This window comes from Mauremys mutica, chromosome 4 (genome assembly GCF_020497125.1).
Source record: "Mauremys mutica isolate MM-2020 ecotype Southern chromosome 4, ASM2049712v1, whole genome shotgun sequence".
Classification (NCBI taxonomy): Eukaryota; Metazoa; Chordata; order Testudines; family Geoemydidae; genus Mauremys; species Mauremys mutica.
In genome coordinates, this window is record NC_059075.1 from 18,943,202 (window position 1) to 19,087,380 (window position 144,179).

The following is a 144,179-nucleotide window of genomic DNA, read 5'->3' on the forward strand; positions in this document are numbered from 1 at the left end:
TGGGATCACCTGAAGTGACTGACTCAGGAGTTCCCTGACAAAGGGAGAGGAAGGTTATAAAAGGGCAGAAATTGATCTGTTTTGAGTTTTTGGACATTTTCTCCAGGGCAAGTAGAGAGAAGCTGCTGCAGCAGCCTGTTAAGGCAGGAGGGAACACTGCTTACCTGAGTTCATATGGTCCTCCAACGACTCCCAAGAGAGGAGAGAGCTAGACGGAGGGGCATTGTATTCAGGATGTGTGTTGTTTTCTCTGTGCTTTACCTGTTAAGTGCATTACAATGGTGGTTTAGAATCTTGTGCAAGGTCGGTCTGTGAGTGTTAAGCATTATACCTACCATGTGACCGCTGAAGAAGTAAACTAACCCCAGAACGCACCATGGTGGGAGTTCTGAGAGATGGTGTGTTTATAAGCTATGGTCTGAGGAATCAGCACTAGTTCTAGGGGCTGCGCTGGGGGCTAGGTGGTTGCAGATCTCAGGAGTAGGTGGTAGACAGAAGATCTGCACCCTGAGAGTTTGCCTACGGACCCCAAGACTGGGACTATGCATGGGCTCTGCTCAGATTCCACTGGTTTAAAACACATGGGATCAGAGCAATCTGATGACTGACCAAAAGATGGTGCTCGACTGGACCTTTGACCTAGGCATGTCTGTATGATCGTATTTTCTTGTGGGCTTAGGGCCCCAGCTCAGAACTGACTCTGGAGGATGCTTTTGCCCTTTCAGTATTAACCAATCTAGTGGGGACATACAGTGCCACATAAATCCAGTTATATTAATTTCTTTCATTTCCTGGGCTAGAAATGATGCAGTACTGAGGATAGAGCTTAACCAAAAACCAATGTGCAAGTAGAGAATCAAAAATATTCCCTAGCAGGGCACTACTTGTATCAGTTCAGGAATAAAAAAATGTAAAATTCAAGCTTCTGAAATCCTGGACATTCTTACGTCAGGGACATTTGAGTACTACAAAGTCAGGAAGAAAATGAAGAGGGGCTTTTAATCGAAATGTGTTTTATGGCAAAATGCTAAGGCCAGATCTTCAGCTGGGGTAAATTCATAGGTGCTGGAACTAGGAGTGCTGGGATGCTACCGCACCCCCTGGCTTGAAGTGGTCTCCAATGATATCCAGGGTTTACAGTTTGGTTCAGTGGCTGTCAGCACCCCCACTATACAAATTGTTCCAGCAGCCCTGTGTAAATTGATATAGTTCATCAGCTTCAAAACAGATATGCTGATTTAAACGAGGCTGAGGGTCTGGTCCTTAGCATTTTGCCAGCAAACCGAAATTCCTAAGTGCGCGCATTAAGAAAGGTGAATTAAAAAGTGTTGAGAAATGATTTTTCATTCCATTTTAAAAACTCATTCCCTGCATTGTTATGTCATCTAGTTTTAAAATTACAGTCCAAGTAGAGGAACCAAACTGCTATATTGAGCTTTTAAATCACTGTCTCCCAGGGCAGAAGCACATGACTGACCCTTAGCTATTTGTTAGGTCTTTCCAGACCATTCAACAGAATGGTATGCAGGGGAGTCATATGAAGAGCTATATAACCAGTAAAAGGTATTTGATTGAGAACTGTATTATAGTAAATAAATGATGTTGAGATGGCTCAAGCTGTGAAGTTGTAACTGAAGCTTAAATAGCCATTTCTGTTGCCTTGATGTAATTGGTGACCTAATGGAGTCAGCTCTTTGTTGGTAATCTATATCAGCACTAGGTATACGGTACCTTTCAATTCATCGTTTCGCAAAGAGATTTAAAACAGTCATAGAAACATTTTCTTTTGTTTTGTACCATACGTCTCTTTGACGCCTGGAGTATTCTCTTCTAAACTCACACTGTGCATTAAATATTACAAATTAAAATAAACTCCCCCGCCCTATATAAAATTGCAGCCATGGGGGTGGGCTGGCATAATCTAACACACACACACACACATACACACATATAGATGAAAGGCTAAGATTAATCTCAATTATGGAGTAAGTAAGTGTGTGTGTATATATATATATATAATGAATTTAACTTTAGTATGCCAAGTGGGTGGGGAACATGAAACAACTTTTTATGCTTGGAATGATTACTTAATTTCATGGGTTGGGACTGGAAATACTGCTTATGTATGTGTTCATGGTTATTAGATTGTCAGTAAGGCATTGACTAAAGCAATGCTAAGTTATCAGAAATGAACATTTGGTGTATTTTATTTTTCTTCTGGGTCAATAGAGAGCCCTATCCAATTTTCGTTGAACATTGTTGCTGCCATTCATAGCTAAGAGGAGGTTATAAAAAGATGACATGAGGTATGAATGTAACGGTGTTACTGAAAGGTCTTATACAACATAAACCTTTGATTTCCTCCTCTATAGCAACATTAATCTAGTTTATTTCCCTATGGAACTAAATCTGATCTAGGACAGGTGGAAATCAGCTGCTTTCTCATTCTGAAATTGGCCTCTTATCAGTATCTCTGACAGCAGACAGGTAGATTCTGGACAGATGGAAACATATCCTGACTTTTTTTCTTTTTGGACTAGTAGGTGTGTCTGCACCCACCACCATCTCACGTGCTCCGCAGAAAATTCCCCTGATTCACAGCTTAGATTCATAGTAGATGAGTTGATCAATTTGAGTTGAATTGACACTTTGCCTGAGTAATTGGCAGCATGTAGCTGCACTGGTTCAGGAGCAAAACTGGGACTGATTTGAAAGTCAGACTCTCCCTTTCCTACACAGGGAGAGTAAACTGCACACACCATTTTCTTGATGCAGCTAACTTCCCACTCTGCACTGGCTCAAGTGTTTTAGCTGGTGTGATGCGGGAGCGGAGCCAAGGCTCCATCTACTCCCCACTGTCCAGTGTGGGCAGGGGGAGTGGCAGCTTAGTGTCGACTGCTCTCCCCTGTGCATGGCCTGGGATCTGGGTAGCCCACACAAGGGAGTAAGGGGACACCTCATGCATCTTTACCCCCAAGGCTACTCATGACTGAGTCCTTTACAGCTGAACAGATAGTTTATCTAAAAGAGCCAGCCCTTCCACCACAACTCAGCCACTGACAATCAAGTTGGGCTCTTCTTCTCACCGGTGAGAGGGGTTCTGTGAACTGAATTGCCCAGACAGACCTGTTGCCTTTGAATAATGCCCTCAGTTACACCTGTATAACCATGTAGCCTGCAACATAGAGAGACACGTGCACCTTAAGGGCCAAGCACAAGATGCATGTTCTTCCCTATTTACACTTTTATAAACACACTACGAAGAATAAATCTCTTTGAGGGCGACCACAGGAAAATGTTGGCCCAAAGAGGAAAGAAAATCCAGTTCTGGGATGATGGATATGTTGGAGTGAGGCAACTATCTTCCCCTGCCCCCCTGCCGAGAGTTATACATTTTACTACTGTGACCCCCCCAGGGACATTACGAGTTTCTTTTATTTTCCCTTTGAATTGTTTGAGAGAATAAAATAGTAGGCAGGTGTCCAGAAGTGTCAGACAGTTCAGAGACAGCTGGGTGCAGGCTTGAGAGATGGTGACAAAGTAGGAGGAACATAAAATAATTTGGTCCCTCTCCTTGCCCTATTTCCCTCACTGCTGAGTCTGGTTCCCTCTGGTGACTGACATATATGGTACAAGGAGCAGAGACTAGCTTGGCTCTGGTTTTGATCAATCATGTCTTTACATGCATTAGGAGGATTAACACCTTCAATCATTTAAAAAAAATAGATACATCTTTGCCACATGGTTTTCACTGTGCCAAAAATGTCATACATTTGATCCAACTTATGGCAAATACTGTCTGAGCTGTTGACAATATATGCTTTCACCCTGGAACTAGAGGATCCAGTACTCATAATGATAAACATCTAAAATATTTCTATGTTGAAAAAATGAACTGGGATTCTGAAATGTTACCACTTACCATTATTTATGATGATGATGTATCTATGTATTACAGTAGCACTTAGAAACCCCAGCTGAGATGTGGGGCTGATGTGCTAAGCACATGACAAGATATAGTCCTGCTCCATAGAACTTAGAGAATCATAGACAGGACAGATAAAGGATGGGAGGGGAAACAGAGGTGGAGGGCTTATGCAAGGTCATAGAGCAGTTCAGTGGCTCAGCTAGGAGTAGAAGCCAGAGGGATAGCTCAGTGGTTTGAGCATTGGCCTGCTAAACCCAGTTCAATCCTTGAGGGGAACATTTAGGGATCTGGGGCAAAAATCAGTACTTGGTCCTGCTAGTGAAGGCAGGGGGCTGGGCTTGATGACCTTTCAAAGTCCCTTCCAGTTCTAGGAGATTGGTATATCTCCTATTATTATGTCCTGATTCCTCTTCCAGTGCTCCATCCACTAGACCATGCTGTCTAGACAAGTTCTATTAAAGTTCCATTTGATACAGTTACAAAATCAATAGGATCCTCATTTTAAGTATAATAAGGGATAAAGTTCAATGGTTTACATATCTTCAGATTGAATCTACATTTCCCCCTCCCCCTCCACACTGTTTGACAGGAGAGCAAATGCGTCAGGCAGAACAACAGCTGGATTTCTTTCCTGTTGTGGGATTTCTGATAGTTTTTAATGCAAGGTAATGAAACTCTGATTGGGAGATTAGAGAAGGATTCTATAATCATAAGAAGCTGCATCTTTTGTAGCCCCAAGTATTTTGTGAAGTAAAGCAGTCTGATTAGATGAAAGGACACAAAGCAGTCCAAGAAGTATTCAATCTGATACCATTTCTGAGGGAATTATTTTCCTTGCCTTTCAACTCATGAGTATGGAGAGATGAACAAAAGTAAGAAGAATTGTCCATGAAATAAAGAATATCTTTCAAATTATCTGAAATCACAACCGTTTTTTTTAAATTTGACCCCTTATGTCTGCTTTCACACCTCATTCCAATTACACTCTGACACAAGAGACACAAGACAGACAGCTGATTTTCTGGTGGAAATCACCTCTCCACCCTCTCTGAGTGTGTACCATGCCTTGGTACCAAGCAATATAAAATGTCCCATGCTGCCCTTCCCATGTCTGTTGGGAGACACTTGTCCCCTGAGAGGTGGATTTGGATCTCTCACTCATTTCACATAGGACCCAGTTGGACATGGAGTGGTAGCTTTGGAGTACTAAACACTTAGGCCGCATTTGAGTCAGACCTGTTGGGGTGAGGCTCCATATCCCATTTCTGCAGGAACTAATCCCTTAACTCTTAGGATGAGAATGCTCAGCCCTCAGCAAATTGGACCAAAGTACAAAAGATGAATCCTGAATATTTCCACTTGCTTACGCTCAGCACGTGGCCCACAGCTTCACTGTAGCACGGTGTCCTTTTTTCCCCTTCCCTCTACAAAATCAATCCTTCCTCAGCTTTCTCGCATCTTTCTAACCTTGCTATGCTCTGCTGAAATAAAACCCCTTACTCCAGACAGGCAGAAAGCTTCATTCTCCCTACCTGCATGTAATAACCAGTTGCCTGGCTCCTCAGCTAAAGCTAGTTTGGGCTACACCTGTTCACCCCACCTCTGCTGTAAACATATGTAATATTTCCATACTGACTCTTGAGGTGTGGAATGGGGTGGGACCTGGCAACTGGGAAAGCTGACTCTCATTGAAGTGTCCAGATGATGAAAAAGGGGCTGTTTCCCAGAGGTGGGGAGATAAGGCCACTCAGTACTCATGGCAAACGGATATCCCTAAGCCAGAATCTCCTCCCAAAGAAAGAGCTTCACCAAAACCTTTGCAATAACCAGTCTCCAGGAGACACCCACCTCAGAATTGGCCGACATCCAGTTTCCTAAGGATTAAGGCCTATATTTTCAAAAGTGGCCAATGATCTTGGATGCCCAATTTGATAATTTTTGGACTTGATTTTCAGGGATACAGAGCACTTGCATCATCCTTTTACTTCAACTAGAGCTGTGGATGCCCAAAATGTCTGAAAATCAGGCCCAAAATATCTCATGTTGGGCTCCCAAAATCAGTGGCCACTTTTGAAAATGTAGCCTTAGTCTCCAGATTGTGGTAGAGTAATGGGGGCTTTGTAGTACAGTTGTATTACTTCACATTGAGTCAAAGAAATCCCATCTTGTTCTGGCTCTGAACTGAAAGTACCATTAGGCTTGATTATTACTCCAAACAAATCAGCAGTGACTACAGGGCTCTGGGAGTGAGGGTAAAGGATCTGAGGCCATCGGGAGTGTTCTTGTCCATCCTCTTGGTTGAGGGTAATGGCCAAGGCAGGGACATGTACATCCTGGAGATGAATGCATGGCTTTGCAGATGGTGTCAATTGGTGGGGTCTGGCTTCCTTGGCTTCTGGGAAGGAGGATTACTGGGTTGAAATGGGATCCACCTGACCAAGAAGGAAAAGAACATCTAGGAAGTATTTCAGGGAAGTTCTATGGCCTCTGTTATTCAGGAGGACAGACTAAATGACCACAATGCTCCCTTCTGGCCTGGAATCTATGAATCATGAATCTTTGCACACTGACTCACCAACCTAGTGAGGACTTTAAACTAGATTCAAAGGGGGCAGGTGACAAAAGCTTGCAGGTAGCTATATTACAAAATTATAATAGGGTCATCAGAGCAGCGAGAGGGTTAACACAAAATTTCCAATAAGATCTTCAAATGTATTGGGCACAACTTTTTGTTTCAGTTGAAAGAAGTAACCAGGGGGGGCAGCCATTTTAGAGTTGATTCTGATCAGTGGAGAGGAACTGGTAATGAATCTGAAGATTGAAGGTAATTTGGGTGAAAGGGATCATGAAATGAGAGATTTCATGATTCTAAGGTTAAAAATGAGGGAGAGCAACAGAATTGGGACAATTGACTTAAAAAGAGCAAACGTTAACAAACTCAAAGAACTGGTAGGGCAAATCTAAGAGGAAAAAGGAGTTCAGGATAGCTGGCAGTTTCTCAAAAAGACGATATTAAAGGCACAACAGCAAATGATCCTGATGCAAAGGACAGACAGGAAGAATCAGAAGTTCTTTATCACAAGCTCTTTAATAATCTGAAAATGAAAAAGGAATCCTACAGAAAGTGGAAATATAGACAAATTGCCAAGGATGAGTACAAAAGAATAATACAATATCAAGAATGCTGAGGTGTTTAATTCTTATTTTTCTTCAGTTTTCACTAACAAGGTAAATATTAATAACAAGAAGGAAGGAACACAAGCCAAAATAGAGAAAGAACATGCTAAAGAATATTCAGATAACTTAGATCTATTCAAGTCAGGAGGGCTTGATGAAATTCACTCCAGGGTACTTAAGGAAGTAGCTGAAGCAATCTTAGATCTCATAGAAGCCAGGTGAAGTCATAGAAGACTAGAGAAGGGCAAACCTAGGACCTATCTTTAAAAGGGGACAAAGAGGAACCCAGGGAACTACAGCTCAAACAGCCTAATTTCAATACATGGAAAGGTACTGGAACAAATTACTAAACAATCAATTTGCAAGCACCTAGCTGATAATAAGATAACAAGTAGTAGCTAACATGGATTTATCAAGAACAAGTCATTCTGACCAACTTAATTTCCTTCTTTGACTGAGTTACTGGCCTAGTGGATAGAGGGAGAAACAGCAGATATGATATATCTTGATTTTGGTAAAGTTTTTGACGCAGTCCCACATGACATTCTCATAAAGAAACTAGGGAAATGTAATCTAGATGAATTTAGCATAAGGTGGATGTGCAACTGATTGAAAGACTGTACTCTAAGAATAGTTATCAGTGGCTAACGGTCAAACTGGGAGAGCATATCTAGTGGAGTCCTGCACAGGGCAGTTCTGGATCTTGTTACTATCCAATATCTCCATTAATGACTTGGAAAATGGAGTGGAGAGTATGCTTACAAAATTTGCACATGACACCAAGCTGGGAGGGATTGCAAGCACTTTGAATTCTAATCCTATCCTTCAAATGACCTTGACAAATTAGAGAATTGGTTTGAAATCACCAAGATGAAATTCAATAAAGATGAGTGAAAAATATTATACTTAAGAAGGAAAAAAATCACATGCACAAATACAAAATAGGGAATAACTGGCTAGATGGTAATACTGTTGAAAAGGATCTGGGGGTTAGGGTGGATCACAAACTGAACATGAGTCAGTAATGTGATGGAATCGAGAAAAAGGCTAACATAATTCTGGGGTGTATTAATAGGAGTATCATATATAAAACATGGTGGGTAATTGACCTACTGTTCTCAGAACTGGTGAGGCCTCAGATGCAGTACTGTATCCAATGCTGCATGCCACACTATAGGATACCCCTCAACCCCAGCCCCACTTCAGAGTCTGCACCCCCAGCCAGAGCCCTCATCCCCCCTGCACCCCAACCCCCTGCCCCATCCCAGAGCCCCCTCCTGCACCCTGAACATCTCATTTCTGGCCCCACCCCAGAACCCACACCTCCAGCCGGAGCCCTCACCCCTCCCCTGAGCCAGCCCAGTGAAAATGAGCAAGTGAGTGAGGGTGGGGAGAGTGAGCTACGGGGGGAGAGGAGAATGGAGTGAGCAGAGGTAGGGCCTCGGAGATGGGGCGGGGCCTGGGCGGGGCATCAGAGGAGGGGCAGGGCAGGGCAGGGCAGGGGTAGGGCAAGTGTGTTCGGTTTTGTGTGAATAGAAAGTTGGCAACCCTAATTTCCACTGACAATAAAACAAGAAGTAATTGGGTTAATCTGCAGCAAGGGAGATTTAGATTAGATATTAGGAAAAACTTTCTAACTATAAGAATAGTTAAGCACTGGAACAGGCTTCCAAGGGAGGGTGTGGAATCCCTGCATTAGAGATTTTAAAGAACAGGTTAGTCAAACAACTGTCAGGTATGGTCTAGGTTTACTTGGTCCTGCCTCAGTGCAGGGGGCTGGACTAGATGACCTCTTGACACCCCTACATTTCTATGATTCTTTGACATCTTTTATAGACCTCCATGAGTAGGGCCCGATCAACCCACCAAGTGCACATAGGCCCTGAAATGTTTCACCCACCTCCTCACACCTAATATCTTTATCCTGTTAGTTCAGACACAGCACTAAAGTGGCGTGTTAGGAGCAGTTGGAGACCAAAAGCTTACAGCACTCTCACAACACAGTAATCCTTTGTCTTCACACAGCCACTTCACCTTGGCTGGCTCGTTAGCTCTTCTCCATGGGCTTCACTCCCCCACCAGACAGCATGCTTCTCCTTCACTGTGCACAGCTGGCATGCAGCTCCTCTCGGAGGCTGGCTAGTTCAGCTGCACCTGCTAAGTGGGAGTCAGTTAACCAAGCAGTCCTCAGGGTCCTCCTGACACCTGCTAGCTACCCTCATTGCTGCTCCTCCCCTGCCTCCCACCTGCCTGCATGGTTGCCTCTCCAAAACAGCAAACTCAAAAACACAGGGTGTCTAGGTCTTATGAATCTATCAGTTAGTAAGGAACAGCTCATGAGATATTTCCTTTGCCTTTTTTTCTAATACTCTTGATCAAAGAGACAGTATTGCAAAAAGCTATGTTGCCTTCCCACCCATCCTCATCTCCAAATCATTGTGCCTAGGCATTGAAGCTCCCTGGGGGACAATGGATTGGCATTCACACAAAGATGTTCAATGTACAACTTAATTCCACCATGCATATTATTTCAGGCACACTTAAATATACTCCTCTATTATGGTTATTGGTTCTTTGCAATATTGCTCCAACCAGTGTTTGCAGAGAGGAAAGCGCAGCAAAGCTCGTGATGAAACTATGTGATATGCCACCTCTACCATTAATTAAAGACTTGTTTAATCCACCACATGGTCATCTGCCCTCACGTCGCTCAATGTGGCTAAGTTTACTGGGTGAGGGATTTATGGTAGAGGACATGCAGCGGGCTTCATGGTCAACAGAGGAAGTGATAAATAATTATCTTGTCTTGGACCCCACTCAGGGTCAACGTGGGTTTGATTTACCGTGAAGGCAATGAAGCTTTGTAAACTGGTTTCATACAGGACATGGAATTTGTGCTGCAGCAGAATTTCAGTGGCATTTTAGGGCTTGTCTACACTTCCCGGAGATGGATGCGAGGCAATTGATGCATCAGTGGTCGATTTAGTGGGTCTAGTGAAGACCTGCTAAATCGACCGCAGATCACTCTCCCATTGACTCCTGTACTCTACCCGAATCAAGAAGAGTAAGGGGAGTCAATGGGAGAGCGTCTCCCATCAACATCGCATAGTGTGGACACTGCAGTAAATAAATCTAAGCTACTTCGACTTGAGTTATGTAATTCAAATTGCATAGCTTAGATCGACTTTTCTCGGTAGTGTAGACAAGGTCTTAAAGACAATCCATTATGTCAGTATGGGCAGCCACAAATCATGACACACATTGTTGAGGATTGCAAAATGACTCAACTTCCTGGAGGTCTTCTTGCCTTGAACATCATTGATAAGAACATTGTAGTTTGGCCTGCCAAATAAATAATTAAAGCTCCTGTGAAAGGATACACCTTATGTACCTGATCCTGCCTCTCTGAAGTCAATGGATGTTTTATCATTGAGTTTAGTGGGCATAGGATCAAGCCTGGTATCTCTTAAGTCCCCTGAATCATTATAGAGAAGAATATTGACACATGGTTTCACCCTGATCTTGGAAGTTCTTGGCTTTTGTGGATTTAACTCATGTCCTCACTGTTCCTTTAATGTATTTTTTTTTCTTTTTCCTGTAATAGGTGACACTTACAATTTGGAAAGCTATAAAAATGAATATAGATGAAATATTAAAGGGAAGCCATGTGAAATAGGTGCAAACAAATAGGCTCTTACAGCCTTAAATAGGTCTTAAAACTGCTTTCATCTGCACTCTGTCCTCATTCTGGAGATATTGATTCATTGACAAAATTGGTCAATTTAAATTTAAAAGTCCCACTTCCCCTCTACATTCTGCATCATGCTGGATTTCTGTAGCTAGGGATGTGTGCTGTCAGATGTCTCAGATTATTTTTTTTAAAGCATGATATATATTTCTGCAGCTCATATTTTGAATAACAATTTTTTGCCTAATTAAATGCTAGAAAGTCTGGAGCTGGTGCCTATAATATTCAGGAGCGATGTAGGTCATCTGTGTTGTTATCATACCAAATCTCAGGTTAAAATTTAATTTAACTGCATATTAGGGCTTGTACTCAGAAGGCAGGGTTTGGGGATCTACTTTGCACTGTGTGAAATTTCTCCTAGGCCTGGTCTACACTGGGGGGCGTTGGGGGAGGTTGATGTAAGATACCCAACTTCAGCTATGGGAATAGAGTAGCTGAAGTCGGCATATCTTATTTCGACTTACCTCCCATCCTCACGGTGCGGGATCGACGGCCGCAGCTCCCCTGTCGACTCCGCTTCCGCCTCTCACCCTGGTGGAGTTCCGGAGTCGATGGGAGCACATTCGGGGATCGATTTATCGTATCTAGACGAAACATGATAAATCGATCCCCGATAGATTGATCGCTACCCACCAATCAGGTGGGTAGTGTGGATATACCCCTAGTGGCTGGTGGTGAGGATTGGTTTTACTGTGGGCCTGGCCTGTGATCAGCTACTGGAAAGTTTGTGTGAGCAAGACAATGGAGTTGCCTCACACACAGAAGTAGAGAGGAAGTGGCAATGGCACGCCTACAAGGGAAGATGGATTTTATATACTCAGCTCCATTCTATTTCAGAAATTCAGACTCCTTCCATTCTTTGAACTGACAGTTCCACATCTCTCTCACATTTTAATAACAGATAATGCCAATATTGTTCTTCAGGATGAAGCACAGCAAGTGGTCCAGTCTTAGTGAATGGAAGCAGTGGTGACAGTGGAGGTAGATGTAATAATGCAACTCCTGTCTAGTGAGCTATATAATCCACCCCAGAGTTTATTAGAAATTGGGGTAAGCAGAATGATGCTCACTATTGGTAGTATTTGTATATCTGAATCTGTGCTGCCTATACTTTCTGTGTACCGCACCTTTAGTTTTTAAAGTTAACTGCAGTATTCAGCAGCCTGCACAGAGGAGACATGCATAGTGAGCTCTCTTGGGGTGGGGAGGGGGTCTTACCTTTGTTCATTCTTGTTCTTTTCCTCACCTACAATCAGAAAGCCATTCAGATAGATGGCATACAGTGGCTCTTGGAATACTGAAAAAATATAATACTCTTCATCTTGGCACTACAAGGGATAAAACAGAGGCTCTTTCCCTCAAAAGTATTACTTGGAGTAAGAAGAAAACTGGTTAATGAAAATCTCTGTGGAGCAGGCCAGACAGCTCACAATAATTGTATTGTTTGATACATACAATATTGCAAACATAGGTCAAACTGGTCAGGAAGTGTCTTCACGTCCTCCCTTCAGCTTCAAAATAAACTCCAGTCTATTGACGTGGGTCACTGAAGCTGGGGAGAAGGACCTGTAGTACATTTTTATCCCTTCGTCTTCCGTGTTTGAATTCCCTTCTTAGTGGATAGCCAAAAGCATCCAAAATGCACTATAAAAGCAACAGGATTCATTCCTACAAATGAAAACTATCTATCTCTGTCCCCCATCACCAGAGTTTCTGAGAACCTTATAATCTCTAAAGTATTTCTCTTCACAATGCCTCTGGCAGGTAGGGCAGTGCCATTAAAACTCGCAGCAATCGGGGGAGATCCCGGATGATTGGAAAAAGGCTAATGTAGTGCCCATCTTTAAAAAAGGGAAGAAGGAAGATCCAGGGAACTACAGACAGTTCAGCCTCATCTCAGTCCCTGGAAGAATCATGGAGCGGGTCCGTTTTGGAATCCATTTTGAAGCACTTGGAGGAAAGGAGGGTGATCAGGAACAGTCAACATGGCTTCACCAAAACCAAGTCATGCCTGACCGACCTGATTGCCTTCTATGATGAGATAACTGGCTCTGCTGATATGAGGAAAGTGGTGGATGTGATATATCTTGACTTTAGCTAAGCTTTTGATACGGTCTCTCACAGTATTCTTGCCAGCAAGTTAAAAAAGTATGGATTGGATGAATGGACTATAAGGTGGATAGAAAACTGGCTAGATCATCGGGCTCAATGGGTAGTGATCAACAGCTCAATGTCTAGTTGGCAGCTGGTATCAAGTGGATTGCCCCAAGGGTCGGTACTGAGGCCGGTTTTGTTCAACATCTTCATTAATGATCTGGATGATGGGATGGATTTGCAGATGACACTAAACTGAGGGGAGAGGTAGATATGCCGGAGGATAGGGATAGGATCCAGAGTGACTTAGACAAATTGGAGGATTGGGCCAAAAAAAATCTGATGAGGTTCAACAAGGACATGTGCAGAATCCTGCACTTAGGAAGGAAGAATCCCATGCACTGCTACAGGCTGGGGACTGACTGGCTAAGCGGCAGTTCTGCAGAAAGGAACCTGGGACTTACAGTGGACGAGAATCTGGATATGAGTCAACAGGGTGCCTTTGTTTTCAAGAAGGCTAATGGATATTGGGCTGCATTAGTAGGAGCATTGCCAGCAGATTGAGGGAAGTGATTATTCCCCTCTATTCGGCACTCGTGAGGCCATATCTGGAGTATTGCATCCAGTTTTGGGCCCCCCACTACAGAAAAGATGTGGACAAATTGGAGAGAGTCCAGTGGAGGGCAACGAAAATGATTAGGAGGCTGGGGCACAGGATTTACGAGGAGAGGCTGAGGGAACTGGGCTTATTTAGTCTGCAGAAGAGAAGGGTGAGGAGGGATTTGATAGCAGCCTTCAACTACCTGAAGGGGGTTTCCATAGAGGATGGAGCTAGGCTGTTCTCAGTGGTGACAGCTGTTTCACGGCGGCAAGTGCTGGGAGGGACAGGGGAGGTGGGGAACATGGCACACTCGAGGAAGAGGCGGGGCAGGGTGGGGATTTGGGTAAGGAGTCCAATGGGGCAGGGAGGGGGCAGAGTTGGGGCAGGGACTTTGGGGAAAGGGTTGGAATGGAGGCGGGGCAGGGGTGGGAGGGGGTGGGGCAGGGGTGGAGTTGGGGCGGGGCAGGAGGTGGGAGGGTTGAGCACCCACCGACACAGGGAAAAGCTGGCGCCTATGATCAGCAGGACATTGAAATGCAAAGAGAAGGCCAGCCTTTAGTACAAGCAGTTGATCGAGTTTCTGGGGGCTCCAAACAAAGTTGGCAACTCAGAAAGTATCCCTTACAATTAGACTTGTGAGACTTCACAATCTAATTTGCACTGATACTTACCGAGATCAAAACAAAGCCTGGCCTGACCAGTGAATAGTAAATTGACCTATGAATGCTAGCTGTATATGGATATACTGTACGTTTAATTGGGGAATCTAGAGCTTTGAAAACCTAAAAGATTGTCGTGGTTGGAGATCCTTTGCTTTAATTACTCATGTGATTTTGTAATTTTAATTGTGTAATTATTACAACATTAAAGACCACAATTACCTTTTAAATCTTCCTAAGAACATACTTTTATTACATTTTTATGACTTTGTAATGATCTGATATTTTATTATTCTTTAGAAATGACTTAATGATTATACAGTTTTAATATATGCTCTATTTTAATATATGGTCACATTACCCCAGAATCAGCCTTATCATTCTGAATACGTGATGGAAGACAAATGACCTGGGACATTCCAAAAGATAACTTTGATAGATTGTCTGGGTAAGTAACCCACCAAGACATGGGTTTGACTTTTAGACCCACATTCTCTTGGGATTTAAACTGATAGAGAGAAGACATGACTCTATCTATGGTGAATCTATTTAAAAAGCCAGTTCAAGACAAGACACTATTGTGGTGAAGTCATGGTTAAGATGAGTCATGCTGGGGTTGTATATAGGAACCTGGAAGCATCTTGGAAGGAAGAATGGAGTTCTAGGATTTTACTCTGTTCTCACTCATACCAGGGTAAACCAGGAGAAACTCCATTAAAGTCAATGGAGTTTCTCTAGAGTGTAAAGCCAGTGTGAGATCCAATATGAGTGTGAAAACCGTCAGGGCCCTGTTCATCAGTAATACAAAAGCCCAGTGAAGAGGGTGTTTTCCAAAATACATGACCAGGATGGAAGAGCCATGATTAGTAGAAGAGTCTGAAGAACCAGATTGGCCTGAAACAGATGCTAAGCTCATTTCCTCCCTTATTCTGTAAGGACAATTTTGCATATATTTACTATTTGTTTTCATGTCTTTCCCTTTAGTTTTTATTAGGTAACTAGTGTTCCTTTTTAGTTTTGTTTTAACATTTCCCATTGTTCTTTAGACTTTGATATTCTATATAAAGCCGTTCATCCTTGGTTTCACCCTGCCCTGGAGACCCCTATAGTCACTTAAATGGGAATAAGAAGCCTGACTTTGATATGCTGTGGTTAACACAAAAGACTTTTGGAGAGCAAGACTTTTTCCACATTGCCCTAAAAAGTTGCATACCTGAAAGATGAGATAACAGCAGCATCAACTATTGCCCTGCAACAAGTTTTAACAAGTACCTTGTGAGCAGCATTTCTACTGAGGAGACATCCTTGACCCTCTAGTGTATGATACATTTCAGCATGGCTGGAATTAACCTGCAATCCATGTTACTTTGGGTTTATATTATGGTCCCTGAAGGCAATGGCATGACTTAGGAGAGTAAAGGATTTTAGGCTATATGGGCCAAACTCTCTGATGGCATAAAGTGGTGAAACGCCATTGACATCAATGTGGTGCCAATTTACACCAGCAAAGAATTTGACCCACTATACACATATAATTGGCTCTTAATTCAAATCAGGGAAACTATGCCCAGATGCCATGGTGATAGTCACCTCATAAATGTGTGTAATCATAACATTAATAATCATAATACTTGACTTTCAATGGGTATTGTGCACCTAAATCACTTAGGCATTTTTTAAAATCCCACCTATTACTATTTTGTGTCTGACCACAGTTAATGCACCTGCCCTACAGCTGTGGAAATGGTTAGCGGGAACCAGAGTATCAGAATATTTAAGAGTGAAGCTAAACACTCTTTCCCCATGTGCGAGTTTTTAGATAACTGAGTTTATACAAAACATACAAATTCCTATGATCACTTTCCATTTGAATTATTGACTGGTAGAAAATATAATCTCAATCTACTTATTTAGTAATCACCTCCTGTATACACTGTGCAACATTTGTGAATAGTATCTTAAGCTGTGTAATTGTAGCAGTGTAGAGTAGCTGAGCTATAAAAATTAGTACTTTGTAGAGAAACCCAAATCATGCTATGCAATAACTGATCACAGTTCATCTCCAGTGGTTCATTAAAAAACGGAAAGTGGTTATTGAACCTGCAGATCTGAAGTGCTTTTCTTACTCTGCTCAGAGTCACAGCTGGCAGGTGGAATAGGGCAGCTAACACCTATATCCTTGAGAACTACGTTTAAAGGTGGAGAAGAGTGTTGAATTTTACTCCCTTTGATCACGACACAGGATGTTTGAAGTGTACTACCTCATTCTGCTCCTTTTTTTCTAAGACACAGAGAGATCTCTCGCGTCAAAGACTTTTCCTAAAAAGAAACCAAACACTAAAGAGCTCTTATGCTGTCATTTAGTGTTCGTATTAGTACGTTTGGGAAATTGAATTAATTGCTGTAGCTATTTAAGGTGTTCCTCATTATATCAAAATGCCACTTTAAGTAGGTTGCTGTAGAAGGAGATAGGGAGTCTGCTGGAGAAAGCTCCAGGCTATCGTTAAAGGTGTCCTTCCTCAGGAAGAGTTTGAAGGTGGATTTCAGTTGAGGACCGGAAGTTTTGGAAGGGGCTGATGGTTCATTTAATTCTTTCCTAAGATGTTGCCTTTTATGCGGTACAACAAGTAGTAAGGGAAGGGTAACAAATAGCCATTTTTGACAAAGAGAAAAGGTAAATGACTCGATAAAATAATGATATAATTTAAGCATTTATATGACTCCCCATTGTCATCATGTCCCACAGACTACAATTTTCAATATATTTATCCTCAACCCCGCGAGGTAGGGAAGTGCTATTATCCCCATTATACAGATGAAGAACTGAGGCACAGAGACTAAATGCCTTGCCAAAGGTCACCTGTGGTGGAGCAGGGAATCAAACTTGGCCTTCTGAGTCCTAGGCTAGCAGCCTAACCACTGGACCTGGTGCAGTCTAAGCTTCTTGAGCTAGGAAGATTGTGGACCTTATCAAAAGCCCACTGAAGTCAATGATCTTTCCATTGACTTCAATGGGCATTGAATTATACCCTAAGAGAGGACTCTTCAGTCCATACCAAGTCATTTTAGGGGCCCAAAATGAATCATCGAGGTGCTTTTGACTTGTTTGATGGATTGCATTGATCTGATCCAGTTTTGCTTCTGGAATGGCAAAAGAGAGGAGATAAATGGCAATGGTTTGGTGATTCAAATTCAATCTTATTGTCCTTTTTCTTCCCTTATCCTTACTAATCCCATAAGAAATGTCTGGATATGTGAACATGGTGTGTGTGTGGTGGGGTGTATGTGTGTGTGGAATTGGTGACCCTCTCCCCAAAGAAATTTTAGTTTGTAACTCAAATTTTGTCCCAAATCATTCAACTAAAAAGCTATTTTAGGTCTTGTCCTCATTTTGTTAATTTTTGCTTTGGGTGGAGGAAAGAAGGAATTTTGTATATTCCTGAGGTTCAGCTTTTGATTTTGGCCAGTGTTTTAAGAACAATTAACAGTGCAGATTGTTTGGGGGATTATATTCCAAATCTGATTAATTTGCTGTTTAATTGTCTGTCTAAACTGTAAGCAGTGCCAGTGATTACCTTTAATTAGTTCATGTAAATCTCTAAGTTTTGAAAAAGAGAAGAAAAAACTCTTTCTTAGAATTGCTGAGAAAGGTGGATAATTGCCTCCTTCCCCTATCCATCCAAGCCAAATATCTTTCTGTAATTGATTTTAAGGGCCAGACGGTCAGGTGATGTAAACCAGCACAGTGCTCATGTCTTCAGGGGAGCTATAGCAACTTACACCAGCTACAGATTAGGCTCTTTATTGCCCCATATCACACGTTTTTGGAAAACAAGCATCTGAAGGTAAATGTCTTCGATAGCAGCACCCATATTTGCCTTGCTTCTGTAACTATAAGGAGTTGAGATTGCCATTGGTTTAACCTTCTCATCTCAGCAAAAGTCACACATGAATGACACGAAGATCACTTATTCAAGATTTAGATTTTCATGAAAAAAATGAATAATTGCACATTTAACTACCTGGCTGCGTGAGCAGTTACTGTCCTGCACAAAATGATGATCCAGATCTCTGATGTCAAGACTAAAGGAAGGGACTGGTTAGGAATCCAGTTAAGTTAGATGTTCCCTACCTAATGCATTTCCAGTGTTTCTGCTTTACAAGCGTGTATTCATTGCCTTGCTCCAGATCTTCAAGTATTCTCCCTACGGAACTGATGTGGCGTTCCTTGAAGCACTGCATTGGCATGTGGAGCCTGGCAACGAAGAGGTAATTTAGCTGACAATAGCTGGTGATGCAATACAAGAACTGTCATGCTGACCACATTTCAATTGTGTTCCATGGACTAGGCAGAACCAATTCAAGGCTGAGCTATTGTACAAACTGAGAGCTACCTTTTACAATTCATTTGGTATTTATTTTTATAATGAAAAGCAATGTTAATCTGCACAGCTTCTTTGTAAACCAGGGGCTTGCAAGACTTAAGTAATGTGTGCAAAGTGCTTTGCACATGCAGAGTGGGATTTTCCAAACCACTCAGGCCCAGATCCTCAAAGGTATTTAGGCTTCTAACTTCCAGACAGAGCTGGCCTCCTCTGCTCCTATTAATATCAATGAGAGCTTTAACATTGACTTCAGTGAGACCAGGGTTAAGCCAACACTGAGTGCTTTTGAACATCTCACCTGTAAAGTTGTATAAAACAGTGGTTCTCAACCAGGGGTCCAGGCCTCCTAGGGGACCTCGGGCAGGTTTCAGGGGGGCTGCCAAGCAGGGCCAGTATTAGACATGCAGAAAGCCAAAGCCCCACTTCATGGGGCCGAAGCCCAGGGCCCTGAGCCCCGCCTCCCGGGGTTGAAGTCAAAACCTGAGCAATGTAGCTTTATGGGAGACCCTGTGGCATGGGGCCCCATGCAAGTGCCTTGCTTGCTACCCCCAATGCCGGCCCTGGCTTTTATATGCTGAAAAACAGTTATTGTGGCACAGGTGGGCCGTGGAGTTTTTATAGTATGTTGGGCAGCAACCGCAGAAAGAAAAAGGTTGAGAACCCTTGGTATAAAACACACTAAGCCCTTGTCTACACTACACAATTAAATCAACGTATGTTAGGTTGACGTACTGCACCTCAATAATTACTGCGTTTTTTCATGTCCACACTACCTTCCTTCTGCCAGTGGTGCGCGTCCTCACCAGGAGCACTTGCACCGACTTAAGTGGGGGGGTGTTGGAGGCTAAGATCCTGAGCTCTCAGCTCCTTGCGGCTGTCAGCTCCACACCAAGCTGACAGCCTGGGCTCTCAGCAAGGGCGGCTCCAGGCACCAGCACGCCAAGCGCGTGCTTGGGGCGGCAAGCCACTGGGGGCGCTCTGCCGGTTGCTGCGAGGGCGGCAGGCAGGCTGCCTTCGGCGGCATGCCTGTGGAGGGTCCGCTGGTCCCGCAGCTTCAGCGGACCTCCCGCAGGCGCGGGACCAGCGGACCCTGCACAGGCAAGCCGCCAAAGGCAGCCTGCCTGCCGTGCTTGGGGCGGCAAAATGCCTAGAGCCGCCCCTGGCTCTCAGCACCAGGCAGCCAGGCTCCCAGATGGGAGCTGCGCATGGTGCTGACAGACAAAGTAAGTAATGCAGTGTTTGCACAGACACTGCATCACCGTAACTACATCGACCTAAGCGCTACGCTTCTCATGGAGGTGGAATTATTAGGTTGGTGTAGTGGGGGACTTACATTGGCAGGAGCAATGCTGTAGTATAGACACTTACAGATGTAGGTCAATATAAGCTGCTTTATGTCAGCCTAACTCTGTAGGATAGCTCTAGCCTAAGAGTTTGAAAATGCCTGGCATGGTCCTGCATCATTCCCAAAGCTTGGCTGTGCCTTAGACCATCTCTATTCTTATGGCAGTGTGTAGAGTTTATACACTACTTGCCTCCCCAGCCTGGATACAAATAGTAGTGTAGACAGTCAGGCACTGCTTAGGTGAGCAGAGTAAAGGCTCACAAGGACCTTAGCATATATACCCAACATGGCTGTCTACACAGCCGAGATATTTTTAGCAGTGTATTGTTCCACTGCTTCCCTGTTGCTGGGAGCCTTTCCTTGCTGCAAGGAGCAGCCAGAGCTTTTCCCCATTGCCTCACCTACTACCAGAGCCTTCACTGCCTCATGTAGCTACATGTACCGTACACATTGCTGCCAGTGTAAACCAGGTGTGAATTAAAGGAACAGCTGAGACTCTGGTTCGGCTCTGACCCTGGCTGTCATTGAGTGTGCACAAGCATAGCACCTGGTTTTATGACCTACTACATATGGTAATCTTCACATTTATGCCTAGTATATGTAGAGTAGGTCTCACACAGTGTTTCTCAACCTTTTCCTTATTGTAACCTCATGATGCACCATATCTCATAAACTTAGTTCCAGTTCTGAACTGAGTCGGCCAGAATGAAAATGATCCTTATAAAACTGTTGAACTCGGAACCTAATTTCCTTCTTTAAAGAAATAAAACCAAGAGGACCAGCATAATAATTTTTATAGTACAACCAGACCCAGCTGAGGAACAGAATCGTCCTTTGATCATAAGTACTAGCAAGTCATTATTGCCAGAGAGAAAATAAAGGAGACATGAACACAAATATGAAGAAAAGTCTGGATGTGAGAGAGAAACAGGAAGACAGCAAAATAGAAGAAAACGAATTCCCTAATGTTTGTGTTGTCTCTTGCAATGGAGCTATCAAATGCAGCTCCCTAAAAGCATCTGCTTTTTCATAATTTACTTGAATGCACAATGGTGTAATGGCAGGAATGGGCCAATTCTTGTTTGTCTTACTCACATAAAGAATTCCTGGAGTTGGTGGTAAGGCAAGTGGGATATGGCCTTGAGAAGCATAAAACCAGTCAAATAAGTTGTAGTAGCAGAAAAGAAAAGACACAAGCAGCACCAGCTTATGAAGAGAACTAGAGCATGACCTCTTACCACAAGACACTCACTTTATTATATCCTCCATACAATACTCCTGGTCCTCTCTAGGAACTGGAAGACCTAGAACTCTATGAATTTAACTTAATTCCACAGAATTGCATCAGTGTAAAGGATTGAGGGAAAATAACTTTAGCTGTATGGAGAAAGGTTTCATGGAAGATTTCAATATTTAGACATTTTGTTTTGTTCTGAATGGAAAAAAAATTGTTATAATTCTCCAGGAAAGGGACTAGAGTCCCAGCTCTGACACAATCCTCCTGGTAGGCTGTCCTGGAGCTACAGACCTGGGAAGCGCTGGGATCCTGCACTACTTAGGAGCCATGAGCTGAGGAGCCATGATTCCCAGGCCTTCCAGGCTCCCCATTGTCTTGCTGCATGGGCTGAAGAGAATTTGGGAGCCTGGAAGCCTCGGCTGACCCAGGAACCTCACAGTTTGGAAGCCAGGTCTTCCATGTTCTTAGTTCCATCCTCTTGTCCCCGCACCAGCCTGCCAGGCAGACTGCTGAAAGAACCAGGAGTCTGGCAGTTAAGTCTGTTGAGAAGCTGGGCAAGTAAACTGACAGGAAACCTGTCCAAGTTACATAAGAGCAGCCATACTGGGTCAGACCAAAGGTCCATCTAGCCCAGAATCCTGTCTTCTGATAGTGGCCAATGCCAGGGGCCCCAGAGGGAATGAACAGAACAGGTGATCATCAAGTGGTCCATCCCCTGTCACCCATTTCCATCAAAACCCTGCTTGTCTTCCATCGCAACTTCATAGTAATCAAGCAATCTCAGCAGCACATTTGATTTTGATCAATTGGCATTCTCCAACAGAAAAACATTTAGTCTGAGAATTTCCAATCAGCTCTAAAGATAGCCTTTACCCAAAGCACACATCAAAATTGAGCAGAAGGTTTGTAAAAGTTTGGAAAACATTCCCCCCGTGTCCCCTTTCCTGTATTTTTCATTTGCACACAGCTCTGTTCTTCCAGGTCACCACCTAGAACTGGGAGCAGAAGTGCTATTATATTATACAGAAGGCCATTCTCCTAATATTCCTGGCTTGATCAGAAGCAGGAAGTAAGAGACAGTTCACGAGGAATCTTGTGGGCATGACATTTCCAGGCACACTTTGAAGACTGATTAATATGCAACAGATGCCCTGCTGTTAAAGTTTACAGTGTTATGCTATCATGTTCTGCATTTATATTTTTGGGTGAGATATTGATTTGGAGTTTAACAGAATATAACAACCTTGTCCCTTTGCGTCTGGGAAATATAGATTTCTAATTTTTAAACAAATTGGACAAAGGCAGGTTCATTAACAGATCAAGTACTAATGAGAGCAAACAGCAGAATAAAAGTATTTGCTAGACACGCTAACATTCTGCATAACTTTTGCTGAGAAATCAATAGATCCTTCCCCATCCTTAATATTTTGACGAATACCATAGTAGATGCTGAGTTTGATGATTCTTATATTATGTATTTTCGAATGATCATGGGCTAATCTAGATGAGCTATATCTGTCAAAAGTAAATAAAAGTCAATGTGCCTCTCTGTGTTTCACTCAAGAGAAACAGCTCCTTCCTTTTCCATTCCTTTCACTCAAGAGAACAGTTTATGGCAATCAATAATATTACTTTCATCTCATTTTTTCTCTAGCAATGGCATTATCGTTTCCTCTTTCAACTCAGGGAAATAAATGTTAAATAATCTCAGGCTTCCTCTCCATAATGTATTTTTTTTCCAATTTTCCAAATGAATCTCTGTTTCTGGTTGAAGACTAGCACAGTGTGATGAGTTCATTAGTCTGCTGGTGTGCATTCTCTGACTCGCATTAAAGCACTAAAGGTCTTTGAGTTAGCAATAATTAGATGAGGTCATTAAAGCTGCAGTGAGATCACTATTGCCAGAAACGGCCTCACATTGTATAAAGTAAGGTCAAATCAGCTATAACCATTATTCATTCCTGATTTTTTTCCTTCATTACATATGCATTAAGTAACAGTAGTGGGTAATCCACAGTTTAACATGAGTGAGATGCCCCACAACCTGTCATACATAGGGTATTGTACGGTGAATAGAAACTTGCATGGTGAGATCTTTTATAGTAATTGTCTCTTACACATAGACTCCACAGCAGGGACTAAATAAGAACTGATCAAAAAGAAATGGCAGGGGGTATATACAATTTTTTGAAGGAAAAACATGGCCGGCGGACATGGGCTGCATTTTTAGAAGTCATCAAGAGAACTGACAGGAAAAAACAAGATTGAGAAACAGCAAACATGGCCACAGACAGGACGTGCTCAAACACTCCAAGGTCACAGGATGTAGTCTGAGGGGCAGATCTCACCTAGTGTAAATTGACGGAGCTCCATGAAAGTGAGTGGCCAAGGAGGCTAAGGACCTGGCCCAGAAAGACTGTGTGCAATGCATGTGCAACAAGAGGTGGCTAAAGCTAACAGCATTTTTATTGACAGCAAATCTGAATAAAGTACTGTAGCGATAATCCCTCCATTGCCTCTTTTTCCTCTCACTACAAGTGTTCTGTGGGCAACACTTCTTCAGGCCAACTGAGCATTCAGTCTAAGACAAACAACATGCATTTTTGTTTCTTTTACATAGGAACAAATGTTGTGTCCAGCCTCCAGGGAGATATGTTTATGGTGAGTGTGTAATAATCTGGTAAGTGATGGCAGAAAGCCTCCTTGTCTATTTCTCATTTTCTTAATAGTCTAGTAGCAGCTTAAAGCCAAACCTCTCCCTGGCAATAGATAACACAAATCAAGCTGAACAAATAGTTAAGTGGGAGAGTAGCCAGAGGGGAAAAAAATCAATATACTAATTAATGTAGCAATTGATTCCAGATGTGTATATCATAGAAATCTGGAGACATTTTTGTGCAATTTCAGGGTCTCTCTTGTCCTCTTACTCAGACTCTGCAGATTATAGGCACAATGGGAAAATGACCCTTGCAGCATGACAATATGACACATTCCTTTAGTGCTCTGCAACAGGCAGTGCTTTCTCTAGCACAAAGATGTGTTATAAGCACATGCCTTGGACTTCACAAAAGATCTCAGTTTAGACACAATAAAAAGGCTGCAAGAAATTTGAGACACCATTTCACATGCTTTTAGTATTCATTGTGAAATGCCTTTCCCCTTGATTATAACTGACAGCCTCACCTGCATGTCAAGGCTGAGTGGACACATGAAATTAGATGTCCGATTTGGTCCAGTCCAGGGGGAGGGGAAGTCCTATTTTGGACAATTGCTCTACACAGACCCAAATGTCTCTGGCTTTAAATGAAAAAGAATCATGAGCAGGAAGAAGGAGGGTGAGTTTCCACAGAGATGCATTGTGGCAGCAGAGGAACTGATCCCACTGGCATCTTAGGCATCCCCCCATGGAACCTGAACCAAACTTCCAGGGGCCACTTATCCCTCCTGCATGTAGGTCAGAAGCATTTGGAGTCAGCTCTGAGGGATTAACTTCCCCAGCTGAAACATGTAGGGCCAAATTTTGTTTTCAATAATGGCTGTGCAGTGCACATAGTAGTAGTTAATAATGATAATGACTAACACAGAGACCCACATTCTGCTTGGTAATGCCTGAGTAATCCACAAAATAATAACTACAAATCAGTTTTTATTTAATTATTTCACTTTCCTGATGAGCATTGGATGCGAGTGCTTTGCCAGGATCGTCTGGGATGGGTATATCTCATTTAATCAATTCCCTGCCATTTGCAGGGGCCTCAGATACTGGTGCGCACCTTGGTCCCTCCTGTTCCCTGTTTGTGGCACACAATAATGTTGTGTCCTGAGGACTCTTAATGCTTTCATCAAACTGGTTGTTGGGCCTGGTGTGGGGTGATTGGGGGTGTTTAGTGGCCTGTAATAGACAGGAAGTCAGACTAGACAATCTGGTGGTCACTCCTGGTCTTAAACTGTCTGATGCTAATTAATTGAGACACTGTGGGTCCTGTGTAGGACACTCACAGGAACTCTTACATGCTCCCTGATACAATCCCATGATTTCCCCTCCCATCCCTCCTTAGGGCCAAATCCTGCTCCAGCTGAAGTCAATGGAAAGACTTGTTGATTTCAGTAGGAGCTGCATCAAGCCCTGAAGCAGCAGGATATTTGCCACTACCCATCTCCTGCAATCAGGCTTAATATTTCTAGCTCATTCCTTTTGCTCCCATTCCCCTTCTGGCCCACCCTCACTGTTCCCCCACCCACCAGAAAGATACACGCTGTTTGGGATGCAGTTTGCCCATAGCTAGCACCATGGGGTCAGATCACACATGTGCTTGTGGCAAGCTGAGTGTTATGGAAGCAGAGCCCATGGCTGTTAGGTCACTACCAGAGCCTGCTGTGTTGTCCTTAGATGGGAGCTATATTAGGGGCCACTGGAGGAGCAGGAAGGAAAGCAGGTGGCTTTCAAGGAACCACTGATCTCTTTAATCACAGCTGTAAGAGCGCAAGGGTTTACCAATTTCACAGCCACCATTGCTCCTCTTCTACGCTTTGTATTCTCCCTGAATTATTCTGCCCTGTGTGTGGGTGCGTTGGTGCAACAGCACCCCCTCTAGCCAGGAGGATCATTGCACCTAAATTCGCTCTGTCTGGCAGAGCTGTCAGTCAGTTCATGGTGCCCGGTGAGGGGAGGAGGAGCGGGGGTCTAAAAAACCCCTCTATTCTTAAGTCTGTCAGGGGGTTGGTAGAGGAACCCAGGCCCACCCACTTCCCTGGGTTCCAGCTCAGGGCCTTTAAGCTAGGCAGGCAGAATCAGGACTCAATGACCCTGGCTGTGCCCTTAGCTCCTTTCTGCCTCCCCTGGTTTCTGTATGGCCTTGCAGCCTGTTGGTCCAATCATCCCTTCTCAGGGTGCTGTCTCTGAATGACTTCTTGGCAGCTTGCTGGCATTAACTTCCTTCTCCAGCCTGCTTGCTCCTCTGGCAGCCACCCTAACCCTCCGCTTCCCAGCTCTTTTATTCTCCCAGCAGCTATGAGGCTGCCAATCAGCATTGGCTGGCATTATCTGCATTAAGTCATTGGTTGCTGGGCTAGCATGGGGTATATACACCCCATGACAGACCCCCACCCCTTTGGACAGAAACAAGAGTGTTCTCTGCAGAAGCAGTGCTCCTTCCTTCTCTGGAGAAGAAATCCAAATTCTTATTTTGGCAGCCAGGGTGGTGTTCTACTGAGAAGGAGTATGGTTATAGGCTGAATTACCACCTCGTTACTCATGCATTTGTTTCTTTCTTGTGGTTCAGCTGTTTTTGTGGGGTGTGGTCAGTCACCAATGTAAAGTGGTTGTCTAGTAGATAATATTTAAGTGTCTCGATAGACCATTTCACCACAAGGCACTCCTTTTCAATTATTGCGTATGTTTTCTCCCGGGGGAGTAATTTATAGCTTAAATATAATATCTGCTGCTCCTTGCCATCATATTCTTGGCTATTCTGTTGCTATTACCAGGGCCATGGTGGTTCATAGGGGAACTGCTTCAGAGTAGCAGGTGGCGTAGTCAATGACAACCAGTATGTACTGGTAGCCGGCAGAACTCTTGTCTGTGGGTCCTACGAGGTCTACTCCTATCCACTCAAATGGGATTTCTGTGAGTGGAAGGGGAACCAATGGAGCTGGTCATACCATTTAGGGGCTACCAATTGGCAGTCAGGGCAGGCAGCACAATAATCTTTTATTTCTTTGTGAATTCCTAGCCAAAAGAAGCAAGGTAACAGATGGGTGAGGGTTTTCTTCATCCCAGGTGGCCTACCATTGGTACCTCATGAGCTAGCTTGAGTATTTCCTGTCTGAATACATGCAGTACAAGGAGTTGTATATATTGTTCCCCCTCCAAGGTACCTTGTGCCAGATGATAGAGTAGGTGTCTCAACACTAGAACAAGGCAGACAGGTGGCAAGTTCAGGCCTGACCACTTCCCCATCTATGAGAGCTATGCCTTCTTCATAGATGCTCTATAAGGAATCCTCCCTTTGTTGTTCAACCCACAAGTTAGATGAGCCCAATAGCCTCCACACATGTCTTGTTTGGGGTTCAGAGCTCTAGGACAACAGCCACAACCTCTTTTATGTAAGTCCTGCCCCTCACATCTGGCAGCACATTTCTTGCACCTGATCCACTGGACTTTCATCTGGGGGAGAAAGAAGTCTGCATCCTCAAAGGGAAAGAGGTTGCCTGGGTTCTATTCGGCTTGTCTAGTCATCTCCATTCAATTTCTCAATGGGGTTTTAGCCGTGTCTTAAAGTGGAGCCTGTCCCGTCCCATCTCAACAAAACTGGGGATAGCAGTTTACACACTAGACCTACTGTGAGGTCACCTGCCATTAGATGGACCTTAGTACAGGGATAGTCCCTCACTTCCCCATTGAGGCATGTTAGGGACACAATGACTTCCAAGTGGACCTCAGCCTCCCTCAGCAGGTCTTGTCTCACTATGGACTGTTTGCAACTTGAATCCACCAGGGTGGATGCACCTCTAGGTCATTGAGGAACACCATGGTGGTGAATTTTGGGCTCCCTGGCATTTGGTCGAAGCTGGGGAGGTTTGAGCTGTCCCCATAATTACGTTCCATGGTCAGGCAATCTTTTTTAATATGTCCCTCCTGTCCACACTACAAACAGACCACCCTTCCTGGTGAATCTTGTAATGGCAGGATACTCGGGGCTTTGGCCTGGAATGGTGTACAAAGTTCTGGCCTTTGGAGAATGGGATGGGGAGTAAGCTGGGGCCAATCTTTGGCGTGAAATCTTATGTGTCAGGAGTGAGACTGGTCCCCATCCTGTGGCCTCAGAATGGCCATTCCCTTTTCAGTCAGCCCTTATTACCGGTAACATAGAAGAGGCAAGCTCTGTCTTCCCAGACCATCTGAGTGGGGCTTCAGCCTCAAAATATTTTTTGGCTAGCCTCACTGCTTCTTCCAGAGCCTCTGGTCAGTGTCTCAGTATCAATTCCTGCATGGCAGCAGGGCAGGTCCAGAGGATTTGCTCGAGAACAACCATGCCAGTTATTTGCCTGCTTGTCATGGCTTCAGGCCTCATCCACTTCCAGCTGACATCCTTGAGCCTCTCTGCCAGGTTCTGGTACCACATGGACGAGTTAAATCGTTCCTCTCTGAAGCGGCAACAGTAGGTCTCTTTGCTTAACTGCAGCTGGTCAAATATGGCTGCCTTCACTGTTAGATAGCCAAGGGCAAACTGTCAGTCAAGGGCCCTATAAGCTCCTACCTCCCCGGGTTTCTGTAGGCCTTTCAGCCTGCTGGTCCAGTCGTCTCTTTTCAGGATGTCTCTGTGGGGCTTTTCAGCAGCTTGCTGGCAGGAGCTCCCTTCTCCAGCCTGCTTGCTCCTCTGGCAGCCGCCCCGTGCTTCTGCTTCCCTTCTCTTTCATTCCCCCAGCTGCTGTGAGGCTGCCAATCAGAATTGGCCAGCTGTACCTGCATTAACCCCTTTGTTTTGGGCCAGAATGGGGTATATACGCCCAATGACATGCTCCCACAGCCCGTAGCTGGACCTACTGGCCACACAGGAAAGCCTGGGTTAGGCTGGGATTAACATTAAAGCTTAGGACAGTTAGATGCCAACTCCCATTTAAATTTAACAGAAGCTGTGTGCCTAAGTCCCTTAGCTGCCTTTTCAGATCTTAGCCTTAAAATCACTCCTGGTTTCATATCCCCTTTAACAATAATTTGGTCACGTTTTGCCTTGGATATGGGTCCATGTTCAGTTAGAAAAGAGCTAAAAATAGTTCTCCTCTTGCAATGTAAACATAGAGAGGAATGCAAATGCTAACTGATATATGCAGTGCTGGTCCATGAACAATACTGTGCCAGACCTAAAGACAAGTCAATATCACCTGCTGCGCACCAGCTGTTTTGATACGGTAAGGCAGTTCCATAGATCAGCTCACACATGACCTGCCTGTACCTCATTCAGCATGTGCCTATTTGTTCTGTCACTACTGGCGTGCAGGGATTCTTCAGATATAGATTATCTTTGTCTGTAGGAGTTCTCCCTTTTCATTTCCAAATAATGCTGGCCTGAGGGAAGAAAGTCTTGGCTATGAAGTCACAAATGGAGTAACATGCTGACTGCAAATCAGGCACACAAATATCTCACTAATGCTTTTCCTGGGCTACGTATCCACCTCACCTCTCCTTAAGGGACCAGGTGTCACTTTCCATCATTCCTTTCTTCAAATGAAAATGTGAATCATCAATAATAATTTTTTTAAAGACTGGGAAGGATCCAGGGAAAGGAAATATATCTATTGATTTAATTGCTGAATTAGAAAACACTCAACACACTGCAGATTTTACTCAGTGTTAGTAATTAGAGGTGGGGTGAACAAGTTAATTAATATTGGCTGTTAGTCTTCACAGGCAATAGAGTGTACGACATGGGCAACATATTGAGATGTCTATATGGAGTGCACTAAAACCTCTGTGTTAATGAGAGAAATCTTTCCTAAATGTCAACTTTACTGAACTTTTTTAGTACATCCTTAATTGAATTTTCTAAACAGATTGTTTTGTACTACGCATTTTTCTCATTTCCTTTATATTGAACTTAAAAGAATCCTAGCAATACAGGATTTTATCATATTAGGAATATCTTCTTCACAGCACCCGACTGTGTGCTGGGTTATTTAGAAAAATGTGGTTCCTGCTCCAAAGATTTCACTGTCTAAGAGTCAGGTTCCTATACCCTGACTCATGACAAGTCCCGTGACTCTGTGACAAGAGTCCCTGTGACCTCAATGGACTTGTTTGTGGAGTAGGGTAAATAAAATATCAAAAATATCCAACATTTGCCCCTGATTTTAGTTATAAGACATTGAGTAGGAGTTACTGAAACAGGGCAGAAAATTTAAGAATTACAATGAGATAACTTTTTTGCTCAGGATAGAAATGTGTCTATCTTGGGGCATCTCTCTCCCACAGAGTGGCATAATATATATCACAGTATAGGTGGCAGTATGTTAACCATAGAAATCATTGCACGGTTATTTTGTAGGACTTTGTAAACACTGAAAAAGTGGCTCTACTAGCTATCACCCTGTAATAAATATCTTCATGTTGTCTAGCTTTGATTGGTTTATATGCACAAAGAGAAAATACGCAGTCTGGCTCCTGTTTTAAATAAGTTTCCCTCTCTCTTGCAGTTCAGCACAGCTACTGTACTGGGGATGCAATGAAGATGAAGCTAATCACACTCAGGTGAACAACAGTTGAATGAATGAATGGGTTTCACAGGCTTTTGTTCAGATATGTTTGTATTTATCCAGTCAACAGCAAACGTACAACACATTATGGCTGAAAGGTATCTCTTCGCAAAGGAAGCCAGCACTAGCATAATCAATGAGGGTAAATATAATGACAAAAGCACAAAGCCTCGGTAGAAATTATACATGTCTTTAGCTCTATTATACGTATCTCAGTGAGTATTATTCAGCCTGGTGGATAATGGTCAGTTGTTGCTGGTGAATTGTGAGATAGTATAAGCATAGGTTAAAATGAGTAACACAAGTAAACAGCAGCAACTGCAAAAATCATTTTAGCTTCATGACAAGAGTCATGCGCTTTAGACACTGTATCAGTAGCATAAGTGACTTGATGTTCAGAAGCAGCCACCAATTTTGCCCCTGCATATAACAATGCCTATAATTTTCTACCTCTGCGCAATCACATAGCCAACTGGTAGCATTTAGACATCTAACCACCTGACCGAGCCTGCAAATCAGTTACTTAGATGTCTGTGTCCTTTCATTTGTGGCTGTAAGTAATTAGGGGGTGCAAAATGCTGCCTACAAAACTGGAGTCATTTTAAAAAAATCAAGTAGATGATACATCTAGGAATTTTTAGAATTCCTAAAAACAATGAGGAGTCCAATGGCACCTTAAAGACTAACAGATTTATTTGGGCATAAGCTTTCATGGGTAAAAAACCCCACTTCTTCAGATACACGGAGTGAAAATTACAGATACAGGCATAAATATATATTGGCATATGAAGAGAAGAGAGTTACCTTACTAGTGGCAATCACCTACTACAGGCAGACCCAACTAGGAAAATAAGAGAACACCACTGGCCATCACGTACCGTCCCCAGCTAAAACCTCTCCAGCACATCATCAACAATCTACACCCTATCCTGGAAAATGATCCCCCACTCTCACAAACCTTGGAAGGCAGGCCAATCCTCACTTACAGACAGCCCCCAAACCTGAAGCAAATACTCTTCAGCAACTACACACCACATCACAGAAACTCTAACCTAGGAACCAATTTCTGTAACAAACCCTATTGCCTACTCTGTCCCCATATCTACTCTAGCGACACCATCATAGGACCCAACCACATCAGCCATACCATCAGAGATTCATTCACTTGCACATATACTAATGTGTTATATGCCATCATGTGCCAGCAATGCCCCTCTGCCATGTACGTTGGCCAAACTGGACAGTCTCTTCATAAAAAGATAAATGGACACAAATCAGACATCAGGAATGTCACCATACAAAAGCCAGTAAGAGAACACTTTAATCTCCCTGGAGACACAATAACAGATTTAAAAGTAGCCATACTTCAACAAAAAAACTTCAAAACAGACTTCAAAGAGAAACTGCTGAGCTACAATTCATTTGCAAACTTAACACCATCAATTTGGGCTTGAATAGGGACTACTATTCAAAAGCAATTTTTCCTCTCTTGGTAATGACACCTCCTCATCAATTATTGGGAGTGGACTACATCCACCCTACATCCACCCTGACTAAATTGACCTTCAACATTGGTTCTCCACTAGTTAGGTAACTCCCTTCTCTTCATGTGCCAATATATATTTATGCCTGTATCTGTAATTTTCACTCCATGCATCTAAAGAAGTGGGTTTTTTACTCATGAAAGCTTATGGCCAAATAAATCTGTTGTTCTTACGGTGCCATTGGACTCCTCGTTGTTTTTGTGGATACAGACTATCACAGCTACCCCCCTGATACTTAGAATTCCGAGCGCAGGGAAATGATATGCAACTTTTTGACAAGCAAAGCATGTGTAAATGTGCTGTATTTGTGATTCCTACCGCTGCAGGGAGTCAGCATTCAGATACTCTAGCTGTGATGAAGTTTGCATGGTATCAGTACTAGACTGGATTCTCTGAGCAACTGGCAGAGCTGACTGACTCGCGTTTAAACTTTCGCTCTGACTTTCAGGGCAACAAGGAAACTTGGGTAGCAGGTTTAAAAACCTGCCATTTGCCATGAATCCCAGGTCATGTTGTAGTGTGGAGAGCGATCATCAGTGGAATTATACATGCTATCCTGCCTACTGAGTCCCCCAAAGCAGTTAAAGAGCCAGGAGAATATGAGACTGTCATTCCACTGCCTCCCCCCGCCCTGGTTAGGAGCATAAACCTCTGCCAGACATTCAGGCAGAACAAAACACTTAATCAGTATTAAGGATGCATCTGTTCTCCTTAGAGAGATGAGCTGTTCATTTATGCTTGTTTACAATATGTTTATAAACATTAGTGGACAGGGATAGATTACCTCAGTTTACTGCCACATAAAGGAGTCAGCTGCTTTACATTTCCCATCATAGCAGTGTGCTTTTCTTTTACATTTCTCAAGTGGTACCTTATGGCAAGTAATCTTTGTGAATTAGGCCAGAAATGAGGAGCATCCCGGTAGGTTTTCTGCTATTTTCTCTTGCCACTGGCTAAAAAAAATCTGAATTTCTGATCAAATCCTTGTTTCTGTATGTGCCAACCCTTGCTCAACAGCTCAGTTCCCACGATTCATTTGGTCAGTGACAGAGGGTCATTGAATGAGTGCCCCAGATTAAAAAGCATGTTGTTTATTTGAGGATGAGCAGGAAAGATGTTGTTATAACTGTGACAATCCCCAGTGCACCAGATGTTCATAACGTTCCAAAGAAAGAAGTGTTTGTATTAAAAACCGTTTTTTTAAATTGGTGGTTGAAAACAACTGACCCAGAAAATATAGATCCACTATAGTAAATATACAGTGAATGGAAGGAAAATATATGGTTTTGATCATGTGATAGTCATGTGATGAATCTCCGCTTTGTCTTGTGCGCACAAGAGTGGGAGTCGGGAGTCCTGGTTGAATTCCCTGCTCTGCCAAAGATCGGCTGTGTAACCTGGGGCAGGTTGCTACACTGATGAAAGTGCAGCTTTACTGATGTAGCTACGTCTACACCAAGGACTTCTCCTGGCACAGATATGTTGACAAGTTGCAATGGGGGAGGTTTAGGTTGGATATTAGGAATAGCTTTTTCACTAGGAGGGTGGTGAAGCACTGGAATGGGTTACCTAGGGAGGTAGTGGAATCTCCTTCCTTAGAGGTTTTTAAGGTCAGGCTTGACAAAGCCCCGGCTGGGACGATTTAGCTGGGGATTGGTCCTGCTTTGAGCAGGGGGTTGGACTAGATGATCTCTTGAGGTCCCTTCCAACCCTGATATTTTATGATTCTATGTTGATCAGGGATCATCTCCTCATACCAATGACCAATGTAGCTGAGCCTGCAGAAGTCTGACCTTGGATTATAAACCCTTTAGGGCAGGGATTGTCTCTTACGGTGCCTTTGTACAGTGCTTTACACAACGGGGCCCCAATCTCAGTTAGGACCTGTAGGCATTAATGTAGTAATAACAATCGTTAATGAAACAAGAGATGCAATATCAAAATACAGAACTGTATTGCTGAGGATGTGGATCATTGGAAATAGGATGTTATGATGAATGCTTGAGTGGAGATTTCTAGAGCATCTGCAAATCCATCTACCCACACGAATTGCAAAGGTGGAGCTGGTAACAAGTCCTTCTACCTAACTGGCTATTTAGTAGAGATCAAGTATCAGAGGGGTAGCTGTGTTAATCTGGATCTGTAAAAGCAGCAAAGAGTCCTTATAGACTAACATACGTATTGGAGCACGAGCTTTCGTGGGTGAATACCCACTTCGTCGGATGCATCCGAAGAAGTGGGTATTCACCCACGAAAGCTCATGCTGCAAAACGTCTGTTAGTCTATAAGGTGCCACAGGATTCTTTGCTGCTTCTACAGAACCAGACTAACACGGCTACCCCTCTGATACTTAAATGATCCAGTAACTCCATCTACCTGTGGATACGGGGAAAATATCCATCAGCCTGGTATTCTCTAATGGAATTCCTTGAGTTACCCGGAGGTATGACTGCCTTGCAAAGAGCGTGATTTATGGACATCTAAATATAATAAGTTATTGAATGGGAATGCCCTTACCCTTTTGAAGAGGGCAACCTAAGTGAAAAATATGCCCCTCCACACACACATTTCATGTTCAGAATTACCTGTACAATTGACAGCTCCACTTCTAGTAACCCACAATGTTTATCTTGAAGTCAGCCTTTTTGCTTACCCAATGGGAAGCCAGCTATACTGTTCAATGTTACACTACTTCATGTCAAAAATCAAGGCCACTGCAAATCTGACAAAAGCAATTTCCTAGTCTGTTTTCCCTGACACATACAAAGCAGCGCTTGCCATGTAAATGAAGGACCTTTCAACACATACAACTTCATTATTCTTAGTATTCAGGTGCTAACTAGATAGGAGCGATCCAGTTCTTTTTATTTAGTCTGCAGATGGCAGTTCAAGAAGATATTTGAGTCAGATTCCTTGGGGGGGCCTCGTCTCAAAAGAATAAAATATAGAAACAAAAGTTTAAAAAGCAAAACAGAGCTATAACAAGCATGCACGTGGAAATGTGATTAGTTTGCAGTTCAGAATAGCTGTGGATATAGCTGATTCCAAAGAAAAGTGGATAGATATGTATGATGGGCCTTTATGGTACAAGTAACTGTTATTGAATGATTGGATATGTTTTTGGTGCAAATCCATGCAGTGACCTTGAGCTGAACCAACACTCATGCACTTGGGGTTCCCTCTGGTCCTGATTCTGCAAAGCACTTAAGTCTTTCTCTACTTCGAACAGCATAGGAAATTGCATTGACTTCAGTGGGGAAAAGAACGTGTTGAATTTTAAGTACTTTGCAGAAAAGGGATGGACTTAGGCACACGCTTATGTGCTTTGCTGAATCAGAGTCTTTGACTCCAGACATCCAAAAGACTGCCATCAAAATAATGATGTATTGTCATGCACTTTTATTTGCATTTACACAAAAGTCCAAAGTTACATGCTAAAATTTAGAGACTATAAATACACAGGTCAAATACAGGGCCAGATTCAGATCTGTGTGCGCCTAGACTAACCCTAGCATACTCAGTGGGATTACTCCTGATATACGCTGCTGTAGAGGAAATCAGACCCTGGCCCAGAGTAGCACAATTCTAGCACTTGTGTTAGGCAGGAGGTCAGATTAGATGATCATAATGGTCCCTTCTGGCTTTAATATCTATAAATTATTGTGACAGTAGGTGAGAGAAAAAGGGAATATGAGGACAGAGCTGGTGAGTGCAATAGAAATATGAGATAGTAGGCAAGGATAGTAATAAATATTTGGTAGGGTAGCATACACAAGTGGCAAGGGGCACTGTACAGATGGAAAAGAAAAAAAACACCTATCACTGCTCTGAAGAGAAAATAATTCTCAAATGGACTCTGAGGTTAGGATTGTATTCCACGCAGTTTATTACCAGTATTGTAGTAGCATATAGGTTCCCAACCAAGTTCGGAGCCTCATGATTACAAATACATAATACGTCTAAGTCCTTGCCCTCAACAGCTTACAAGAGTGACAAAAAGGTGGGAGAAAGGGAGCATTACTGTTCCCATTTTACAGATTGTGGCACAAAGAGACTAAGCAAAGTTCCCAGGGTCACATAGCAAGTCAGTGGCAGAGCGAGAAATTGAAGTCACCTCTCCTGAGCCCAGGTCTTAATCCCAAAACAAATCTTCCTTTCCTGTTGGAATATAGGGTTTTTTCATGATAAATATGAAAAAGTTTATAGGTATTTTTCATGGCTGTAACCTTCTCAGTGGAATGTACAGATGATTCGAGCAATCCAACTAGCTAATGTGCAGGTCATTAATTCCTAGAAGCCTCCTCTGTACATACCAATTGAACCACGTCAGCCATTAAAAAAAAATCCATATGCCTATGTTTTCTCTCATTTTCATCTTATAATAGCAGTAGTGACCTCAGCACAGGGCATTCTTGGGGATTAATGACCAGCTGGGACTAATGGCCCCCTCGGCTGTACCTCCAGGCACAAATGCCTGTCAGTTCACCATTAATCCCCACCCTAGATCATTACTGCTTAACTGATAGTTGGAATGGACAGCAAAAGTAAAAATAGGCATAAAGAATTCTCAGCCATTTATAAATGGTACAGTGTGTATGCCCCTCTCAGAAAGGTTTGCCATAATAATGCTTCACAGAATCTTATATTTACTAACACGCATTGAATGTGTCTGACAATCTTTCATTAGGTCTTGTGTAATCTTTCATTAGGTCTTGACAACTAACTAAACTCTGGAAAGCATGGGGAGTGAAAATGTAGAGCATATTCTACAGACTCCATATTCTGCTTGTAAATGGAAGTGGTGGAATGCATGTACTGTTTTTCAAAGTTTCCTCAAAGTTATTTTCTTAAGGGGAAGGGGTGGAGGGAGTGTGTGCGGACGGGGGTGGGGTGGGGCAATCAAAAACATTAAGAGGTGGGTGGGTTCCTCTCTTTTTTCTGGCCAACTATATTATTGGTCAGGGTTTTTTTCTCCAAATTTTGGCATTTTCACAAAATTTTGAAATTTCAAATATTGATTAAAAATAAACCAAACAGAGAACAAAATGTTGTAATCCCTCCTCCTTCTCCCCCCCAGTTTTTCAGTGAGCTGTTATCAAAAGGTATTAGAAGCTGGACAAAATATGTAGTATTTTGTAGTGTGATATGCCTAATCATAGCTATAGCTCTATGACCCACAGTCTCATTAGATCTCACTACCTTAGTCAATACTTAGGCACTTTTGCATATGTGTAACTTACTACCATGGAGATTCCCAACGAGTACCAAAGTATTTGCAAGATCCAGACCTTAGTGCGGAACTATCCAGGAGAATGTACGGCTTTGGTTTGGTAATTAAGTAGGTGTCCTTCTTAGTAACAGTAATACTTAAAATTTATGGAGCATTTTACATGTGCAGAATGCTTTACGAACATTAATTAATCTTCACACTCCTATGAGGTAGGTAGATTATCCTCATTTTACAGATGAGAAAGCTGAAGCAGCGAGCTCAAGTGACTTGCTAAAATTTCCAGAGTGACTCAGTCAGTGTCAGAAGCAGAATTAGAAATCAGGACCTCCTGATTCCCAATTCCAGATTGCCCACCTTGCTCCTCTGAAACTTTACTGAATGAGCACCTCAGCTTGTTACTAAGTGGCCCCAGCTGCTAGTAGTACTGTCTTTGGGATGAGACATAATACCTGGAGCCTGATCATTTATGGTCTTTAAAATCCCAGGGCATTTGCTGCGAGAGGAGGGGTGCATCCCCTGGTTCCCAAACAATGATAGTTATATTCTGACTGCTGATTTCATTCACTGAGATGATCTTCTTTGCTTCTTGTCTCTAAAGTGCATTGTATTGTTGCTGTTACCATTTCAATGTTGCTGGCCTGTTATTTTCCACCCCAAAAGCAGCTGCATTTTGGTAATGGTTGCAGAAAGTTCTCTGTCCTACAGGAAGAAGGGGCAGCTCCATCTTGGGTCACTTAAAACTCAGCTAAAAAACCAGTAGATTATTCCACTGGAAGCAATCCTGCATTAGGAGAGAAAAGGGTGAGAAGACCTAACTAGTCCTTTCTGTCTCTCATTTATGCTGTTGTGATTCCTGACAGGCTGCTTGAGTGGGACAGAAATAAGGATTTTTCCTTAGTTTAATTTTTCAGAAAAATAATGATAGAAACTGGTAAGTGTGTGGACTGGGGCAGTTTGATCAACAGTGGCTAGAAAAGAGTGCCTAGATATAGACGTGATAACATGCCTCACTCTACAATATAGAAGTACCCTTTCCGTCCTGAGTAAGTGTCCATCATCCCTACAAGTTTGCATTCATTCATCCTCCACTCTTATGAAGAAGAAAGGAAAAGAGGATATTTAAATCAATGGGATTAAACAATCCTATGGCAATTTGCACTGAGCACCTGGCTCTTTTTAGATAAGACACAAATGAGCATTGACTAATTCCAAAATACACACTCAAACTGTTGATCTAACTATTTAAGCTATCATCTATGAATTCCTGAGATTTGGATGAGTGAACACTGGAACTAATCCTACCCATTGCATGTAACCTTATGCTTAGGCAGGCATCATAAAACATAATGAAAAGCATATGCAAAGGTATTTTAAAATATTTTTTTATCATTAGCAGTTTTTAAAGGAAGGAAATCTACATGAAATACGAACAAATTCAATTAAAAACAGTTAAATGTACTGCAGGTTATGTAAAATACATAATACAGACCTTTGTCAGTAAAAAGAGTATGGAAATTAAATTATAAAATGGGTATAAAAGGCATGGGAAGGCTAAAAAAGCATGAATAAAAGAAAATAAAGGAGACCTGAGAACTAGACCTCAGTGTGGCTCATTGTCGCCCTCCAGTGGCTAGGTTATGTATAGGTGTGTATAAATATTACCAATGCTCCCCGACTTACACAAGCGTTCCATTCTGGCATGCCTTGCATAACTTGAATTGTGTGTAAGTCAGAAACATATACCCGACCATTTCGCAAAAAAAACCCCAACCTATTTGTAGCTTATGGAACTTTTTCCGTAAATGTGGATTTGCATAAGTCGGGTTTGCATAATGCGGGGGGTGTCTGTACTCCCTCTAGGTTAATTGGCCTGATCCCTCTCTCACCAAAGTCATTGGGGTTGTTTAGATCAGTGGTTTTCAAGTTTTTTTTAAATTTGCAGACCTCTACAAAATTTCAAGTGGAGGTGCAGACATCTTTGGAAAGTTAGACATAGTTTGTGGACTCGTAGGGGTCTGCGGACCACAGATTAAAAACCACTGTTTTATATAAAACAGTTAAGACTGGTTCATTTAGCTACAAAAGTACCAGGTTCAATTCCCATCCAGCTGTTTAATACCTTTCAACCTGTAGCTGGTCTTCTCATCCCAAACCATTGCAGGAGGTGATCCATCCATCCAGGTCTTGAATCTGATTTCCAATGTCTTTAAATCAGAATAGATTATTGTGGGTTTTTTTTTATTTATTCCGCACCCATCATCCCCGCAGCAAATTGCAAACTTAGGGCTTCTGAGTCACCTCAGGATTCATTAAGAGTTTGCATTGGTAGGAAGGCATATAACCAGTATCTTTGCACTAATTGAAGAATTACAGAATAACGTAAGGTAGAGTGTCTTCTAATACTTCTGTGTCTGCTAAGATGAGAACATGAGAAATGTTAGCAGTCCATGAACTTGTACTGTACTGTGAAGACACACAGCACTATGTAAATACTAAGTATTACTATTAATTGTAGTATTATTTAAAATCTATATTGGACTTCTAGCTATTATCTGTCTGGCTCCATCACCCTATTTTCTATATGTTCGTTTTAGTTAAGAATAGATATTGCCATCACAGCAGTATCTCAATAATGAATAGATTTATACAGAAATCGTCACCCTTTTTGGTTAATTATTCCTGCCAATTAAGTGTTTACCCTAGATGCAATTATTGTGGGAATAAAAGCCCTTGTAATCAGACAGCATGCTTTAATGGAGACAGAACTTTTTTTCACAGCTGTACCTCAATTAGAAATTGAGACCCATGAAGAAAGCACTATTGGTTAATTATGCTAATACGGAAATAAGCCACCATCTATGTGAGCTGCTGGTTGGAAAACGTGTCACTAAATGGTACCATACTTTATTGCAAACATCTTCAAGGGGCTTATTTACCTTCTTGAAACCTAACCCAAGGGAGTACACATTTTTAATGCACTGTTCACCCACATTCAAAATCTGCACTCTGAATTCTTATAAGAAATATTCAAGTGTCCAGGGAGTTGCAGGATCATGTCCTAAAAGAGAACAACAAACTAGAATTACTTTAAAAGTTCAAGTCAGGAAAATTGCTTTTCCAAAGGCCTGCCCATGAGTCACACTGTCCCTGATTCAACATAAATCCATTTACTTCAAAGCATTACTTAATACTCAATGGCCACCCTTCATCTTAAGGTTGCATTTACAAATATTTTATAAAGGGCTAATAAATGATTTATAGCTGTTATAAGTACGTAACAGCCATGTAGCTACTGAAGGTATCTATAAGCCCATCTACAGAAGGTGTTCTAGGTAGTTTTTAGCCAGTATTATAAACAATCTGTTGACTTGTTGGATTCTATGAACAATCTGCACCAATCAATGAACCATTTATTAAAATGTCTGTTACTCATTTATTAGCTCTTTATAAATGGAACTTTCCTATAAATTGTGATTAGAATGGGCGTATGCTCAAATGAAGCTGTGTACAGACACATCAGGGCTTAGGAAACAACGTTGTCTAAGAAACCTAACAAAGCCTTTCCTTATTAATATTACTACTGCCTGGTAAGAATGGTCGCTTCAGATGTTTGCCCATTTCTTTTTAATTTTCCGGCTTCAGAGTATGGTTATGGGGGCTATGATCTGTCAGTTACGGGCAGATCGCCAAAACAGCTCAGAGCTGGATTTTCAAATGCTCAGCATCCAAACTGGGTCCAGGTTCCCAAACAAGCTCAGCACCCTTACATGTTGAGGTCATCTTCTGGCTCATGTAAGGCATAGCTATAGACCAGCCATCTTAAAGACACTGGGCCAGATCCCCAGCTGTGAAAGCCAGTGTATTTACTTCAGCTTTGAGGGTCTAGGAGCTGTCTGGTTTTCCAAGAGTAAATGTTAATACCCCAGAGACTATCTATGTGATTGGTGTGAACTGAAATCTCTACTACAATGACTCTGTTGCAGCTCGTGTTGCCTGGACAACATTATTTATAATCCTCAGTGAACAAATCCACAGAGAACTTATTCAATATTCAATTTAAATTGCTATAATTTCCAGTAACTTGTAACCAACTCAATGCAGGATATTCTTTAACGTAGTGAGTGCATTTAATCTAATTCACAAATGATTATTATTGATATTACAGTGGTGCTTCACTGAGGTAGGCACCATACAAATATATAGTAAGAGAGATCCTCTGCCTTAAAGAGCTTACACTCTAAAAAATAACAGACAGGCACTGCAGGGGAAACGAAGGTCAAATGAGTTGCACAAAGTCACACTGCAGGCACCTGGCTAGAACCCAGGTCTCCTAAGTCAGTGTTTCTTAATGACAGATCCATGTACCAGTGCTGGTTCCTGAGGCCTGGTCTACACTTGTGGGGGGAGGGGGAGATTGGTTTAAGTTACACAACTTCAGCTACGTGAATAGCATAGTTGAAGTCAACATACTTAGACCTACTCACTGCAGTGTCTTCACTGCGGTGAGTCGACTGCTGCTGCTTCCTCGTCGACTCTGCCTGCACCTCTCGTGGAGGTGGAGTACAGGAGTCGATGTGAGAGTGCTTGGGGATCAATTTATCACATCTAGACTAGATTGCTGCCCGCCGATCCGGCAGATAGTGTAGACGGACCTACCCTGAAATTTCCCTGACACAGTTTAGGAAGACAGCAAGCCAATCCCTGGTATCAAAAGGTTGAGAAACATTGTCCTAAATCATAGGTAGTCTGTATTTGAGCTGAGGGGTGTGGTTCCCAGTTTGAGTACATGTACCAGCACTCTCCCTGCTTGAGTGCCTAAAAATAGCAGTGTGTCTGCGATGGTATGGGCAGCTGCTTGAGCTAGTTACCCAGAGTACAATCCCACCTGATCCTCAGGGTACACACTTGGGCAGCTAGCCTAATCCTCCACCTGTGTCCCTGGGGCCACACTGCTATTTATATGTGCTAGCTTGAGCAGAGCTCGCACAGGTACCTTTATGCGAGCTGGGAATCACACGTCTCAGCTCACTTAGAGACATACCCATAGTCTACTACCCTATCCACAAGGACACATTGCCTCGTTGAGAGCAGGCTAATGGCTCTAGTCATACAGTGATATCCATGAGGGCAGAGCCATAGGTCTTTTGGTGCCTAAAAGCTGAACCCTCAGGAAAAATTCCTGTTATTTTTCATGGTGAAATTCCCAGTGTACTGATGACTGCTCATTTGAAGGTGGTGGTAGGAGCAGGGGAGCATTCAGAGCTGCATGGATCACAGCTCCAGTTATAGATATTCTCATTATGGTTGAGATAGAAATATATCAACTTGAAAACAACAAGATCCTAAATAGAGAATTTTCCTTTGCCCAATTTAGCCACAGCATTAAAAAAATATCAGCTGTCTAAAATCATTTTTAAATGGTGCTATTTGCTTCAGGCAGGAAGAAAAACACTTGTCTGTATGGTCTCATTTACTGGCAAGAATTTGTTCTTGCATGTATTCAGTCACCAATATGGTAATGAGCCCATCTCTGTGTAAACCAGTTCTTTACTATTCACTTTTACTAGACCCGAAAATATTAATGAGCCACTTCTTAAAAATGTGAAACTGTTGATCTCGGATCATGATTGTCACTACATGTACTAAATTAAAAAACCTAATATAAAAGGAGCATCTCCAGCTTCTACCTGTACTCCGACAAAACTGAATTAAATTACTCCTAAAGTTAATTTACAAAACTCTATTTACAAGCATAAAAAGCTAACATAACATCCCAAAAGCTGCTATTACATGTCCACATGTCATGTGCTTTGGGAATATCTGATCCAATTCACAGCTCATAAATGCCTAATTAAAGAAAAATATATACAGTGATTTTAATTGGTTCATTGCATCATTCGTTTTTATTGTGCTTTTGAATCCTTGTTCAATAGTCATAGTTAAAACACCTCCAGTTCACAGGGAGGAAAAAGGAAAGAAAAGGTTCTTAACAATTTAAAGATAAGTAGGAATTCAATAATTGCTGCATGTACAGTAATGTATAAAAGGTTAGTTGCTTGTTAGAATATAAATCTGGGTTTTAAAACATCGCTAAGTAGGCAGAATTTATCTATTTATTGGCTACATGCTCTAATAGCGCTGGCAAAATAGCTGTCTAATTTGCAAGAAAGTCCAGCATAGTTTAAAATTCAGTCCAAAACTTTTAGCTAGTCAGCTGGCAACCAAAAAGTGCAGTTGGAGTGTCTAATAGAGTCCTTTATGCCCATCCCCCCAAAATCAGAAATAATGCTTTGGGTTCTTTCTTTTATTATCACTATTGATTTTCAGACCACACTACAAAAAATGACCAAAAAAGTTTAATAAAGATTTCTTACAGTTAAAGCAGTTTACATCTAATAGTTGATAAAGAAAATTCAATTCATAATTATTTATGAACCAGCATCAGGGAGTTTATTACTTTGATTACTCACTAATCATTTCCCGTAAATGCAGTGACCTAAAAATCCTATATAATCAATAAAGTAGTAAATTCCAGATTTAAATCACTGCACCTTGTATTCTTGAGTAAACCTTTGGGTAATTTACAAAGGCTGTTGAATTTTATAGTAAGTGTTTTTCAAACCAAGCTGGATTCTAAACAATAATGACTTTTTAATGTGGATCTGTGATTACATTGTCATAGTGAAATACGACAGTCTTTGACTGCATTAGAAATGAGGCAGAGTGTGAATTACTCCAAAGGCATAGATTACCATAGCCTCAGGTAAAACAATCTTCATAAATTAAACTCCAATCTAAAGTGACTTGTCACTATAAACCTGTTGCTACTACTAGTAACTTAAATTTCAATGTACAATTTGTAAACAATTTCTTTTCTTATTGTTACAATGGAGAATAGTTACTATGCTAAAGTGCATTAAAGCGATTAGTAACATTCCATGAACATTTTGTGGATTTCATTTCCATAATTCTGAAAAGCTGATGTTTTAGAAAATGCACCTTGTTGGCTGCTAAAATGTTTATGCCATTAAGATAGTTAAAGGTGTCAGCTATATGAGCCTGTGAAGGGGTACACTCACAGCAGGTGACGCCTCCTTAGGGCTGTGACATATACTTAGCCAACAGGGTATACATTTTCAAAAGTGACTATTGGGTTTAGGTGACTGAATGTTGGGGTTCCCAGATTCTTCAAGGCTTTTTTAAAAAAGAAAAAAAGCTAAAAAATCAAGAGTCTTGAATTGGCATTCAGAAACGAAACAGAAGCACCCCAAATCACTGGTCAGTTTTGAAAACTTAGGCCATTATGACTATTATTCTAGCATGTCCAAAATCTTGGACTAGCAAATGGCTACATATTGAGAAAGGTAAAGACATGCACATCATAGAAACTAATTTATGTTTTAAAAATATGCGGTCATGTAACTAAAGACTCTATCATGATGCATATGCACAAGATGGCTGAATTCAGGTTACACGGGTCACCTTAAATCTATTTCCTAACCTTTTGAGTGCTTTATTTGCAACCTTAATAAAGTCCTTTTGATGTAGTTTTCTGTGTGTAATTGGTAAATGGAGTCATGTCAAGTTGGGGCAACCTAGCAATATGAAATATTTACATTGTATTATAATGTAAGTCATTTTTCAGTTGTGTAAATACAACTTTTGCTTATTAATTTTTTCTTAGAACTTCAAACTGATATTTAATTAAAAAACAATACATTTCAAACTGCATTTGTAAAGCAAATGTTTCTGAACTGCAGCCTAGCCCAGCTGAGTTGGAGAGAATTTTTACTGCTGAATTGTTAACCTCAGAATTTTTATATTTAAAATGCTGTTTTATGCTCTTAATAGAAGACACTTTGCTACGATAACAAGAAAAGCACCACTAAAATAATCAAAGCAGGTAAGCTATGAATTTACAGCATCACAAGTCAAGATGCCATCACCGAGTGTCTGAATCCATTATATGACAAATAGTATAATCACTAACAATATCTATCATTTATGAAAATATTTCAGTCAGCTTCCTCCAGGCCTGTTGTATAAAGGGTTTAATCTCTGATGCATCACACTGAGTTTAAAAGGCTCTAACATTGCCATTTCCATCTGTCTTCCATCGGCTTCCTCACTGCTGTGCTAATTGTTTTTCTTCCAGTATGTAACCTGTCACCCCTCCGAGATAATCACTCCTCCCAGGAATGCAGTGTTCATCCTCTTAGAACCATCACCTCGGCTGGTGTTCAGTCAGTCACATGGTATATGTAGATGAGCAGAAGATAGCTGATTGACTTGGTTCTAGAATGCCTTCCGAGCGGCACAGCAGGTTGTCTCTCATCAAGCTCTTCCTCTCCGCTGATCTGATTTTAAGGATTTCTTCCAAGACATTTAAGATTTGGCTTCTTTTGGATCAGAAACATTCCCAGCTGTGTATTAGATCTGCAAGGATTATTTCAAACAGGATTTCCACACACCCCCACCCACCCCCAGTCAGCCACATCAGGTAACATCATAGGTACGCTGCAGTGCAGCTGACACACATCCCCAGAGACAAATCCAGTTTCATACCACATTGCTGGTTAACAATAGAAGCTACTGTGTTCCCTCCTTCACCAACACAGTAATCAAGCAAGGGATCATAGTGTGTAAAGAATCAAAAAAGAGAGGGTGGCTTGAAAACCAAAGGTTATGTGAAAATGTACCAAAATAGACATATTGTGAACTGATCCATCTTTAATGTAGTTCATTCATTCACTTGCATTGAAATACATGTAAACATAATCCCACCCATCCCTTTTTCAGACAGTCTTGCTATGATTTGGGTTTTTTTTTATACAAAATACCTGAACTGATAAGAAGTGAGGCTTCAGACCATGAAATTGCAGCCTAACTTTGCTGTCAAATCCAGGCTGGATTGTGTCAGCATAAACACCTTTGCAAGGCCCTGGGAATGGAAAGTCCACCAAAGGATGAGACTGCAGCATCTGGAAGGGATCACAGCCTCCCTCCCACTCCGATGGGGTTGGGAGTGTCTCGGGTCAGTGCAGCCTCAAGAGGAGATGTCCAAAGAGGCCTATGTGGAAGCAGTGCAACCCGCACTCCTTTGAAACTCCTCCTGCAGATGAAAGCCTTCTGTAGCAGAAGCACTGATGGAAGGTGTTAGTGCAAAGGCCATTTGTTTTACCTCAGGGTGAATTCAGGAGGATCATTGGCACAGGGGACGTGTCATTTCCATCTCCCTGCACCGCTGACAGTGAGTCAGTCCCCATGTCTGAAAAAGAAATATTCTGAAGGGCCAGAAGCACGATCATAACGTTCCCATTCCCAAAGTACAGCCCCGGCTTTGTGTATCTGATTTGAATCCTTTTGGGAACGAGCCATTTGTAAAATTAATGCCCACCCCTCTTGTAGCTAGCTAAGAAGCTTCTGCCTCCAGCAGGAACCACACTGTTACTGACACATTTTAACTGCTGGCACTTGCTTATTTGCTCTGCTGCGAAGACCATCAGTTGGCTACTACCGTTGTTATTGATCCAAAGGAAGAGGATTTTTTAAGAAATGTGAAGGCATCACGTTATATCAGGTAACGTGATAAACCAATAGAACAGGCACACGAGTGAAAGCACGAAAAGGAAACAACAGCACCACCCGCAGCAACACCACAGCTTGATGGTATGTTTGGCCTGTGATGTGACTCTCTGGTAGACTGTCTCTCTGCTAAAAACCATAACATGTCTGTGGGCATCTCATTCCCCAGATGGTTCAGCTCTTTCCCGCTATCCACCCTTAGAAGAAGTTATTTTGAGTAACATGTAGTCAGCTGGACTGAGATCATTATCGGCCTGATTCAACACTGGCCTGGGCCTGTGGTCCCCTTATACCAGATATGCAGCTGCAAACAAGCCATAGGGCAGGTATAAGATCCCTCCCGTGGGGATTCCCACTGGCACAGAGATTGCTCTGGTGATTCCTACAGCTCTACACTATCCTGCAGTCCCTTCCCCATTGCACGGGGTGATCCAGAGCAGGCTGGGAGCAGATTTGGGGTGTGATGTGGGGGGAGGATGTCTTGAAACGTAGCCCAGGTGTTGCTAGATCTCGGTGATTCCATGCACTTTCGGCAGCCTTTAGGGACGATTGTAATGGGGCACAAGGTTGAGACAGATTGTGCCAGGCCTGAATCAGCTCCCTTCAGCCCTTGAATTGGGGAGGTGGAACCCATATTCCCACTTACCCGGTCACCTGTGCTGGCAACTGCACCAATGCTTTCATTAATCTGGCTTGAGAAATATCTCGGCTTTTCACATCCATGCAAGGGCAGATCAAAACTTGTCCTCCTCTGAATTCCCAGACTGTGCAATACTAGTGTGGACCAAAGGCAGGAAGTTTTTTGGAGGGTGTTGGGGACAACTTCCTGGTGCAAGTGCAGGAGGAACCGACTAGGGGCTGTGCTCCTCTTGATCTGCTGCTCACAAACGGAAGAATTGGTAGGGGAAGTAGAAGTTGGTAGCAACCTGGGCAGCAGTGATCATGAGATGGTTGAGTTCAGGATCCTGACAAAAGGAAGAAAGGAGAGCAGCAGAATATGGACCCTGGACTTCAGAAAAGCAGACTTTGACTCCCTCAGGGAACTGAAGGGCAGGGTCTCCTGGGAGGCTAATATTAGGGTGAAAGGCGTCCAGGAGAACTGCCTATATTTTAAACCATCACGATGTGCAGAAAGAATAGCAAATATGCAACCAGTTTGGCTTAACAGAGAAATCTTAGGTGAGCTTAAACACAAAAAGGAAGCTTACAAGAAGTAGAAACTTGGACAGATGACTAGGGAGGAGTATAAAAATATTGCTCGAGCATGCGGAGGTATAATCAGGAAGGCCAAAGCACAACTGGAGTTGCAGCGAGCAAGGGACGTGAAGGGTAACAAGAGGGGTTTCTACAGGTATGTTAGCAACAAGAACAAGGTCAGGGAAAGTATGGGACCCTTACTGAATGGGGGAGGGAACCTAGTGACTGATGATCTAGAAAAAGCAGAAGTACTCAGTGCTTTTTTTGCCTTGGTCTTCACAGACAAGGTCAGCTCCCAGACTGCTGCACTGGGCAGCACAGTATGAAAAGGAAGTGAGCAGCCCTCAGTAGTGAAAGAACAGGTTAAGGAGCATTTAGAAAATCTGGACATGCACAAGTCCATGGGGCCAGATCTAATGCATCTGAGGGTGCTGAGGGAGTTTGCTGATGTGATTGCAGAGCCATTGGCCATTATCTTTGAAAACTTGTAATGATTGGGGAGGTTCAGGACAATTGGAAAAAAGGCAAATATAGTGCCCATCTTTTAAAAAGGGGAAAAGGAGAATCCCAGGAACTGCAGACCAGTCAGCCTCACCTCGTCCCTGAAAATATAATGGAGCAGGTTCTCAAGGAATCCATTTTGAAGCACTTGGAGGAGAGGAAGGTGATCAGGAACAGTCAACATGGATTCACTAAGGACAAGTGATACCTGACTAACCTGATTGTCTTTTATGATGAGATAACTAGCTCTGTGGATATGGGAAAGTAGTGGACGTGATATATCTTGACTTTAGCAAAGCTTTTGATATGGTCTCCCACAGTATTCTTGCCAGCAAGTTAAAAAAGTATAGACTATAAGGTGGATAGAAAGCTGGCTAGATTGTCGAGCTCAACTGGTAGTGATCAACGGCTTGATGTATAGTTGGCAGCCGGTATCAAGGGGAGTGCTCCAGGGATCAGTCCTGGGGCCAGTTTTGTTTAACATCTTTATTAATGATCTGGATGATGGGATGAATTGCACTCTCAGCAAGTTTGCGGATGATACTAAGCTGAGGGAAGAGGTAGATACACTGGAGGATTGACAAATTGGAGGACTGGGCCAAAAGAAATCTGATGAGGTTCAACAAGAAGAAGTGCAGAGTCCTGCACTTAGGATGGAAGAATCCCATGCACTGCTACAGGCTGGAGACCGACTGGGTAAGCGGCAGTTCTGCAGAAAAGAACCTGGGGATAACAGTGGACGAGAAGCTGGACATGAGTCAGCAGTGTGCCCTTGTTGCCAAGAAGGCTAACGGCATATTGGGCTGCATTAGTAGGAGCATTGCCAGCAGATCGAGGGAAGTGATTATTCCCTTCTATTCGGCACTGGTGAGGCCACATCTGGAGTGTTGCGTCCAGTTTTGGGCCACTACAGAAAGGATGTGGACAAATTGGAGAGAGTCCAATGGAGGGCAACGAAAATGATTAGGAGGCTGGGGCACATGACTTATGAGGAGAGGCGGAGGGAACTGGGCTTATTTAGTCTGCAGAATAGAAGAGTGAGGAGAGATTTGATAGCAGCCTTCAACTACCTGGAAGGGGGTTCCAAAGAGGATGGAGCTCGGCTGTTCTCAGTGGTGGCAGATGACAGAACAAGGAGCAATGGTCTCAAGTTGCAGTGGAGGAGGTCTAGGTTGGATATTAGGAAAAACTATTTCACTAGGACAGTGGTGAAGCACTGGAATTGATTACCTAGGGAGGTGGTAGAATCTCCATCCTTAGAGCTTTTTAAGGCCTGGCTTGACAAAGCCCTGGCTGGGACGATTTAGTTGGAATTGGTCCTGCTTTGAGCAGGGGGTTGGACTAGATGACCTCCTGAGGTCCCTTCCAACTCTAATTTTCTGTGATTCTATGATTCTATGTGCAGCAGCAGTCAAAAAAGCAAACAGAATGTTAGGAACCATTAGGAAAGGGATAGATAAGACAGAAAATATCATAATGTCTCTATATAAATCCATGGTATGCCCACATCTTGAATACAACACCCTCCCCCCCACGGCCAGAGGCACCCCAAGATGACCGCCCCCCATGTCCAGAGGAGCCCCAGCCCGTCCATCCCAGCCATGCTGGCCCCCCAGCACCAGCCGAGCCGCTGGCCCCAACACAGCCCCATGCAGCTGGCTGGAGCCGAGTCCCCACCAGCTTCAGGGCAGAGGGGGAGGCAGGGCGGGGCCTCTGGGCGGAACATCGGTAGGGCCATGGCCTAGGTCAGCAGAGTCTTAGCCTGCCTTGGCCTTTTATACCTGCCGCCCATGAAACAGCTTCCATATGAGAAGAGATGAATAAGACTGGGACTTTTCAGCTTGGAAAAAAGATGACTAAGGTTCCCAGCCAATGGGAGTTGCGGAACCAGCGCTCAGGGCGGGGTGGAGGCAGTGCACAGAGCCACCTGCTGCGTCTCTGCCTAGGAGCACCCAGGACAGGTTGCCACTTGTGGGGAGCCACCTGAGGTGAGCGGTCCCCAGATCCGGCACTCCAAGCACCCTCCCATGCCCCAACCCCCTGCCCTGAGCCCCTTTCCCGCACCCAAACTCCCTCCCAGAGCCCATGCCCTGCACCCCCTCCTGTGCCCCAACCCCCAGCCCTGCACCCCCTCCTCCACCCAAACTCCCTCCCTCTTAGTTAACTGGCAGCCCCCATCCCCACAACATGCCAGATAAAACAGCTTTTCCTGTATCTGGCATTTCCTATTTTCAGTCAGGCTGAAAATGTCACATGGTCAGTCTCTTTCATGACACTTGAGTAATTGCATCTTTAGTCCAGACCAGAATTCAGAAGGTGAGGTATATTTGGATGATAAATAATGGAGGGCGGTGGGGAGGAGACTGAGAATCTAAACACCTTTAAAAGGGTTCTGTGCTAGAGACTGGGTAAAGGCTCTGAGCTGGGTTCTTACTTTTTTGAACCAGTCCATCCATTTCTCTGAGGAACACAAACAAACATTCTGCATTCCTGTGACATTCCTAGCATGTGCACATATACACTTTCAGAAAACACAGTAATAAGTTACCCAGTGAATGAAAAATTGGTCTAAATACTGATCAAATCAGATCTTCATCTGGCGTAACTTGGCGTGTTTCAGTGGCGCTATTCCAGTTTACACCAGAAGAAGATTGACCCCAACTCAGGAAAACAACAAATGAACAAAGCCATTATCCATCCATTAGTACTTACTGTCTGAGCTACATCCATAAAACCGTGTTTTACACACGTACTCCTGCAATTCCCCAGTAGAGATAATGAGATTACATGTGCAGTATCACTCGAACTAGAAACTTGACACAGTCTAATGATCCTTCCTTCTGCCCACAGATTTAAAGGAAATATCTAGCTTTCCCTCACCTATATAGGAGGTAGCCAGCACCCATTCTGAACCTTTCTTATGCAAACACATACACCCACACAGACTCAGTGGGATATGGGGAGAACCCATCCTGAGTTTTTCATCTGTCACTTTGCATCAGAAGGAATGTGACATGGTAACACAATGTGACACACACTGCACCAGAATGTGTCACCAGGAAACTTGAAAGCATAGCATCACCTCACACCTGCAGGTAAGTTATTTTCAGACTGAAATAACTTTCTTTTTTTCCTTTTCAAAACTAAGGGTGCACTATAAGCTGATAATCAATTACTTACTTCTAAGGATATTCTTTTTTTGAAATCCAGCTAAGTATTTATAGACTTTATGCTGCAAGACTTTAAATTTAAAATGAATGCACATAGAAAAAAAGGGAAAAGTGATACATTTCTGTTTTATTTGTATTATACTGGCTGCATAATACCTTTGCAGTGATATAGGGGCCTGATCTGTTTATTAATCCCCAACTCCACCTTTAAGGAGATTTTTGAATGAGAATATAAATATTTAATATCCACTGATATTAGTAATATTTTTTAATCCTTTACATGCACATTTAAGGAGACTAAAATGACAAAAAATAAGTACGTGCCTAATCCTGAGCTCCTTATCCAAGGACAAATGCTACTACCCACAAACCCCAACCTCGGAAGGTGCTGGAGTCTCTAAAGAAAGCAGAACCATTGAGGTTTCTATGCACAGGATGCAAGCAGCAGGGGCACAACAGACAGGGAGACTGCATTCTCTGCATGCCACTGTGCTTTGCTCCATGGTGACTTTCCCCATGGTAATGCAGAGATAAACTGGGGATTGTGGAAAGAAAGCAGATCAAGGGAAGGGCCAGATAGTGGCCTCTGGATGCACCTCTATCGATCAATGGATTTATAAGCAGCTAATTGTTGTGGTATCTAGTATTGCTACATGAATCCATAGGGCCGAAATCCCCTTGAAGCGGTGCAGAGGTGGTTTTGCTTCTACTACAGACAATGGGCTGCAGTAATGGTTCTGGTGCACCTCACAGATGCTCTGTACCAAGCTATTGGATTAATAGGTCAATATCTTCCTGGAATATTAGTGAGACCAATGTTATTATTTTAGGAACCCCATTACTTGAATCATATAATATGACATTGGACACAGTACTGGACAATGGCTTAATTGACCTATTACTTCTTTTCCAGCTCTTATTTCTATGATTTTATAATATTAATTTTAAAAAAATGAGAGTCTCCTGAACATGCTATCTCAACAGAAGGAGACAAAAAGACACCGCAAACAGATCAACAAAATCAATGATGGCTGCTAACTGGCAGGGAAGAAGTCAGCTATGAATAACTTGAAAAAATTAGGCAGGAATGAAAGTGGAATAGGCTAGTAGAATTGTCTGATAGCAGAAAATTAGTGCTCATGGAGAGATGCTAAAAGAATAATGTAAAAGAAACGTACATGTGCACTCATTCAAGATTTCTGTTGGGATTGCATTCAATCACCTGGTATCAGAAAAACCAGCAGTGGTCTCTGGTGTCACTGACAATTAATAATGACCATACAAAGCACTCTGATTTTTGTTTATAATTGTCCAAAATCTGGTCCCATTGTAGCTAATAAGAACGTTGTGACTGACTTTGGCAAGATAAAGAGTTGGTCTAATATTTATAATCTTACACAGTGAAAGTTACAAACTGCAGCTGACATTTTGTGGTTCACACCTTTACAGGTCAAGCCTTTGTCAGGAATTATAGAAGCCCTCCACCTGATAACACTAGGCAGATAATTCAGCCTCTCATGGGTTTAAACTTACCAGGTGTGAAAAGAGTCATCATAAATAAAAGCAATGGATAAAAATGCATTTAAATGCACCCTGTGGATCACATTTTGAAACATTATAGTGAAAAGGACATGCATGCACAGTAATGATAATATCGACTTGCATTTATATTGTCAGGCTTCTGCCAAAGATCTCAAACTTCTTCTCAGACATTGGTTATATGCCTCATAATGCCCCTGTGTGATAGGTAAGTATCATTATACCCATTTTACAGGTGGAGAAACTGAGGCATAAAGAGGCATTTACCCAAGCCCATAGTGGATGTCAATGTCAGAAACTGGGAACAGAACTCAAGAGTCCTGACTTTCAATTCGTGCTCTAGGTGCCAATTCAATAAACCATCCCCATTCAGGAAGGCTGCTTAAGCATGTGCTTAACTTATATGAGGTGCTTAAAGCAATGGGACTTATCCATGTGCTTAAAGTTAAGCAAATGCAGAAGTGATGTCTTGAATTGATGGCCTAATCCCTAAACAACATAAAACATCCTCCAATAAGTAACATACTCATTTTGACAATTAAACTATTTTCATTTTTAGAAAAAAATCCCTTCTGAGCTGAGTTCTGCAGTTCTCAACTGAATCCCAGAAAGAAATAAGGAGATAGAGAGGGATTTTTAATGGATGCACTAATAGGAATTTGACCATATTGTTCTGTTGGCAATATGGCATGGCATAATGTCACCATAAAGAATCCTTTGTTCAGGTCACTACAGTTGCTACTGAAGTGCACTGTGTCAGGAGAATCATTAAGAGAAAATGTAAATAAATAAAAAATAATTAAGAGTCTCTGCGTTCATTGACAGAATCTTTAATATAAAGTTTTTCACAGAGAATTTTGTCACAAGGCCCATGATGGATAGCTAAAGGAAAAGAGTGCCTCAAAAAGCCAGTGAAGCTATTAATTGCTTTAAAAATAAAATAAAATAATCATAAGCCAAATTGCCTCCCATCAAGACATCAGAGAAAACCAATTTAATTTTTGTAATATAAGATAACAATGAACATTAAATCTCATGAGAGAATAAATCCAACCACTTTAACAGGAGAATACATGTGCTACATATATCATGTCAAAAATTACCATATGAACTTCAAATCTATGCACCAATTCAAAATCTGATTTAACAAACTGTTCTTATTAAAGTCAATTGGAAAGCATTCCATTATAAAAACAAATGAAATCTTAACTGTATATGAGATAAATAATTTTCTTTCAACACCTAAGCAGAATGCATTAACAAGTAATGATCTAAATTATGTATTAAACTCAATTACTTTTTATTACTGCATTTCACTTATGGTGACATGATTAACTTCACTGTTATTAGTTTCAGTTCTGATCCTACCTGTTTCACAACTTTGATATCAACTAAAGGGAAATTCATCATGAGAATGTTGTAACTGAGTCTGTTCGCTGGGGGGGTCTAATGAGAAATAATGTAAAGGTTCATAACAAAGACTAAACAACATTATGGTTACAGGATACGTTAGATATGCAATAATCTCCATGAACTGTGACAATATCGTAAATGGAAAAAGTTTAATGAAATAAGGTCTAAGGGCCTAGTATCAGCGGGTAGCCGTGTTAGTCTGTATCCACAAAAACAACAAGGAGTCCGATGGCACCTTAAAGACTAACAGATTTATTTGGGCATAAGCTTTTGTGGGTAAAACACCTCATTTCTTCAGATGCATGGAGTCTTGCATCTGAAGAAGTGAGTTTTTTTACCCACGAAAGCTTATGCTCAAATAAATCTGTTAGTCTTTAAGGTGCCACTGGACTGACTCCCTGTTGTTTAAGGGCCTAGTTATTCAGTTCTTACTCAGGTAAAACTGCTATTGATCATATTTTAATTACTGTGTCATTACCATTGTTTCCAAAAGAGTTTAACATATTCAGCACCCACTGAAAACAGTGGGAGAGTACCATTGGCTTCGATGGACATTGATTCAGGCCCACAGGACCCAGTTCTGTAAACCCTCACTTAAGTTAGTGTCCTTACTCATGTGAATAGTCCGTTGGACTACTGAACTTCAAAACAACTATTAGCATTACTAAGGAGTTGCAGGAGAGCACCCAGAGTTTGCAAGGAAATGTGTGGTAATGCATGATAGCTAATGCATTTTGCCTATGTTGTCTGACCCTACTGTATGGGATTTTAGCCTGATGCTTCTGTTTTTGAATTGCTTTGCATGTGTGGGCTTCGCTCATAGAAATTGATTGCGGCTAAAAGTACTAAAAGTATTGGAAGTTATAAATATTTGTTAACATCAGTAAGGTATGAAGATCACTTGGAATTTGTTAACACTGAAGACATGATTCCCATTTTTACACTGAGGAGCCATGTATAGGGTTCTTACAGTGTCAGAGTCATATAAAGGGGCCTTGGTGTAACTGAAAACCTAGGCCCTCATATTTTTGAAAGATTTTGTCTAATATATACAGAAAAATGAATATGATGTTAAAATATTAGGCCAAATTCTTATTCATAGATTCCAAGGTCAGAAGGGACCTCGGTGATCATCTAGTTGTACCTCCTGCATTACGCAGGCCATAGAATTTTCCTGAAATATTTCCTAGAGCAGATCTTTTAGAAGAACATCCAGTCTTGATTTAAAAATGGTCAGCGATGGAGAATCCACCATGACCCTTATTCCAATGGTTAATTACTCTTACTGTTAAAAATGTATGCCTTATTTCCAGTCTGAATTTGTCTAGCTTCATTTTCTAGCCATTGGCTCATGTTATGCCTTTCTCTTCTAGACTGAAGAGCCCATTATTAAATATTTGTTCCCCATGAAGGTACTTATAGATTGTAATCCAGTCACCCCTTAACCTTCTCTTTTGATAAGCTAAATAGTTGAGATCCTTGAGTCTATCATGATAGGGCAGGTTTTCTATTGCTTTAATAATTCTCATTGCTTTTGTCCTCTCCTATTTTTCAATATCTTTCTTGAATTGTGGACATCACAACCGGACACAATATTTCAGTAGTGGTCACACCAGTGCCAAATACAGCAGGAAAATAACCTCTCTATTCCAGCTTGAGATTCCACTGTTTGTGTACCGAAGTGTAAGGGCACTGTTGGCCCCTTACTAAAACTCAGTGGGGTTCTTTTGGTTGGCTAGCCCCAGTACCAAAAAGAAAGGGGAGGGTCGATGGGAAATCAGGACCCTGAGACTGACAGTCCCCAGGAGCAATGGGGAGAGGCCGATGTTTCAGGTCAGCCTGATTGACAGGCTGGGTTGGCTAATGAGGGAGTCAGGAGGCTGGGGGGTCCTGTCCTCCATGTGAGCTGGAATTGCCTGGAACAGAGTAGGGCGGAGCTCAGGAGAGAGCAGGAGCCCTAACCAAGCTGGGGAGCAGAGCCGCGCCAACCAGAGAGAACCAGAGAAGCAGCCCAGGAAGCAGGTCAGTGCTGGGAGCAGAGTCACAGAAGCAGCCCAGGGAGCAGACCTGTCCTGGGAGCAGAGCTGCAGCAACCAGAGCCAGAGGGGCCAAAAAGCAGCCCAGGGAGCTGGAGGCAAAGCAGCAGCAGGGCTGGGGCTAGAGTTGGGGCTGGGGCTGGAGAAGTCCAGAGCCAGGTGTGGTGAGCAGCTGGGGGGAAAGCGAGGGAGATCTTGGGCAGCGGGCCCAGTGCAGGAAGATGCCACCAGACAAGAGGCCTTGCAGGACAAACTTGAAGGGGGGGATCATAACCCCAATGGGGCAGGGGTGATGCTGGAAAGAAGAGTCCTGCCACCTAGAGCCTGAAGGCACGGGGCCATCACCAGAGCAAGTGTCTGACCCGCAGCATCCCGGCAGCACAGCCAAGGCCTGGGAAGGAGGCCTGCGACTTGTGAGGATCAGACTGTGAACTGTCCTTACATTCCAGAGACGCTGGTTGTGATGCCCCCATGTCACAGAGCTCTTTAATAAATTGTATTTGCTTTGAACTGTATGTAATGATCAGTGGGTCAGGGAAGCGGCCAGTGCAGAGAGAGCACCTCAGAGTGGGGACACCCTAGTGACCATGACAAGATTGGGGGTCAAGCACCCCAGGAAGCCTTGCTGGGGTTACGAGGACTCTGGCAAAATTGCAGTGGAGCCTAATATTTTGGAGTGTGCAAATTCCACAATATCACAAGCTAAATAGGTACTTAATTAAAACCAATATTGGTTGGCTGCACCCAGTTTACCAAGTGATCCACATCTCTCTATATCAGTGAGCTGTCCTCATCATTATTTACCACTCTCCAAATTTTTGTGTCATCTGCAAACTTATTCAGTGATGATTTTATGTTTTCTTCCAGGTTAGTGATGAAACACGTAAATATGATGGGGCCAAGAATAAATCCCTGCGTCACCCCATATAGAAATACACCTACTTGATGACGATTCCCTGTTTACAATTACATTTTGAGACCTATCAGTTAGCCATCTTTTAATTTATTTAATGTGTGTCATGTTAATTTTCTACCTTGTTAGTTTTTTAATCAAAATGTCATGTGGTAGCAAGTCAAACGCCTTACAGAAGTATAAGGCTATTATACATTACATTAACGCTATTACCTTTGTCAACCAAGATTGTAATCTCATCAAAAAAGATATCAAGTTAGTTTGAGAGGATCTATGTTACACAAACCCATGTTGAGTGGTATTAATTATATTACCTCTATATAATTATTTCTTAATCAAATCCTGTATCAGCTGCTCCATTACTTGCCTGGGATCATTGTCAGACTGGCAAGCCTGTAATTATCCATCCCATTTACCTTTATTAAACACTGGCACAAAATTAGCTTTTTTCCTGTCTTGTGGAAGTTTCCCAGTGTACCAAGACTTATTGAAAATCAGCATTAAGGATCCAGTGAGTTCCTCAGCCAGATCTTTTAAAACTCTTGGAAGGAAGTATTGATGATTTTAAAATATCTAACTTTAGTAGCTGCTGTGTAACATGATCCTGAGATACTTATTGAATAGAAAGAGCATCATCATCATCATCATATGATGAGACTACATAATCAGTTTTTCCCAAGTACAGAACAGAAATATTATTGAACACTTCTGCCTTTTCTGCATTATTATTGATAAATCTACCATTTCCAATACTATTGTTATGATTATTTTTGTTCCTAACATACTTTAAAAAACACTTTCTTATTCCCCTTAACTCTGCTGGACATAGATTTCTTCTTGTGTTCCTTTGCTTCCATTATCAATTTCCCACAATTCCTAGCTTCTGATTTATATTCATCACTGTCAATTTCCCCTTTCTACCATTTGTTATATATATTATAGCTGCCTTCACTTCATCACTTCGTCATCTGCACACTTCCTAGTTCCCTGAAGTCATCTATTATCTGTGAGATATCCCATGATCCAGTGTCATTACTGCCAATATGAACCATCCCCAAAGGATCCTGGCCCATTGACTTCAGAAGCCTATGTAATCTTGTGTGATGTCTCATGTCTTAGCTCTGGGAAGATAGCACACCATCCTGCTGTCCACTTGTCCCTTGCAGAATGTTCTTATGATTTTCTGAGTATTGAATCCCCAACAAGGATTGTCTGTCTTCCCTAGATAGTTGCAGAACTCAGTGGGCAAGCAAACTTTTCTTACAGGTGGCTGAGCTGCCATCCAAAGGTGTGTCCCATACCTCTCTCCTTTTCCTTGGACCAGGTGGATCTTGAGAGGTATCATCTACAGTATTGATTGGAAACTTTTAGCTGTGTGGATTTCCTCTTCTCATCTGTCTCCAGCCATGAAGAATGCCAATGTCATGTATTGCCTCTGGTGGATATGGACTGCCAAGTTTCCTCTCAGACTTCCTGTCTCTCTGACTCCTGGATGGCCAGCTCCTTTCTTCCGTGAACCTGGGGTATTGGTGTTTGCCAAACCCCGCTGAGGAACTCTTCAGCTTCTTTGATTCTCAGTAGCATCTCTACTTGTCTCTCTAATCCAAGAATCTTTCCCTCCAGCACATCCCTCAACTTGCACTTCATGCACTGGAAATCCCTCTGGCTTCATGCAGGAAAGAAAACATGGCACATCTGTTGCAGGTCATGACCACTGTTCCATCACTGGCCATCTTGAAATCGCACGTAGAAGTGACCCTGGAAGGAACTCCCTCTCCAAACTCCCTCCAAAACTCTTCTGTTAGCAGCTCTCAAGTTTGCCTAACCAGTGACTTTTCATACGTCTCCCTGCTTAGCTAAACTCAGCACTACCCCTCAGCACCAGGAGCGATTAACCAGTGATTAACTTCAAACAGTGGGGCTGATCAAAGCTCCAAGAGTCAGACCTCATGACTCATGATCCTTACAAAGGCTTCTCTTCCCACTTACATTGGTGTAGTTCCATTGACTTCATGGAGTTGTCTTTGATGGAAGTTTGGCCTGGATAAGAACTGGAGGATTTGACTCAGTATCTCTTTAATTAATAGTGAGCCAAGAGTTCCAACATAGGACTCAGTCCTGCTTCCATTTAATTGATTTGCATAGGAACAATATTGGGCTTTTGCTGAATGCTTATCTGCTGGGAAGAAATCACACGATATTTTGTGTTTGTGTGTGCGTGCGCAGCAGAGTGTGCTTTTTTGTTTATTCATTTGATGGATTTCTTTGAGTTTAAAGAAAGAAATTAATTTTACTTATTCCTCTATGTGATCATTAGAAAAGCTTTTAATGAGCACTCTAAAACCCAACTAATTATCACAATAGCATTTAACTCTAAATAAAATTGACAGGAAGCAAGAATATGATACATATAATTTTGCACAGTTTATTAAAACACATTTATCATTTTTTCTCCTAGAGTAACCTGATCATATTATTCTATGATAATTTAGCTAATATTTTTTCTCTGTGTTTAATATTTAAGTGGAGTTTACTGATATTAAAGTCATAATGCATTTTATGGAAATTACCTTGCATTCTAATTACTTTTCTTGGTGAGGAATGGTAAATAGAATTATCTCGTTATGCTTATTGTAGATGAAAGCAAAGCAATATTTAATGATAAGAGATTTCTAACAGGAAGAATTTCATATTCTCTTTTTTTTAAAAATCGAGTCTATTCTACCATCAATGCACATGTGCACATCTTCTGTAACTACTAATGGGAATTACACATATGTAGCAACAACAGAAAAGACCCTGAATAGCAAGTTGAATGCTTTTACCTCAGTATTTCTCCTTCTGTGTATGGTTTGGCTGTCCAAATCCTGTCTGAGGAGCAGGGGCGGCTCCACAAATTTGGCCGCCCCAAGCAGTCATGCCCGGGAGGCGCCCCCGAGCCGCGGGAGCAGTGGACCTCCCGCGGGCATGACTGCGGAGGGTCCACTGGTCGCGCGGCTCGGCTGGACCTCCTGCAGCTGCGGGCGGTTCGCTGGTCCGGCAGCTCCGGTTGAGCTGCCGCAGGCATGCCTGCGGGAGGTCGAGCCGAGCCGCGGGACGAGCGCCCCCTCCGCAGTCATGCTGCTGCTCCCGGGGCTCCGGTGGACCTCCCACAGACATGACTGCGGCAGGTCCGCCGGCCCAGCCTGCCGCCCCCCCGGGAAAGGGCCGCCCCAGGCGGGTGCTTGCCCCGCTGGGCTCTGGAGCCGGCCCTGCTGAGGAGAGCAAGAACTTGTGAACTACTTGTGATAAGCAAGAAATACCAGCAACAAAGACCTTGAGCTAAAGCTGCACTGTGCTTTTAGTAAATTAAATCACTTTTAGTGAGCTGAAAAGTGCACCTACAAAAGAGGAGAGGCTTGGTCAAGACCCCTTTAAATGTCAGCCCCTCAATATTCTTTTCTGATATTTTTATATGAAATATATTTACTGCCATAAACAATTAAAGGACTGATCTAATTTACATGCAAAAGGCTGAATTCTGCCTTCAGTTATAGTAGTGAAATCCCATTGAAGCCAAGATGGGACTGCAGTGGTATGACAGAGAATGTGGGGGTGGAAAGTAGTGGGAGTTAATCATGTTAAAGATTTGGGTTTGATTCAGGTTTAGCGTGAAGTTGAGTCAGTTCTTTTCTGAACTAGCTCATCTATCTCTACTGCACACCAAGATGTCTTTGCTGGGATATGAAATGGAGAGTCTCCTGAAAAATCACCCTGGACCGTTGGGAGAACCCCCTTTTTAAACATCTGGGGACAGATCCTCCACTCATGTATGTTGTCATAGCTCCATTGCCTCGCTTTCTAAAGCTTCACTGAAACTATAACAATTCACACTAGTGGAGGATCTACCCCCAGGCAGGGGTGCTGAAATTATGGGTCCTGGGGGCGTGGCAACACCCTCTGACTTGAAGTGGTTTCCATCATATACAGGGTTTACAGTTTTATTCAATGGCTTTCCGCACCCATGCTATAAAATACCACTATCCCCAGGAGCAATGGGAATGTCACAAGTAGAACAGAAAATGAAGCGAAAGAAAGAAAGAAAAGAAATATTAATACCACTGTATGAGAAGATTATGTGCACTCATGTTTCTCCACCTCCACTGAAAATCTTTCATTTGATTTGCCTTTCATTTTATAACACTCTATATTTACTGCAAGGAACTTTGGTGTTCAGATAGTGAGTTAGCCTTACATCCTTTAGGACCCATCTATAGTGAGTTACAGCCATACTAAGGGATAGCTCAGTAGTCTGAGCATTGGCCTGCTAAACCCAGCATTGTGAGTTCAATTCCTGAGGGGGCTATTTGGGGATTGGTCCTGCTTTGAGCAGGGGGTTAGACTAGATCATCTCCTGAGGTCCCTTCCATCCCTAATAATCTATGTTACATAGACTGTATTTTAACATGCTTTTCATACGAATGTTAATCATGGTGAAAACCAGTTCTACTAACATGTTTTTTTCTTAGCTTGGATGGTGCTTCATTTGTAACTAGAGATGGCTCCAGAGCAAAATCCCTGAATCTGGATGCAGACCTAAACGTCTCAAACTTTTGGGCCCATTGGTGCATGAGAAAATCAAGATATTACACTAGACTTTCTTTTGTTTGACCAAAATACCATGGGATGTGGTGTTCTCATGAAATTATATTGTCAACAGCACAGTTCGGAGCCCCAGGGGCTTCACAAAAGGCAATCCAGGGGGCATGAGGCACTGAAAAATTCATTATAAACTAAAGCAAAGAAAATCTCACTCCCCCATATGTTTACACTGCAAGGTCATATCTTCCTGAAACCCACAAATATATTAGATAGGTTTATTATTGGTACATTTTTTACTTTTATAGTAAATGTAAGGGTATCAGGGAAAGTTTTGACTTCTAAGAAGGTGTTGTCAATCTGAAATGGTTGAGAAATATTGGTATAGGGCATGACAGAGTTACACAATCAATGTTACATCTGCTTGGCCCAGTTATAGTCAAGACAGTCTCAGCAGTGTCTATCATAGTTATAAAAACAAATAATTACAATAATATTTCACTGTTGTGCTAAGGATCAGATTATCAAAGCAGCATCTTTAGAAAGGTCAATGTCTCATATAAAATACTGTGTGTGTGTGTAGGGGGGGAATAAAACCAACGTGGAATGTCATTAATATTTACTGCAAATGCACTAATCCGTTCGGAGTCTAAGCTGCACATTTCTCCTTGCAATAGAACATGTTTCTAAAATGGATTAAATTCTGATTTGATTTTACTACTGTACATATTAAAAATGAATTTAATTTTAAGTGACAAAATAAAACGTAGCATATGACAAACTGTCTGATGTATGGAAGTTTCACTTGCAATCCCACATGAGATTCATCTTTTTTGTGAAAATGTCTGTGTTGCCTACTTTGGCTCAAGAAAAGCGTATAGTCCTAGCAGTGCTGCACCTGAGGTGGAGCCCAAACTGCGGGGCTAAAAATAGCCATGTAGACACCAGGGTCTGGCTGGAGCCCAAGCTCTGAAACCCAGTGATGCGGGTGGCTCTCAGACTCTAGGCTCCAGGCTGAATGGGAATGTCTACATTGCTATTTTTAGACCCATAATTTGAGCCCCATGAGATCAAGTCAGTTGACCCTGGTTCTGAGATTCACTGCTGCGGGGGGCGGGGCTTGCTGTGTTGACGTACTCTGACAGTCCTTTAACTTAACCAAAATTAACTAGGCTGAAAGAATCTCACCAGGAGAGACAAAAGTGAGCTGAAAGGATCCCAATTCATCTCACAGAACACTTCCTCTCCATTCTTGTGATCCAACTTATTTACATAGTACAGAAGCAGGAGCATAGTATAGAGAATGCTTCTGAGGGCCCATAGAAGTCACTGGAAGTTTTGCCATTGACTGCTAAAGCAGCAAGATCAGGCTGTGAGAAGAAGATTGTCATGGAGCTTTGTATCAAAGGCAAAGTCTTATTTTGGAGGTCACCGTATGTCTCTAATTGAGAGCAAATAAATAAGTAATAACATTAACCGAATGATTGGGTTATGGGCATTATTCTCTAGAATCCTTTAGAGAGTTTTAATGTGTTGACTTCAGCAAAGCAGAATCCTCTCAGGGCATCCTGACCATGGTGACCTCTTTCTTCTCAAATTATGTTATTCCTGAATAACAATTATGGAAATTAACTTATCAGTGCAAATTGATACATGGGGCTGGTGCTGCAGAATGAGCTACTCTATAGTATTTTATTTATTTATTCCCCTTTGTAAGCACATCCTAGTGCAACAAAGAGGGAGTGATGCTTTCATTAATGTACAGGGACATTGAGGTTATGGGTACACAGAAGCATCCAGCTGCATGAGCTTTGTATGGGAAATACCAGGGAATGTTTAAATGGTACAAGGGACCAGAGCCGGTGGAAAAAATGGTAAATGTTTTCTATAAAAAAAAAATCAAGAAATTAGAAATACTTTTCCTTCTTCAGGTTTGGAAAGGGATTGATATTTTTATTGATTTAATTTTTTTGGTGAACATTTTAAAGAAAATAAATCAGTTTTTCAGTGGTTAGGTTTTTTCACTCTTTCGTTCCCTCTTCCACCCTCTTTTCCATTTGGCTACTCAATATGTAGGAAAGGAGGAAGAAAGAGGAAGAACAGGGGGTCAAGGGAAAAATGAAAAAGTGAAAAATGAAAAATATCAGAGTTTGGTCAAAGAATGGAAAATTTTGAATGAAGCCTGAAGCCTGCTGCCCAGAAGATGGTACTCTTGCCCAAAAGCAGGTGGGAGGAGTCCCAGTACGGACAGCATTATACAACTAACAGCTAAAGGAGATTCTCCTTTAGAGGTACACTGATAAGGACATGTGCTTTTGGAGGATCTGGTTCTGGTTCTAATCTTGTTGCAGTGAAGTCTAAAGTGTCCATAGTGTGCAACACAGAGACCACTGTAAGGCCCAAGGCAGCGACAGACATGTTACAATATCATGATCTGCATTTTACAGCTCATGGAAAAGCTGAGGCACGGAATGAGTGTTAGCATGCAGAGCATGCAAAAGGACACAGATCTCTTGACTGTGGTTCCTGTGCTTTAACCATATGTCTCTTAGCCGGACAGTCCCAATTTTAACACAGATACGCAACTGCAGCCTTTGCAGTTCTTCAGACATACCTTCTTTGCCTTCCTGGAAGCTACACACAGAGAAGGCAAAATACTGGAAACATTCATTCAAAAACATTTTTGCAAACTGTGAATCATGTTTCAATTCATGGTCATGCCCCTTTTCGATCACACATTCGTTCAAGGAGGGTGGGGTGTTTTTGTTTGTTTGTTTGTTTTGGCACATATGTTTGGAGAATGGGCTTTCAGTTGCATGAATAGTCCTATTCACACATGACTAGGAGAGTGTCTACAAGAATTCATTCCTCCTTTTACAAAAGTTCAGGTCTGCTAGCAGAGATTAGAAACAATGCCATGGGACTTACGTGGCCAATCATACACTCTGAATAATAAATATGAAATAGGCATAATAGTGAATAGTTTGGGAACAACCCTTAGGCTGAAATGCATTCACACCAGCTGTTTGACAAACAATTACACATAATAAGTAAATTGGTTAAAATCAAAGTCTGTTCATAAGGGGAGAAAAAAGGAGCTAAATTTGTCAGGGAACACTGTAAATAGTTGATTCAACTTCATTCTTGATAATGCATGGCTGGATGTACAGTTCTGAGTTATATGTCTCAAAAGTACAGTTTAAAATCTCATCTAACATTTTATTATGTCAAAACTGTGCTTTTTTTCCTCCCTGAGTGTACAATAAAATGTTTCTCTTTCTTTTTTCAGGTTTCCCATTAAAATCCTCAAACTTCGGAAAAGTAAATCTTTACAGTAACTTAACAAAGGGAGACGGACAAGGCTAACAAAAATGAGGGGAGACCAAATCCTCACAATGTGTCAGTGGAGAACTGTGCTCTAACTTTTTACTCTCTTTTGCATACGTTTTGGGACCTGAGTCTATTCGTGCACATTTGGAGTTTGATTTTCCTTGTGATTTTTGCCTGATTTTGTCCACCCCCCCGATCACCTTCATTCTGATCATCTCTCCCAGCTGAGCTCTGCCAAAACAGGGCCATGTGGCAAAGAGTATTCTGGGCCTGGCCGAGGCTTGGTCTGCCCCAGATAAAAATTGTAGCAGCCTTTTTAGAGTTCTTCTACACCTGGCTTCCTATGGCCCCAAAGGGCCATTGCAGTAGCTGAGAATAAGTGGAGTGCAGCATTCATATACTTTCTCCTGGCTATGCCCCTGCAGTAGGGTGGCATAGAGATGCACTGAGGGAATTCCAGGGAGGTCCGATATGTCAGTGTTACAGCCCCAGTGTGTTACTGGCATGGTGTAAATGGGTTGTATCACAAAAGAGAATCAGGTCCTGTGTATTTGTCATGGCCACAATGTAGGCTGACACACTGGGGATCTTCAGAGCCAAAAATCAGGAGTTTCTACCACTTCAACTAAAGATCCAGGCTCGATGCCTGGCGGCTGTAACAGTCCCCCTGTCCTCTGTGAATCAGGCATAGCGGCAGACATACACAACACACACTGACTAGTGAGTTACAAACCTAGGGCAAGGAAGAATAGTTCAGTGGTTTGACCATTAGTCTGCTAAACCCAGCGTTGTGAGTTCAATCCTTGTGGGGGCCATCAAGGGCAAAAATCTGTCTGGGGATTGGTCCTGCTTTAAGCAAGGGATTAGACTAGATGATCTCCTAAGGTCCCTTCCAACCCTGCTAGTCTATTCTATATTGAAGTTGTGTGCTGGTTTGGATGTGTTACACATCACACTCAGAAAGAAACTAGAAAGTGTCTAGGGATGGGTATGTGGGTGGGGTGACTCAGCACCACAGGAAGGGAACTGTCTGTCCTTGCACATCTTTCCTTTCCCTCACATCTGGAAAGTGACTCTAAAACATCTCTGTGTATTTCTTTTATTATCCTTGATGTGCAGCACTTGATAAAGGAAGGGCTCCCACAAAGATCAGAGAGTGGCCTCTGATGTTCTGATAGGGTGGGGCTTGGAAGCAGAAGTTCTGTGAGCAAAGACAGTGAATGCTGTTCTCTCCCCATCCTGTATACCTGGGAGTCTCACCACAGGCAAACACCATTCACACACATTCCCCAAACTCTCCAAGAGGTTTCTCTAGGTAGCAAAAGGTTAAATCCACCCTTTTGTCTCTTGTTTATTGTTGGTTCTGTGCTGATTTGATAGAAGAGTTAGAAGATTCGCTCACCAACCCTGCAGTGCACAGCTCAGGTAGATGTCTTGTCACACCCTCAAATTCCTCCAAGCCCTCATCCCAGGACTTAGGAAACAGAGAAGGTCTCCCAGAAACCTGGCAGCTTGGGTCAGCCAAATTCCTAACTTAACAGCCGACAGGTGTGCTCTGTTAGCATGGGCAAGTGTTGGTAATTTCATTGTGGCCTGCTGGGCTGGAGGCTAGGAAAACAAACCCAGGCTTTTCAGTGCCCTAGGATGAAAGAGAAAGTTGTCAGAAGGAAGCTATCTAATGTACTTAACTGCCTCCCATTTACTGTAGCATCTCCCAATCTTTTACATGCTATCCTCACAGCACCTTGTGAGGTAGGGAAGGATCAGGTCCCCTGCTCTGGTTGTAACAGGGTTGGCCTGACTGAATCCCAAACAAACGTACATGTCTGAGATAGGAAGAAGGAAGTGGTGAATTTCTATTAGCCCTTCCCCCCTTACTCAGGCAGCTGGAGGAGGCCAACTCCCGCTGAATGTTAATGGTGGGTTGGGCTGAAGGCAGACTCCTTCTCTTTCTCCTTCAAACACCTGGGATAAGGGCGGAGCTATGAACCCTATATATAGCGGCCCTCTTTGCCCTCCCCTTGTTAGAGGGAAAGCATGGGAGCTAGTTGATCTAGCTTAGGGAGAGATTAATAGACACAGTGACAGTTGCTAAAAGGTACTTGTGCTCCTCAGATCTGCATAGTGAGGGTTAGGCATTATATTAGCTTTAGTTAAAGTAGGGTGACCAGACAGCAAGTGTGAAAAATTGGGACAGGGGGTGGGGGCTAATAGGAGCCTATATAAGAAAAAGACCCAAAAATCAGGACTGTCTCTATAAAATCAGGACATCTGGTCACCCTAAGTTAAAGTGTAAATTTCTCTAGCTGTTTGAGTTCTTTCCTAGAGGGCAAGCGAGCTGAATAAAGCCCTACACAACACTTAAATTGAATTTCATGTGTGTGCTTGAATTCTACACAGTGCTTAGCTATGAAACTTGTTAATGGATTTGATACTAAATGTAAATTATTGCTGATATAAGAAAGTGGAAGACATTTTAGCAATTAATGAGAGTGAGTATGGGCTACCTATTTCTTCTCCCTGCTAAAGAGAGAGCAAAGAATGTGCCTATGGATTATCTCTTGACTTGTAAATCCCTGTGTCTATGGGAGTGGAACTCGCTGGGGGCAAAAATGACTGAATTGAAAGAAAGGGTAAAATACCTTCACGTTAGGAGCATCTTTCATAACCAAATATTTAAGAGTTGGTTTTAAATTATCCAAGTGCCAAATGTTTGGCTTTGATTGTGTTTGTACATTTGTAGACACACTGCCAAACTATTTTAACTTCAGGAAAAAATGAAATTCTAGCAAGCGATTTGTTAGCATGGTCTGTCTGCTTTTGGTAATTGAAAAAAGTGATTAAGAAAGGCAAGACACTAATCCTTGAAATGCTGTTGCTGGGGTATGCACAGTAGTGTATGATTTATAAGCTTCCAGCACAGGGATTGATTGATTTATTTTTAAGAGAGTTGTTATTATGATGTTATACAATAGAGAAAGCAGCACAGTGCAGTAATAATAAATCTGCCATGTCTGAGTGATACTGCCACAAAATCCTTCTACAACAGGTCATCTTTGACCACTTTTCAGAATCCTCCATCTCCAAGTCAGAGTTGCTATTGATGGGTTAGAGCTTCTCTCCAACACGCCCAAATGGCCAGGTGTGGTTCAGGGGCTTGGATGAACTGGGGAGAATTGAATGCTACCCCCACTCATACTGCTTTGTAGTAATGAGTGCAATAGCTCCTCACGCTCCTGTGTCCCTGCTTTCATAAAAAATTGTTATGCATAGAGGCCAGTCCAGAACCTGCACCCTCTATTCCTCCTCTGGTGCATTTCTCTCCTTCTAAACACTTCTGAAATCCCCACCTAGCTGGGTTCCCTAATTTTTTTTCTCCCCACTCCATACAGCTTTGGAAGATTCTCAGGCAGTTAGCATCCTTTAGGCCATTGGAAAGGAGGCAGGATTTGCTCATGTATTGTTACCTTCAGACTCAAGGACAACCCACCTTTACCCTTCTGTGGGCTCAAAGCATAACCTGATTAACTTAGGCATCCCCACTCTTTCCCAGTTCCTAGGGCTCTGGCTGGAAGGCACCTGCACTTACCCAGTTCCTAGGGATCAGGGCATAATCTCCTGTGGGTTTGCAGAGCCTTTTACCAGTGAAAGAGCCTTACGCAGTTATATTCTAAATCTCTATTTATTAACAGTTACCAAAACAGAATACACATGCTAAGCACACAATGCTCACCACTCCCAATAAGGCAGATGAACTTTTTCATGGTGGCCAGTCAAGATCAGGTCATCCAGGATTCCTCCGGCTTCTGCACGGTGTGGTTGGCAGGATGGTGAGGTCTGGCAGTTCTGATCTTGTTTCTTTATCTGGAGATGGTGGGCACTCTTAGGACAGGAGCACCTTCTTAACAGCCTGGTATTTCATTGTTTTAATGTAATTTGGGTGGAATGTGAGGATTTGACTTTCTGCTTTTTAGCTCATGGCTGTTGTTGTCCTAATGTGACTATGGAAAAAGGCCTTAGACCGTACAGTATGCTCTGCCCTCTGTGGTAGCAAAGAGTCAAAATGAATCTTTTCAAACCATATATTGCAGTTCTAGAGGGTGAGCCAAAGGGAGCCATCTCTGGGCTAAGACAGTAGAAGCTGGGCTAAGCTTGTTTCAGTGGAAAGTTGTTTCTTTCACATGTTATCCAGTGTTTAGATACGCATTCCATTGAAGATTTAGCCACACAAATAAGAATATAGACCTGTGTAAACCAGTTTAGTTATAATAAGAATCAAACACAACCTGATGCTCAAACTCCTTATGTTCGATGCACAAAGTTTGGCTAATTTTTTAAAAACAATTTTTTTCGCACGCCTCTACTTCCTGGTTTTCAGTGAAAGTGGAAATGCCAAAATAAAACAAGTTTGGTTTTGTGGTAGTCCTGACCCTAAGTGAAGAAGGGAACAGTGGACATCACACAAGAAAAATGGTTCTCGTGAGATTACCTGACCAGATTTGTAGACTTCAGATGTTTGGAGAGGTTGTGTTCTGAGATACCATGGTGATGGTTCCACTGTTCATGCTCCGATCCCACTGCCCCATGTACAGAATAGAATGGTTGGGATAAGAGTCAATGAAATACCCAGACTTTAGCTTTCTTGTCTCAGTTGAACCTCCAAATCTTTTTTGAAGTTCGCACATTACGTTAAGTAAACTGGGGTAGTCAATAGGTGGACCGCAGGCCAAATCCGGATCGCCAAATGCTTTTGAATGGACCCTGAAATTTTTTTATTTACTTATCATTATTGGGGGGGGGGTTGTTGGTTTCTCTCCCCCCCCCCCCCCCAGTTATTTTCTCTGGAATCAGGACCTTGATGATATCTTGACCAAGAAATTTGGCCTTGACAAAAAATGGTTGATTATCCTTGACTTAGTAGACTGTGGGCACCAGACAGAGCCTGTAAGGGCAGGAGGCACCTGCAAAAGGAAAGACAAAAGAAGCAGAATTTCATGAACTACAGCAGTGTAACTGAAGTATGAACTATAGTGAAATTATTTTAAAACAAAATATCGCTCCATATGAGGGCTTTTTAGCAGGTGGAGGGCACAAGCGTATTAAATATCACAAGGTTTAAACCTGGCAAACTACTTTGAAAGTTCAGCAATGTTTGTTACTCTCCAACCGTCACCCATAAAAATTCCTCTGCCATGAAGCCTAAAAAAACACTTGATAATGGTTAGGCCACTGGGGCGTTGCTGCCACCACCTATCATGCTGACCAATCTCAGTTTCCTTGTGCTTCTCCTTCTGTCTCTATCTATCTGCTGTCTCTTGTCTTGTAGTTGGAATAAAAGGTCTTCGGGATTAGGCACTATATCTTTTTGTTCTGTGTTTGTACAGCACCTAGCACAATGTGGGCTTGGTGAGTAAATGGACCATGATTAGGTCTCTTAGGTGCTACAATAATACAAATAATAAAAGTTCAGTTTTGTTTCTAAGTTTTGCTTTACAGTATAAACATGAGAGAGAGGAAGATATTAAAGCTCCAATGTATGCAAATGAATGTTTACAGTAACACAGGACAATGCAGCATCCTCATACACAGATATATTATCAATGAGAGCCACAGAACAGTATTTTATTACAGGTTAGCTGAGGCGAGAGAGAGGTTTAGATCCCCTATAGGTTTCAAGTAGAGTTTGGATTTGGGACTGTGAATCAGTGCTGTTGTTCATGCAAACAGTTTCAGAGCAATTTGCTGAAATTCAGGTAGGAGTCTGCATGATTTGGACATCAGAATAATTTACCAACTACCGTGAAATTGATTAGGATCTGCTCTCACACTTCAGACAACTCACTTTCTACCTTGTAATGCAACCTTAGAACAGCTAGAAGCTTTTAAATTTATTATTACTCTTGCTGAGCAGCAGCATCTATCTCAGATTAGCCTTGTAAGATTATGAAATGATGTCCAATAGAGGTTTTATGTTTTCCTGCACAAGGAGGTGGTGGAGGAATACCAGGAATCAAAGCTACGGCTTGGGAAAGATTTACAGCTGCTGCTTTCACGCCATAAGTCAACACTGAATAACGAAAAGACTTGTAATTAAAGGCTAATTTAGTATTGATTGTGTCCTAGAGCAAGGGGCCAGTTCAGTGTTCGCACATTGTCCTGAACAAGCTTCATCAGCCAGACAGTGAGAGTGCAATTATCCTAAGTTGCCTTTAGCAATGGGACAACATCACCTCAATTCTGTTTCTTTGCATTCCACAAGTGTTTCAACAGGGTACTTAATGGGACTGGGAAGAAAAGTTATTTATCTTCTCAAGGCTTCAATATTATGTGTTCCCTTGGTGCATTAAGTGCTCAAGATATAAGTTTCAAATCCATTTAATTTTAGGAAATTGAGGGTCTTTGGATACTCTTCTACCCAGTTATTTCATCTGTTCATCTTCCCTGTCTGTACCTTCTTTTCACATTCTCCTGTTTAACACAAAGCGTGCTTTTGGGTATAGCCTGATCTTTAGATTATGTATTCATTAAATTGATTACTTAAGAATCCCCAGTTATCATTTTGAGGGTTGACAGGTTCTTGTCCGAAGATAAGACCCAGTGTTGTTCAAATTATTATATAGTTGGGAACCCCGATGTGCACAGTTGCAACACTCATACCATAGGAACTCAGTAAGGTAGATAGAAATACTACAGAATGTACATCTGAACATCCATATACTCACACCATCCCTTGTAGAACAACCTGAAGTGTTAGCCATCAACTTCCTCATTACCGTCACTTTTCTTATCACCACCAGTGTGTATCCATCCTTAGCGGAACTGTTCAAAATAGGGGGCAAAATGCCACAAAATATTTTGGAATTTCAAAGTTGTTCATATGTCAGGAGGGTTTAAAAATGCAAAATTTTTAATCAGAATTTTTATGGATATTGTCAATTACCAACATTTTTCATTTATGGAAAATTTAGTAAATGAAAAGCTTAAATATTTTCAGCATTTGAATAAATATTGCAATTAAAAATTAGTCATTAATTTTTTTCAATTTTTTAAACAAAGGTCTTTTGATGAAAACACTTTGTTCTAAAGTTTAGACCCATTTTGTTCTAGTTGTTGCTTACCTAAAGTATAAACATTTAACTCTCCTTATAAATCAATTCATTCACCTGCACTTTTCTATAAATATCTTCCAACGGGGAGGGATAGCTCAGTGGTTTGAGCATTGGCCTGCTAAACCCAGGGTTGTGAGTTCAATCCTTGAGGGGGCCACCTAGGGATCTGGGGCAAAAATTGGTCCTGCTAGTGAAGGCAGGGGGCTGGACTCAATGACCTTTCAAGGTCCCTTCCAGTTCTAGGAGATTGGTATATCTCCAATTATTACCTTTATTACCTAACTCAGCAATATTTTTCTGGTATTGAGGTATCTAGGTGAGCTCTCACTAGACCGCTACAGAGCTACTAAGACATTTTTGCTTTATGATTGGATCACTTTCAGTATTCACCTCAGACCATACTGGTATATTTTTAGTGCCATATCATGTTGCAAAAACAAATCTAGTTTGTTGTCCACTATCACTCCTACATCCCTTGCCACTTACAGCTAAATTATCCTGTTTCAGTGCAGGCAAACTATTAGTAGAAGCTGAACTTAATGGGCAATTATTGATATGGATTAAGGACAAAATGGTACTACCTCTGGGTTCAGGAGTGTGTGTGTGTGTGTGTGTGTCAGAAGCTTCACTATGTGCAGAATGAAATTAGCACTTTCATTCATGGTGATACAGTAGCTTCACCAATGTTGTCAAATCTTGAGCTACATATACAAACTTGAATTCTCTATTGACATCTGGTTCCTTCAGCTGTTCCTTGACCATCTTCTCCCTCAATTCCTTTTTAGGCAAGGCAGCTGGCCGTTCTACTGCAGACCGGTAGGCTTTGCAGCTAGGTGGAAAAATGAATAGCAGGAAGTAGCTCTGTTTCAATGTTAACACTGATCAGTGGAAAGGAGACAGAAGCACAGCTGTAGGAATCCCCAGCGGCATCTCTCCTCCTAGTGTATGTGGAAGCCCCAAGTAAAATGTACTCCTATGCTAGGAGGACTGTAAGTGACATGCTGAGGGTTTTATTACACACAAGTGAAACAGCGCTGAATCCTGGTAGAGGTCAGGGCATCCTGTCTTCTTCTTCTTCTTCTTTTCTTCTTGCGTGCACACACACTCACATGACATGGAGAGACTTTTGCGGCTTCATTCTGACACAGGCACCTCAATCACAGATTAGCAGTTAGGTGTCTGTTGGTTGTCTGCAGCATTGTTGATGGAGGAGTCAAGTCCTGGCATCTGCTTTGTGCTCCTTTCTCTCCAAACTGGCCCCTTTTGCAGTGCAAAGCAATAGAGGTGCATTTAGCCCTCATTTTTCTTTTTTGCTGTGTTTTATGGAAGCTACTTTTTGCCTAATTATTCTACATTACTTCAACCTCTCATTTTTACTGCAGCTCTTTAATTGTTGGCAAGGTTATTGCTATATGACAAGGTAACACCTAATGTTCTATGGGGGACTATTCTCTTCTCTGATTAGTGTCTATGGATAACATTGAACTCTCAATAATATCCCCTAAACATCAGTCACTCAAAGCAAGTTTGGTCACATATAACTATGCTCTATGCATGCATATAGGCATATAGATTCTCAAGAGCATCAGTGCCTTTTTATTGTGAGTATGGCTTGAGCATACTGTTCACAATCACCCCATGTTACTTTCTCAGGCCTATAATTATGAGTTGTGTTTTCCCAAATGTCTTTTTGCCATTTAATCCTCTGTGTATTTCCCATGCACCTCTTTGCACTTGGCTGGATAAGCCATATTTGATCTCTTAAGCCTATCCGTATTCAAATCTTTTTGAATGTTGTTCGTTCTCTCTCTCCATATTTACTAATTCTTACCAATATTATGCAATTAGCCAATTTAAAAACTTTGCATCTTTTATGCAAAGTGGTCCTTCCCGTATTGTCTCTGCTTCTGTCTCTACTATTGAGGGTGCTGCCCCTTAACCAAAGAGCTGAAACATTTTGGTTTTACTGGGACAGTTCCTGTTTTTCATAGGCTGTCCCAAGAATTCCTTTTGCCATGCCTGAAATGTCCTGATTTTTTAATCAATCAAATTCAGATTTTTTAATAACTGATCAAGACATAACAGTTAACCATAGCGCGGAAGCAAAAGACAGATAAGCACAGGGAGAAGAATCAGAACTACCTCTTTCTTTGGTCTACTTCCAAAATGGAATATTTCCGACTGGAGAAGCAGATCAACTAAAACAGCCAGAATGCAGAGCACCAGAGAGTACTGACTAACGTCTATGTACCTTCACCTTCTGCCCAAGAATTTTGCAACCCTGAAACATGTTGTCATGGAAGGGGTTCCATTACTGATTTTTGAAAAAGATGGTCCCATTACACCTTGAACTGCTTTTGCTGGCACCGTTGGCTGCTTACTCAAGGACAATTTCTGACTGGCTTCAATATTTTTGCCACCTGCACTGCCGACATCATCCTGCATGACCTTTTCAAACTAATCCATCTTGAGGTACATTATCAAATAATTTCTTGAAATCCAGGTGAAATGTGCCCATTCTTTAACCCAGCTCCTTTCTTAGATATTGAAATTACTTTCTGTCTGGTACTAACACTATCATTAGTGAGCTATCAAAAATCTTCATCAAGGGCTTTTCTATTTCACTGGCTATTTCCATTCAAAATTGTGTGATGTATTTCATCTAAGCCTGGTGCTTTGTCAACTTTTAATAGTGCTAAAAGCTTTAATTGCCTTATTATCTGCTCTGGTGCAGTGGAAAATCCTTTTTTAGCGTTTTTCTTCCCCTCCAGGAAAATGCAGGCTCCTGGGATATTAAAGTACCTTCTACTTCGAGGAATGAAGAAATCACTTAGCCCCTTAAGGAAGTCAACCTCCTCTGCCATCAACTCTTGAACTTTCATGGCCCATATTCTCTATGTTAATGAATGTATTTCTTATGTATTAAAGGCCCAAATTTATAAACTCTTCTTCACACAAGAAGTCGATGGAAATTCTTATAGGGGAGTAAATTCTAAGTCAAACCCCAAAGGAACATCAGACCTTGTTTCTTTGAGTACAAAAATCTATTAAATGAATATCTATAGGCAGTATGTAGTGTATAGTTTATATGCTAGCTGGTCAATAATTAGTTATTTGCATTATGTTAGTGTCTAGAAGTTCCAGCTAAAATCTGGGCCTCGTGTTAAGTTCTGTACATACCCATAGTGAAAGACAGCCCCGGAGTAATGCCCAAGGATCAGAGAGGTCAAAGGGCAGTCTAGATCAGTGGTTTGAGTTCACAAAAGGGGTCCTATAGCCAGGAGACCAATCCAAGGGAAATGTGTACTAAAATGTAAATGAATAGTAACCTAAAAATGTTGTTTTATTTATCCAGCTCCCGTGATAAACTTCTTCTGTGCATCTCCGTGCCCTATTTACAAAAAGTCTCACACTTGTTCTCAGGTATCATGCACAGACAATTGTGCTGAGGTAACTGAAAATCAGGAGATGAATAACATCAAAGCCTGAAAATAGTTATGGAAATCATACACAAAGGAAGAAACATATATTCCTGCTCAGAGCTGTGTTAACTGGAACTTTAGCGTTATATTTTTGCCTGCGATACACACACAAACAAGCAGAAAAATCAAGCACTTAAAGTAAATCTACCCCACTGTCTGTTAGAGGCTTTGAACAAAGAGTGTTGATTGTTTTGCTAGTCTGAGTTACTTAGCAAGGTCGGAAAGAGAGAGGGCTGTCGGTTTCTGCTAAAGCGAGTAATTTTTCCCTGAGTACAAACAAATATCCATCTATTTGTGTTATAAAGTTGCTAAAGAATTAAAGAAATTATTAGGCCTGATCCTTCACTTGTGTTAAATGGCAGAGCTCTATTAAAATCAGTGGCATTATGCTGATTTATATCTCCTAAGGATTTGGACTGGCATACTTACTTCCCACTGGAACTCATGCTTGAGCTATACACGGGTTTTCTGAATGATTATCAAAGGAAACAAAGCTCAGGGAGTGATTTGGAGCTGGTGATCATGACTGGATAGACTATTCCATCTGCTCTTACAAATGTACAGGTAGCTGATCTTTCTTTTTTGAATGCAAATAGATTTTTACAACCCCAAGAATAGAGGTTATGTGAGGTCTTTCATTCCAACCACAGGGAGCCGGAAGGGCAGCATCAACTTAAAAATCAGCTTTTGTCTGAAAATTGTTCACATGCTGTTGAAAGCAATGCCTCAGATTACTGCAGCAGGAGGAGACGTCTGCCTCTCTACCACAGCTTCAGTGTGGACAGCAGCAGTACCAGTTTTTGCACGTTGCCCTGCAGTGACCACATCTAGGCATGAGTGAGTAGTTCAATTGCCATGGGATTTCTTTCTTTAGCTTCTCTCGGTTGTTTAGACTACCAACGGGAATGCCAATATAGGAGTAAGAGAAGGGCTTAAGACAAAGCCCTGGAGCTGAACACCCCAGTCTTTGGGGCATTCGAAATCTTAATCTAGGTTTAAATTCTGAGTCTCATGCCCATCTCCAGTAGTTATAATCTGGGCTGGAGGAAATCTGCATAGCTTCATTGACCTTAATGGAGCTAAACTGGTTTGCAACAGTGGAGGCTCTTGTCCAGTATTCTTTGTCAAATAGAGGACAATTGTCAAATAAAAACTAGAATGAGCCGAGCAGTTCATTTCATAGTGGCCATCAAATAGCTCCAAAACAGTAAGGGCCTCTAGTGATCTAAGATCAGAGGGGTAGCCGTGTTAGTCTGGATCTGTAAAAGCAGCAAAGAGTCCTGTGGCACCTTATAGACTAACAAACGTATTGGAGCATGAGCTTTCATGGGTGAATATCCACTTTGTTGGATGCATGCACCCACGAAAGCTCATGCTCCAATACGTCTATTAGTCTATAAGGTGCCACAGGACTCTTTGCTGCTTTTAATGATTTAATGAGATGACTGAATTAAGATCTGGAGGTGTAAGTCTCTGTATCCCATGGCCAAAGCTAATTGAACCATTGTTTACAAATCTTCTTTATTATTTTTATTGATGGTTATTTATTTGTATTGTCATTGCCCTTAGAAGCGTCAGCCGTCGACCAGGCCCTATTGTGCTTTATAGACCCTTTCTTTTCGATCAGCGAATCATTCACAGAATAATACAGATCTTCTTGAAATGTCATCTTCTTTATGTGAAAGTATTTGCAGAATAGTTAGAATGAATAATTTTTCAGACCCTGGACTGTTTGTGAGCCACTGACTTTAACTATTACTTCTGGTATGTATATGGTCTCCTATGTAACATGGTATCAGTTCTACTCCCTGGCTGGACATGGTGCATAATGAATAATGTACTTCCAGTATGACTTTTCAAGTAAATAATAATTCATGCCAAGATCTGTACAACTTTTGGGATTCATAAATATCCAGAGGTTGCCTAGATATTCATGATTAATAAATAATGTGACCATTGGTCAATGAAAAAAAGCAAACCCAACTCAGTGAAAATATTTGCAAATCAGTATTTTGCTCTTTGATCATCTCTGACCATTATTCAGTCCCCTGGAGCACCCTGCCCACTTCACTGTCATATTCATTTGAAACTATATTCTTTTTATTCTTCTTTTTTAACTGAAATGCAATAGTCACAAAGACATGCACCTCCCCCACTGCTACTGTAACCATATATATATATATATATATATATAAAACTTGTTCTTGACTTTGTATCTATTCACCTAATATATATAGAATAGTTGATAGTTTCAAAACCAAGAACCATTTTTTAATAAATATAGGCTTGGAAGGATTGGATTTTTATGAGTAAATTTTGAGAAATATCAATTTTTACCATACACGCACAAAGCAACAAAAATATTTCCATTGATGAAGATCAAAATTTACAGACAGGCAAAGTAAGAAAAATGATGCTTGAGAACTTATTACAGTTTGATTTAAGGCTATTCACTTTGCCATAAGATGTTGACAAATTGTGGTTTTAGTGGTTATAAAGCTTTATAACGTTTTGACTCTCCACATCAGCTGTCATTAAATAATTGTCTAACCCCCCCATAGTTTTTCGCACGTGTGAAAATTTAAATAAATTGCTTAAAACCCAGAACTTTGTGCAAGTGTGAAAATTTAAACATAAAAATTTAAAAAATGCTTTATAAATAAACGTTATCCACTGAAGTTATATATTTTTAAAATTAGATTCTGCCAGGCCAAAATATATTCAATATATTGGCTCCAGGAATAGTGCATGGGATTTAAATTCTTTTATGGATGCTACAATTGATATCTAATCTAGGTTTTTAAACCACACACATCACTGTGGTGTGTGAGTCCTTTAACAGGTTGACTGTGTGTGTCTCTAAATTCCAGCCAGCCTAACTGATTATATCAGTGTGTTCAGAGAGCAAACAGGAACATGTTATGAGACTCAAGATTCCTTATCATCCTTCATGTGAATTACTTTTTAAGGCAACAAGAATTGCTGTTAAACAAAGGGGCAGTAACACCTGTGAATAGGAGGGAAGCATGCCTACTGCTTCAGATCAGGACATAATGGCCAATAAGAGAGGCAATGGCATTTGCCCAAGATTTTCCATCTTTTCAATAATGTGTCACAATATAAAGGACATCCTGGATGTCAGATGATAAGGAGAGTAAATAAAACTGACACAGCATTAGATGTGGAGGACAGAGAAATTGGCTAGACTCTCATATTTCAATGAGATAAACCACACATAAATGCAATAAAACCTACCTTAGTCACATGTTTATTTCACCACCGCGTATTGTATATGTCTAATAATCAAACTATCCTAGGGTGGGAAGAGGGTTTTGAGTTTGGGAATATGGAGCAAATTTCAGGGGGCAGTTAAATGAAATTGTGTGAAAGTTCACTCTTTCTTTCTCAATTTTTTTTTTTTTTTTGGCAGTGGTTAGTTATGTTTGGTCACAAAAATGATGTGTTATTGGTTCTGGTTCTTTGATTGGCTGAACCTGCCCCCATGTGGTCAGGAACAATAGATGAAGCCATTTTGATAGATTTTCATGGAAGGGGTTAAACTGTATGTTTAGCTAGTAAGATAGGAATGAGCTACACAGAATAGGCTGCCACATAATCATAAATACAATATTTAAAACTTAAATGCTGGGAGGTAAAACTTAAGTATAGGCCTGTTATGTCATTAGATGTTAAAAGGACAAAATACTAAGATAGTCGTGTAGTCAAGAGTAAACTGAGTTTACCCACTGCTCATTTGGGGACTATGGAGTTTGGTTTGGTTCAGTTTAGCCAGTTCTCTTTTTACCACTACAGCACTGCAAACACAGAAGATTGACCTCTAAGTACATAAAACAAATCAAGCAAAACAGGATTTCTATTACATGTTACCCACATTGATATCCATGTGGATATTTGCACTCCTTAGACCAAAAAAAAAAGCTGTTGTCTTTTTCTGCTTCTGAGCTAATGGGCCTAGTCTTTTTCACCCTGGTAGCAGAGGTTCATGATTTTAGATCTAGAGCTCCTTAGTCCAGTCCCTGGGGAAGATTCAACCAGGGAATCGTTGCATGCTTTGCACAAGATCCAGAGGGCAGCATACACTAACCCAGGCTACTTGAAGAATAGAGGGAAATCCATTAGAAATAATGATCCTACAGGCATTCACAGAAATAACTTTAATCCCAAAAACACTTCACATGTCAAACAAACTTCATGTACAAACTGATCACACACTCCATGGCTGAAACTCAGCAATATTTTAAGAGTGTACCACAGCTATGGTAACAAGACAAAGGTAGTTTCTCCAATTAAAACGGTAAAGCAGTTAGGTAGATGTGACATTTTGTACCCCATGTTCACCACTTCTATAAGGTCATGATATGTTTTGTAGAAAGTATGCCTTGTGAGAGATCATTTGAAAGCTCATAACCTGCTGAATATTATCCTGTTAAAAGGTGTATGATAGTACATTGTGAAAAGCTATAAAATTTTACTGTATGATGGTTACTGACATATGTTGTAGTTCTGGGTAATGCCCACAAACCAATTTCTCAGAGTCAAAGGAACACTAGCATACCAACAAGGTGTTAAAGTATCATTTCCTGCTTAACCAGCTGGGGAGTAGGTGTAAACAAGAAATTTACATTTTGTCTCAGAGATGGTTCAAATCTCACATACACTATAGACTGTTTGAGGATTACCCTCCACAGGGATGTAGACAAAGAGAGGAGGAGGATATAAAAATAAGAGACAGCCACCTCCACATTACCCCTCTCCTCCTGCCAAGTCTCTGATCATGACATCAACAAACATGTGAAGGACATGGGAACAAACATGGGAAGCAGCGGCCAGCACATCCCTCGGCCCACGCTGCTTCCCGCAGCCCCCATTGGCCTGGAACGGTGAACCGTGGCCAGTAGGAGCTGCAATCGGCCAAGCCTGTGGACGCTGCAGGTAAACAAACTGTCCTGGCCCACCAGTGGATTTCCCTGATGGTCCACATGCCAAAGGTTGCCGATCCCTGTTCTAGTGGCTATATGTGATCAGGATTGGGAGTGGTGGCTAGTCATAGCAAAGCAGTGTAAACGGCACCCCAGACTAGAGAATCAAGGGGACACAGTTGTTCGTCAGTTCATATTGTACCCTGGGGAATGTCACAGTAGAGAATTCCCGAGATTAGGATTTGGCCAGGATGCTGGGGATTAACATCCTCTATTTATTATTAAAACTGCCAAAGGAGCTTTTAAGGCCGCAAGTTGTCAGACCTTGGTTTTTACATCTCCTCCAAAAGAGGAGTTTTAATAGGCTCACTGCACTCTAACTGGATTCTATGGATTGCATGGTGATTGTTCTGTTAGATGGCTGAAAAATGCATCCAGCTGCTCTCAGATTTTAAGAAAACATTTGGAAAAATTGCTCATTAGAGCTAGTTTTGCTCTCCTTCCTTTTCATTTGCCCTTGCCTATCTTTAGGACATATTCACCATCCTGCATTGTCATTTATGTGAAAATTTGAGCTATGCAAGACATGGCCCATGGAAGAAGTAAATATAGAAAGCCCCTAATGTAGAATCATTTTGGCCTCGGTGTAATATCTCCCCAAATACAGTGCAAGTCACATTACCATTCTTGAAAATACCCTAGTTATTCAGCACTGAATTAAAGCCAGACTATCCCTCTGTGATAAACTAAGTATGATAGTTGCATACACTGCACTCTGTCTATCACAGGGGGGTCATTATGATATTAATGACCATCTACAAGCAAAATACATAGGCAGGATATTATTAGTGCATGCAATTTAGATACTGTTTTTGTCTACATGAATGCAGTTTAAATTAAATGGCTGTTGGCTACAGCTGAAGGAGCTTTTACTTATCCTGTAACAAGCAGCTTCTAGTTTCTTCAAAAAATCCATTCATCCAATAACTACTTACAAGAGGATTACTGTATTGCAGAGACTCTGCCCTTTTATTTTCTGATTTTTAAGCTGCTAGAGGGAAAACTCTAGAGGGCTCCATTTCCACCTACACCGGAGTAAAACATTTGACTTCAGTGGAGCTTCTCTTAATTAACCTGAGTATAAGTTAAAATTGGGCCTTTCGAGTTCAGCTTTTGAATACCAACGTTCAGCCATCTAACATTTGTCCTCTTCTAAAACAAAGTGTTTCTTCCCTCAAGTTGAAAAACAGTTCACTAAAAATATTGCTTCCAATCTGTAGTGGATTGACTTTTCATGATGTAGTTTTAGAGCCAACTGGTGTGTGTAAGATTCTTTGAGGGTCCATCACCATAAGTCCCATATTTATTATGCTTTTGTAACTTTGGAAAGCATTTAGAGCCCAATCCAGTGAAGCACATGGCATTGAATTAAATCATAATCTCTCATGATCTTTTCTGTTGGCACATCTCTCTAAGTATGCTTGGAAGCTCCCTGTGTGATGCTGTGGCAAAAAGGGCTAATGTAGACTTTGATAGTATAAAAAGAGGTGTAAGAGTAGGGAGGTAATTTTTACCTCTGTAAACAGCATTGGCTTTCAACTCTATAAATCTAGAAAAAGGGTGATGGTAGTTCTAGAGATTGGATTTATTAGTCCTGGTCTATTTCCCATTCTATTTCTAAACAAATGAATACTCTAATTGCATCCCAGTATACTGTTTGCACAGGAGCCTTGAGATGGTTTGTTTGAGCTATAGAGGCATTATTTTTAAAACGAAACTCGGTGGGCCATTAATATACAGCAGGACATTGGGCTGCTTAGAGGGGAAGTCACAGAGTTGGAAAACACAGGTTAGCCTACAGGATGTGTTTAGCACAAATTGAATTTGATTTCTCAGCATGATGTGATTTAAGGGTTGTGATTTTTGTGTTTCCTGATTTATTTTCATTTTGGTCAGACTTTTCACCGTATTTTAAATTATTCTGTAAATGGTTCATCGTCATGCTGTTCGGTCTGACTATGTTCACATCTATCTGTGCTCATTACCATTGAACATCTCTGTCAGCAGCTTTTTGTTGGTGTTAGTGCTGGAGAATGACTGTTCTTGGTACAACGATAATACTTGTATTCGCATATGGACAAGGATATTCATGTGTGAAGAAGAGCATTGCCATTTATTATCTATTATTTGTTGTTCTCCTATCCAAAAAAGTTTGTCATCCAATTAGGGAGCAGGTTTGTTTGATGATCAGCGCCATACTACAAATAATGAAATGAACAGTTTGTAAATTACCCATAAACTGATAATAGTTCATTCAAAATATTTGTCAAATATTTTGAATGAACTTTTATTATCATCATCATTGCAAGAGGAAGATCCATTACTCAGTGAGGGGAGAAAGACCATAACAAAATGTGGAAATGGCAGAAGTGCTAAATGACTTTTTTTGTTTCAGTTTTCACCAAAAAAGGAGCAATCAGACATCTAACATAGTGGATGCCATTAAAAATGAGGTAGGATTTGAGGGTAAAATAGGGAAAGAACAAGTTAAAAATTACTTAGACAAGTTAGATGTCTTCAAGTTGGCAGGGCCTGATTAAATACATCCTAGAATACTCAAGGAGCTGACATAAGAACATAAGAATGGCCATACTGGTTCAGACCAATGGTCCATCTAGCCCAGTATCCTGTCTTCCAACAGTGGCCAGTGCCAGGTGCTTCAGGGGGAATGAACAGAACAGGTAATAGTCAAGTGATCCATCCCCAGCTTGTGGTCAAGGAGATATCTGACTGAGAAGCCATCTGAGCCATTAGCGATTATCTTTGAAAATTCATGGAAGATGGGAGAGATTCCAGATGACTGGAAGAGGGCAAATATAGTACCAATCTACAAAAAGGGAAATAAGGACAACTCAGTGAATTACAGACCAATCATCTTAATTTCAGTATCCAAAAAGAAAATGGAGCAAATAAGCAATCAGTTTACAAACATCTACAAGGTGATAAGTAACAGTCAACATGGATTTGTCAAGAACAAATCACGTCAAGCCAACCTAATAGCTTTCTTTGACAGGGTAACAAGTCTTGTGGTATATCTTGACTTTTTAAGGTTTTCGATACTGTCTCACATGACCTTCTCGTAAACAAATGAGAAACAACCTAGATGGACCTACTATAAGAAGGGGGCATAACTGGTTGGAAAAAGTTCCCAGAGAGTAATCATCAGTGATTCACAGTCCAAGCTAGAAGGGCATATCAAGTGGGGTCCTTCAGACATCGATCCTGGGTCTGGTTCTGTTCAATACCATAATCAATTATTTAAATAATGGCATAGAGAGTACATTTATAAAATTTGCAGACGATACCAAACTGGGAGAGATTGCAAATGCTTTGGAGGATAGGATTAAAATTTAAAATGATCTGGACAAACTGGAGAAATGGCCTGAAGTAAATAGGATGAAATTCAACAAGGAGAAATGCAAAGTACTCCACTTAGGAAGGAACAATCAATTGCACACACACAAAATGGAAAATGACTGCCTAGGAAGGAGTACTGTGAAAGGGGATTAGGGTGACCAGATGTTCCGATTTTATAGGGACAGTCTTGGTATCCAGGGTTTTGTCTTATACAGGCACCAATTACCCTCACCCCCGTCCTGATTTTTCACACTTGCTATCTGGTCACCCCAGATATGGGGGTTATAGTGGATCACAAGCTAAATATGAGTCAACAGTGTAACACTACTGAAATAAAAAGCAGGCATCATTCTGGAATGTATTAGCGGGAGTGTTGTAAGCAAGACACAAGAACTAATTCTTCTGCTCTGCTCCACACTGATTAGGTCTCAGCTGGAGTATTGTGTCCAGTTCTGGGTGCCACATTTAAGGAAAGATGTGGAAAACTGGAGAAAGTCCAGAAGAGAGCACAAAAATTATTAAAAGTCAAGGCAAGTTTGAAAACATTGGGTTTGTTTTGTCTGGAGAAGAGAAGAGAAGACAAGGGGGTGAGAGGGCATATCAGTCTTCAAGTACACAAAAGGTTGTTACAAGGAGGAGTGTGAAAAATTGTTCTCATTAACCTCTGAGGATGGGACAAGAAGCAATGGGCTTAAATTGCAGCAAGGGAGGTTTAGGCTGGAGATTAATTAAATTCCTAACTGTCCGGGTGGTTAAGCACGGAAATAAATTGCCTAGGGAGATTGTGGAATCTCTGTCATTGAAGGTTTTTAAGAACAGGTTAGACAAACACCTAGAAATGGTCTCGTTATTACACAGTTTTGCCTTCAGTGCAGGGACTGGACTTTACGACCTACTGAGCTCTCTTCCAGTCCTACGCTTCTATGATTATGTATGCTCCCCATAGCAACTAGGAACCCCAGTCATGAACCAGGAACACACTGTACTAGGTGCTATACAAACAGAACCAAATGACAGTCTCTGCCCCAAACAGATGGATACACATAGACTGATGGGTCAGTAGAAGGAAACAATGAGACAATATTGGTCAGCATGATAGGCAGTTGTCTCAGCACACCATCAGCATAGCATGAGCAGAAATCAGGATCTGTATCCTCCTTCTTCTTCTCTCAGTGTTACCTGAGAAATTCTGATTAGAGAGATTATTAGAGTCAGAAAAACAGCGAGGAGTCTGGTAGCACCTTAAACACTAACCGATTTATTTGGCCATAAACTTTTGTGGGTAAAAAACCCACTTCTTCAGATGCATGGAGTGAAAATTACAGATACAGGCATAAACATATATATGCACATGAAGAGAGGGGAGTTACCTTATAAGTGGAGAACCAATGTTGAAGGCCAATTCAGTTAGGGTGGATGTGGTCCACTCCCAATAATTGATGAGCAGGGGAATGTGGATTGTACTGTTTTAAACAATAATAAAGCACAATATCTGGTGTCTTAGATCTCCCCATTGCAAAATCATTCTTCCAAAATTTTTGTGAGTCCCAACAGTTCATTTCAAATGGTTTTTTTTGTTTTTAGTTTTTTGGGTTTTTTTTTGCTTATTCCAAAAACAGGTAAGGGGAGGAAACAAAACATGATAGAGGGGACAAAGGATTCTACCACATGGGCCAGATTTTCAAATGTAGTATCCAAGCTGGGCCTGCAAAATCTGTGCACTCCTGTGTGCACGTAATGACACATTTGCCTACCAAAACATGGGTATGTCCATGCACTTGCCACATGAGCAACTTTCCCAGACACGGCTTTACATGCCCATGGTAAAGCAACAAAATTTTCCTCGTCCGATATAAAACCAACCTGCTGGTCTGGTGGCAGTACGATATACTGCCACATCGATGATTGGGGACTGAGCCATAAGCTCATCCATTGCTCCTCAGTCTGGAAGTGCTGCACAGCGAATGTGATTATCCGCTGCTGGATAAATGACACAATGGTGAAACTCTGGCCCAACTGAAATATGTGGCAAAGCTCCCATTGACTTCTATGGAACCAGGATTTCACCCTGATGTATCGATCCAGTGCCCACTGGGAAGACTTCAATTAACTTCAGCAGGCTTTGCATTAGCCCTTAGAAGTGCAGTGTACTAGTATTAATATTGTTTTATCTTGCTATCTTTCCTGTTCCTCGTGTTTCATTTTCTCCATTGACATTGATGCTGCTTTCCCAAAGCTCAGAGCTTGGAAAGCTTTTGTTTCTCCTCACAGAAGGCCTGCTCGCTGGACCATTCTATAAACTCTCCGCTCTATTAATAAGCTAATCCGTGCACATTTATTATACTTCAGAGTGTTTAGAGTTACCTAAAGTGGTTTATTACCCCCATTTAAATACTTTTTATTCATTTTTAAAAGGTCAGACAAAATCAATCAAAACAGATCAATTTACATTTTAAAATCTGTGCTAACGTGACGCTATAATGGTAACAGAGATTGAGACCCTTGTTCTGAGGATAAATTAAAATAGATTTTAGAAAATAAATAATTACTGTAATTGTGAAGACAGAGAACCAGAGTGATGCCTCAATGAAAAGAAAAGAGCTGTAGAACCAGCTCCTCCGCTGGTGTAATTCAGTGGAGCTATGCTGATCTACATCAGCTGAGGGCCCATCCCTTAGCATTCAGCTGAAAGCATAATTAATTTCTGAAGGGTTTTCTTCTGATAGAATTCCTATAACCACTCAGTACATGAGAAGCCATCAGCGGTAAAGCAGACATCCTTGTATCTATTAACTTAAACGCAGTCATGTACTGTACGTATAGTGCAAAAAGAATGTTCATGAATATGGTTACTGGCATTTTTCTCCAATTTAAAAAAAAGTCCTTTCTCCCAGCTAATGGCGTGTGTGCTTGGTTTCAGATCATTACATTTCCTAGCAATACTGCCTTTTTAAATTTCAGGCATTAAAAGAATATTATTATAGGCAATGGTAGACCGCAGTGCTCTGTCCTACAGCTTTTTCCTGAGGGTCGAGATACAGAAACAGTTTTTAAAGAATGAGCAAATGCTTCAAGGAAAATACACAGCCTGTCCACTGAACTTTCATGCACTTTACAAAATCTAAGGAAACTTGGGTGAGGCAGTGCAACAGTTTAGTGGCATCTCCAACATGCAAGGTCTTTCTGCAGTTTTTCCTGCTTTTTTCCCTGTCTACCCTGGAGATAGAACCATTGCCAAGGGGATGCTGACTTTTTAAAAATTCACTTGGCCAGGATTTTGAAGACAACTGACAATATCAGCAAAAGACTTTCAAAATGCAGCTGTATCTCAGCTGACCCTTCGGATGTTTGAGGCATTCAGCCTCAGCAAAAACTCTTGAACTCTCAGACTTCTAGCTTTGATTTTGAAAGCCAATAACTTGCAGTCATCCAGGTCCACTTTTATATTATGGAAGACCGGTACACATATTTCTGGCTGGCTTTTCTCTTGCAAGGGTTACACGTCTTTGAGATGAGCAGCACCTTCAATGCCCATTGTTATCACCTTATAGAAACACGCTCTCATTTTGTAAAGGACAGAATTTAAAAAAACAAACAGAAAACATGTTTTCACAACTTTCCACAGAATTTCTTCAGCTGGCTAAGTAGCTCACTTATCTCTGGACTCTGAGATAAAGTATTTAAATCTCTTTGAAATTGTAATCACATCAGTATGTTGAAAACAATCATCTCTAGGGAAAAGAGCAAACCAGTTCAGATGGAATAAGATGCGCTGGAATCTCTGCCTGGTTTTAGAAACCAGCTCCAACCGAGTATTCTTTGGCAGTGTTAAAAAGTCTGAATAACTTTTCTGTTGTAGTTTTTGCCTTTTGTATTTCCAGGTTCTGGCAGGACTAGAACCAGACTGAAATACAATGATAAGCTGCTCTAAAGGCTGGTTAGAATTACAAGATGATGTGCCAGAAATTTCATTCGAGAATCTGCTCTTGTCAGATTTATAGCCCTATCATGCTGGCTTGAGAGGTTTGTATAAGCATCACCATCCGAACTTCTTAGTTGTTTTTTTTTCCCTCAACCAAATCAAAATCTCTTATGATTCAACCATTAATCAGGGATACTTAAATCCTTTGTTCAATAATACTCAGTGTACGACTGAATAAAACTTGACTGCTAAGTGGTTTCAGTGAACTGAAATAATTATTTATCTCCAAGTAACAAGTGAGTGTTTCTTTGTTAAAGGCATATGAAGCTGTAAAACCCCCTGGAACTAAATTAATGAGGTTTGGTACATCAGCCGCAGCTAGTTGGCTTCTTAAATGAGTGGGACATGTAACCAAATTTGGTCGTAATTCCCACCGGCGAAACTTCCACTGTGTCGAAGAAGGAGGGAAGGTCTTGTGGTTAATACACTGCACTGGGATTCAGATCTGTGTTTAGTTCCTAACTCTGTCACAGATTTCCTGTGGGACTTCTGGGCAGCCACTTGATCTCTCTGTGCATAAGGTTGCCATTAATACAATGGGGATAATAATAATTTCTTTCTTCAACCATGTGCCTGTCTTGTCTATTTAAGCTCCTTGAATCAGGGTTTGTCTCTTATTCTGTGTCTGTACAGCAGCTAGCACAACTGGGCCTCAATCCAAACAAGGGCCTTGAGTTGCTACTGTTAAAGTAACAGTGAGAGCTAGGACTGCTGGATTGGGCCATAAATGTGAAATCCTTCTTAATAAAGACTTGTGTATCTTATCTGCTGCAAATGAGCCTATAAAAACGTACCACTAAGTATCCAAAGCGGTGGTGGTTTTCAAAAGTCAGCTGCTGCCTTTTGTTCATGAAAACCAAACATCTGACGTTATTAAAATGTTTGTTTTCTCTCATTGCATAGCTTCAGAGCTATCAAAATAGCCACATTACTTTTGTTCATCAGTTCTTTTGGGGGGGAAATGTCGTTTGTAAGTGAAAAGTTTTTTATGGCAAGATTTTTTTTTTTTTTTTGCCAGCTACTAAACTTCAGAAAATAGGATTTCTTAATGGAAATAGATATTGTGGTCCACCCTTCTCAGCTGTTGCTGTAGTTAATACAACTTGCCTTGAACCTAAATGTATTCAATGTCAGCTCAAATTTATTATTCAAGATGTCCCCCATCCTCCCTGAAATGTCATTGCTCATATTTATACCTAGTCACTGTCTGCATACATAGCAGATATCGTACACAATATATGTATTCTCTCTGTTCATTGAAATAAGGAAAAAATACTATATTCAATTCCTACCCTCACCCCATATCTCATTTCTGCCATGAGGAAAAACTTACCACTCCCATAAAATAATTTATATATTGGAAAATTAATTTTAGATTCCTGGGCTTTACCTCAGATACACTGCTGTAATACACAGGAATATATTTATTGGCTTGGATAGGTTTAATCAAAAAAATAAATGTCAGTTTTAGTCAAGTGTCAATTGCTACTTAACACCCTGGTTACATTGCTCATAAAGGTTGTTTTCTTGAACGCTGGAGAGATGAAAAATTGAAATCCTTAGTTCTGGGAATTGCATTTTTTATAGTTCTTGAAGATGTCCTCCTGAGGACCCAAAGCACGATGGGGTCCTTTGGTAAAGAAATAAAAGGCAGTCTACTTAATCAGCATGTTTCTCTTTCATATTTTAAGGTATCTAAACAGGATTTGCATTTTCCTCTAGGATAGTAAAAGCTCTGACACATTTCAAGCAACAGGGGAAGGGAGTGAAGTGAGGATCTTTTCACTTTATGGGAAAGGCGGTTGTGAAGCACCATACTCCATTTCAGGAGATCATTATGGGGCTTAATGAATGTGTTTCTTTTGATCCTTGAGATCTGATATTCCTGACACCGAGTTCCAAGAAGTGCAGCCAGAATTGCATCTGAATGTTTGTCAAAGAAATGGGGGTAACTAGCTGTACCTTTGAAGGAGTAAAGCAAAAATAAATATTGTTGCCCATATTGCACCCCCCCTTTGGTAATATATGAACACATGTTGGTTGGTAGAGAAGATGCTACTATTCTAGTATAACTATATGTTCTAAATTCATCATCCAAAACCTATTGAAGCAAATAGACTCCCATTTATGGCAATGGGGATGAATCAGGCCTTAAAGAAATAGAGCCCACCTAAATCATCACATGCATGAACTTCCTCTCATCTATTAATAATCCCTCTTCTATTCAGGATTTTGTTTCATTCCAACAGAGAGATGTGTGGACTATACACAGCATGAACTAATGGATCAATTAACCAGATGTGCAATGTGTTTCTCTGGGTTTTGGAATGTTGTGGATGTTATCTTAGTGCTTAGCTTCTGATTTTATATCATTTAAACAATGTGGTTTTATGCAAATTTTTCTAATGTTCTATCAGTAATGTTCAGAGTTGGCTGAATACTGTAGGTTGGACTATGATATGTAACTAAATGTGCCTGTCACACCACTTTAAGACAAATGAGTCTTCAAACAGATTCTTCTCTAAAGCTCCTGAAAAATGTAAGACCATCCCTGAGCTAAAGTCAATGCAGTGCTGTGTAAGTGGTTCCATAGTTTAGACTGCATTGGTAATTCCATTCTGAATTGCTTTGCAAAGATTTATAACATAATCATTTTATCACCTAGAGGTATAGCTAAAAAGTTGGAAGAAAGGTACTTCTCAGTGTAAACTGGAGTAGTTTTATTTTTTACAATGAAACTAAAATGGCCAAGAAACTGACTACTGTAAATGAACAGAAAATACAATTTGTATTGCATTTTTATTATTGGCACTAAAGGATATTGATAGCATAAATAATCTATCTCTACAGAAATCTCACCTAACTATGCACAGCAGGCCATTTTTGTTTCAAGTATTTGGTCCCAGTATAATTTTAATAGGAAGTCTTAAAAGCAGCAACTGCAAGATACTTTTTAATAAAGACAACATTTTGTGGGCCAGATTGGGCCAAATGCAGTCCTGGTATAAACAGATGCATAGAAATCTGCCTTCTTTAATTGCCATCCTCAGTTCCATCAGCACCCTTCTCCTTTGGGACAGGATTTGTGTCCTATGTCGTGTATCTTTATTTTGTGGGTTTAAAAAAAAATTTCACCATTCCTTTTGTTTTCAGCTCATCAGTTAGGCTGGAGTAGGCTCTTGTAGCAACTTACAGCTATCCAGATCCTCAGGTGGTGTAAACTGGCATAGCTCCTTTCACTTCGCTAGCTGAAGATCTTGCCCAAGAGGATGTGAGGGAGAATGTTAAGTGGAAGAACTATATGCAATATGGGGAGGAGAAAAGGGAGGCCATTTTGGAAGAGGGAAGAGTAGTGAGAAATGGGAAGAAAAGGGGCAAATGAGATAGGTAGTTGGATGGGGAAATGAAATTTAGCAGAGGGAAGTGAAACATAGATAGCATAGTTCCTCTGCTGTTTGTAGAGAGAAGAAAGAAAGTAATAGGAAGGACTGAGAAATGGACTATTTTTTTCTAGCAAACTTTTTAAATAATGGTTACAGCAGTAGCCATCTTGCTTCTGTGGACTCTAAAGCTCCATCTACTGTTCTGAGGTCAATAGAAATATTTACTTACTGAATTGCTCTGTGGACTTAGCATTAGAGACCCACAGAGTCTGGAGTGTTTTATGTCTACACTGCAGTTAGACACCCGTGACTGGTGTGAACCAGCTGACTTGGATTCACGGGGTGAATTGCGGTGTAGTCGTTCAGGATCAGGCTGGACCATGGGTTCTGGGGGTCTCTCACCTCCCAAGGTCCTATAGCCCAGGTGCCAGCCCGAATCTGAACATCTACACCATAGTTAAACAGCCCCTTAGCCCGAGCCCCATTGGCCAGTCATGGGTTTTTAATTGCAGTGTAGACATACCCTCAGGCTCTCAATTGTTGATCTTTAACACCATCCATGCGTAAGCCATGTCCACCACAGCTTTAGCTAAGAGAGCTGGATGTTTTAGCTCAGGCAGTAGAAGCTCATGCATTCAGATCCAGAGAACCCAGATTCAATCCCCACTGCTGATGCCCCACCCAGGGGTGTCGGTGTTACACCTGGGAAGATTTTTAACAAGCGCTAGTGGAGGGAAGCTGGTATACAAACTAACATACATTGTCTCATTTGTGAAAGAAAATACAGTACAGTAGTCACTAAAATCCAGAGCGTGGAAAAACCTGGAAATGGTAGAGTGTGATCATTATTCATGGCTATAGATAAGTTCCAGTAACAAGCCCTGCCGACCTGCATAAATTTTCATCCATCTGGCCAGTAGGAACAAAACATATTATATAATTATTGCATACATTTAAAAAGATAAAACATGTAAATGAACTGGAGTGGTGGTAATGGACAATTTTAATTACCCAGACACAGACTAGATTGCATTAAGTAGAGGAAATAAGGCTGGAAATATATTTTAGATCTGGTAAGAGCATGCTTTCTAATTCAATCTGTGTATCAATTGACAGGGAAAGGAACAAGACTAGATTCTAAAGTAATTCAGAGAATAAGGTTGAAGAAATAATATTAGAGGACAATCTGGACTCCAGTATATTAGCTTGGGTCACAAATGTTTTAGACTGAGAATTAAAAATGAAAATCAAAGTTAAAGTGAGGAGTAGAAGGGCAGAAACCAAACAATCAAGTTCAAAATGGGAAACTGATAGAATATGAAACTCATTGAATAGACTCAAGGAGCAGAGAGAGACAAGATAGTAAACTGATGGTATTAAAATGAACATTATTGTACAGTGATAAATATACTTGTATATGCACGAACTTGATTATACTTAATTGAATGATAATTGTGAAAAGATAAGCAAAGGCACGGCTGTCCAAATTTAAAAAGAGAATGAAACATTTGACACGGTCTAAAAGACTTTTGACAAAGTTAGTCATAGGGCTTGATCCAAAGCCAATGGAAAGGCTCCCACTGATTTCACTGTTCTGGATTAGGCCCATAGTGAATAACACGTTGCAACAGCACCTTCCTCCGTTCTGTTTCTTTCTGCCATTTGAAGAACATTTTTGGTAATTCACACACCTTTTTAGAGCGCTGATATCTTTTCAGTTCACATTGAAGTGTGTGTGTGTGTGTGTGTGTGTGTGTGTAAAGTTTCAAAATGATTTTAATTGTTCTTTGTACTTTTTGGCAGATGCCCCTGTGTGCCTCTAGCTCCCTACTCATTCATTAATTTACATGCTCTTCATAAATTCCAGTGCTGTGGATGCTATGGGTAAATTTCACCCCTGCGTAGATGAGCATCAAAAGGCCTATGTGCCAATTATGGTGCATTATCAAAAAACTGAGCCTCATCTGACGTTTCTTGCTCCTGATACCAGGGTCCAAGTGACTGAAGAGCTGTAGAGATCACCACTGTCAGCTGCAGACAATTTATGACCTTTCAGGTATTTTCAATATCTATTTTATATTCTTCTTATATGTTTCCTTGGGTAGAGTTTTATCACTTTTAATCTAACACCTGCAATTATGCTTGTCTTTCTTCTTGCCACTTCCACAGATGTTTTCATATTGCTTCAAAGTATCCAGCATGGTGCAATGTAGTGACACAAACTCAGCCACATTCCTCTAAGTTCCCGTGAAACAAGGCTGGCCCGAGCCTACTAATCATCCTGCCATTTCGTTGTCTTGTCCATGGGGAGTCCTTTGGTCATTCAGTTTTTATGGCATGCTTGGTTGATGAAACTCCTTGCAGAAGAATGTATGGTAGAGCTTAGAACATAGATCTGAATATCTGGGTTTAATTAAAGGCAAAGATAAACCTGAAATCTTCCAACATATGAGGCTATGTAGATCTGGGGATTTTATTGAGCCCATTATAAATATAAAGGCCGCTTGTGACATATTGATCTGAATCAGACCTTTCCCAACATTCAGAAATATCCTGATCTGGGGTTCTGTTCTTCACCCTTCTCTAGTTTAAGGCAGACTTCCATTTGTGTTCCCATAGGTTTCCATCTTCTATCAAATAGTTGGTTAACTCCTAAAATCTAGAGACCAAACAAAAGTTTAAGACTTCTACAAGGTCTACCATAAAGGGGTTACAGGAGCAGATGAAACAAAAACGCCAAAGGATATAAAGAGAGACAAGGTGGATGAGGTGATAACTTGTATTGGACCAACTTCCGTTGGTGAGAGACACAAGCTTTCAAGCTTACATGGAGAAGAGCTCTGTGTAAGCTCGTAAACTTGTCTCTCTCACCAACAGAAGTTGGGCTAATACAAGATATTATCTTGCATCTCTAATATTGTGGGACCGATAGGGACACAACACTAAAAAGGACTTAAAGACAGCCTCCCCTAGGAATGTTGAAGTAAACAGTGAGACAATAATACCATCAAAGCCATTAAGAAGCATGAATGGGAAGTTAGTGACAGTCAGGTTGATATTACTGACAGCCTGAATTATTTCTTTTCCTCAGCATTCACAAAGGGAGCTGAAGGTCACATCCCTGAGACTAGGATACATTTTCCTGGGGGGAAAGTGAAATGTTAAAAGACTTTATAATTATACCAGAACAGATAGGCAATTAGAAGTATTAAAAGTTGACAGGCACCAGGTCTTGATGAATTATATCCCAGAATTCTAAAGGAAGTAATAAAGACAGCCTTGGTGGGGATTTTTGATAGGTCACTAAGGACAAGAGCTGAGGGGGGAAATGAGAACCAAAGGGCTGAAGGTTGGCTAATGTAATCAGAATGAATGAACTGAGCAAGTGAAAGAGAGAGAAAGAGAGAGAGAGAGGCCAACTATGTAAACCTGAATTTTGCTGTAGTACAAAATATTGAAAATATCACTCAGAATAATGACTCTTTAGAAATGCCTTCCCTTCCATACAGCTGTAAAACAATCCATGGATTCCTGAATTCAACATCAGGTCATCAAACCACCAGGGTAGGGTGGTTTCTTGGGCAGGGATTGAGATATGGGAGTGGTGGTCTCAGTAATGGTCATTCCAGAGTGGTGCTGGAAAGAGCTGGGCCACTGCCTGGGAATGGGAGGTGGGAAGAATGTCTGAAATGTTCAATTTGTGAATACCTGGAGGATGGGGTAGGGGCATAATCACCAGCAGCCAGCATGGATTTACAAAATAAAAATCATGGCAAGCCAGTTTGATTTCCTTTTTTGATGGGGTAACTGGTTTCGTGGCTTGGGGAAATGAGGTGGCCATAATATACCTGGACTTCAGCAAGGCTATTGACACAGTCCCACATGACATTCTGATAAGCTGGAGAACTGTGGGCTCAGCAGAAATAGCATTAAGTGGATACGTAATTGGTTAAACAACCTCAAACAAAGAGTAACTATTAATGGAATGATGTCAGATTGGAGGGAAGTCTCAAGTGGGAATCCACAGGGATCTTTTCTGGGTCCGGTGTTCTTTAACATCTTTATTAATAACCTGGATGTAGGAATAGAGAGCACATTGATCAAATTTGCAGATGTCACAAAGTGAGGGGGGGTTGCCAACACTTTGGAGGATAGAACTAAAATTCAGAGTGACCTTGATAAGTTGGAGAACTGGGCTACAGACAACAAAATGAAAGATGCTACACTTAGGGAAGGAAAACAAAATGCACAAATACAGAATGGGGATAACTGGCTTGGCAGCAGCACTGCTGAGAAGGATGTGGGAGTTGTGGTGGATCACAAGCTCAACAATGTGATGCTGATGCAAAAAAAGCAAATGCAATTTTAGGTTGCATTAACAGAGGCATAGCATACAAGTCACAGGAGGTGACAGTACTAATCTAGTTGTCTGTGATTAGGCCTCAGATGGACTACTGTGTCCAATTTTGGTCACCAACATATAGAACGGATGTGGAGAAACAGAAAATGATCCAGAGGTAAGTGACAAAGATGATCAAAGGGATGGAATGTAAGCCATACGAGCAAAGGCTGAAGAAACTGGACATGTTTAGTTGGAAAAGAGGAGACTGAGGGGGAACATGATCGTGGTCTTCAAATACATGAAAGGCTGACATATAAAAAAGATGGAGAAAAGTTGTTCTCTCTTGCCAAAGAGGACAGAACAAAAGGCAATCTCAGAAAAAATGTCCTAACTGTAAGAACAGTGGGACAATGGAACAAACTGCCTAGGGAGGTTGTGGAAGCTCCTTTCCTGGAGGTTTTCAAAAGGAGGCTGGATAGACATCTGTCTTGCATGGTTTAGACACAACAAATCCTGCATCTTGGCAGGGGGTTAGACAAGATGACCCTTGTGATCCTCTCTAAGCCTATGATTCTAAGAAGCCTTGTTGCCCATGGGCCAATGGAGAGCAGATCTGGGAGTGGGAGAAGTGGATGGTGGAGGGAAGGGCAGCACTTCATGGTGACTGAAGATCCAAGAGGGAAGTCTGTGATGGGAAAGGAGCAGGTACAGGAAGAAGGAATGACTTAGTGTTTTGCAACTCTTTTACGCTACTGATTTACACAATAAAATCAATCCTGGATCATCCTGTTCCACAAGTGACATAATGGCAATGGGATTACATCCCCAGGGTGCAACTCCTCATTTTGAAATGATCCCTAGTAAAGTAACAAGGATAAGGATAAAAAAAAGTATTCTTTCCATTTTATTCTCTATAGGTTCTTATACTGCATTTATCACCATAGTATTTGAGCACCTTATAGAAACCATGGTCTAAAAGCAGACATTCCCTCTGACATCAGAATTGGTCTCATATTCAACCATGTTGCTAAATTTGTAAATCTAGGATGATTTCATTCGTTCCAGTTACTTGTTACATACCTGCAAGCGGGTTATTTTTGTCAGACTGCATGACTGTGTCTAAAATGTCTCGGAAATCCTTTTTAAAAAATTAAAACATTTCAAAAGAAGGTCTGGCTAAGCACTAGGTTTTTGGGGATAATAGAATAAGGATGGCTAAACTATTTAAAAAAAAATGCAATGTTAAAGGCATTATTATTACCATTTATTATCTGTCTTACAGTACTGAGATCAGAGCTCCATTCCACGAGATGCTGTCTGCCTCAGTGGGTGTCTCTAAAAGACAATGCATCATGCTTTATACATCTCTCATACCAGTCCTTGGAATTTGCTGAGCGCATACTGTCATGGATCAGTTGAAGAGCCCAAATTGCTCTGTGACATAGGATGCCATTCTAAAAGGTGAGGGGAGAAAAGAAAATAAAGAAATATTTGGTGGGACTTGTGCCACCATTTCATGATGCCGTGATGCATAAGGATTATTTGGAAGAGGAAAAGCTACATGGCACTAAAATATTCAGTCGATGCAATTAAACGTGTTATTGCAGCTGTTCTTTGCAGTAGTCACTCCTTTCCCAGCCCCAGCAAATAGCCAAGGGATCAAAGGCTAGATGGCTAGTTCTTGGGGCTAATCTGCTCCAGATTATAATGTGCAATACCATTGAGTTCAGCAGTGTTCCTCCTTCATTATTACTATTGAATTGCATTACAGGCGCATATAGTCACTCCTACCAAGATAGGAGCCCTGTTCTGCTAGGTGTTAGACATATACACTGTCAGAACCCCCAACCTGAAGAATCTGCAAGCTAATTAGACCAGAAAGAGAAGTATACCCAGTTTACAGATGGGGAAACTGGCACACACCAATATTTGTAGTAGAGCTGCAATTTGAGTCTCACTCCTATGCCTTAAACATAAGACCATCCTTCCAAATGGGCTCCGGTCTCAATTGAGACCTCTCAGCATGACCATAATACAAAGGTAAGTAATAATGAGAAAGCTGTACTGTGATTTATAGCTATTTTTTCCCAGTTGTGCTACTATTCTGCTTTTCAAAATATACTTTTTGGTTTTTGGTTTTCACTGGAATATAGAGGAAAAGTCATCGATAGACATTAAAGGGATAAAACCAACTGCCTATAAGCCTAGAAATTCCTTAGTTCTTATCCTCCCTGAGCCATTTACTTACTGTGTAACCTTAAATAAATCATTTGACCTCCTGGTGTCTCAATCAACCCTGATTAAAAAGGGTATAAAAAACCAGGATATCTCAAAAAAACAGATGCTTCAGCTGACCTGTCTTCTCCGGACAAGTAAATTACAAAAATAAGAAATATGACTATTGTTTAAGTACTGGAAAATATTATGGAAACATGATGGGATAAGTGAAATGTCTTACTCTGCAATACAATTTGACAATGATCCAAAACCAAACAACAAAACTACTAGCTATCTAGCAAGAAAGCAAGACTGAACTTTATGGACTTAAACGGCACAATTCTGGTTGTTTCATAGAATTTAAGGCCAGAGGGGACCATTAGGTCACCTAATCTGGCTACCTGTATATCACAGGCCACTAATTTCCCCCCAGATATCCTGATACTATGCCCAAAGATTTTAGTTAGACTAAAGCATTTCAGCCCTCAGGAGACTATATTGTATGCCACAGGGAAAGAGTGGGAGAGATCAATGTTCCATCAGTAGTAACTGCATAAAGCCAGAATATCTTCAATGGTATCACTCCAATTTTACATGGGTATAAGTGTGAACAGAATTTTAGTGAGAATCTCAACATGGTGAGTTAAGTCGGTGTGGTCTATTGGCTCCAGCAGTGAACTGGGAGGCAGGAGATATGGATTTTTTCTCTGGTTCTGTCACTAACCTTTTGTGTTACCTTGAGCAAGATGCTTCACCTCTCTGTGTCTGTGTTCCTTTCCATCCTGTGTCTGTCTGGCCTATTTAGACTTTAAGCTTTTCAGGGTAAGGACTGTCTTATTATGAGTTTGTGTAGTGCCTAGCACAATGGGGCTCTGTTCTTCACTGGGGCTTCTCGGTACTACTGCAAAACAGATAATGATACTAAAACAAAACATGCAACCTTTGTCCAGTTGCTCACGTCAATACACAGCTTTCCAGTCTTTGCTTATTTCCTTTCCATGTCCTCAGGCTGAGAGGGGGACACAATGAGTCTTCACATATATAATAGGTTCTTATAAATAGGATGGTGATCAATTGTTCTCCATGTCCACCAAGGATAAGAAGAGAAGTAATCAGTTTGCAGGAAGAGAGATTTAGTTTGGATGATAGGAAAAACCTTCTAACAATAAGTGCAGTTAAGCATTGGAACCTCCCTACATAGAATGCGGAATCCTCACCATTGGGGTTTTTTAAGAACACGTTAGGCAAACACTTCCCAGGGATGGTCTAGCTATATTTAATTCTCCCTCAATGCAGAGTAATAGACTAGGTGATCTCTTGAGGTCACTTCCAGCCCTACGTTTCTATGATTCAAGCATCTAAATGTGTTGCCTGATTTTTCACAAGTGCTAAATACCAGCTTCAGTTCCCATTGGTTTCAGTTTATTAATATTTACAAAGCACTTAGAATGAATGACTGAATGAATGAAAGGCACTACCCAAGTGGAAGCAATATTATTATTCTCAGGTCCAGCTGAACTGCATTTGGTGTGAGAGGTGGAGGGAGCGGACCAAGGAGGTTCAATATACTATCCCTAGCTCCATAATTTTGGAGCCAGCTGGGGACTTTCTAATTTAAGAGCAGCGGTCCATGGACCCAAGGGGGTGTTCTGGAAACCAAGAAGAGCTAGAGGATCAGATGTTACAGTGAAGCTCCCTACACGAGGGGCCATGAGGATGGAGTGACAAAGGAGCAATTGTAGTTGCCCTATGGCTTCCATGGATTCTCCTGTACCAGGGGATCCTCAGTTACCTAGATGTGTCAGGTTTATGGTCCCTTTGCACTGCTGAAATGTCAAAAGGGGCTTGAGCTCACTGGACAGTTTGGTTTAATGAACTTTCTTCTTGGTTCTCACCAATGGTGATTTTGCTTGAGACAATTTTGCTTTGACTTGCAGATAAGGTGACCAGATGTCCCCATTTCTTCTTACATAGGCTCCTCTTACCACCCATCCCCATCTTGACTTTTCACATTTGCTGTCTGGTCACCTTACTTGCAGGTGTGAATGGACTGAAAAAGCCAAAGTGAAACTCTGCTGCAGCCATCAAGTTTCACCTGATTTCACACTGAAACCCTGCCAATCCATGAATCCCGTACAGGTTGGATTCACAGCCATCCCAGGTTCATTGTAAAGTTTGAGACCCTTAACAAAGGTTGCGATGTATTTGGTCTGAGCTTTGCGATTATAACAGACTCCAAAATAGTTCTGCGTGGATTTGGCTTTGGCTTTCATAGTGTGCATGTCACACAACTTTGCTCTTAAAGCTATTGCTATACACCCAGACAAAACATTCAATAATGGCACGAAATCCCAAGTAAAAAACTCTCGCTTTGTGCATCTCACTTACTTACTTTGCCTGTATGACGTGACCATTATCGAGCATGCTGCCATTTCCTGCACAATTTCTTTTATTTCCTGAATAGGCAGCTTGCCAACTGTACTCAAGAAGGTGTAGAATTGTGTTACATGTGGATTCTGTCTCAACCTTTTCCACTTCCTGCAGGGTTTGCCAAGAATTACACAGGCAAAAATATGTCGGTTACCGTGTCAACAAGGACTCTCTCATTTCATTTGCCAATTTTTTTTTGTATTGGTTTGTCTGCAAAGAAATATTCAATGGTGTTTCCTCCCTCCCCATTTCTTCCATAACACAAGGCCGTGGTTTGCATCAAAAAGATGCAGTGATTTAGATCAGCAGTTTTGCCTGGCCATCATGAGATGGACCCACCCAAACCCAGAACTCGAGATCCAAACACCTGCAAATTTCAGGCAAGATTATAGCCAGATCCAAAGACCCATGAAATAAGGAATGCAGGGAGCACACAAGCAAAGTCCATACTGCCCTGCTTTACAGTGGCCAGTCGCACTGGCAGCCCTTAATATTCCTGTCAGTATACAGACTGCTCAAGCCAAGTGCTCATCAAAGAGCCTAGGACACGGTCCTACCCAAGTCCTGTCCCAGGGTGGTACAGCCGCATGTCTGCAGTGCCCACTGGGCCACTAAGCCTGAATAGGACTCCCTCCTCCAGACTATGGGGACAGTTCAGCCCAATATACGTTTGTGTAATGACACCTCTCGCTATGCTGTCCTGGGGAACTGCACTCAGGACTTGCAAATCTAAAAGCAGGCGTCTTTACTGCTTGAGCCATCCTTTCTGGCACTGCTTTTAAACCGCAGTAACCCTATTACTCACATCATGGCTTAAAATACTTCATCCTAAGAGTCTGTAGCAGCTTGTACCCTTTCACTGGCATGTGTACAACCGACAAATTGGCACTGCATAGAGCTCTATGGTTATATGGTTCCTACTTCCAGTATAATGGGGCTATGGGGCCTCTACGTGCAAAGCAGGTGGTGGAGAGAAGGGGTTAATTACACTGGCAAATCAGCTGTTCTACCTGAATGTTCACACACGTTGTCTGTTTACTCAACGCGTGCAGTGGGATGTGATGCATATCTGAGATCAGAACTGGAGCCACACGCCTGTTTGCATGCAACTATTGTAAGGAAAGCCATTGCTGAGACTGCTGTGCCTGGCAGAGATGTGGGTCTGATTACTGGAAAAAAAAAAAAAAACCACCCGGGAGGGAAGACTAATAATAGCAAAGACAGGATCAAACCAGCAAACTATGCTGTCAGCGACATTATTGTCCATCGTGACTAGCTTGTCAATGAACCATAAAACATTCTCAAGCAGCAGTGGCACTCAGAGATGCTCCAAAGCTGCCATCACCATTACGGCTCATTTTGATGCACTGCCAGGGATGAATGGCACTCAGCTGTACATTTTAATGACCTGCCTTCCTGAACGTTCATCTTGTCGCCAGCAGTCCTGCCACAAATTTAAAACAGCAAGACTGGCTTAAAAAAATAAAAATAAATCAAGTGGGAGTCGTCTGCGCTTCAGCCCACAGCACATAACAGTGTCTAAGATAGGAGAAAAAGGTAAAATATGGGTTTGTTTGCCCATATCAACTGTTTTTTAATCTTCTGTCTTCTCGGAGCAAAGGCATTTCAAGTAAGCAGATGTCAGTTTTTTGCTTTGTATGTTCACAGTTTCCATGTAATAAATTATGTCTGTGACACATTTTTGTATGGAAGAAAAAACCCCAAACCCGTTTAGTTTCGGGTACAGAGGAAACACACTGATTCTGGTGATGATTTTTGACATCCAAGGAAATAATGTAATTCAGTTATCTTAAATGAGAGCTCGGACCACAGACTTTAAACATGCAGGGCCTGATTCTGCACTCTGTTACGCTGCTTTTATGGCAGTGTGGCTCTATTGACTTCAATGCGGTGCCAGAGTAAGGGAACAGAGCCTCATGTTCTCAGGAACTTGCTGAGTGCACTACTTAAAAGCAGGATGAGAGTCTGATCTTAGTTACAATCATGGAAAAATTCCCTTGACTTCAGTGTGGTTACATATATAAATCTGGAGTGAGGGTAGAACTTGGCCATTGGGTATACTGGCTTGAATAGCTACCCCGACTGCGTGGTGATAGATGATAAACGTAAAATTTTATGTGGCTTCCTCTGCAAACAGGCAGGGGAAGTGTTACCTAGAGGTAAGAGTAGGAGACTCCTGGGTTCTACTCACAGTCCTGCTGCTGACTTACTGTGTAACCTTATGAAGTGCTTGATCTCACAGTTCTTCTCAATTTACCCATCTGTAAAATGTGTATATTAATATCTACCTCTGAGAGATGTCATTGGGATTCATTAAAGTTTGTAAAGCACTCAGGGATCCTTGGATAAAAGGTGCTAGAGACACATAAAAGATTCAATCCTTCAATCATAATCATTTGTCTCACACTCTGGGGAGGAAAAACATTGGCAGGTGACATTAAAATCATGATTTTTTTACAATAAAAAGTGCCTTTTTAAAATTGGGATTCTTAAAATTGTTTCCTTTCTAAAGTCTGTCATTTTAAAAAATGACCAGAGGTCTGCTAGCTTAAGGAAGGTCCTTGGCTGTAGATTTATGTACCTGGATATTTGAGGACAATTAGTCTCCGATCTTGCAATTGATAGCATGCAATTGAACAGCTGGGTATACGTGAAGTCCCATTGACTTTAGAGGGATCCACGTGGATCTGTAATAATAACATACAACAGTAATACCTCTATTTAAAAATTGCCTTTCCTCCATGGTACAGTTATATCAGTTATTAGCTACCTATTCAAATAGGGGTAGTTTATGCGTCTTTGTCTATATTTCTTTAATTAAGTAGAGTATGGTGGCTTTCGATTGCTGTGCAAGGTTCACTTGGAATCTTTCCTAGACGCACCAGTAAAATTTGATTTGTATATGGTATTGCTATCAGAAAATCTCTCATCTTTTAAACCTCACATAAAATACAGAGCTACTCCTTGGACTCTATTAATTTTAATCATTGCAATCTCATATTTACTGTTTCAAGAATCATCCTCAATCTGACAAAAAAAGAAGTAAAATCAGACAAACAGCCTATGATGCAACCTTCACATCTATAGCATATTAGATGTAGCAGGAAAGATAAGGGCACTCATTTACTTGAGCACTGCATTAGGTGAAAGTTCAAAGGTTATCATTCCTGAGGGTTTACATCTTTACAGATGTTTCTCCCTTTATAATCGGCCAATCCTATTGTCAATCATATATCAGGCCCAAGAAACACGGCTATACTTTCCTTTTATAATTAAATCCATATTTTTTTAGAGCAAGTGATTTTTTTTGTGTAGTGGGGAAATAGTTAATGTAGTATTTTCTAGAGATTAGCTAACATTTTAAAATGGAATTTGCCAGACTAAAACTGTATAGAAAAATATAAGTGGAGTCAAAACAAACCTGAAAACCTAAACTGGGACAATATTGATTTAATGCAAAAAACTGAACTTTACATTTGTAATCTTTCCACAATGGGAATATTGTAAGCATGCATGTAATTTGTATAGGAATAGAATTAATAATCTGGATGATATATCTCAGTAAAACTCAAATTTGATTAGATCTGGTTTAGGTATTTATATATATATATATATATATATATATATAATTACATACCTAATTAATGAGTCACCATTATTTCTAGTTTAGGGTCTGATTCTGTAACCATTACTCAACCCAGTAATCCCTCTGAAATCAAGGGGAGCAATTATGAGAAAATGTATCACACACACTATTATTATCATCATTTCACAGATGGGAAACCCAAGGTAAAGAGAGATTAAGTGAGTCCAAATCATATAGGCATCCTGCTGCAGAGTCAGAAATTGAATCCAGTTCTCCTCACTCCTAGTCCAGCAGTGCAATGGCAAGGCCATCTTCCTTCATTCAAATAGAGTAGCACTTACTTTGTTGGTGCAAATACAGCCCTATTGTAAGCAGGCGTAATTTCACTAACTCCTATAGCACTTTTCATCCAAGGATGGAAAGTGGTTTGGAAATATTAATGGACTGAAGCCAGTGGAAACTATAGATGTTCAGCTAATTAGGTCACTAATGTAGGTGTCCTAATTGTAGAACTCCAAGTTTTAAAACTTTATTCTATTTAAAAATAAAAACTGGGACTAATCTTCAAATGGAAAGGGTCTTGAAAGACGTGTGTGGGGGGATGGAAGGGAGAGGGAAGAGGTTCTCAGGGCCACAGTTTCCAAAGTCAAGCCCTGATTTTATATTGGCTAAAATAGTCATAGCAAGAAGCACTTATAGTGACACAGACTTGAAATCTGCATTATGCATCTGGATAGACAGAATGAGTCAGGATGGCTTGTAAGAGGCAATAAAAAATGTCAGTGGTGTGTGTTTTGTGTGTAGTCTGTGTGTGCCGTTTGATGTACTTATCAATTCATTCCTACAATATGTCCTCGTTACCAAACAACGCAGCTTGGCTATTGATGGGTAAAATAAGTAGAAGATAAGAAAATAGGCAGCCAGTGATTTGGATTCTGCAAATGATATTATGCAGGTTGGAAAGGACAAAGCCAATCTGCAAGCACCAGCAGTTGATACAGCCTCAACAGAAGATAATTCTGAGCCTGGAAACAGGGAGAAAACATATGCAGAGTAAATCATGCAAATCAAGTCTCAACTGCAGGGCATTTGACAATGAGGCAGGGAATGATGGAGTCTGATGCTGTTTAATTTTTTTTCTTCAACTTGGTCAATTTTCTAACAAACTTATTGTCAGTCTGATAAGCTTTTAACCTCCTGATGCTCTAAAAGCAATCACAGTTGAGCACACCAGGATAACGGTATAACCTGTAACAGAAGGGCAGGTGGCAGAGAATATTGATGCCAGAATTTCTTATATTTCTGACTTAAATGAAATCTCTGGGTGACATGCAGGTAGTATGACAAGAAACCAGTTGGTGGTGGGGATTGGGGATGATGCTCACAGTTTAGACGTCAAACGTATTTGTTCCTGATTTCATTAACACTTTTTAATTGCTTACTCAGAGGTAGGCATGCGGCATGTGACTCAGATCGGAAGGCAAAGGAATGTTTTTAACCTTTGAAAGCTCCTTTTAAACTTGTGCATATGCCTCTCTGCATTTTTCCCCATTCCTAAAGCATTTTGTGTTAGAGAGGGAAGAAAACAAAGAAAACAAGCTAGATACCATTCCCCACAAGATCTTTCAGTAAGTTATGGTACCTGGCGGTGTAAACAATGACTAACTGCTTTGGTAGAGGTGGCAGCATGCCACCTTGCTGTCAAATTGCCTTCTCGCTGGATAATAATTAGTTTGCATCACTACTATACATGATGGCTTTTAGGCATGGGTGTGACTGAACACAAACCCATGATATAGAATCATATTTCTTTGGCTAGTGTAGGAAACTGTAATAGTTTTAGTGGTGAATGAAGACTTTGTGATTATACATTGAGGATGGTCAACGTTGCTCTTCTGAAATGGAACCCCTTTAAACATAATGAGACTAATTCTCTAGTCTGTACCACCTGTTTATCTCCACTGACGTGAATGGAGAAACCCTGGTTTACACCCAGATGGGAAAATTAAGTGAACTGGTTGAAAAGCTCCTCTCAAAATCAGATCATAATGGAATAAGGCTCCAACCCAATCTCTGACCCCAGCAACTTCTGTAGGAAGAACTTGATTAGCAGTGAATAGTTCCATCGTCATTGCAATGAGCACGGGAGAGATGGGGTGGATTCACCATTCATTTATACAATCAATCAGGAGTAACTCCACTGAAGTCAGTGGAGTTATGCCCTTGTAAAAGTGGTGTAATTGAGAGGATAATTGGGACACCTAATGTGCAGTGAGGACTAAGACTGGCCTCTACCTTAGCAGGAGGTTCCCTCACCACCAGATATAAAGAGGGAAGTGGAAGAACACTAAAGGCCTGATCCAAAGCCCATTGACACCAATGTGAGTCTTTCTAATGCTTTCAATGGACGTAGGGTGTGGGCTTCAAAGAGAAAATGCTGCCCCAAAAATGTTTTTAAACAGGCCTGTAGAGTAAATCTTAGTTTGTCTTGCTCCAATGAGTAGAAAAATTGAGCACAGTGAACTCTGCCCATCCTGTACTTACCATTCATGCCCTGTTGAATCCACACTCCACTTCAGGATTTTTTATGACAAAGCCTTTCCTGATATCACTACCTAACACAGACATTGGGCCCTACACCATAGCAGTGCAAAGAAGGCTGAAAGCAACTGAAAAGCGGTTGGAAAAAAATCCATTAGGGATAGTTCCTGAAATATGATGTCTGCCTTATGAATGTGTTTTGTCTAGTTCTGATTAAAAGCAGTTCACCCATCAGGATAACTTGCAAGCCTTAATGCCTCTCCTGTTACTATTTAACATCATTAATTGTCGCTTTCCCCACTTTAATCCATGGCGTTTGATTCTGTTAAATCTTAAAAGATAGTTTGGAATGCACCATCCTGCAAAACTTACAATAACTATTCCTCAGACACCTTTTCTGGTTTAATATGTTTAATGGATAGTCTGGGTTATATGAAATGCAATGGGCTTCTTCAGTTGGAAACGTGGTTTACGAGACACTTAGGGCTAGATCCTAAACTGGTTTAAACTGCAGTCACTTAATCTGACCCTGGGATTTTTTTTATTTTTTCTTCTGCTAAGTGCTGGAGGAGGCAGAAGAAACTGTGAGAGATTCTTTCCTCTTCTAAGGACTTTATCTGTGGCTGCAACACAAGGGCCAGAAGAGCTCTGCAGCTGCTGTAGAGGAATTCCCCATTGATACCAGTCAGCTATGTGTTTTTGGGGAACTGGGGCACAGTGTCTGGCCTGTCTGACTCATGAGGGACATCATCCCCCTCCCCCTGCTGGTCTCTGCTTGAACCAAGACTGATCAGAGAAGAGGCTTGCAGGAAGCAGTGAAGGGCATTGGGAGACACACCTAGACCCCTCCTGACAAGGGTGACAAGATTAAGACATCTCCATTTGCAAACAGAATGGAGAGCAGAGACAACTCCTCTAGCCTCATCTGCATGAAAGATGGGACAGGGATTAGCATACAGAATGAAGAACAGAGAACCGCACTGAACTCTGGGACCAGAAAAGCAGGGAAGCACTGCATGATGGGGGATCTCTGCTTCAGATGTTACTGAACCTACTCCTGCCCTCACCCAGCTCAGCAGTTATCAGACCAATTCTAGTAATAAATCCTTTATTGGTATCCAAAATACTGAAGCAGCCTAGCTGCATTGTGAACTCCCTGGAAGAAAACACCACCCATAGCCAAGAGTGATCAGCTTCTATTGTCTAGCCCTTGAGTCATCAGTTTACCCATAAACAAATCTACTGTTCTCCCTTGAACCATTGTATTTTCTCTACAAAAATCCCTACTCACCCTCCAGTCAGTGTTCTGATGCATAGACCCAAACTCTGCATCAGTTCCACTGGGACTCCATCTCCTGACTGATCGTGCTGGGGGCTCTGCCTGTCTCCAGCACTCAGAACTCTGACCTACCACTTGAACTGGGATCCCTGACCAGTTCAAGCCTCGTGGAGTGGGTGAGATCCCTCTCTCTCTCTCTCTCTCTCTCTTCTTTTGTACCTCAGGTAGTAACTATTATGTTTGTTTAGCCCTCCTTGTGTAATTATCACTATTATTCAATAAATAACTTTTATGGTTAAGCTGGTTGCTTCTCTCTCTCTTGCTGAACTTTACTCTTTTGGGTTTTTAGCTTCCCTCATTTACTCTACAGAAACGCTTCTTTTACCTAAGCTAAAGATCCCTGCAGCGCCCAAAATACTGTGGGGTTTGCTCATCAAGTAGGTTACTGCCAGTACAATTGTGATGTGAGAGTGGGGATAGGGATGTGCTGAATCTGGTACACATAAGGATGGCAGCTTGAAAGTGCTGCTTGACCCAGCCCATTGAGTCCAGGGACATATAAGGGGGTCAGCTTGAAAGTGCTGATTGACCTGGTCCACTCAGACTTGCTCTGTTAATGTGTGTGTGTTCATCCGGGTCTGGGGATGGAGGAACCCAGCCCTAGGGAGCCTACGTCCTGCAGGATAGCTCCATTGGGAGGGGACTTGCAGAAGGGAGAAGTAGAGCTCCGTATGAGAACACGTGTGACACAAGCAGTACACTGATCGAATTACAGACGCACACCCCCCCTCAGGAATAACCTGAATAAATGAGCATATCCCAAAGTAATGGGCAAATCTGGTAACACCAGAGCAGACTCTCTGGGGGGCTTCTGTAAGCAGGTCTATGCAGACCCCCTCCAAAGAGGTGTGCGAGGGCAGCATTGGGGTGGGAGGAGAGTCATCAAAGTGTGTACTCCTAGGGGATTATGGGCAACTCGAGGTGTTGGAGTCTGCCCAGGGAGAGCTGGTAAAACTTGGATCCCGGAATTCAGAGGGTTTTGGCTCCTTCCATTCTGGGCTGGTCCCCTCATTCAAAACCTTAACAGCAACTTCAGTAATGTGAAGACAGAATAACTAACAAAGGAATAGACTGCATGACAGGATCACACGTGCCCATCTTTTGCCACAAAAGCGTGAGAGATATTATGGTTTTGCTTTGTGGGTTTCATGGGGAGCATATTTGTAATGTGCAGGAATTGGGTAATATCCCTGTAAATAGTCTTCAGGGTAGCAGCCATGTTAGTCTGTATTTGCAAAAAGAACAGGAGTACTTGTGGCACCTTAGAGACCATGTTTAGTTCCTCCCCCTACTGTTCCTCACACCTTCTTGTCAACTGCTGCAAATGGACCATTTTGATTACCACTACAAAAAGTTTTTTTCTCTCCTGCTGGTAATAGCTCACCTTAACTGATCACTCTTGTTAGAGTGTGTATGGTAACACCCGTTGTTTCATGTTCTCTGTGTATATAGATATATTTTCCTACTGTATTTTCCACTGCATGCATCCGATGAAGTAGGCTGTAGCCCACGAAAGCTTATGCTCAGATAAATTTGTTAGTCTCTAAGGTGCCACAAGTACTCCTGTTCTTTTTGTAAATAGTCTGTGAACCCTCTGGCAGCACTCTCTGTGCGCTATGTTTAGAAACCAGCCAGAGCAGCAGTGTGACTATGTAACTAAGCCTTGCAGGTTGGCATAGTTAATAAGCACTGTTAATTGGACCCCGTGTGGTTCTTTCATATTATGTTTGTTGTAAAGAGCAGAAGACACAATAATATTGCTTTTCTGTGTCAGCTGGAGATGGGAGAGAATGCCTGTTACTGCCAGCAGAGTGAGCAACATGAAGGTGGCAAGGAATGACGGAGACATTTCTCTTAGCGATTTATTTTCATGCTTTCAAAGATATGGATAGATGAGCTGTGTCCTGGTGCAGCTTCCACTGTCCAGCCAAATGAAATTTTTTCTTTGCTAATATCTTCATGATCATCTGTAGAAATTCCCTATCAGGAAGAGATTTTCAAAGGCACAAATAGCACTTGGATTCTGAACTCCCATGGAAAGGTCCCCTCAATGGCCACAAAACACTCATCAAAACCATTAATTTAAAACTGAACTAAGATGACATAAAATATTGAATTTATTAGCCTCTGTTATTCTTAGTTATTGCCTTTCATGCGGAGAAACACAATGGGATGATTTAGAACTCCACCAAGCTTCCCCCTTGAAAACATGATCTGTGAACTGCCTGATGCGTTCTCTCCTTGTAAGAGAGAAGTCAATTATTGCACAGTCTAATTGATGCACGGAGGAGGTATTTGTACATCTCTAAATGTGATAGCAAAGAGATAAATACTTATCATTTGCATTTACACACACACACCCCTTTCAAGGAGCCAGCTATTTAAAGATGTCTAATGTCATTAATAACTTTATTTATATTCATATGTGAATAAAATTATTTGTGAAATTCAAGACCTTTTTCATGTCAAAACCTGGCAGAAACATGAAATATTTGGGATAGGGGAGCAAAACCTGTCAGGACTCCATAGAAATTGCTGCTGAGAGTGAATCAGTGAATCAGACATTCTAGCCACCCTGTATACCCAGCCAGGTTCATGCACACTTTAGATAGCACTGGCCCTGCTATCACCAATCTCTGCCAGATGCATGGAGGTTGGAGCCAGGGGTTTCTACTGTGGTCTTCTCTGGTAAAAGCTGGCACAGAATCTGGCCCTTTTACTGTATGTAAAGACACTGAAATCAATCAGTGGGCATTAGGGTGCCAGATAGTAAGGGTGAAAAATCGGGACAAGGAGTGAGGGGTAATAGGCACCGATATAAGACAAAGTCCGAAATATCGGGATTGTCCCTATAAAATGGGACATCTGGTCACCCTAGTGGGCATCCCTCCGTTAACATTAATGGATCAAGACCCTTCAGGTAAGTCTACACTGCATTTTAAAACCTGAGGCAGTGAATCTGAGTCTGGGTCTACAGACTTGAGCTTGCAGGATTCGTGTTACAGAGATTAAAAATGGCAGTGTAGACATTGCAGTTTGGGCTGGAGCCCCGACTTTGAAACTCCATGAGGGGGTGGGTCTGAGTCCGAGCTGGGACGTTTACACTGCAATTTTTAGCCCTGCAGCCCAAGGCCTGTGAGCCTGAGTCAGCTGACCTGGGCTGGCTATGGCCATGCTGTCAGTCTTTTATTGCAGTGCGGATATACCCTGAGAGCCCAAATGGTACAACAGAATTTAACTTACATTTAGGAGGTAGGGATGGAATTTTACTATACTGACTCCAAACAAATTCAGCTGCATTCAGTATTATTTTTCCTTCGAAACAATCCAGGGCCAGGCTTTTGTTTTGCGTGAAGTAATTAAGTAAAGGAAGCTGAGCCCTTTCCCTTTATGCCTTTGTTTTTCTTGTATATAAAATTACAGGTGCTAGGGTCATTGTGTGAACGTGTCAAATACTTTTCATTGGCAGAAATAAATAGCTCTAAAAGAGTATTTGGGTTCCTATTGCTTCAGTGGAAAAGCAGTCAAAGGTTGTTTTGTTTAAAGACTCGAGAGATCATTTAGGTTTAGTCTGTCCCTCATTAACTCTTGAAGCGTTAAGCACACGGTGTGATTAGTTACGTGTTGTACCTGTCAGTGGCCTTGCCTTTTGTTCAATCTAAGTAAAATATAGTAGTACCTCATTTACTTAATAGACTTGACCCTGAGTGAAATGTGCAAATTCTTACTGAAAGTGCAATAATTGCAATTGATTTACTCTTCTATGGGGAAATAATGTCTGTCTCAAACAATAACATCAGCTTTTTCTTAATTGCATTACATTAATATCATATTAATCTGTATTCATAGCCACACAGAAGACTGTGAAGCAGACTCCTTTTTCCCTCCCTACCCTAATGACATACAAGAGTCTCTCAAAATATGACAGAGCCCCCAAAGCTTTGTTTTGCCCATTCCATGGAGGAAAGACAAAAAGGAGCTGAACAATCACTGGCCCTGAATCATTAAAGCCACTCTCTCTCCTAATGTGGCCACAGAAGCCATGATTTTTATTTCCATTGTTAGTCCACCTCGGCCCTGCGGTACAGATGATGTTGTGTTAATGATGTGTGGGAGCTCAGGCCTATTTTTTATTCCTGGCTGAGAGCATCTGCTTTCCAAAAATGTCTTTTATGCACATATGTGATCTTTAGGCTACCTGCGCTTAAATCCACCTGTCCGCATGGCAACGTGCCAATGTGCCTGCTCATGAATTTGGTCTAACTAGGCACAGGAGAAATCAGCAATGAGTATAAAGCCTACACACCCCCATTCACCTTGCTATCTTCCTGTGCATCGCCTAACGCTGCAAGTGTAGCTGATTATTACAGCTTGAAAGCCGTTTATAAAGTTGGGAGATGGGGATGCTGACTGGAATGAAACTTCAGTAGAAACAAAGATACCTTGAGAGCTTTGGGCTATTGTATGCCATTAAATAGTTCAAATCAGAATCTTTACTGAACAGTCACTGTCTTCCCAGAAAGGGTATGTACTATGTGAAACAAAGGGCCATGTCATCCACAGAAGAGATGAAAGTAGAGGAACATCTACATTGACTCAGAATAAGGAGGCTGAGGATTCATTATCCACCCCAAAACCCTGTGAGAGTGCCTTGAGGCAAAAAACATTGGTTCAGGGAGAACATGGAGGGATTTGGGAATGGGAGAGCTGTTCTTAATGGCATTATCACTCAGAATATTCATGGAATTAATGCTGATTTATTCTGTTCTATATAGGTTTTTATACTGTGCTCATCACTGTAGTATCTGAGCATCTTCCAGTAATACATAAAGTGACATGACTAACATCTTTTCCATGTTGTTTGTTCTCTCATCCTTTCCCAGAAGGAAAAGTGTGTGCAGTGGAGCGTCTTGTTTTGGTAGGGTGTGGATTTATATATATAATAGCCTGTTGCTATGTGTTAATATTAGAGAAGACAAGATGAAAGAAAAGTTCCTTGCACTTGAGATTTGCAATGGTCCTTGGTACCTGCAAGAGTTCATTCTACAGTCTCAAACTAGTCCCTGGAGAAGATTCTCTCTCCCGCACAAATGAGCTTTACTCTTTTGGTTGTGAGGTCCATTGTACCATAGAAGTAAAGTTTGTTGACCATGGTCTTTCTTCCAGACCTTTTAGATATCCTGGATACAGGTTCTGGAGAGCTTTAAAGATAAGGACTAAGACTTTGAACTTGATTTGAAATTCTATAGGAAGCCAGCACAGAGAGCAGAGGATTGGTGGGATGTGTTTGTGGTAGCCTATATTGTTCAGGAGATGCGTGTCAGTGTTCTAGTTGGAGTTTCTAAGTACTGAAGGTTTCATGCCCAGATGTATCACACTGCTATAGTATAGGTGAACGGTGAAGTAGGTATGACATGAATAACTGAACTGAGGACAGGTCTTCATCCACCAAGATGGGGTGGAGTTTCCTAACTAAGTGGTTAATGGAAGAATAGACTCAAGTTCAGCAGCATTGGCATTGTGACACCTTCCCCTACCGTACCCAAAGAATAGCATGAATTTCTCTATCCTCCATGATACCCCAAGATCGATAGGATTGAAACAGATGGACCATTTTCAGAGACCACTATGCAAAACCGAAGTCTACACACAATAACAGAAAATTAAGAATGAAGATGAGGAGAATAGAGGGAAAAGATCCTGTCTGTGACAATGAGAGTAGAAAGTCCATCTTGAAGGATTGTTATGCTTATCTTAATGTTGTGTTTGGCACTTAGCTAACATGGTGATTGGCACCCGATTGACTGGATTACGTAATGAAGCTGTCTGTGTTGAACAAAAGCCATATTTCCAGGGGGAAAATATCACATTGTTACTGGAGATGGGATGAACACCTGGTATGTACAGAACTATGGAGGGCTCTGCATAGAATCTTATACTTAAATGAGCAAACATTAACAGCTCTTTTCCAATAAAATATGAGTGAAAGACAAATAGACATCAGGACTGCTAGGCTGTCTAGACACCCCATCAGCCTCCTGACCATCTGACAGACCCTGAGGCAACTCTCATGCTGGCAGCACAAAGTGCCTGTTGAACTAGCTAATACGCTATATCCAAATGCTGGATATTTTGTGTTCTAGTTTTAAAAATGGAGATAAAAATGTTTATGGTTGAAAATATATTTTTACAACCTTTTCTCCCAAACAAAGATGATGTTAATATTTTCATTGTTTTCATCTTATTTGTTAGAAATACCTTGTACTTTTATTACCTTGAAATCTTTAGGCAGAAGCATGACAAATCTGTTTTGATAAAATATGATTGCATACATTATAATGTGAGGCTTGCAGCAGGCTTTGTTAGCTCTTGGCGGCAATGTGAAATATGCTGATTACTTTTGATTACACTTATGTCATTGATAACAAAGAACTCAATCCTGCCAGGTTCTGGTCCCAATCTGGCAAGTTCTTAAGCATGTGCTTTGATTTTAAGCACATGGGCTCTGTTGCCCTAGGTTGGTTAACAAACGGGACTATTTACATGCTTAAAGTTAAGCATCTGTCCAAGTGCTTTGTTGGATCAGAGCCAGAGTGATCAGCACCTGAGAATGGAGTCCTTAGACTAAAGAAAGGGACTCAAAGTGATACCAGAAATGTTACTGGATATTATTCTTCACATAGTTGATTGCTGAATTTCGGCATGGTTCTCACACTTCTGGGGTCGAATAATAAATTGGCTTTCACCCTGTAGCATCCCATTAAGCTCAGTGTGATGCAAAAGTGGGTAAGTCTGTACACAGCTGGCCCCTAGAAAGTATTGTTTTACATGGGTTACAGCTTAAGCGTGGGAATCGTGCCCACCAGAATGGCCCTATTGATATCTGTCAAAATAAAGAGCCACGTCATACCCAAATGAGCAATGAGGTATCAAGAGTACTATAAATTGTAACCTCACTTCATTACGAAGAAGGGAGAATCAGCACAGGGCCCAAGGACTGATACTTCCTGGAGCATTCCTCCCTTTGTGTGTCAAGTATTTCCACCTCCATTTCCAGCTCTAAGTGTACAGTATATTATATGTAGGTTATTTTTTATATTGTATAAACTTAAATTACACATACATACTATATATTACATCTATGCATTCATGTGACCTGAAGAAGAGCTCTTTGCAAGATCAAAAGCTTCAGAGGTTGGTCCAATAAAAGATATTACATCACCCACCTTGACTGTCGAATATCCTGGGACTAACATGGCTACAACAACATTACATGTGTGTGTGTGTGTGTGTGTGTGTGTGATTCATATAACGTAGCTAGATGCAGATATATAATGCTCTGTTTTATATGTTAATAGACATACTATGAAGAACAGACAGAAATATGTAGTGTCTTACTCTGCTCTCTTTACACTGGTGAAGGCAGGTGTAACTTCCCTGAAGTCAGGGCAATTACCCCAGTCTAACACCAGTGTGAGTGAGTAGGAAATCACGTACCCAATCTTTCTATATGTAAAATTACACTATAGCTATTAGAACACATGCTGAGCAATGTTTGTAGCCTGCCAAGTTTTTCACTGCAGTGTGCCATGTGACGCTCACTGGCGGTTAGTTCGCATATGTAGCAATGCCATTTACTTGTGTGCAGTCACTTTCCCCAGTAGGTATAATGGAAGGGACAAATAGTCCAAGCTCTGGACTAATAGACTATTTCCCGAGGCTAAGGCCAACCTCTGGAAAGGTGAAATATGGTTTCTGAGCAGATTGTGAGTGGGCAAACTTTATTTCCCTACCTGGGAACTTAATTTCCCTATCTTCCCTACCCATCTGAGCAGCTGGAAGTGGTAAATCTAGCTCTTTTACAATGACTTTAAAGCATCCCACGAGAGGGAGCAAAATAAACTTGTTATGCCTTTCCTTTATTCAATAGCTTCTCTCTCTCATACATCTACATTCAGCTGGGCCTGACCCCAAACCCCATTGACTTCAGTGGGCACTGAATCAGGCCCTTTAGGCACAGCTTTATCAGCCTCTGGGCTGGGAGTGCTTTCATTTCATAACAGTAGTCCTCTAGACTACGTGCCACAGACAGTGTTTCTTTACAAAGATGCGTTCCTCTGGATTTCAGGTAACAACAACAAAATCAGATATAAAAAAAAAAAGTCCAGCAGAAGTCATCCATCTTACAAAACGTGTTATGCCTTCTAAGCATTTCTAAATCAAAGACTGATAAATAAAACATGGGTCCAATGTTAAGGAGGGGAAAAAAGAGCCCTTTTAACAGATTAAAGTGCTCACAGTGCCTGACACTGTGAAATAAGTGTGTTAAGCGGCAGGGCAGTTGAGAGAGAGAACTGGTTTTGCTGACAGTTACAAGCTCGTGTGTAGGTTTGAAGGAGCCACTGTCAGGAAAAGTAAAAAAAAAAAAAAAAAAAAAAACCCGCAGCGAAATAAAATAAAATAAAGCTCCATCCATTTCAGACTGAAGCTTTGCTTGTTCTCCAGTCACATGCCACTATGCAATTCCAATTACTATTAAGGGAAAGGAGAAATAAACATTAAGCTCCCCTGCCTCTAAAAAGGTAAACCCAGCATCATTTCTATTTTCAGAACTGTTTTTCCCCCGCAACAGACAGGGTTGTGCAGCAAGATAACATCACTGAGGCTCTGCTTATTTTCCCACAGCTATTAGCCTTAGAAACGGAGCAGCATATTCTGTTGGGTCCTTAACCTTGCTTCCAATTATTCCCCATCAGTTCAATGGTGGTAGAATCTCTAGCTGCTTTTCCTCCAGTCTGTAAGCATGTGTGGAGAGGCCGTGACTTCTAACTGCTGTATCTGTGCAGGTGGGGACTTTTCCAGGACTCAGTGGGTTGGGTTCTGGGGGTATTAATATCATGAATTGGTTAAACAACAAGAGTCTTATGTTACTAGTGATTTTCCTAGCTCTTGGTCCCATGCCTGTTGTGCTTTGACAGAGGAGAGGGTCTTATAGTGGATGTTACTAAAAATTCTCCCTGAATGTTTTGTCAATTCAGCTTCTTAGGGTTTTGTCTACAAAGACAGCTGCAGTATGTGAGGGGCGAGGGGTTCAGAGCAGGGGGGAGGAATAAGCCTGTGGCTGTGCTTGCCATGTCTCCAGGTGTGAACCCAAAGTACTTCAGGGGGCAAAGGTTTAGAAATAGAAAGAGAGTGAATCTGCACATGGTTAGAATTGCATCAGCTACAAAGAGTCCTCATCAGTGCTTATGGGAGTCAGATCATTTAGCTGTCAGGCTGTGAGGAGCACATTTGCGACTCCAGTTGGCATCCTATAACCCTTTTAGGACCACCGTGCCTACTACTTGTATGTTGAACCATCATGACAAGTGGCAACTCTAGACCACAGGCAAACAAGCAAAACAGCAATATTCTTTTCCTACCCCAGTGGTAAACCTCAGCTGTATTACCAGTGTCTGTTGTGCAAATGCCATACTGATATTACCAATTGAGAGCCATTTTCCACACAGTTGTATAAGCCATCTCCAAAATGCCCATGACAGCATGACACATGTTCAGAGAAAAAGCCCTATAAAACTAAATGGTATCATTTATTGGAGAAAGCCCACTTACATCTTGCCCTGGGATCTCATTATTCTCCTCCTCTATTGTGCGCTGCTAATAGCCCTCTGCAATCTGATAATGACTTTAATATCATTCTAAAATGATGATAATTGGATACGTTTATGGACCTTCTTAAAAGAAAGCCTATTCTCCCTTTCTCACATACTGAAATCCCTGCCAGCAGGTAGCATTCCAAGGAGGATTGACTGGGACCAGACCAAGAGAAACTAAAACACCACCATTTTTTCCCATATGGGGTAAACTTGAATCAAACCACAGAAATAATCATTCCTCTTTGGGGTGGAGTTTGTGTTGTTTTCTGGGAATTGTGCAGCACCCAACACGCTGTAGGCACTTTGGTTGGTATTTTCTTTGGGGCTAAAGGAGTTGGCACCCAACTGTCAGTGAGATATGTGACCACAGCAAACCACTACAGCCTACTCTCTGGAGCAAAGGAGAAGGAGGGAAGGAATTGTGCCTCTTGAGTCATGATGCCTTGGAGGGCTACTTCTGGAGCAGGGCATCCCACATACCGCCCCTTGCTAAATATTATGCCCCAAGTGATTTCACTATTTATCTTCCATTTCATTCTTGTGTCTCATGATAAACATCGTTCTAGGCTTAGCGGGTCAGCCCTTCTAATAACATTTTCCCATATTTCAAAATTGAGGGCAGAAAGTAATGGGTAAAAATCTTTCTGCAACACAGGAGACCATTCTGGGTTCTTTTTCAAGGCACTAGTGCAAGTTCCAGCCTAGATCAGAACAGAATTTGCACCAAGTATCTCAAGAGTGCCTTACCGAGTAGTGAAATACTGCAGCCATTATAGGCTCACCTGCAGCCCACATAGCCTGGGATATTAGGACTTGTTCCTTTTTTTTATTTACTCATCTATTATAAGATCGACAGCCCAGCAGACTGACATTTCTCCAGCTTGATAACTGTGGCAGCAGCACAATATTTGGTACACTTCTCTGCCGATCTGCCTCAACCCTAACACATGGGGAGCATCTCTCGGCCTCCGCTGACACAGACAATTAATAACAGCTGTGGGAGGGGCTCTCTGATGTGGATGTTTGTCCCCTGGGAGCTAGATGGGGACAAACTCATTTCACACAAGGTACTGAATTGCCAGCAGTTAGTGATGACTTTCACTGGGTCCAACTATTGCTGAAGTTGGACCCAGACCAAGGACCTAGATTTCATTATCATGCCCCTGAGAAATTCAGTCCACCAGGAGCTGTTTTCTGAAAGAATAAATGGCATCCCCCATACTGAGACCATTTTGTGTTCTTTTCCAAAAAAATATGCCCTGGGTTCTCTATCTTCCACTTGAACAGTCATTGGAGATGGGCAGAATGGCACGTCAGTTTAATATCTTATGGGAAGGACAGTGCCTCCAACAGTACAGCAGCTCTTAAAACTGGAAGGATGATCCTAATTATTTGTATTGCATTAGCTCTTAATGGCCTCAATCAAGTATCAGTGACCTAGTGCACTAAATTCTGTACAGACCCAAAATGTCAGTAGATTACATGTGGGACAGGGGTATGTGGACCTGGATCCAATTTGAGAATCTGGTTTTTGGATTGTAAGCACTTGGGAGCAGGGGCTCTAATGCTGCTAGGTGTATGTATAGCACCTAGCACAATCAGGTTTTGATTATGGATGCTCACGTAGTATAAATAAATAAATAATAATAATAAATGTGTCTTGATTTGATGTGAATGTTTGCTTTGCACAGCACTTCAAAAGCAATAGTAATTAACAATGCAGTCCTGGAGCTTGTAAATCCCATCTATCTTACAGGAAGGGAAGTGCTTTTTAATCAATGGGAGGCAGTCTTTGTCCCCCCGCAAACCACGTATCTCCTCTAAGACCAATGGACTTTCACCAGTGAAATCCAGGCCTCAGTGAAGTCAATGGGGCCAGATTTCAACCCAGTATTGTAAATCCAGTTTGGAGAAGAGAGCAATAATCAGCAAAAAATTCTTTTCTCCTGATCCTGCAAAAGGAATCTTTCTCTTTGCTGATTTCTTAAATTCTGTATATAGTCATGCAAACCCTGGTGAAATATAGTAAGTTAGTATCTTCTGACAAAGAACACTACATTATTTATTGCAATTTATCTTTATTTTTTCCTCTTGATTTCTAATAACACTTGGTAATAATCACTTCCACATCATCAACTCTTTAGCGACAGGAAAGCATTTGTCATTATCATTAGTTACTAGAAATTTATTAATCACATGGAGTTCTGATGAGGATCTAGCCATCCTCTTTACAGATAGTACTTACCAGACACTGGCCATTTTCTGACCTTTTTTCTATTTCGCTAAGGGAATCGCTGTTGCTATTGGAACCTATCTTAGAACAGATGGATTTTCAGGAGGCTATTAAAGGAGGAGGAGAGGGACTTGTTGAGTGCTAATTAGGAGGTTGTTCCAAAAGTGCAGGTTGGCATAAAAGAAAATCAGGAGTGAATGAAAGAGATGGAGGAAGCAGCCAATAAGGAAGGAGCTAAAGGATGAACTAGGGCAAGGAGGACTTGTCGAGTTGTTTTTGAAAGGGCCCCAAACCTGCTTGCCCTGAACTCAATGATAGTTTTACCATTGATGTCAATGGGAATAGGTTTGGGCTCAACATGTGGAGAAGTTTGACGAGCGTTGAAGTGGATGGGAAACCTTGTTCATAGTGCAAAGGAGCAGAGCATGGTTTCTAATCCAGTCCCTTGGGTTGTGTCCTTGGCTGACTCGGCTACCAGATTTTATGATGTTTCACCTTGAAGACCACTGTGCAGCTGCCACAGGAACAGGCGGGTGATGGCAGCTGGTATAATATAAAAGGTGAGAACTAAGAGAACACTAATGGAGGATATTCCTGCTTCTAACAGAATGTGTGACAAATATATTCATTCTTCTCTGCACTTACATTCCTTCCATAGGAATTTCCTTTGCTTTCTTCCCTTACATATATCTAAAGTACTACAAATATGAATTTTATCCTATTACCAAGAGATACTAATGTCTCCATCACATAATACACTCTTCAATATTCCATTTTATATATTTTTTTAAAACTAAAACCTTCTGATTATTAATGCAAAGAAACCACAAATAAGTGTTTAGAGCATACCAGTGGAAAAGTAGTTTTCTGCTCAAATACTTTCAAGCTTACCTTTCTAGGAATCTTCTGTATTAAAAAGTGTTTCCTTTGTCAACATTCCTTTGTCTGCATTGTCACGTATTGATGTTGAAGTGATTTATTGCAGAAATGCATGGAGTTGTGACATTGTTATGTTTAACAGCCTCTTTTAGCTCTGTGCCATAAAGCTTTACATATTCTTACGTTAACAATATTGTTTGCTTCCCTTCACTTTGGTTCACTCTTTTATTTTATTTTTTGGATGACTTGCTTGTATCTATCCTTGCTCAGTACTGAACACGCTGATTTTTACAGTTCATCCCAAAAGTCACTGAATAATTTCCGCTGAACAGAAGTACCTGAAGCCTTAAAGTTCCTGTGATTTCTGACTTTTTTCTCTGACTTTACACCTCTCAAACTGTGATCCACTGTCTTCCTCCTCTTGCATAGTCAATCATCAGAGGGGTAGCCGTGTTAGTCTGGTTCTGTAGAAGCAGCAAAGAATCCTGTGGCACCTTATAGACTAACAGACGTTTTGCAGCATGAGCTTTCGTGGGTGAATACTTGACTTGCATCCGAAGAAGTGGGTATTCACCCACGAAAGCTCATGCTGCAAAACTTCTGTTAGTCTATAAGGTGCCACAGGATTCTTTGCTGCTTGCATAGTCAATGCTTCTTTTGCACCTTGGTGTCAACCTAGTTTCTGAACTGAAATCTAAAGTCAAAAATTTCTATGGAGAGTCTCCAGCCCAGAACCTCAGCAGCATCAAGAGAAATAGAAGGCGAAGATATCTTTAAGCCCTGATCTTCAGGGCTGTCTAAATTATCCCAGTTTATAATGCCCCTTGCAATGTTATTCCAGCCTGGATTGCTGGAGGACAGTGCACTCCAGACAAGACCCTTCCCACCCTAGAATACACTGGGGAGGGAGCACAGGTAGGATGGGAGATGGTAACCAGGTTGGAGCAGAATGGACCATGCCAGGAGCTCAGTGTCTGTCTCAAATGGTAAGCAATAAACAAACTCAAGATTTGGCTGTCTGTGCCTTTAAACTAGTGAAAACAAAAGGACCTGACCAGGCCATGATGTTTTGGGCTAGCTCAATGTTGCCCTTCAAAGGAAGTACTCAAGCCTTCTTAACCAGCCTGCTGGCTTGGTATTAATCAATGTCTCCTCCTGATGCTTCTAGGTCTCTGGAGGAATAAGTCTTCTTGGTAGCCTGGCCTGAGCGAGTTTTCCTTAAGCTGGGGGTTGTCAGGGCAAAGAAGGCCTGATAGACCTGTCCCACTCCTCCCTTTGTAGAACAGGCCCAAGAGCCTGCTCTCCCGACTCTGAAATAACTGCATGGTCCCATGAGTCTGGTGCTGTGAACGTGGCCAGGCACACGAAAGGCATATGGCAGCACCTGATATCATTGAGTGATGCAAGAATTAGTGTCCTTCACTGCCAGGAATTATTTAAGGGATGCATAGTCCATTATTAGGTCACAGGGAACCCCTAAAAGATAGTAATACAATGCTCCCACAGTCCGTTTGATGGTCAGGCATTCCTTTTGGATGGTGAGGTTTTTAGCCTCTCGCAGCTGAAGCTTTCAAAAAAGATGCCACCAACGATGTTCTACACCCTGAAATTTTTTTGCCAAGATGGTTCCCAAACTAATTGTGGAAGCATCCATTTGTAGTAAAAATGGGAGTGAGAAGTATAGGCTGCTGACATAGGGTAGCTTTTGTCTCGGTAGAGACTTCAAGTTCACTTATCCACTGGACTGTTCTGGGTTCAGTGACATTTGTGAGGTCAGGCAATCATGCTGTGAGGGCCACAAAGGCCACAGGAGTAGCTGACCTGTCCCAGGAAAGTGCACATTTGTTTTTTCGTCGTGGGAACCAGGGTCATCAGGGTTTCTGTCTTGTTTTGCAGGGACAGGATCTGGCCATTCCCCACGAGATACCCCATGTATCATATTTCCAGCAGCCCAAACTTACACTTTTTTTGGCTTTGTAATGAGCCCAGCCTCCTAATGTTTAGCACACAGAAGCCACGTGAACCTGATGTGACTGCCAATCTGTGTTAAAAATAATCACGTGGTCCAGATAGGCCACCACAAACTGGTGGTGGTGATAGAGGACTTGAATCAGGAGCTGCAGGAAAGTGGTCAGGGCGCCACGCAACCCAGAGAGCATAGCTGTAAATTGAAAAAGCTCTAGGGGTGAGGCAAATGTCATTTTTCTGTTGAGTCTAGAGCAAAGTGGCATTTTTGTTGAATCAAGGATTGTTGCATATTTAGCCTTCCTGAGGTGGTCAAGGAGTTCGATGTATGTGACACAATGTTAAGCGTCTAGAAGTCCATGCAAAGTCAAATGATACCATCTGGCTTGGGGACTGTTGTATTGGTCTCAAAGTTCAAAAGAATTAAAGGGGTTCTAAACTCTTTCACTGCCCAACATAAAAACTGTGCCCACAAAGAAGTCTGTTGGGGGTCAGAGTTCCTACAGAAACCTGGGTTTATTCAATTTCTTGGCAAACACCCAAAATTATTCATTCTAAATGTGAAAGCTTATTCATCAAACACCAGAAAGAACAAAATATTAAAACAAGCCTTTATACTGAAACCGAAATTAAATGATTATGTAAAAAACAATCAGAAGTCTCACTTTTTTTTGGAGCCAAAATATCAGATTCTCTTATTTTCAAAACAATCTTTCTTTGATTAAAAAGAAAGAGTTAATTTTACTTTCAGCCCTGATGTCTAAAGGATAGTCACTTCTCTTTCTAATAGGTAGACACAAGGTGGAGATAAGAGACAATAGAAAAGGTGGTGATGTCTTTGGAATACTGGTTGATTGGTCCATCACAAATAGATGGTTTGACTTGCAGGTCGACCACTGACATCCGTTGCTTGGATGCTGGTTCAGATTCCAGTCAGGGATATCATCTAGTTGGGTTCTTTCTTCTTTGACAAGGCAGGCTTTGGTGGATGCACTTAAGTTGATTTCAGGATTTGATGAGAAACAGAGAGAAAGAGATAGGACAGGAGGAAAGAAATAGTGGGGTGGAAAGTAACATAACAGGGAAGGGAGGCAAAGCAGGATCTTATGTGCCTTGGTGATGCTGGAAATTAGGTATCCCCAATTATGGGGTTAATCTCATAGGGAGTTCTCCAGGTGAAGGAGGAGCTAATACAGCATCTGTGGGGTAAGTGACTGTCTGTAGTGTTTGTGTTTGGGGGTTACTTGCTGTGTGTTGAGCTTGTGTTTGTCAGTCTGTTTGTTTGTTTGTTTGTTTGAGGGACCGTGTGCTCTGGCTGGCAGTTGGAGGCAGATTTGAAAGCTCGAAGCCTCTGGTAATTGGCTGAGCCTTAATCAGTGGGCGGGGCATTCACTCAGGCCAGGGCTTTATAAAGCCGCGCACAAGCGACCAGGGGCTGCTAACAGGGAGTTTCACAAGGGAGTGGGAGTCCCTCGCCAGCCCTAACCCCTTCCCTGTGCCCCCCCCTAAAACCCTATAACCCTAAAACCTGTAAACCAAACCACATTCCAAAACTCCTTTCTGTAAACCACCCTTCCACTAACTAGGAGACAATGCAGGCAGAAGCCCAGCAGCAGAGTGGGGGCTATCCAGTTTATTGCACTGAGTGTTGCATGTATGATTACCTGCCCTGTGGGCGGGTGGCATATGTGTGCAGTCGGTGCAAGGAGCTCCTGGCCCTCAGAGACCATGTACGGACTTTGGAGGCCAGGGTGGCGGAACTGGAGGAGCTAAGAGAGGCAGAGAGGTATGTTGATGAGGCTTTCCAGGACACTGTAGAATTGTCCCACCTCTGCTCAGACAGCTCCTGTGCTGTTGAGGAGGAAGAACGGCCCAGGGAAGTAGAGCAGTCGATGGGAGCAGAGGGAAACCTTCCCGTAGTTGGGACCCTCCTTCCAGATGGTGCTGGGGTTGCCTCTCGCACTGAGATTGCCTCTCCAGGGGAGGGAACTCCAGTTTCTAGGAAAAGGCAGGTGTTAGTAATGGGAGATTCGATTATTAGAAATGTAGATAGCTGGGTCTGTGATGACCGGGAGAACTGTATGGTGACTTGCCTGCCTGGTTGCGGATCTCTCAAGGCATCTAGATAGACTTATGTGTAGTGCTGGGGAGGAGCCGGTGGTCGTGGTACATGTAGGTACCAATGACATAGGGAAGGGTAGGAGAGATGTCCTGGAAGCCAAATTTAGGCTTCTAGGGAAGAGACTGAAATCCAGGACCTCTATGGTGGCATTTTCAGAAATGCTCCCAGTTCCACGCGCAGGGCCAGGTAGGCAGGCAGAGCTTCAGAGTCTCAATGCGTGGATGAGACGATGGTGTAGAGAGGAGGGGTTCACATTCATTAGGAACTGGGGAAACTTCTGGGATGGGAGGGGCCTATACAGGAGAGATGGGCTCCACCTAAACCAAAGTGGAACCAGACTGCTGGCACTAAACATTAAAAAGGTTGTAGAGCAGTTTTTAAACTAGGAGATGAGGGAAAGCCGACCGCTGCAGAGGAGCGTGTGGATCGGACACAGACTTCTCTTAGGGGAGAGTCTGATGATAGAGAATCTCCAGGTTATAGTCAGGAGCAGAGGACTGAAAAGTATAATGTAAGGGCCAGATCAGATGATAAACAGTCACATAAAAAAGAATCTGGCACATCAGAAAAAGGCAGGCTAATAAACAGGGACAAGTTTTTAAAGTGCTTGTACACAAATGCCAGAAGTCTAAATAATAAGATGGGTGAACTAGAGTGCCTTGTGATAAAGGAGGATATAGATATAATAGGCATCACAGAAACCTAGTGGACCAAGAGCAATCAATGGGACACAATCATTCCGGGGTACAAAATATATCGGAAGGACAGAACAGGTCGTGCAGGGGGAGGAGTGGCACTATATGTGAAAGAAAGTGTAGATTCAAATGAAGTAAAAATCTTAAGCGAATCCACATGTTCCATAGAGTCTCTATGGATAGAAATTTCATGCTCTAGTAAAAATATAACATTAGGGATCTATTATCGACCACCTGACCAGGACAGTAATAGTGATGATGAAATGCTAAGGGAAATTAGAGAGGCTATCAAAATTAAGAACACAATAATAGTGGGGGATTTCAATTATCCCCATATTGACTGGGAACATTTCACTTCAGGACGAAATGCAGAGATAAAATTTCTTGATACTTTAAATGACTGCTTCATGGAGCAGCTGGTACGGGAACCCACAAGGGGAGAGACAACTCTAGATTTAATCCTGAGTGGAGCGCAGGAGCTGGTCCAAGAGGTAACTATAGCAGGACCGCTTGGAAATAGTGACCATAATACAATAGCATTCAACATCCCTGTGGTGGGAAGAACACCCCAACAGCCCAACACTGTGGCATTTAATTTCAAAAGGGGGAACGATACAAAAATGAGGGAGTTAGTTAGACAAAAGTTAAAAGGTACAGTGACTAAAGTGAAATCCCTGCAAGTTGCATGGGCCCTTTTTAAAGACACCATAATAGAGGCCCAACTTCAATGTATACCCCAAATTAAGAAAAACAGTAAAAGAACTAAAAAAGAGCCACCGTGGCTTAACAACCATGTAAAAGAAGAAGTGAGAGATAAAAAGACTTCCTTTAAAAAGTGGAAGTCAAATCCTAGTGAGGCAAATAGAAAGGAGCACAAACACTGCCAACTTAAGTGCAAGAGTGTAATAAGAAAAGCCAAAGAGGAGTTTGGAGAACGGCTAGCCAAAAACTCCAAAGGTAATAACAAAATGTTTTTTAAGTACATCAGAAGCAGGAAGCCTGCTAAACAACCAGTGGGGCCCCTTGATGATCAAAATACAAAAGGAGCGCTTAAAGATGATAAAGTCATTGCGGAGAAACTAAACGGATTCTTTGCTTCAGTCTTCACGGCTGAGGATGTTACGGAGATTCCCAAACCTGAGCTGGCTTTTGTAGGTGGCAAATCTGAGGAACTGTCACAGATTGAAGTGTCACTAGAGGAGGTTTTGGAATTAATTGATGAACTCAACATTAACAAGTCACCGGGACCAGATGGCATTCATCCAAGAGTTCTGAAAGAACTCAAATGTGAAGTTGCGGAACTATTAACTAAGGTTTGTAACCTGTCCTTTAAATCGGCTTCGGTACCCAATGACTGGAAGTTAGCTAATGTGACGCCAATATTTAAAAAGGGCTCTAGGGGTGATCCCGGCAATTACAGACCGGTAAGTCTAACGTCGGTAACGGGCAAATTAGTTGAAACAATAGTAAAGAATAAAATGGTCAGACACATAGAAAAACATAAACTCTTGAGCAATAGTCAACATGGTTTCTGTAAAGGGAAATCGTGTCTTACTAATCTATTAGAGTTCTTTGAAAGGGTCAACAAACATGTGGACAAGGGGGATCCGGTGGACATAGTGTACTTAGATTTCCAGAAAGCCTTTGACAAGGTCCCTCACCAAAGGCTCTTACGTAAATTAAGCTGTCATGGGATAAAAGGGAAGGTCCTTTCATGGACTGAGAACTGGTTAAAGGACAGGGAACAAAGCGTAGGAATTAATGGTAAATTCTCAGAATGGAGAGGGGTAACTAATGGTGTTCCCCAAGGGTCAGTCCTCGGACCAATCCTATTCAATTTATTCATAAATGATCTGGAGAAAGGAGTAAACAGTGAGGTGGCAAAGTTTGCAGATGATACTAAACTACTCAAGATAGTTAAGAACAAAGCAGATTGTGAAGAACTTCAAAAAGATCTCACAAAACTAAGTGATTGGGCAACAAAATGGCAAATGAAATTTAATGTGGATAAATGTAAAGTAATGCACATTGGAAAAAATAACCCCAACTATACATACAACATGATGGGGGCTAATTTAGCTACAACGAGTCAGGAAAAAGATCTTGGCGTCATCGTGGATAGTTCTCTGAAGATGTCCACGCAGTGTGCAGAGGCGGTCAAAAAAGCAAACAGGATGTTAGGAATCATTAAAAAGGGGATAGAGAATAAGACTGAGAATATATTATTGCCCTTATATAAATCCATGGTACGCCCACATCTCGAATACTGTGTACAGATATGGTCTCCTCACCTCAAAAAAGATATTCTAGCACTAGAAAAGGTTCCGCAAAGGGCAACTAAAATGATTAAGGGTTTAGAGAGGGTCCCATACGAGGAAAGATTAAAGAGGCTAGGACTCTTCAGCTTGGAAAAGAGAAGACTAAGGGGGGACATGATAGAGGTATATAAAATCATGAGTGTCAAGTATCAGAGGGGTAGCCGTGTTAGTCTGGTTCTGTAGAAGCAGCAAAGAATCCTGTGGCACCTTATAGACCAACAGACGTTTTTGCAGCATGAGCTATCGTGGGTGAATACCCACTTCTTCGGATAGCTCATGCTGCAAAAACGTCTGTTGGTCTATAAGGTGCCACAGGATTCTTTGCTGCTTCTACAAAATCATGAGTGATGTTGAGAAAGTGGATAAGGAAAAGTTATTTACTTATTCCCATAATACAAGAACTAGGGGTCACCAAATGAAATTAATAGGCAGCAGGTTTAAAACAAATAAAAGGAAGTTCTTCTTCACCCAGCGCACAGTCAACTTGTGGAACTCCTTACCTGAGGAGGTTGTGAAGGCTAGGACTATAACAATGTTTAAAAGGGGACTGGATAAATTCATGGTGGCTAAGTCCATAAATGGCTATTAGCCAGGATGGGTAAGAATGGTGTCCCTAGCCTCTGTTCGTCAGAGGATGGAGATGGATGGCCGGAGAGAGATCACTTGATCATTGCCTGTTAGATTCACTCTCTCTGGGGCACCTGGCATTGGCCACTGTCGGTAGACAGATACTGGGCTAGATGGACCTTTTGGTCTGACCCAGTACGGCCTTTCTTATGTTCTTATGAGGAGTGGATGTCATGAAGATATAATGATTTTCAGCACTCAGAGGTGAAAATAAAGTTCCTTAAACAAGATCAAGGCTAGCTGGTCTTCCTCCTGGAAGAAAGTCTTTCAGTCTGGTCGGCTTCTTCTATCTTGGGGTCGGAGAAAATAAGATGAAATGAGATGAGCTGGGATGCACAGTGGGATGGGAGATGAGAGAGATAAACATGTTTTTTTCAAAGTCTCTTTTTAAAAAAAACAAAACCCAAAGCAGGGGAAAAGTGGGGAGCATAGTTCATCTCTCTCATTTTATTCAACAATTGGACCAAAATTGGTGTGATGGATATTAGTCATATTATCTTCAGGTTCTATCTCTTGTGTGTTTACCAAGCATGATTTCAACATAGTCCTTGAATTATATTAGTAGGTCTTTTTGTTTCAACTAATTTGGTTTTTCTGTGTGGTTTTCTTGCCCCTGTTTATTAGGTTGTTTATTTAAAATAATGACCTACTTTTCATAGTTAATTTCTAAGTAGGCAAAAGTTATAGGTTATTGTAACATCTTATGAACTTTAACATATGGTTTACATTTGAGCTTACAATAGGGGTATTTTATGTTCCAGCCTTACCTCTAGATTGGTCTGGATTCAGTGTACCATGAGATGTGTTCAACCTAGCTGGGCAGAGAACACCATGTGATTGTGGATCAACAATTTCTGGCTTCTCAGTGTATGTGAGTGGCAAAATTTCAGCTATCAGCACATCCTCAGGCCCCTTAGAATTAATGAATAAATTTTCCTGAGATTCCTAAGACTTTATATATTGTAGATCTGGTGTTTCTTCTTGTCTGGGCAATAAATTTCAGAATCCATCTTGCAACTCAGATACCTGAATACGGGCTCTGCCATTTGGCCAGCCGCTTTCTCTCCATACTGGGGAGAAGCAGTAGCATAAAGCCTCCCAGATAAAAAAACCTCCCTCCTAGGTGCCTTTATTATAGTGTCAGCCCTGGATTTGTTGGGCTTGCGGGAGATTTTCCTGTACAAATTGTACTGCTCATTCGAGACACTGGTGCATCTGTAGGATATGCTGAAACACATTTTGAGAGCATGATGTTGCCATTCCTAGGCCTCTTTAAAGAGATCCAGGATTCCCAAAAGCTGTTGTACAAAGTGCAGCGAGAAGCCTATTGAGATCTGCGGCACTTCCTATAACATGAAAAGGAGATAGGAAAGTAGATGATCCTAGCCCTTGGAGTCAGTCTTCACACACTTCCTTAGCGTCTAATTAAGAGGTCACTTAAATTTCTCTACTAGGCCATTTGTCTGGGGATAGTAAGCTGAGATTTGGAGTGGTCTAACTTTAAGGAACCACCACACCTCTTGTCATTGGTAGGATGTGAAGGCCCCTGATCCACTAGGGCTTAAGTAGTTAAACCTACCTGAGAAAAAAACAGGACTAGCTCCTTGGCTATGGCTTGGGCAGTTATTGACCTGAGGGTGTTATGAGAGACCTTGACTAAACTACAGTAATTTTGTGTGTTCAGCCAACATTAATTGAAAGTGGGAACACCTCATAGTCAGGAAGAATTTGTGCTCTTGTGAGCAGGCCAAACAGTTTCAGTTTGTTAATAAGGAAGGGAAAGAAGATCAAAGAATCACGAGAAGGAGAGGGAGTGTGGATATCTGACCGTGGGCCTGGGCGCTTATGACTATAAGTTTTATAGTTGTAACTAGAAATTGCTTTGCTAATAAGTAGGATAATGAGTTATTTGCTGAAGTTAGGAAAGGTGGTAGCCTACCTGGGGTTACTAGAGATTATGCACTTGGTTTGAATAATCTATAAAAAGATAAATAGGAGTAGGCAATGTGGACCAGTTCAGAGGAGTTGTTTTTATGAGTAAAGAGGTTGGCATCTTACCCCCCAGCAGCTGGAAGGAAGGCTGATCACCAGAAACCTGCTATTGACCTCCCAAAACCATCTCAGACTTTGTGTAACTATCTCTGGGGTGCTCTAGACCAGGGGTTCTCAATCTTTTTCTTTCTGAGCCCCCACATGCTATAAAAACTCCATGGCCCACCTGTGTCACAACTGTTTTTCTGCACATAAAAGCCAGGGCACACATTAGTGGGTAGCAAGCAGGGCAATTGCCCAGGGCCCCATGCCACAGGGAGACCCACAAAGTTAAGTTGCTTAGGTTTTGGCTTCAGCCCTGGATGGCTGGGCCTGGAACCCCGGGCTCCAGCTCCATAGGTTGGGGCTTCGGCTTTCCACCCTGGGCCCCAACATGTCTAATGCTGGCCCTGCTTGACGGCCCCCCCTGAAACCTGCTTGAGGCCCCCCAAGGAGCCCCGGACTCCTGGTTGAGAACAACTGCTCTAGACCATTGCTATTGCATGCACATGTGTGCTAGAGATTCAATAAAGAAGCAGCTTTGGATAAAAGCACTCTTGTTTGTACCAATCATTTATCAGATGGAGAAGCTGTGTCTCCACTGATTTATTCTTGGCACTGCCTGGAGAGAAAAGGTGAAGTTAACATAATTTCGGGTTCAGAAAACCCTGGGTAACAAGGGGAATTCTCTCTGCATAGCAGATACTATAATCTATTTAGACCAGGATATATTGGTTCCCCCTTGCACCTTTTTCCCACAGTTTCCACTATTTTATCCTTATCTGTTTGAAGGGCATGCCTATGTAACAGAACCAAAAGACTCCTAAGGTGTTCTTTAGGTGCTAATTGTTGGCACTCAGGGCAGGATGCACAAAAGTTTGCACCTTCTTTGAAGATCTCTGGCCAACAAAATCTGGCCAGCACCAACTTTCTAGGGCTTTATCTCTGTCCTAATGATTGTGGAAGGAAATTGAGTGTAAGCCATAGACATTTCATTCCAAAAGTTTTGGGTCACCAGGAGCTGATGGTGTGCCTGACATTTTATTAGGTGTTCTCCTAATAAAATAATTCATTTTGAAACTCTAAGTGGGGAAATTGGAAGGCCTGAGATTCCTGAATGATGGTTTCATTAATCACTGATATGTGCGTGTACACCCCTAAGAGCATCAGCACCCCATTATTCCTGAACCAAATCAAAGGACCTGGCTAATAGCACTGGGTCCAGACTGGGAAGAGGGCTGTCCCAAGCAGCCAGCCAACTCATCAACATCAAAGACTGTTTGCAACCAGGTCTTCCTGGCTTCTGTTTCTAAGTCTTCTTGGGTCACCAGGGGCCATCACAGAAGTTGGAGTCCATAATCAGGAAGATGTTGTACAACATCTGGGCTATGTGAGTGGCAAGGCAGACATGAGGAAAAGGGTTGCCACTCCCTCCCAAACGTTACTTCCGCTGGCAAGTTGGGGTTATGTCAACCCAAAGCATTCAATTTTATTCCTCTGTCATCAAATATACTCAGGTTGTAGGAATAAATATCCTTGTGAACACAGGTCACATGCACCAGGTCATCCTCCCATAGTTTATTAGCTCCGACACTATTCAGGTTTTTAGACCTACTGGAGCTTTGAATGCCCAGCAGCAGTTATCAACTGTTCTACCTAAGAGGCCCCAATGCTCTACAAATTGTACTTCATGAGAGGACATGAATGGCTGACATGCCTATATTTCCACTGTGGAGACAGATGACTTTGATAAACGGACACTCCATGGCCTGCTCCTGGGCACCACTCTGTATGTTTCCCATATGATGGCTCTTGTGGGTTTGTTGTGGGGTGCTGTCTTCAGTCCAGTGACAGGATATCCCTAATTTTGGGACTTCTCCAGGAGGTCCCAGGCTTGATGACTTGGGAGTTTGGGCCTGGGCTCCTCTAGACTAGGTCAATCATTCTGGCTAGGTCAGCCTGCCAACAAAGATCCTTGGTGAGTTGGATGGCAGTGTGCTGGGGTTCTGTTGACATGCCCAGGCCTGAATGGTGACCAGAAAAACCTCTAGATACTATTTGCACACCACAGATTCTACAATCTCAGTTGGACAGAGGGACACTGGCTGAAGCCAACAGGTGGCCCAGTCATTTAGGTGCTGGGAAATGGCCTAGGGTTATGCTCCAAGTGGAAAAGTTCCTGTCTGGAGCTGGTGGCAGTATTCCTCTGGTGATACCCCCAACTGGTTGAGGATGATGGCTTTTCATGGTCTTTAGTGGTCTCCTCCCCTAAGGCCCAATAAGCTTAATGAGTTTCCTGAGATAGAAAGGGTGGTAGTCACGTGGCCCAGGTAATCTTTTCCCAAGTGTCTAGGTCTACTCAATCAAAAGTAATGAGGTATACCTCAGGATCACCTGTGGGTTCCAAATTGGAAAGGGCTATGCCTGGCCCCAGTTTCTTTAGAGGAAGAGTAGCTGGTCATCTGTTCAAGCATCACTTCCTGGAACTGCTGTTGCCACTCTTGCTGCCATAGCAGCTTAAGGAGCACAGCCTGCTGCTGCTGGGTGGCCCACCAGGCCTACTTTTACCCTTCCAGGAAAACCTGCTGGGCCTCCATCTGCTGTTGAGCCAGGAGATGTCTGAGGTCCTCCACAGGAAGGGGGAGTTGATACTACACCTGGTACCAAGTCTGTGGCAGCTAGGCTGGAAAAGAAAGCCCCATGCCATGAGTTCAGCCTCAGTCTTAAATTATTAACAAGAAGCAAATTTAAGATTTGACCGCTCATGCCTTTAAACTAACCCACACACAAACAAAAGGTGACTGCTTACTCAGTGCCCTGGAGTTCTGTGCTAGTATTGAGGAGGTCCTATCCTGTCCCACCGTTACTCAGCACTGCCCTTCAGAGGAAGCAGGCAAGCCATCTTAACTGGCCTGTTGGCTCCCTATTGTCAAGAATCTCCTCCTGAAGGGCTTGTTGTGGATTGGCCTGACTAGGTTTTCCTTAAGCAGGGGGACATCAGAGCACTGATGCGTCCAGAAAGGAGTGGAGAAGGACTGATAGACCCCATCACAAGGTAGCATAGAGCTATACTGGCTGAGAATTTGCCCATGCCAGGAGACTCTGTAGCCACCTATTTAGGGCAGTTTCAAGGTCTGTGTGTTTCACCAAAGTGGTACAGGGCATGAGTGGCCCTTTATTTTGTTCCTATGATTAAATCAGGCCAGAGCATTTGCATTACTTTATAGAAGAGTTCATTTGTTTTTGCCATTTGGGGAACTAATTTCCCCTGCTTATGCAGTTTATCCTAGACCGAGCAATCCAAAGTTCACTTCGAATAACGAATGTCTGAAATGAAAGAAGCCCCAGGTAATCCCTATTCCCTAACCTTCTTGGAAAGAAACAAACTATCTTTGCTTTAAAAAAAATGAGTGATGCGTGAAATTGAACCTAGTTTGTTTGATGAAGTGATGAGTAAAGATGAAGCACTCTTGTCTTCAGTGGGAGTTGAAAGCAGATCACTTTACATGATGTTTTGGCCTTTTTGCTTAGACTGCCCAATCAGCATGGTGGTTTTGTATGAGAATACTTGTTGGACTGAAACCACTCAACTCATCAAGAAGCAGCATATCCTAATCGATAAGGCACTAGACTGTACAACTGGGTTCTATTCCTCAGTCTGCTAATAACTCGCTAAGGGTATGGCTACACTTGAGAGTTGCAGCGCTGGGAGTTACAGCGCTGGTCGTACAGCTGTGTAGGGAAAACACTGGTGTGTGGCCACACTCACAGCTACCAGCACTGCAGTGTGGCCACATTTGCAGCATTTGCAGCGCTGTTGGGAGTGATGCATTATGGGCAGCTATCCCAGCGTTCAAGTGGCAGCAACATGCTTTTCAAAAGAGGGGGGTGGGGTGCAGTGTGACAGGGACTGGGGGAGAGAGAGAGAGTGGATTTTTGGAGCCGACACTGTGTATCAGCTCCCTGCCTTGCAAAATCAGAAAATTTTCCCGACCCCTTACTCTTAATTGCAAACAGCCTGCAGACCAGATAAGCAGCTGCTCCAACAGACTCCCTTTCTCTCCCTCCCCCCGCTGTTTCTCTTGTCAAGCAAACACTCTTCCCGTGCCTGCCTCATTCACAGCAGTGTAGTGGGTTTATCTCATTTGATTGTTCAGTCAGTTACAGATTGATCACGGCAAACAGGAGCTGTGTTTGTTTTTTAGATAAGCAGCTCCCGGAGCCCCGAGTTCACAACAAAACAAAGAGAGGCAGCATAACAAAACAAAGGGAGTAATTTAGTTAAAAGCATTCTGGGATATATCCTTATACCCTGGAGGCCAATAACAGCGCTGGTGTGTGGCCACACTTTACGACCAGCGCTGCAGCACCAGCGCTGCAATGCTTATACCCCAAGCAGACCCAGGTGTACGGCCAGTGCTGCAGCCAGGGAGTTGCAGCGCTGGATGTGCCCTGCAGGTGTGGACAGTTACTAATTGCAGCGCTGGAAAGCCTCCACCAGCGCTGCAAATCTCAAGTGTAGCCATACCCTAAGTCACTTCAGCAATTCTATGTTTCCCTTCATACCCGTTTATCTGTATGGTCTACAGAGAAGGTAAGCTCTTTGGGCTAGGGCTTATATATGTATACCATGCTTAGAACAATGGGGTCTTGATTTCGTTTGGGTCTCTAGATATTTACCGTGCTATAACTGCTAATAATAATTTCACATAAGCTTCCATGCAGCCATCAAATATTAACACCTTTTAGGGCTTGTGACCCAAGACCCCTTAAGGCCAACTGGCTAGGGGGTTACAGTAATGTCCTGATTCTAGAATGTACATTCTGGTTCACCCAAGAAAGTCACATGAGGTCTTAAATGAAAGCTAGAGTCACACTGGTCAGTGATATCCTTGTGAAATTTATGTATAGATACTCCGTAAGGAGTTATGAATATATACTAAAATATGTTCTCAGCAACTGTATCCAGATATGAGTCACCAGCAGAGGTGCAAAATTGGTTTTATGTCAGACAAGAGATATTTATTCACCTGTCTCTCTGTTGGGATGAAAATTAAGCATTGTAAGCCAACACACTAGATAACCATTTACATATGAAGTCAACAGGGAAGTTGCACACAGGAAAAACAATCCACGGGTGAACCGCCTGTCTCTGAGCTTTGAGGGTATGTCAGAAGCCAAGAAGACATCTCATCATCCTGCAGCCAGGAAGTAAACGGACAGTGCACATACATTCATGAAAACAGGATCTCAGCCAACCTTAGTTGAAAATGAGGCAGAAGACTTTGTGTGAGATAAAACATCTTTAGACAGGAGGTTAATCTGTTAGTTAAGTTTTGTGTATAGAACGTTTGTTATGATTTTGTTTTATAAATAACTATCTGTTTCCAATGTCACTATCACTTGAATCTTGAAGCTTTGATAATAAATTTATTCTTGTTTTCACTATAAATATATCTAACTTCCTAACTGTCAAGATAGTTAAGCACTGAACAAATTGCCTTTGGAGGTTGTGGAATCTCCATCATTGGAGGTTTTTAAGAACTGGTTAGACAAACACCTGTCAGGAATGGTCTTTATGTAGTCCTTCCTTGAGTGCTGGGTACTGGACTAGAAGACCTCTTGAAGTCCCTTCCAGTCCTACACATGTATGATTCTAAGTACTGTTATGTTAAGGTAAGTACTGTTATGTTGATCATGAGTTGAATAATACAAGTTCTTCTGAGGACAGTAGACCTGGTATTTCTGTGAGTATTCAGTGAATAAAGAGCTGGACACTTCGGGGGAATGCTTTCAAGGGACTCAAGGAGTGGGGTGCATCTACTGTTAACCAGCAAGGCAAATTAAGGGCTGGCATAGCCCAGAGGCGAGTGCTTGAGTGGCTAACAGGCTGGTGCTGTTAGGGAGCTGAGACCCAGCTAAGCATAAGCAAGACTCCCTCATGCTGGAGGAAGAAGGGTAACAAGGTGAGGAGAACTGTCAGAGGGTCAGTTCATCAGCTGGTGTAAAATGGTGTATCTCCATTGACTTGGGCATAGCTCCAGACAGCTGGCCCCACAGGCACAATTTACCATAACTAGATTTGCCTGGGGTTTTATGACTATCTTTCTGAGCTTGAAAAAAAACTGGTTGTCTTTCAAAATAAGAGTGGCAGCAGAAAGAAAACCACAACTGCTCAGCCAATAGTGCTGGGCTACTGCATCATTACAGGCATTATTGTCCATGTGTGCCATGTTGTCCTTCCCCTGGCCCTATCTGCTTCAATTCTTGGGAGCTGGAAGGAGAAAGTAAAAGGCAAAACCACAAAATCAAAGATGAATCAGGCCTTTCAGCTTGGAATGTGGTTCCTAAAAGGCCAATGAATTTTCTTCCTGAATTTTGATGAATTTTTTTGTCAAAACGTTAACTTTTAATGAAAAAAGAGGGATGTCGATCTTCCCTCCAGCTCTATTAAAAATCCCTCCTGTGAAACATAGTTTTGAAATCACTATCATATTTAAGTTTGACAGCACACACACTGTGTGACACGGTGTCCTCTTTTCATAGATCCGCAGAGTTTAAGGGCAGAAGGGACCACCAGAACAATGAATCGGACCACCACCGACACCCAGCACCCACACACTAAACTCAACGACCAAAATCAGACCAAAGTATTGCAGCCTACAGGAGACTGGACCATTATGTGCCATAGGCAAGTATAGAAGGGACTGAGGTGCACACCATTTCCAGAGGCCACTTTACAGTGGCAGGGAAACAATTATGTGAGATATACTGATTTCATCTTGGCAAGTGACCTGCACCCTATGCAGCAGAGGAAGGCAACCCCCACCTCCAAGGTCACTGCAAATCTGATCTGGGGAAAAATTCCTTCCCAACCCCACATATGGTCATCAGTTAGATCCCGAGCATGTGAACCACTGCGATTCTTCAGCACAGGTGGATTTATTTGGCCATAAAAAAATGCCAGTCTACAGTTGATGTTTATATTTTGGGGTATATTAACACTGGGTTCCATGCCAGACTCCCTTCCCAGGGTTCTGTCTTTTTCAAGAAGATCATACATGGTAGACTAGTTTGGCATACATGGACCGGATTCCCATGGAAAACTGAGGGACAAAATAGATACGTTCACAACAGTGGTAGCAATGAGATTTTTCTTGCTCTATTAAATGATGGATCGAATCAGTGATGGCTCATTTGTGGAATGCACATTGGAATGGACGGGTGGAAGAATAATTGAATATTACAAATCTTTTCAAAATGCTACAAGGTCCCTGGGAAATTGATGGAAAAGCTATAGTAGCTCTTTATCAAAAAAATTTGGGCTCTAGTTATTTTTGCCCACCTGCTTTCTTGGTGTATTTTATCCTTTGATTTTTGTTAATCAGCTTCCGTCCCTACCCTGAATATCTTACAGTCTAAATAGGTAGGACAGATAACGGCTGGGAGAGAAAACTGAGGTATGTAGAGGTGAAATGACTTGCCCAAGCTCACACAGGAGATCAGTGGCAGAACCAGGACTAGAACATAAGTCTTCTGAAACCCACTCCTGTACCCTATTCTCTGGCTTATTCTGCCTCTCCTATATAATCATAGTCCATGGATGGAAGAGACCTGTTTGTTTAGTTAGTTTCTCTTTTCCCAGTACAGTAATAATATAAAGAAATTAGCAAGTTACACTGAGCCACTGTAAAAACTCACATCACTGGATTCATAGTCCCAGTTCAGTACATTACAAGACAAAATGTTATTAACAAAGAGAAGCCCCCTTTGGAGTGCTTGGGTTGTCGGAAGTACTAGCACCAAGAGTTTTATAAGTGCCTTTTTATTTTTATTTGCAGTACAGAATAATTTTAAGCAGAGTACTTAAACAGTGCGACCCTCTTTATTGTAGAGCAGAGAAAAGTGGCATATATTTCAGATGTCCAGTGACACAAAAGAGAGGGAGCGAGAGAGATGTGGCTAGTGATATTAGAGGTCTGACTCTGGGCTGCCACTGCCTTACAAAAACTAAACTCTTACTCAGCTCTGAATTTGACCCAGTGAGGTTGGACTTTGGAGCTTTGCCTCATCAGCAAAAGAAACCCCCAAATAAGAACTATCAAGGTGTAGAGCTCATATTTATATAAAAAACATGTGTTCGTTCTTCCTCTAGAGGGAAGCTAGAGGAGTGCCATAAATCTTACTGCAAGCAACTAACCACACGAAGAGTGAGTGTCATTGGGATGACAGCTGCTATGAAAAAAGGGTGTGTGTCAGGAGTCTACCCTCACTTGAAACTGGGCGGTTTCAAAGTGAGGACCCGCATGTCTTCCCCCCACCCCAAAATCCTAGGGTAGGTCTCCCCTTCGGCTGCCACCACCCGGTCAATTCCGTGGGCCGGGACACCCCTGTTTCCCCCCTTGGGAACACAGATCAATTCACAGAGGAGGAACCTTCCCCCTCCCCCCTGATTCAACTCCTTGAATCTCACACACACAGGGAAGCAGCCCACTTCCCCCTCCCCTTCCCCTGAATTTCCCCAAGGGAAGGAATTAACCAAGTCCAAAGAAAAGAAAAGAATTTATTAAGAGAACAAAAAGAAAGTACAGAATCTCTATGAATCCAAGCTGGACACTCATAGGGTATAACCTTATCAATCTCTGGAGAGAATCCCCTCTCCCCCTTTTCTCAGTAAAAGCAATATCAGCAAACAGGAATAAAGCATTTCCTTTAGCAAACACACAATTGCAAATATAGAAATCAAATCATAAGACTAATTTGCCTTTCTAATTAATACTCACTATTAATTAGTAGAAACTACTCCAGGAGAACTTGGAGACATGACTGTCCTCTGTTAGATTCAAAAACAGTTCTCACACAGACAAAGGCTTCCCTCCACAGAGATTTGAAAAAATCTTATCTCTGATTGGTCCTCTGGTCAGGTGGTCACCAGGTACTACATGTTAACCCTTTCCAGGGAAAAGAGACCTTAACCCTGATCTGTTTATTTATGACACGCCCCCCAAATCGCAGACAGTGGGGGAACCACACTGGCGGTGATTTCCTTCTAGAACTTTAAAATAAACAGATTAACAAAACACATGCACTATTACATATACTACTAAGTATGTAACAACAAGATATTTGACATTGAAGAACACTTTGTATGCATTTGAGCGGACATACTTGGCAACGTCCTTGCCCATCCTCCCAGTGGAAGGAATGTTTTTAACCTGTTTTTGCTTTGTTGACCCCAGAATGCCCACTGGGATGTGAGGGCCCAAGCTTAAGAGCTTGTCCCAGTACTTAGTTGGAACTACCAACTGTCTTTGAGGATGCTGGCCTTCCTGGTGTTCACCAGAAAGAATGTTCTTATATAAAAGTCCTTGTTTTTCAACAAACTGGAGTTGGGTAGCAGAGCTGAGAGGCGGTGGGTTGCTTCGTGCCACCGCCCAAGCTGTCTTAAGGCTGTTATCGGCTTCCTGCTCAGTCTGGAACTGTTCCCTTGAGGCGGGAGACACCAGTTCCTCTGGGAGCGATGTAGGTGATGAGGTTGTTTCCATTGACTGTGGACCGCTTTCCGCTGGTGCACAAGGTGATATTTCAGGCTCTGGCTGAGCCTCTTGGGTAGAGTTGTCTGCTGCTTCTGCCAGTTTAGGCCCGTTGGCGCCCCCTGGCGGTGGAGTTGCAAGCGCTGGCGTCAGTGCTGGCGCTGGTTCTGCCGCTGGTTGCTTTTCCAGTTCCGGTCCTGGAACTGGATGTACTATGGCTGCTGTAGTTATTGGCATGAGATCCGGTTTCACCACCTCTGTCTGGGTCTCTGGTAACACAGACAGGGTCCTGGTGGATGGCTCAGGAACAGGGATGGGAGTGCCTGCTTGTTCGGCCTGGCCACAGGTGACCACTCCCCCACTCTTGGCCAGCTGCACATGGTTGGCCAAGTCTTCCCCCAGTAGCATGGGGATGGAATAATTGTTATAGACAGCAAAAGTCCACTTTCCTGACCAGTCCTTGTACTGGTCTTCAGGGATGCTGTACCCATGGCAGGTCCTTTTAACCTTTTTGAAGAAGGCCTCAGTGTCCTCACCTGCCATGTAGGTGGGAAATTTCTTGGGGTGGGGAACAGTGCCTTCTGGTGCTGGCCACACCCCTCTGCAGTCAGTGAATTTTATGTGTGGCTTGCTGGTGTTGCTTTTTGGTGCTGGCCACACCCCTCTGCAGTCAGTGAATTTTATGTGTGGCTTGCTGGTGTTGCTTTTTGGTGCTGGCCACACCCCTTTGCAGTCAGGGAATTGGTTTCCCCAATTCCTAACCCTCTCTATTCCCGAGAGACTGAATAGAAAAGAAACAAAACCTTTTCATTTGCAATTGTGTAGTTGCTGTTTGCTGATATACTGAGAAGACCCAAAAAAACTGGTTTGTCCTGTTTCTAGCACTTGCTAAGTACCTTACAGTGGGGGTCCTTTCTAACAAGCCTCCTAGAAAAACTTGCACCTGTTTCCTAGCTGTTTTTAAGCAGACAGAAAGAAAAAAAGGAGAAAAAAGAAAAGAAGAAGGAAAAAAATTCTTTTCTAACACAGCCTGTTAGAAACCTTATGCCTCAGCTAAACCCAGCTGAAAATCTGTTTCCAAAAAAACAATCTTCCTAATAAGCCCAGCTGAGCGGCTGGCGCTACTTATTACCTGCAGAAAAGTGTAGTAAATCCTTTCAGAGATTTGTATTCCCTGGCTCCAGAGGATTTGAAAAGACACAGGGAAAAAAATCTGGCTGGAGGGTTTCTGTCTCCCCCCCCCAAACCTGTTTTCCTGTTGGATGGGAATGTACTTTGTCGAGCACTTCCCCCCACCTTAGGAATTCTGAGTGATACCTGATATCACAAAGGAAGGACACACCTCTAGGGAAGAGTTCTTCCTCAGCATAGCCAGCAGAGAAAAAAACCTTCTCCTAACCCTGAAAACTGCTTGAAACTGCCTTTTCCTCAAGCTGCCTCAAGCAAACAGAAGAAAAGTGCTTCCAACAAAGCCTGTTGGAAACTAAATTGCCTCCAGCCAACCTGGCTGAAACTGTAAACTGCCTGTGCTCTGAGTTGCTGTACTCAGCAGCCCAGCTGAAAGGCTGCTGCTAACAATACCCCTGAGAAAAATCTGGTCTATTCCTTAGGGATTTGTGTTCTCCTGTCTTCTGATCCTTTCAAAAGACACAGGGAGAAAAAAAAAACCTGGCTGGAGGGTTTCTCTCTGCAACCCCCAAACCTGCTTTTCCTGTTGGATGGGAATGTACTTTGGCGAGCACTTCCCCCCACCTCAGGAATCCTGAGTGGTACCTTGTATCACAATGGACGCCAGTACCTCTCCACCGGAGGCTTTGTAACAGAAAGCCCTGCAAAAAACTGAAAATACTTGTAACCCTGAAACTGCCTCAGAGTGCCTCTGGTAGAAAAGCCTTGCCTCTCTCTCTGGGTCCGAAACACCACTGCCACCATGTCAGGAGTCTACCCTCACTTGAAACTGGGCGGTTTCAAAGTGAGGACCCGCATGTCTTCCCCCCACCCCAAAATCCTAGGGTAGGTCTCCCCTTCGGCTGCCACCACCCGGTCAATTCCGTGGGCCGGGACACCCCTGTTTCCCCCCTTGGGAACACAGATCAATTCACAGAGGAGGAACCTTCCCCCTCCCCCCTGATTCAACTCCTTGAATCTCACACACACAGGGAAGCAGCCCACTTCCCCCTCCCCTTCCCCTGAATTTCCCCAAGGGAAGGAATTAACCAAGTCCAAAGAAAAGAAAAGAATTTATTAAGAGAACAAAAAGAAAGTACAGAATCTCTATGAATCCAAGCTGGACACTCATAGGGTATAACCTTATCAATCTCTGGAGAGAATCCCCTCTTGTTGGGATCAAGGAGACGCGGAGTCAAGAGGTTTGTTAAGCAGGCGTCCCGAGCTCTCTTGAGCTGGGTTTTTATTAGTAATTAGAACAAAGAGCATGAGATCACAGTTACTTGTAACATATTGATTGGTTCACCCATAGCCATCTCCCTTTGTGCAATATATCATAATTGGTGAAGGGACTACGTAAGCTATTGGAGGGGCTACGTGCACTATTGCCTAGTCTGTGCTTAATCAATAACCTGAGCATTGCTTTACCTTAAGCCAGGAGTAAATGTAATAAACATGTGTGTGGTTTGCCAGCACAGCATGTTTCACTACACCTCCCCCTTTTTGTTTTTAAGCAATTTGCAGGCATAATGAATGCTCTGTTTTGTATTAAGTCGTTGCCAAGGGCAGCCGTGGACAAATAGGCTAATAAGTGAAGGAATACACTGTAATATGCAGCAACAAACTATTAATCCTGCAGCTATAACAATAACATATGCAAACATTTGCTTTAGCCAGGATAGGTCTGGCAGCCATCCAGTAAGCCAGTCCCAGAATCCTGAAAAACCAACATCCATAGTAACTTCTTTTGTTAAATTATGTAGCTTTACAATTTGGTTGTGCACTGCTTTTTCATTATTGCTTAGGTTAAAGCAACACATACCATCCAATTTTTCACACCCATAATGATGTTGCATTAAAAGATAATCTATGGCCGCTCTGTTCTGCAAAAGTCCATGTCTTAATTCGCCCTGTTCCTCATTTAACAAGGCTAGAGCTTTAGAAGTTGTATTTAAGGCTTTTACTGCCGAGCAGGCTAAGGCGTTAATGTTCCTACTGTTTCGTGCCGCTAGACCGGGCACTCCAACCAGGGATACGGCCAGCGCGACGTATTCGGCCTTACTAATTAGGGCCGCGTGACTATCACAGCTTTCATCAAGGAATACACTTCGTTTTGTTTTAGTAAGTGGTGTACCCTTAGCTTCCTTTTGAGGCAAAACCAAAGACAGCCTACTAAGACAGCATGGAGTTTCATGACTGATGTTGGCTGGAATGTAGTTAAAGGTATATCCGGGGCAGGACCAGAACCAGCCCCTTGGCAATTGTAGGTACTCATACATATATGATATATTAACCATACTTGAGCAATTGAAGTTCCCTTTTGGGAAATGAATACAAGTCTTTTTGGTACAATTAACCATTCTAGCACAACTAACATTAAAACTAGCAACATGCGGTGTTAACAGGGTAACGGCAAAACGCGGTTTGTGCGTTAGTCGATCTCCCCAATTATGGTACCCGGGGTACCCTAATTCCCTAAGGGTAGAATTTTGTTCTAGAGAATTATAAAACCATGTATCATTGTTGATGTCTTTGGGATTATGGCATACTGGTATTAGGCAAGATCCTAGCACCTCCCCCACCGCCCTCTGCTCCGTTAAGCAGAAGGTACTTTGGTTTAAAGTCTTTGCAAATACCTCCCATATATTAAGATGAACCCCCCCAGTCACTATCGGTCCCCCTTCCGTAGGGACAGTAGTTAA